Here is a 141,824-nt window from a genome sequence, read left to right as displayed (position 1 = left end):
ATTGTTCTATAGTTCCATTTATTATGAGTTTTCAAGGTTTGAAGGGAAGTGCCCATTAGGAGTGACATTTGAGTGTTTGAAAATAAGGATGTTTCGACTCTTTAAAAACTAATGAAAGTAATATATATTGTCATTTCAATATTACAAAATGACTGAGATAAGTTTTACTTTATGACGTTTTTCAATCAGTTTAGGACGTGTGCTCTTATAGCATTGCAGATTATGGAGGGTTTTGATCTGAATTTCAATTTATCGTCCTGAAATTAGTTAAAATCGTCCCAACTACCATGTAAATATACCCTTATATCATTGGCTGCTTAATTTTACAACTCTCTCTCCACCACTACTTAAAATCACTAACACCAATCGCTACCTCCAACCCACCGACAACAACAATACGTGCAGGCCACACGTTAGCCCCATGGAATTCGTTAAAAAAATGTAGCTTGTCGGAATTTTGTGCTCGTCTGTTTTGATCGTCGATGGTAATAGCGAAGATGAGAGAGAATATGAATTAGAGGAGGAGTTTTTTTTTTTGGATCCATATGAGCCACAAAGGCAATACAAAGTACAAAGAAGGGGAGGGGGGATTCGAACCTGTGACCTATCGTTCACAGCACATCAATCTTAACCAGTAGGCCAAGACATCCTTGGTTAATTAGAGGAGGAGTTAAGTTGGAGTAAAAAATATAATAAGGGTATAATAGTACTTTAGAGGAGAATTGGGGCGGTTTTAAGTAATTTGGAGGCGATGTTTAACAATCTCTATTTTGAGTTTTGACAGATGAATTACATCTTACTTTGGGGTTATGTCTAATTTGCAAATCCAATGGAATCAATTCTTGGTGGGAATATAATTGTTAATGTAATCCAAGCCAATTGTTGATTATATCTTAAAACCAGGTTATTCTATTTCCAACAAAGTTCATTTGAATGGAGGGCAAAAGAGAAAGGGGTGTATGGCACTTTGGGTAAGGTTCATGACTTATATGTAGTAATATGGAGATAAATTCATACTATAGAATATTATCTCATATCTCATAGTATTAATTTGAAGATGATGATGCTGATGACAATACAATCGTTTTACTCCAGAAGCCAAACCTACCCTACCACTAAAAGAAAGACTTCTCCTCTTTGCAATTCCTTTTTCTTCTCCACCTCATCCTTCATTATATTAATAGGCATAATTATCTACCAAATACTCATTAGTGTCCCTTTATTAGTGGCTCCTTTGTTGTTTTGAATTAAAGACTTTTCTTAACAACTTAGGGGCACCCAATTATGCCCTTTCTTATACCATTCACATATGCCTATCTTGGTAATTCCCCTATACATAAGCAATATGTCATTAGAAGGAGAGGTGGTAGCTTAGTGGAGTACCACTTCGAATTTTAGGACATTGCTCAGGGTTCGAATTCTCATCCCAACAATATGTTGGGACATTTACTTCTAAACTGTTTAGCCTTGTACCCAGCCTTTGAGCTGGTGTGCCCTATAGGCTAGTAGCCTAACATGAGTTGGTCCGCAAACCAATTATCTTTCTTAATTAAAAAAAAAAAGCAATATGTCACCAGCTCTAAACTTTTATTATAAAATATTTATATTGTTATAGGAATAAGATTTCAAGATATGGGTATGTAAACGCAATAAGGGGTTGTCATTAGGGAGAGTTAGTAAAAGGTCATATTCTTCTCATGACCCCCTATGGGGACCATTAGTTGAGTGGCTAAACAGGCCGTAATGACCTTACAACGCATTAGTGGGCTACTAATTTTTGTTGAAGGTAAGTAATGATAGACTGTCGTTACTAATTGTGAGCTTTTCTTCAAATTCTTTGTACCTTAAATCTTAATCTCTAATTTTTAACTTTTCATATTACCAGATTATCATGCAAATATTATAAAAACAGACGAAGTAGTAAAATTAAAATAGTCATTTCAGTTCAACCCAAAACTTGATACAATTAATCTTTATTATATAAGGGAAGGGGGAGCTATGGTATTCCCAATAAATTTTATTTAATTTCCCCTTAGTAAATCAACTACTCTACCGAAAAATATAAAAAAATTCAAACTCAAATATAGCATAAAAAAATTAACAAAGAAAATTATATCAATCAAATATTTGATCAATCAATACACAATCAAGTAGTAAATCAAAAAGGAAAATACAATCAATTAACAAAGTGAAATGATTTAATTAAAACAAACTACTTTGTTGATAAATCCTTAATAAATCTGTGTAATATTCTTTTATCGCTCATCAGTTTTAATTTTTAAAATCTTAAAGAAATGTATAAATAAACTAAATAATAAAAAAACGAATTTGGTTAAGTGATACTCCCTCTAGTTTTTTTTTTTTTTTTTAATCTTTGTCACTTCCCTGTGCACATCTCCAAATGCACATCTTTGAACTTAAATATCTTTCATTATACATTAGTAAAAAATTATAATGATTGAATATTAATAATGTACTAATTGAGACGAATCAAACAAGACCCCACATGACTATAATTTTTTTATATATATATATTGAAAAAATTAAGAAGATTCTCTCTAAGTATGAATAGTGTCAAGATTCTAAGTAAGAATGATAAAAAAAACAGAGGGAGTATAGGCTCAATCAACAAAATTAACTAGCCTCCTATCAAAAAAAAAAAAAAACAAAATTAACTAGCCCAAAAGAAAGCTATAAATTATGTTCTAAAAAAGTGAGACACGCATCACGTGCATAAATTGCTAATTAATCATGAAGGCAAGAAAATGAAGTATAATATCAACCAATGTGCTAAAATCCGGGGTTAAAATGTTCCCAAACATATTATATGTTTTTGGCCTCTAAAAATATATTAATATAATCCCCTTAGAGCGAGTTCCTTATAATTTTTTTTTTCGAAAAAGAAACAATTAAGTTAATCAAGTTTTAAATCTCTCTACTGCGTTTAATTCATATAATGGTATTGGTTTGCAATCAAGAATGAAACCAAGATAGTATAAGTTTGAAACTTGATACCTAATACCATATGTTTGATTTTATTTGGGAATGAAAATTTTTCTTCTATATAATAACTAAAGGTACTGTATGAGGAAAATCCATAAAAGAGTTAACTAAATATCATATTGGCCAAATTGAACACTTTTTTTACAAAATAACGAGGCAGATCCCCCCCCCCCCCCTTTTCTAAACCCCGTTAAATCTATCAATTTATTAAGCAAACATTAGATATGAATTTTGCTAATTCTAAATCCAACTTCATACCAAAATTATTGAACCAAATGCTCCCTAAACCGATAAAAGGTTAGCCCCTAGCTTTATGTCAATAACGTCATTTTTTAAAAGCACCGTACAGGAAAAATGAAAAGATATTTGCCTTCCCCCACCCCCACACCCCCACACCCCCACACCCCTCGTCCCTCAATAAGACATCTTTAATTTGATAGCTGGATCCTTCGGAAGGAATCAGAGTTTAGTGGCAGGCAAGACAAATGTGTGTCCTACAACTATTGACAATCTGGTTTACAACTTAATTTTCCACAGTAAACTCTCACGTCTCTAAATCAAACAATTCAATAGGAAAAGACTGATACAAGGGAAACAGGATTAGGGGAAATAATGTGCGAAATGCAACCCCGTAGGCACTGTAACTTGATTAATAATATAAACTTATGGCCTGTTCGGGAATCATCATTTCATCGACTCCATATAAGATTTTAATCCAGTTATGTCTCGTATGCTTGGTGCAATGTGAGATTACTAAACAACTACAGCATTCATATTACGCATCCATATCAATGGGTTTGATAAATATGGATCAATGTACTTGCAGTTGTGCAAGAAAATTATAGGAGCTACTTTGCTTCGATACCTGACAGGGACCTACACTTGATAAGAACTAATACAAACGTTTCCGACAATCTGCTGTACCGCAGAAACATGGCAATACTTTGATATTGCCGTCAGGTCCTATCACGCTATCGAGTGCATACCCATAGTCGTAAGTTAGCTCCTGTTGCAAGTAGCAAGCAACGAATCAGGTCTCAGTGGATTAACAAATGGGGAAACAATTTTTATAAAAACTGTCTTAACATGTGTTGACGACTTCAGCGAGAATATTATACTGCTTCTAGTGGTGGAATCTATTTGTCCATTCCCACACACCAAAGGCTTGACTACTAGATTGGACTAAGATACTGTGAGGATTGAGGTCCAGTTGAATCACCTCACCACAAAAGAGAAAAGAGGGGGGGGGGGGGGGGGAAGTCAATCTACTTGTGCTCCGCCAACAAGCTACTGCAGAACACTGGATATTGGACAGCTGAAATGGGATGTGAATAAATGGTGATTCAAAATTTAGGATCCAGTTTAAACCAGTCATTAGACTCTAATAAATTTTGCTCATTCTAAGCGAGCTCATAAGCCAACTATATCATTATTCCGACACAAAAATATTTGCTATATTATTGCTAGTGGTGCACTTCCACATTCTGTTAAGCGAAAGGGTAGCTGGTCCTTTAAAAAAACAAGAAAAGATAAGTAGGTCAAGCAGCCAAAATACCTGCATAGGAGAAATATTGTCTGCGGCAATAAGAACGATGCGAGCTAGTCGTAAATCGTGGTGTGCACTCAAAATACATTGCACAAACAGGTTAGGTTCACAACTGTGATTAATAAATCTAGCAACATTTCCTCTGGACCCTGCATCAATACAGAACTCTGGCGAACCATCTAATGTCTTCTTATCAATCTTTGGTAAACCAATAGCAGAAGGCACATTTACATTCCCAAAGCGCCTCTGAAATCAAAATAAAAGATTTAAGTAAAGAACAAGGATAGGACTTTAAGAAATGTACAAGCAGAAAAGTTGTTATAAACCAAGACATATTAGGCATCGCAACAAAGAACAAATGTCCAATCAAAACAAGACATACATGTCACCTCTCTTCCTTTGATCTCAGTCACTGATACACACACAATAATAAGTTGTATTTTGTTAGTTTAATATATGCATTCAGTTGAAGAAATATTGTATCACCTCTCTTCCTTCGATCTCATTTATGGTGTGCAAGCAATCAATTTCAAAGATAAACTCATTTCCGGCAATATGATCAAGCTCATCACTTCTTCTCAGCACCCCGATGTATTCGCAAAGTGGTGCACCTGAAGGGATGAAGTCCCATGACCTAACAGCCCATCCCTTGTCAGGTGTACGATATACCTGCTTGGATGGTGAAAAGAAAAATCAATGTGTGGTACATGATAATTAATGTATGATAATTGTCAAATACTACACAACCTCAAGACGGTATTTTATCCCCCTTTGAGATACACGATTAAGGCACCCTGGTTTGCAGCTACAATTTGGTCCACATTCAAAGACAATGTCCTTGGCCTCGACTAATCTGTAAATATCAATTGGTACAATAAATAATAAAATTTTCAAAAAAAGTATGGGAACAAAAGAGTCGATGAAAACCAAGGCAATATTTCCAACTGATGTCAATCTGCCACATCACTGTGCATGCCTCTTTATCAATGAAAAATTTGTAAATATTTGAAAGCCAGCCTCAGGTAGAAGCATCGAACATTAACAAATAGACAAAGTTCACCAAATGTGCCAAAACACCCCCCCCCCCCCAAAAAAAAAGATGTATATATTTTTCAAATCACATTAAAAATCTCACCTCCCACCATCACGCCGCACATAAGGAAAATCTGATCCATTAAGTTTTGCACAAGCACAAGTGTTGGGGTTTGTGCAATTTCCCTTGCATGAGCATCCTGTAGCATTTGAAGGCAGCTTCACGCCTTTCGCGACTTCTATGGACTTGATATACGTGAATTCTGCAAGTATTACAGCAGCAACAAATAATCAAAGTTCAATAGGTTGGCCAACCAAAAGTTAAGGCAACAAAATTTGGAGGAGAGATGAAACATTCAGACTAGGAAAGAATTGTAAAATACCTCAGAACTTTTTTTCCTTTGGATTAAAAAGAAAAAGAACAGAGAAAAGAAAGGGGGGAGAATATAAGCAAATTGTGAATGTCCTTTTTCCTTAAAAGCAAAGGAAGATCAAGGAAGATTTGGTACAGTACAATAGTACATACTACATAACCAACAAACATGGGAGCACGATCCCCCCCTCTCCCTACCGCCAAAAAGAGGGAAAAAAGAAACAGTGTATCTGGTAGTGATCGTCAATTACCAACCCTGGTAATATTTTCATAATATCAACTTTTTGTAGTTTTACTTACTAAAAACTAAAGATATTAATTGGCAACAGCATGAAACGGTGAAAGTCAAATTGTATCAAATCAAAAAGAAATAAAGATAATAGTATCTAAGAGAAGGCAGCTTGTATTCAATAAACATGCAAGCAAACTTTTACATGGAAATTACAAAATCTGAAAGCTATTATGACGAAAATTCAAATAAGGAGGTTTGAGCAATATGATACTGGATCTAACAAGTCTTGTTCATCGACAAGAAGGATCAAAGTCCCACCTTTAAGAAAATGTCAACAGTCTTTCAAAATTGTAGCACTGTGAAGCCAAATTTTAATAGTTCACAAATTTTAGCAAGAAATACCAGCAATATATATTACTCCCTAACCCAAAGATTAAGTTGTAACTTCCACCATATTGGAATGTTCAAAAAGAATTCATTTCTCTTTTAAGTAAAAATTAAGGTTTCAATAATGATTTCCTCTCTCTACAGCATAAACCATTTCCTTTATCTTACCATACACTTTCTCTTACTTTTTAATTTCTATCTCCACCCACTTTTAACATTTAAGGTTTAGCCATTTGAGAGAAATTTGGTTCAAATAAGAGACTTAATGCCAACTTCGACAATTGCTACAAGGCCCAAAATACAAACTTGACGTTGTACGACTGAATGACCAATAACATAATTTTCACTCTTCTAATTGTAGCTTCAACAGCTACGAAGACCAAAGAACCTTCGGTAAATTATTGAATTTCCACTATAATCATAAATTAAAACCACAGAATATTAGTTAATTATGAATCTAAGGAGCGATTAAGAAGCCTCTTGGCAAATGTTTCCAAATTCTCTAAAGCATTAAATTTGTAGGGAAGTAGTTTGAAAAAAGTTCCAATAAAGTCGTGCTCCTTGTAGCATCGAGTGTTCAATATTATCAATCGTCTTTAACATTATCAATGCCACATACTTGGAGAGACTCAAGCTTTTTGTTCACGTCCAAGAAGATTTAGCTAACACACATCAGACGTTCGACATTAGGTATTTCCCAAGCATATGGAATGACATATACCTCTGGAGACTATCGAGGAGTACAGGATGCAAGTTCCTCTGGAGATTCACAGGCATAGCTATTAGTTAGGTTATGCAGCTAGAGTAAAGCAATAAGATTTTCATTCATAGATGTACATCATGTGAGTTTTTTTTGCACAACAGAGTGATTCATTTTGAATCCTTTTGTGGCCATTCTGTTTGCAGCTGTTAGCTTGTCACATTCTTACGTAGGATTCTATTAAAAGGATGCTTTGTCATCTGTGCTTGCACTTACTTTACTATCTTTTGCATAAATTTTTCAAAATAAAAGTACAAGCCACCTGATCAAGACTTAAGGACCCCAACTCCCAGGGTCCTTTATTAGAAAGAACAAACAGAACGAGGAAGAAAAAAAAAGGTGTTAATGAGATGATGCATTTACAGACATCACGCAAAGAAACTATAGCAAACTTGCCTGGGGGACAAATAGGAGGGTCATCAACTACATTGGTAACAGGAATGCAATTATCTTCAAGGCCATTACTAATGTCACGGCAGACCAACCTTCACCAACACAGCATTAGAATAAGCAAGCATTTTACCAGGAAAAGTCTGTCAGCATGATAGATTAAGGTGCAAAGTCTCACCCAGGTAATTCTGAAACAGTCTTAACTGGACATCCTCGAACAAATTGGACCTGAGAAGAAAGCTTGAGTGAATCATTCCGGAAAACAAGCAGCAAGAGTTCACCAGTTGAGAACTATACAGCTATATGTATTCCACTTCTTGTGTAGTTAAATATCCAATATCATGCAACTAAATTTTTTTAAGAAGGGCCAGAATAGAACGATAAACACAATTGCTCAACATCAACAATTTCTCACTATTATCTTAATGATTTGCACATGAGTGCAGGCAAAAGAAAATATACTAGGAAGACAACTCTGAGATAGCTTTGGTAAAGGGCTATCAAGAATTGAAGCATAAAAGGGCATATGCAACATTCAGAAACCAATTATAACACAAGCTTCAGCTTTACTCAAAACAAGATTCTCACCTTTTGCATCCTAAATCTAAATTAATGAAATGAACAATCTGTAGGACATTATATCTACAAATTCACAGCTTTGCTCTTGGTCCTACGAAATGATTTGCGATGACCTGACAATTTAAAAGCATTAACCACACCCCCTCAAAAGGATGGGGAAATCCTATATAGAATCTACTTATGTAACGATAGAAATGTGCTAGCACTCTGGTATGCTGTTACAACTGCAGGAACTCATTCAAAGAAGCAGCAATAACAAGATATCCAGTAATAACCAGCTTAACACTAGAATATGGACTGTGCTCCTAGATCCTCATTTGATACAAGCTATGTTACTCAATATGAATGTCAGATATGACGACCATAGTGTCCGAGAAGTCCTAAAAACTGGACACAAGATTCACGAAACATTGTATGAGCTCTTCAAGTTAGACATATATATACGCGTATACACACTTTAGGTCACCTAAGTGTTACAAAATTCGCTGAACTCTCGTCAATTGTGATCTTCAAAGGTTGAATTGGTATATTCACGCATTGGGCTAGAAACTAGGTAGCAAAATGCATTCTCGTAATCATTCTCGTACCGTAAATTAGTTAACACTCAGTTGACTTATTTCACAACTTCTTGCTAAGATCTAGATCTCAAGCCCATTTGAGAGCATATATCACATACTCATCTTCTCCTTTTCTCCCCTTCTACATTTTTGTCTCTATGTTAACATACTAGTTAGAACTCAAACAATCTACCTTACCTAGTGAACATGGCTTCATACTGTGAAAATAATGAATATACATGATATTAAATATCATTGAGCAAAACATGGTGCATATATCTTACCTCATACACATTATGTATATTCATTATACATAATTAATGCGTCAAGTACATAACAAGAAATAAGTTCTCATACTTATTTATTTGGATTTCCATAAGTACTCTTCCTACTTGAAACTTGATACAATAGCATCATAATGCCACACCTATTTCTAGCTGTACATGTTTCCGCAGTTAGAAGTTAGAACTTACAAGTAAATCCTACACATTCCATCAAAAGTGAAGATCTATACCATATATTTTATGCAGTGTGTCGTTCAAAACTATACTATGCACTCTGTCATGCAGTCTGTTGAAAATATCCTATGCAGTTTGTCTGACAGACTCGAGAAAAACAAGGGAAAGAAAATTTAGCAGTAGTAAGACATATTCCAGCGCTTAAAAAGAACAAGCAAGTCACTAGGGAATATAGATAATTCTCTAATACCTACCTGATCCGTGGTCAGCTTTGGTTGTCCTTCAAGCCGTTCTAAACGGTACTTATAAACAAGGTGTCCTCTACACCCTTTATCAGCCCATGTATCAACAACCTGCACGAGAAATGCAAATCGCTGGATCATAAAAAACACAAGATTTGCATTTTCACAATTGACTCAAGACAAGTACAATTTTATCATACTTTCCCCCTATTTTTTATAATTGCAATGCTTTGACTTTCACACTTTCCCACACATAACCATGAACTTCAATATCTCTCACCTCCAATTAGGAAAAGTCACAAAAAGTTGATATTTCTGAAATAACTATTGACACTAATCAAACAAGATATTACATGATAACATTATATTATAAGCGAAAAATCATAGTCAAAATGTTGCAACTCTAAAGTGGTATTAGATAAAGTTTACACTACATGCTTAAAGAATGTAAAAAATGATCCCAAATATAGATTTTAAAGATGCAACACAACTGACATGCAGTATTAATGCATGACATTTTGCAATAATATGCCAGATGAATATCTAGGAAGTAACTTTGCAAGGAAGAGATATAAAAGCAATAAAAGGATAATCAAAATAACTACTCAAGATATATTCCCAATTAAAGTGTATAAAGCTTCCAATATTGCAAAATAAATGGACTATATATCAAGATTGCATGGCCAAATATCAGGGAGTGCAAAGTAATCTTTTGCAAAATTCCCTTCACTATGCTATAGAGGGCCAGAATCATATTGCATAAAGATGCATAGACACAAGTACGAGAAAGTTACCGAAAACACAATTTTCAACGTCGTATATAAAATATGCGTCCACGTGTACAAACATATTGCTATTTGGGTATTGATATTTGATACACCACCTACACATGTCTAAGTTACCAAGACCCAAACACTAAAGGTTATCACTTTGAGAAAAAATCACAATTCATGGCTCACATATAATATGGAATATATTTATTGTATTTTAGAATTGACTTATTTAAAAGTAATTTTTAGGGGCTGAACTTTTTTAAAAAGGAAAAAGGGTCTCTAAAATGTTTTAGACATCCCACAAGATTGCATTATACGTATTCTAACTTGCACAAGCACATATTAAATACAGTTTTTATTCTAAGGGTGGGGAAAATTAAGAGATCACAAATCTTGCACAGACCCAGTTCAAAAGTTATACTATTGTTGAGCTCACTTTTGCATAATTACCTTTTTTTTGTTAATAATTGGCGCTTTAATGCTTCAAGTTATCATTCTTTTTATGTTAACTTGAAAATGGCCACGGAAAATGGTAACTTAAGTAATATCAAAATCTAACTTATGTGTGGGTGCACAATACGTTAATTGTCATGCAAGATGAGTTATCCCAATCAACGAAACTTAATCCTCTCTATAGCCAATATCAATTGTGCCATTTCAAAAGCTTGATAGCATGGTTAGCCCGACAACCTATCAAACCTATTTTCAAACCTCGTTATTAACAACTACTATTACACATTTACACTTCTTCGCAAACTACTAGATAAAATCATAGCACAACTCACACCATGGAGTTCCTTCAAGCATTAGATACTCACTACCCCCCTATATATATGAACATATTTGATCAATCTTACTCAAGACAAGAGCACCAAGCATGGAATGGCCGTAGAAAAATTTGATAGGTGTCTCATCCTGTCACCCATACATGAAATGAGATCCAAAATTCAGAGCTGACAGTTTTTCTGGTCCCAAGCTGCTTTGGTTAAATAGCCACCGAAAACAAGAAAGAAAATCCAAAGAAAAATATAAACTACCTTGTATATGCCATCGTACGAGTAAATCTTTCCAGAGTAGCTGTCAACATTCTTATGTCCACGTACAACTCTAATGGGAAGAGATTGATCCATGCTATTCTGCATAATAAAAAAATACAAAATAATAGAATGAGAATAGATGAAACTTCGACACAAGTCTAATGGAGCAAGAACCAATAGAAAGTGAACAGATGAAACGTAGGCCCAAAAGAGATTATGGTTTTGCAAAAAAAAAATATATATATATATATCTATAGCAATAGAGAAAGCATGGGAATTTCCATAACACCCACCTTCAACGCAAGATTACCTCGAACCAAGACTTGATCCTCCTGTTGTAATTTACTACCGAGTAGGTCATGCCCACCCTCACCAGTGTAAATGATATTGTCTGCATTATCCAAATCATCTTCATACTGGCCAGACAATACCACTGCCACAGCAACTGGCAAAATATACTTTTGGTTTTCATCCTGCAAAGCAAGTAGATTGTGATCCATGTATCATTCAACAGAAGCTCAGTTGGCTTTAATAATATGCCATGAGCACATGCGGATCAAACAGTTACAAGATGACAAAGCATGAATCTGGGATGATGTAGACAAATTATATGACTGGACTCTGAAGGCTCCAAGGGATTCAGATTTTTTATGGCAGAAACACTCGAACCCCCCATTTGATAGAGATTGGTTACATTTGCACTTTTTGCTACTAGGGAAAGAACCCAATCTACCTTTAGTTATGTGTTTACCTTGATGATTTGGTAACTCGTGCAATACTCCCCTAAACAGATGGGAAAAAAAATCGAAAAAATAAATAAATAAAAGTTAAAAGCATTCCCCGCATATCTTGTACTTCCTCCATTCTTTTTCTATTGCAACAATGAAAATTTTACACTATTCACTCACCACCCTTTAACTATCTATTGTGATTTTTACGCAAGAAAAATATAGTCAGGGTCTTGTTAGATTCGTCTCGATATACACTTTCAAAATATCAAATGTCTATAATTTTACTAAAAAATAATTAAAGATATCAATAGTTGAAGTTGTGCATTGGCAAGCGTGAAAAACTCAATTATTGCAATAGGAAAAAAACGGAGGAAGTATGTTAGAATAAGCTTGGCTTGGCGGTCAACCACGTAATTTTATGAAATTTCTTCTCCCTTTGGTCGTGAGTTCGAGGACCACTTTTGTTAGTTTAATCTATTATTTTTCCCAAGGATTGATACATTAGTGTCATCTGAGTAAAGTATTATGCCATTTGTTTATGTAGTTTTAGTTATATGTTGTTAGAATTTGAAATTAATGTGGTCTTAGTTATTTGTTACTCCCTCTGTTTTTTTTATCATTCTCACTTAGAATCTTGACATTATTCATATTTAGAGAGAATCTTCTCAAATTTTTCCAATTTATAAGAAAGAATATAGTCATGTGGGATCTTATTTGATTCGTCTCAATTAGTACATTATTAATATTCAATCGTTATAATTTTTACTAATATATGATGAAAGATATTTAATTTCAAAGATGTGCATTAGGAAATGTGCACAGGAAAGTGAGAAAGATAAAAAAAACAGAGGAAGTATTTGTTAGAATTTTTTGTGTTGTATTATTTGGATTTGTTATATCAATTTATATTGAACCTTTTCTTTAACGACTCTCAAGCCACATGGGTGAAATACTAAAATCCTAAATCCGCCACTGGAGGTAGGCAACAAGGTGTGTGGCCAACAAGTCGTGCTAATCACGCTCTCACTTCTAACCTAACACACAGAAATTAAGTGAACTTTTCTAAGCACACCAAGCTCCCCTTACTAAGAGATACACCAAGAAAGTAATGATATGTCGCTGCGTACTAATTCCACTCACTTAACAGACTCACACTATCATAAGGCCAAAGACACCCCAACCCCTACACAATGCAAAAGAAAAGAATCGAAAAGACAAAATCAATGATACAAGGAACGAGAGTCGATGCAAAACGTGGTTTGGAAACGGGCACGGGAAACGCTACCTTGGGTGAATCGGGAACGTTGGGTCATTTTTTTACGGATTTTTTTCAATAAATTTAAAATATTAGAAATCTTAGTAAACCTATCAAAATATTATTAAAAAATGGTAATATAAATATTTATTAAAATAAGTTCACCCTACTAAGAGTTTGACTAAGAAAAAGGTGTAAATGTAATGTAGTACAGCTGACAGTTGTACTACTTCTTGAATTTAATAGGCCAGTTTTATTGCTTTACTTTTTCAGTTCACGTGGTTCTTTAACCCCCCCCCCCCCTTCACGTTTCCCACACCCACATTAAATTATTAGATAAAAAAAAAAGATCTTGACCATCTGGTTTCGAGAACGGCAGCACACAGCAATTTCCATCTCTCTCCTCTACCGTCGCCGGAGAAGTGGCCAATAAGATGACGAATGATGAAGAAATTTCGACTATTGTAAACGACTCACCCTCCCGAGTAAAAGCCCCAATATCTCAAGAAATATATTGTGTATTTCTAGGTTAATTTTCAGATCTAGGGTTTCTTGCGCTGAAATCAGGGACGTCGCCTTAAGGCGACCTGATTCACGAACGGATGCGACCTGAGTCGCATTTGTTCCGCGATTGGGGACGAGCGATTCAGATCGCATATCGGGCAAGCGTCCCGCGTCCCTTGTATCACTGGGCAAAATCATACATATATAAAAGGCAATCAAGCAACTTCAGTGAATATTCATCAGGAGCACTAGCTATTGGACAAATGAACTGTAATTCTCCCATGTTTTCAATCTTCTTGAATTATACCAACAGCCAACGCACGCAAAAGTGGAGACCTCTGTTGTTGGACACCCTTCTGAATCCCCACGAATCCTAGGAAGTCCTTATTGATGCATGATACAAGGATGTCAATAAAAATCGCTACTATTATCAGAATGATAAGAATTTCTTTAAAATTAAAATATTAAAAAAAAAGCCTTTTAAACTATTCAGTTCTAAACTGCAAATTTGTCTATATTACAGCAAAAATCGATATTGTATAAGAGACAGAAAGGCAAAGCTTTCCATCTAGGACTGCAACCTATGGAAAGGAAGGCGAAGCATTTTTATCTTTAGAGTTTAGACTCCCTTAATCCCAAAACATAATCATGAAACTCTTCCCGTGACAAATATGCAGAACTGACTAGTATCAAACTTTCTATATCTCACGACATATTATATAGATATGGTACTTTGGTAGAACTTAATTTTATTGTATCACTAGAGTTGACAAGGGATTTGCTATGGTTGAAAAGAAAAACAATGTCAATTCTGAGCATCGATTGTTAGAGCACATGAACGGCAATTATGAGACTTCGAACTAAGCAATCCTGTCAAAAATCAAACTATAAGGGAGGTATTAAGACCCATCTCCTTCAAATTCATTTCAAACAACTCTAAAAAAGTGTTACCTTTTTGCCTTTACTCTTTCCAATATAATCAATTCCATTCAGCCAATGACTATGAAAACCAATGGCAACCATCTCAGCACGGGAATAAAATTGATAGCCAACATCAATTCCTGCACTTTCCATAAACCAAACCATTATTAGCGTCGGAATAAAGGAATGGAAAATCGGTTTCTGCTTATGTTATATGCACCCACCAGGAAGATGACCGATTGTCTTCTTAGGATACAATATTTCATTCTTCTGTTTCATCTGTCACCACCAAATTGTAAATCAAGTCAGCATATGATATGAATAACAATACTTTGTACTGATTGAAATGCAGAAAGGGTCTAGGAATCGAAACGCATGATCAAAGTTCACATATATCTTTCACAGCAACCACAATGCATCAGATAGCCAATGTATGACTGACAAAGCAACAACTATTTTGTCAAATTGACGACATTCAAGGTGTAAATTTTATAGACTTCCTTCGCTCGATAATTCATACAACACTTGCAATTTCAGGGTCTTTACTGTGACCATTAGTGTCTTTAATTATGTATTAGTAAAAATTATGAAAACTTGATATTAAGAAGTACACATTAAGATGATCTAATAAGATCCCACGTGACTATTTTTTCTTATATAATGGTGAGAATTCCGTAAAGTTTAACCTTGAAATAGTAAGTGTTGCATGAATTATTGATATTGCATGAATGGAATGGAGGAAGTATATATTTGGGAAAATAAGGAAAAAGATAGTGCACAAAGGGTTATTGATATACATATTGGAATATGGACGAGTGTAAGAATTGGACCTTGAGGTCCACCATCTAAAAGAGTGAAATTATGTGAATCAACACAGCTGCAGTACATTTCCAGTATTAGATTAAAGCATTATTCACATTCTAGAAAAAAAAAAGGGGTTTTGAGGTGCCAACTGCCAACTGCAAAGAAGCAAAGAGCTAAACAAGTGACTATCCCATCAGCAGAAACTTAGTAATCAAAAGGAGAAAAGAGAGTGTGTATATGGCACTCCCTCCGTTTATTTAAGTTCTTCCTATAGGTAATGTCGGATTAAACCAGGGAAAACCCACTTATTGCAATCTCACTCTTACTTTTTGGTACTTTTATCTTACTTTATGTTGTCCAAATAAGGTAATATTACTTCCAGGGAAGAGCTTTTTGAAGAACCCCAATGGTGAAACTAGAAAAAACTAAGAAACGAAGGGAGTAATTTCTAGGAAGAAAAAGATGGAAAAGGCAGTGGATTTGCCATCACTTAAGAATACGAACATCAACAAGATATGTGATCAAGGCCTCAATAATACTCCCAATAAAACTATTACGTCTGTTAAACCTCCAAACTCATGAATACCAAATGAGATGAATAAAAATATATAAGCTTATTATCAATTTTAAAACGTAACTTTTGGTTACAGAACTATGTTAGGAACAATATCCAGTTCAACAGCCAAGATAGTTAGATAACCAACATATTGTAAACTGGCAAGCCAATGTGTAACTATAATTTCAAGCACAAAGCATATTGATTAGCTTATGCAATTGTATTAACACACTAATATTGTCTATTACAATGTAGCTAAGATAAGTGCAATACTTGCCTTTGTTAGAGCCTTGAGATCAGGTCGACTAGAAGTCCGCTTAACATCTTTCTCCTGTCAATCAAGGAAACAAATCAATTTCAGGTATCCATCTCTTTCCTATTTATTTAAGCCTCATCAATCTAATTTAACAGATAAGGTTTATTTTCCAACAGAGAGTTGGTGCAGCCAGCACTCGACAAACAACCTCAAAGAAGAAAGATAATAACTCGCCTACTTGATGGACACATGTTATAGGCTATAGATATTATGATCAGATCCTGCCCTCTGAATTCTAATCTTTCTTTTCTTTTTGAGAAAACTTGGCCTCTGAATTCTAATTGCTTCAACAACCTCAGTACATGAATGAGAAAATGACCTTAAGGCCTCAGACAGCTCAGACTTCAAAGCATGTGTAATGGTCATTTTAGAGCTTCTTCTCAATACCGGGAGCCCAAAAAGTGCAACCCACATTTCCCACAATGCAGGAACCAAATGTTTGAGCCTCATTTCATCTGTGAGGTCCCGTTTCATACAGATCCTCGAAATCATATGGGAGAGGGTATAGGAAAATTGAATGCTTAGTTCACTTATTTTGTCTGGAAATGGAAATAGAGAAGGGACTTCGTTATGTACTGTCTGGTTTGTGGATGTAATAATTGTTCACAGTACTTGAGGGTAAGCATTCCCTAATATGAAAGCATTTCCCCTTTAACGGTAACATCTCTAACAAAATTCCACAAGTCCTCGATCCTCGTGACCGCATCAGTTACTCTGATGCATTTCCGCGCACACACACTGAACATGAAACTCCATTGACATCCTTATGTGAGCTCAGAATTTTTTTATTGTGATTATTATTTATCTTTTGAGAGGGAGCTAATAGGATAGAATACTTACTAGACAAGCCTTGGTAAACCTTAAAAATAATGAAGCGGAAGAGAGAGAGAGGAGCTTGAAAATGATGAGGAAATGGTTCCTATGTGGTTAATATAATGAACTAGACAAGGGTTACAAATTAAGAATGCGTTAGAACTCAATCCACTCCCTACCCTTATCTGAAATTCTGAATCCATATTGCTTCTTGTATTTGCTTATAAACCTGCACTTAAGAGTCTCATATTTGGGCCCGCCAATGAGTTTTTCACACTGCATAAATTATAAATGACAAATCTCGCAAGTAGTGTGCTAATCTATTTTAGATGAAGCATAGAAACCTCAAAGGGGTTGCAATCACGACTATAATAGCGGTCGCATGTTGAGGAAGTGTATCTTATTATTCTTATCATTGTATCATATGAATATTAAGAAACACAGTCTTTACAACTCACAATAGTTTTTGGCATGCTGAATAACTGGAACAGATGCATTGCTTATCGCTCGACCATAAACATAAAGATAATACGTAAAGAGGAAGAAAAGACTTAGTAACAAAATTTATCTCTAAGCTAGAGACAGTAACTACATATGCTACAAGTACAAAGGTTAATTAACACATACTCCAATATTGTAGCTACATAGTTCAATTAAAGACATATCTATGACTTCCCATGCACAAATGAAATTTGACCATATTGGCGGTATAATAATAGAAACATCTCACCTTAGATGTAGAGACTTTATCTTTCTTCTCCTTGTCAATCTCACTTTGCTTGCGCCTCTCCTCTTCCTCCTAGATGAAGTATTGCAAATGAAATTTGGTAGGTAATATATTGATGCTAAAACTAGAAACCCAGTATCAAAATAACCAATGCTTTCCTACTAGGTAGAATATTTTAAATACACAACCCTTTAAGCAAAGGAAAAGTTGTGGAAGTTGTAAAAATAACACTAATTACTTTGACCACCAAAAGACCACAGGCTTCAGCTTGTTCCTAGACTTTCTGTATCACTCAATTTCCTGTGTATGGTTCTTCTCCTATCCATTACTTACAATGCTAAACTAGTCATATAGAGAATGGCATTGAAACGAGAAAAAGTCTTTTCTTTTTTCTTGCCACTCTATAAATCTGATTCACTGATTGCAATAGTATATAACAATGTAATGAAGTTACCTGGACTTGTTGTAGGTAGTATGTATTAAAAATTCTCAAAGTCTCCTTTATCCTCGCATGGTCGCTTCTTCCAACAATATCACGGGCTTCATCTGATTTCTTTGTTTTATTTGCCCACACTTTTAATGCCACAGTTAACTGAGGAGGTGCTTCACCATTAGAAGCACGGGTAATCCCATTCACATATGAGTGTTCAAAGTCCACTTTACTGTTATCTTCCTTGTGATGGTCCTGTTTACTTCTCTTGGCACTAAATCCGTTGCTTGCAAGAGAACAGTTGCGTGATCTCTTATCACCAACAGGAGTATCAAGTAGATTTTTCTTATCCTCGTTCTTTTGCTCACCATGAAGTCTAGGGCTTACTCTCCTTTCCATTGGAGTCTCTGGCAGAATCTTCTCCTTCTTCTCATTTTCTAACTTGCAACGACTTAAAGGGCTTATTCTACTTTGCATTGGACTCTCAAGCAAAGTATTCTGCTTCTCATTTCCTTCCTTGCTATGAAATTTAGAGCTCGGTCTCCTTTGCATACTAGAGTTCTTGGAAGTATCCACTTTCTCATTAGTCACGGAATCTGGATGAAGCCTCGGGCTAAGTCTTCTCTCGACTTGGCGCACAGAAATCACATGCACATCAGGGCTCCCAAGTGAATCACTAGCACCAAAACCTATATCATTTTGCATTGTACTTCCAGTATCCCCGTTGAGCCTAGGGCTCATTCTCCTCACAAAATTAGAATCTCTAGCCACAACCTTTGGAGTCGGAGTTTTAAAATCAGATGTAATTTCAGGTGTAGCTACTTGATCCTTCCTTTCAGACGCCTGTTTCGATTTAGGGCTACGCAATTCTTGAACACTAGGGCTAGTAGATGAACAATTTTTACGAAGGCGAGGACTGAATCTTCTCTCCACAGAAGACGAATCCACGGCATTACCAGACTCAACATTGCTATGAAACCTAGGACTAACTCTCCTTCTGAATTCCCCATTCACTTCACTTTCAAACGAGTTCTTATCTCCCTTGAAATCCATTAAAATACTAACACAACAATTTTTCTACGATAATCAATCTGCATAGCAATAATGACGCAAAATTCATCTTAATTTCCTACCAAACTTAACCACATTATTCGGCAAAATAATTTCTCTTATTTTTCTTCACAGAAATTAAACATATACTTCAAAATTTTAAAATAAAAATTTTTAAAAAAAAAAGTACCTCTAGAACAAATTCTTCTCCTGCAAAACAATTTCTTCAATTTTAAAATTGTGCGAAATTCAGGAGATGAAATATGTACTTTAATCGGAAGAACAGTAAACTTTAATCAGCAAAAAAAAAAAAAAAAAAACGATTGGTCGAAAGTTGCAGAGATATTTACCAGGATTGCATGCTGCTAGAAGAGAGTATAGATGACTAAATGCAGATTGGGTTTATTTTTGTAATGTTAACTTTGTATATTTATTAGGGTTTTTCAGAACTTATGATGACAAAAAAAACGTAAAAAAACAAAAGAAAGAGCTAAAAGGGGAAGGTTTTGAAAGGAAATATTTTGGAGGGCGGGAACTAGGATGATCCATACTTCATAGTATGATAACATGACTATTGACTATAGTCTACAATGTAACGCTATCATGAGTCATGACTATTGACTATAGTCTACATGTAACGCATCAAAAGCTTATTTAGAGGTTAGAGGTTAGAGGTTAGAGGTTAGAGGTTAGAGGTTAGAGGTTAGAGGTTAGAAGTTAGAGGTTAGATGATTACTTTTTTGTTCAGAGGATTTGACTGCTGATTTAAATAATTGTTGTTTGGTAACATTTAGCTGATTGTTTAGAGTTTTGTACTTTTAGAGCATGTAAAATGACATTTATGGATATGTGTTTTTTTTTAACACAAATTTTAGTATTAATTATATGGACAAAATAGTTAATTATTTTTTTCTCTCTCCAAAACTCTCATCATTAAACTCTATTGAAACTCAATTGCCTTTTCTTAAGCCCTAAAGGAAAACATACATATAAAAACCTTGAACCCAAATATTTTACCCACACACAATTTTTCTCTCTCCTTCCCTTCACCAAAACCGACGCCTAGTATTTCTCCTCCTCCTTCACATTTTTTCTATCTCTCCTATTTTCTCCTCTTCCAAGAAACACTTTCTTCCTCAACAAGAAATCCCGCACTTCACACCATAACCATTGTATGACACCGTGTAGCTTTTGCCGCTGATGTCCTTCACGCCGGTGCTTTTCTTGTTCTCTTTTCTTGTGTTGATTTAATTATTTTCTTCCTCCTCAAGTTTTGATTAAAGATTGTGTTTTTATGTTTTATTTTAGTACTAATTATGATTAGAAATTTTAATTTACTGTTTTAATAATGAATCTATGATTATATAAATTATGTGTTGAAAGAATACAAATTCGGATTTGATTATTATATTTAAATTAGATTTTAAATTATCAAAACATGAATTTTTAGGGTGTTAAATATTGGAAAATCATAGTAGCGTGTTATAAACTATGAAGTTGATTTAACTTATGAAATTAAGCATGTTTAAGTATGTCTAAAGGTAGTTTTAATAATTTTTAAATTGCTGGAGTTTTAGAGAGGTTGTTATTAATAGAGTTTTATGGATTTTAATGTCTAGTATAGTAGCACTATGCTAGGTAATATAAGTAATTGAAGTTTTAATGATAAAAACAACTTTTAAATATTTTTAAAGGAATTTTAAAGTATTTTAAAGTTGCTGGAATTTATTTGGAGTATTGCTTTTAAATTCTATTGGTTGTTTAGGCGTAGATTACTCTGCAGGCAATTTTTAAAGTGTTAAAAGTGGCCTACCAATTTGTCTACACAAGGTACGTACATACTTATGTGGTTGTTTAATGTAGTATTATGATTTTAGGAATGAAAAGTTGTGTAGTATCATGTATAGGAACTTTGTGAGTTCATATATGATTTCTATTATGATTGGGTTTTACATGTTTTATGCCTGTGTGCGAACATGTTAAACATATGAGATTTAATTATGAGATGAATATCATGGTTGTTTGGAATATTGATGGAAGCATGTTGGTTGGGAACTTTACTTTATTGAGTTGGATAATGATTGAATCATGTGTTTCCTTATATTATTATTTTCATTACTTTATGAGGACCGTGGGCCTTATATGGTAAGTTGATAAATTATGCCTTTGAAAGGTAAGTTGGTTGTTAGCTAGGTTCAACAAATAAGAAGGATTGAATTAAGAAGAAATTAATCTTGGGTTATAAGTTGTGTGATCACTTATTTAATACTAAGATAAAAAGGAATTAAGTTGTGAATGTTTGACTATGTGTATCTGTATTAGGGGTACTCATGGGTGGTTAACCGTACCGATAACCGGAAGTATCGGTTCGCCATGTTTGCAAACTGTAATTATATCCGTTCAAACCGGTAACCGCATAAATGGTTAGTCGTTTCTCGGTACGATTTTCCGGTTAACCATTAACCGTTACTCAAGTTTTATCAAATTTTAGATTTTAATTTTTTCTCAAGATAAATAATATACCATTAATACCAATATTCTCTATAAAAGACAATCATCTCTAAAACCATTCCACACCATACATATTACGTACAATACAATGAATACATATCTCAAAGTTTTAAGAAAAAACAAGCGCAAATATATGAACTATTACAAGTTGGTAGTTCATAGTGAGAAGTTCTAAGAAAAAACAGCAGCAAGTGCACATGCAAATCCTGGTGTGGGCTGCTCCAGTGAGTGCACACTTTGGACTTTACATTTTGTTACTCCCCCCTTACTGACTTACGTTTTCTCACTCTACACTTTACTTACTAATTACTGCATTTAATTAAAAATAATAATTAATATAATTATTATAAAAAATTAAATAATAATAATAATAAAAAGAATTTTATCCGGTTTTTCGGTTAACCATTTTATAAAAAATCATAAATGTAACGTTTAACCGCCATTTTTACCGGTCCGGTAAACGAACCGTTTAATCCCAAAATATCCGGTTCAGTAACCGCCCATTTTGACCGGTTTTCCGATTTTTCGATATGGGATTTCAGTTTCGTTTTTTGTGAATACCCCTAATCTATATTGCTTGTGTGTCATAACAAGTAATAATTGGTAAATCATGTAAAGTGAAACTTGGATAGTAATAAACTTTAGACTGGTACATGTCTGAAGTTAGACAATTAGGCATTCGGGTACATGGTGAGCGAGCCATGGCTTTTTATGGGAATTGGATTGATCATCATTCCTATATTTTAATCAAAGGTCCCTCGATATCGCAGGGAATACAGAATTCCGTATTTCGTCTTCCTAGGTGAAAGCTAGTTTTTAGTTAGACAACTCGATCGAATAACTCTTCCATTAAAGTAATAAAATGATTGTTAAAGTTTCGTTAAGCAAAAGTTATCTGCAGATTGTTAGATTTTTATGTTATTATTTATCCCTGCTTATTATTTATTAGTATCATATTAGGACTGTTTATCTATTATTATGTAGTACTCAGCTTTGCTAATTACGTGTTTTCTTTGTGTGTGCTGATTATGGTTTTGCCTTATTGATCTTGTGATGACTCATTCTTGGTGAGCAGATGCTCTAGTGCATTGACATCTACAAGTTTGCAGATGTTGCATCATATGGATTTGGGAATGTAGAACTTGTGTAATAGATTGTTCTATTTATTATTTTATAGTAGATACATTTACATTTAAGTTTGGTTTGAAACAAGGTTAACAATGTTATTTGATTTTTAAGTTATTTCCTTATTTATTATATTTCAATTCTAAGGTTTAGTTATATGTTTTCCGCTGCAAAATTATTAGTAAGCCGATACGTTATCACACGGGCGATAATGTTTTGATGATTCTCAAAGTTTTATATTGAAAAGGTATTTTGGAAAAGAGAGAATTATCGGGGTGTTACAAAAGTCGTTAGAGATATATAACACCTTTGTAAAAGTAATGAAATATGGGGAAAAAAATCATACATCTATGAAATATTTCACACTCGTTGAAAGGAAATTTCACTAGGTAGACATGTGGACCATCCCTACCTTTTACTTTCTCCGGACAAAAAATATACACAAATTCTTATATACGGCCAACCACACCAGAAATTTCGCATGTGGTCGACCCATATATAAACCTAGGTGGAAATTAGCCCTTCTTCTTCCGCATGGTTCTCCTGTGAAATTACATACCAAACTCTTCTCTCTTATGGTTGAAGCCGACAACGACGTTACTTCCCCTAGACCTCTTCAAGACTCAACATTTTTCTCTCTCCTCAATTCATTTCTTCTATTTTCTCTCTCCCCCATTGAAGGAAGCTTCACTCATTCTATCTCTTCTTCTTCTTCTCTTTCTTTTCAAGCTCTTGAAAACTCTTGCATTTGATATCTATCTTGTACTTTCTCTCTCCTCTTTCTAAAATGTTATCTTTTTTGAGAGGAAAATAGTTTGAAGATTGAATTGGATAAGTTAATTTGGGGATTTCAAACGAAAGTTAGTTTAACGTTTGCTTCGATTTGGGGATTTCATCTGAGTAACCTCCTTTGTTCATATCGACAACCTTGTTTATTCATATATACCATATCATACTAGTAATCTCATTTGTCCATATCAGTAATCTCATTTGTTCATATCAGTAACGTTATTTATTCATACCATATCATACCAGTAATATCATTTGTTCATATGAGTAACCTTAAAATATTGTTGGAGTAACCTCGTCTAATATTACGAGTAACCTTTTTTTTTTTGAAAGAGAAATTTCATTAATTGAAGGTCAAACGACATCTACAATAGATATTAAAGAAAAACAAGATACAATTAAACAAGATTAAATCAAATTCGTCTTCGAAGAAACTATAATGAACCAAATCGAGCAATACAACGCAACCCCCTTGTATTTGCTGAATCAAACAGCTACTGATGAGGAAGTCTATCATTCTGACATAGTTTGGGAAGAGCATTCTTGATTGAACCATGTTAACCGCATCCGAGATTCCAATACCTTCATGTTGAGTCTCGAACTTCAACCAATAAGAACAATTTCTCATACCTAAAAACAAAAAAACTACATCACAACTCCCATAGGGGAGAAGGAGATCTCCACAACAGAGACTAAAAACCCCATAATAGGGTTTGAAGAAATCTCTAAAGAGATACTAATTTATTCAATAAAACAAGAAAATGAAATAAAAACTGAAAATAAAAGCGGAAAAGGGGCTTACCATGGATGAAATCATCCATGGCAGCCCCTAACTGATGAAGAATGGGTAGAGGAGGCTAGAGTTTTAGAGAGAAAAAAGAGAGAGGGCTAGGCCGGGTAAATTTATTTTACTATTTGTAGATTAATATTACGAGTAACCTTGTTTAATTAATCTAATGAGTAACCTCGTTTAATCATACTAGTAACCACATCTATTTATACGAGTAACCTCATTCAATCATACGAGTAACCCCAATTGTTCATACAAGTAACCCTCTATCTATTAATACGAGTTAGTAACCTCATTCGTTTATAAAGAGTAACCCTGTTTCATAACAATAACCCTATTTAATCATATGAGTAACCTCATTTTTCTCACATAAGTAACCTCATTTCATTCGCATTAGTAACCCCCAATTGTTCATACAAGTAACTCCCACTTATTAGTACAAGTAACCTCATTCGTTCAACATGAGTAAGCCATTTATTCATACTAGTACCCTATTTAATCATATGAGTAACCTCATTTTGTTCACATAAATAACCCCGTTTTATTCATATCAGTAACCTCAATTGTTCATACAAGCAACCCCCACTTATTAATATGAGTAACCTAATTCATTCATAAGGAGTAACACAATTTAGTCATACTCGTAAACTCATTTAATCATATGAGTAACCCTATTTGTTCACATAGGTAATCCCATTTTGCTTACAAGAGTAACCAATTTTTTTTATAGGAATGACACCATTTTATTGTTAAAAGTAACCACATATCATACAAGTAACTCCATTTGGTCATAAGAGTAACTCTATCTGTTTATAAGAGTAACTCCATTTGTTCACAAGGATTTGTGCGTAAGGGTAAACTTCAAAAATCATATATCACATAACACTAAATATTTTGGGAATTTTAAAGTTGGAGATTAAAATTTGGCTCAATGGCTTTCCAACGCCTGGTCAAAAGCTCGATTCTGATGAGAAACGAGTGAGATATGACCATTTGAAAATAAACTGACGGGCTGATAGGGTGTCGCGCGCGGCCACACCTTCAATTTCGTGTGTGGCCGGCCACACACAAGACGCGCTGAAAATCATACAACTTGTATGTGTACATCATCTTTCACGACATTAATTAGTCTATGAGGAACACGCACAAACCGATTCTCTCGCCATCATTCCCACATGGGCCCATTAGTTTGGCTTAGCCAATTTCACTGAACTAAGCAAACTTTTCTAACATGATAAATTTCTACTAGTCACACCAATGGCTAAGCTAATTGTTCAACATTTTTTATTTGCTAGCAAGTCTTATAAATGAACCATTCGAGTTGCTCTACTAGTCATGATGTTGCTTGGGAGCCACCTCCCATCAACTCTTTCATACTAACTTCGATGGTTCCATCAGGTATTCTTTTGCATCTGTTGGAATTATCATCTGTAACCACTCGGGCGACCTCGTTCATGTTGGCGCTTTCAGCCTTGGCACTATTACTTCAACATTCATCGTTGAACTTCTACTATTCACCAAGGCATACTCATTGCCATTCACTATAAAATCAAACATATCATCATTGCATGCGATAACCTTCTGGTTATTAATTCAGTTAAATGATTTTTGGGATCCTTCATGGCAAATAGCTAATATTACGAAGGATATCAAACTCATACTTAACCAGTTGATCGATAGTTGGCAGTTCACACATATTTTTTGAGAATTAAATCAAGTTTCCGATTGAATTGCTAACATTGGTCATTTAATTACATCGTCTTTTATTGTCACTCTTGTAGTAATTCTTCACTCTCTTATATCCTTGTAACTAGCACAATAGGAGTTCCCCTCGAGCGGATAGTCTCCTAATTGTATTTTTCTTACCATTAAGAAAATATATGAATGTTAAAATTACATTTTTAAGCAGATATAAAAAAAAGTGCATTTAAAATATTTTTGGTGGACACCAAACTCGAGAGTTGGCTTGTACTCTCTATCCGTTTTATAAATATAGACCCCCTTTCCTTTTGTATCCGTTTTCTAAAGATTTACTCATTATGCTTTATTCCTCATTTGACGAAATATATAAAATAATTTAATCATCCTTAACCGCAATCTTCGTCTTCCATGCTCTCTACCTCCTTTAAAATATAATGAATACACACTGTCCTTCCTTATTTTTTTAAAAAAAATAATGAAACCAAGTGAACCCGCTTTTTAAATTGTTTCTTCAATTTGTCTTAAAAGTGCGTATCTATAGTAATTGAATAGATTTTTAAAAAAGGGAGGGAATACTTCTATGATAAAGATTCTAAATTTTTGGGTTTTGGATTTTATTATAATAACACTTCGCTATATCATCAATAATTATGGCCTTGAGTGTTGGATCCTCCCTAAATCACTCCATCTTTTGAAATGGGCAATCCATGCATGATTGTTGGAACGACCTTCGCGAAAAATGTGCAACCCTTAGCAAAAGAATGGTTCTTTATCACTTTTACGTCATCTCTTATAAGGATAAAATCAATCTATACATGTTTTTTTCGAAAGTACTCTAACATATCGTTTTGAAATGGCATGGAATAAAATACTGGTGATATCTTTTCTTGTTATTATTATTGTTTTACTTGTCCATAGTTGTTTAAGCTATAACGTTGTTATGCACTACATTCGTTCCATGAAGAACTATTTGGGTAATGTTCATGAGGTAGAAATTACATATCTTGAGCGTGGTTTGTAATCTAAACATATGTCAAATATGTTGGATGTTGTTAGATTATATTTTAATTAATAATTATTTTTAAATTGTTTATTCGTTCCAATGAAATAGCACCATAACAAGGGAAAGTAAGCCAATGAAACTCTTAAAGAAAGTTACAAAAGTAACATAAGTTGTTTGTTTGACTCTCATCTTCTGCTTGACTGAAGGTGCTCTTTACTCCTCAGATTTTGATTTTACCTTAAAAGATTCTCTTGTTCATAGTAGACCTGTTCAATGAGTCGGGTTCCGAAAAAAAGCCCTTGACTTGACCCTATATGATAGGGTCATGACCCGACCCAGTCAAAACAGGCTCGAGTCGTATATGGTCTGACCCAAATAATACATTATCAAATTGGACCGGGTCAAAAAAGGGTCACTAAACAAAAATACAAAATGTAGTTGTGTTGCGATACAGAAACTTGAGCGTTGAGTTTACTGAAGCCATTTTTGTTGCTACTCCTGTATGATCTGATCCAGCTGATACCATGAATCTACCGAATTTAATACTCTATTGAAATTGAAATAGGAAATCAAATCAAATCCATGATTATTATTAATTATGTAAAAGACAAACTGATATAAGAAATAACAAATGAACCTTGATAGTGATTTTGGGTTTCTGAGGTCGAGCAACACCCCAAAGAATCAAAGAAAAGAAAGAGAAAAGAAGTAAAAAAAAAAACCAATATGAAAGCAAGAACATAGCAACGACGAGAAAAAGAGGTTTATGACTTTCTTCATCTTCAATAATTCCTTCTTATTCAATAACATCGCACTCCTTCCATGGTAATTGTTGCCGTTGTTTCTTATGTGCGCCTTTTTTGACAGCCCACTTTCTCTCTCCTCCATAATCACTTTCTTCCCCACAAAACCCACCAAAATCTTTTCATAAATCGTCTTAAAATCAAACCCAATAAAAAGATAGTAATTTGAAGTTTATAGTTAATGATTCTAGTAAAAAAGATAGATGTTGGAAAGTTGATTTTAATTTTACTCTTAAAAAAATAGTCAGGGTCGGGTCAGTCTGGCCATTGACCCGTCCTGATCCATTAACAACGACTTCAAACCCGACCCGACCCTTATATAACATGACATGACTCGACCCATTAAACAAGTATAGTTCATAGTAAACATTTTGATTATGTACTCTGGCCTCGTGTGTGTAGGGATGACAATACCGTAGCCCATCACCTAGCTAGTTTGTTAGAATAGTGTCTTTGGTATCGATCAATGTTGGGAAGGTAATTGTCTAGCAGACGTCTCTTCTGATGTATTTTTGGACTCCTTGTCCCTTAGCTTGATTAATTAAATAATAGGTTTGTTTGTCTTAAAAAAAACCATTAAAGAAGATTGTGAAAGAAGTAAATGGCATGTAGCTTAGTTATTAAACATCTCGTGTCAATTGTACTCAAAATAAATCCGTATACGTGATTTTCCTTAACTCCTCTCTTAAATCGAAAAACGAAAAAAAAGGAAGTACTTCCTCGTTTTTTTGTACTCGTAACATTTTTTTCATCAACTCCAATGTAATTTTTGGGTATGAGAGAGGTGGAGAGAGAAAAACAAGAGAGGGCCTATGTGATTAGAGAGAGATTTAGAGAAAGGAAAAGCAAACTAAAAAGTATTGTAAGTAAATAATCATGTTTCTTTTAGGAAATTGTTGAGGGTAAACCTCCAATGGTTAAAGGGTTAAGGTCAAATTTACAGAGCTTTTATTATACAGAGCTTTGATAAGGTCATTATTGGACAGGGTCATTATAGGGCCAATAAAGAAACCCAATGATTTTAAAAAATAAACAGATTTTATAAAAACAATTTACATATTCGGATTCACATTCATTTAAACTCACTTTTGGCTCTTTTTTGTTCCTTATTTTTCTTGCACGTTTGTCGGTCCGTCCATCATCGACCCGCTATCGGCCCACAACGCATTTGGTCCGATCCGCTATCGATGTAACTCCCCGACAAATTACATAACCTTAATCGTCAGCGGAAGCATAACTTAATCCTGTGGGCTATGGCCCACAAATAAAATAGTAGCCTAAAATTAAAAATTCACTATACAATTACTCATCGCAAGATAATACTTGTTTATCCATTATACAAAGTATCTTAAAACCTCATGAATCATACATAATCTCCATAACGCAGTCTATCAGTGATCCACAACTGTTCTTCCATACCTAAAACATAAAACAAAACGTCGCGAGCCGAGGCTCAGTAACATACTACTCTAACATCGTAAATTCATTTCACATCATTTTATTTATAAACAGGGAGGAGAGAATAAGTAAAACATTTCACAACATATTATATCATGTTATATTATCTTCTTTATCATGTTCATCCTCATATATCTTTTACTTCGGTAACTTGACTAGTACATCATAACATAGGGGACGTCTCCCATCACATAACAGTCAGGCGGTCACATCGTAGGTGACACTTGCGGTGCCCGTATCATTTAAACAGTCAGGCGGTCACAACACAGGTGACACTTGCGGTGCCCGTATCATAAAACAGTCAGGCGGTCACAACATAGGTGACACTTGCGGTGCCCGTATCATACTGCCAAGAACCATCTTTCACTGTACTTTATCATGTTTCGTCTCTTTTTACATATCATAATTACATTACATCATTGTAATCAAAATCATGAAACATCACTAAAATCATAGTGTCATTTCATAAACATCGAAGTCATTTCATTTCATCGAAAAAAAAAATCATCATATTCATAAAACCTTTCATATCCCACAATCCATATATCAACAACGTAGTGCAAAATACCATAAAACATCATTCGAAAAGGATTGTGGGTGTTAGCAGTAGACGTTACCTGAATTCCTGCTTACCAACCATGATAGCCGGGGGAGGCTTGTAATATCCTTTATCTTCTTTAATCTATTCAAGAATAGTTTTATTAAAGAACGTTTCATTATTTAGCTATTAAGCGTAAATATTAGTTAGCGCTTATTAAGGTCATAACGTTCATTATAACGTCATAAAGGTCTCCTTAAGGATCATTATTTCTTAATCGTTAACAACTTTTTAATTAAGGTGACTCTTTAATCAACTAACTAGGTGAAATAACTCCTTTAGTTATACTTTTAGAATTATCTAAACATCGTACTTAAATTTTATTTCATAACCCATAACCATTCGAAAATATATTATTGTTCGAGTTCATAATTAAGCACCAATTAGTCGTCCATTATTAAACTATAATAGGGCCATTAACATTATTTTAATCACTTAAAACTATTAAGTCAAGCTATATTGTTATCCCATATCCATTCGAAAATATATTATTGTTCGAGTTCATAGTTAAGCACCAATTAGTCGTCCATTATTAAACTATAATAGGGCCATTAACATTATTTTAATCACTTAAAACTATTAAGTCAAGCTATATTGTTATTATAAATGAACTTAAGTATTAGTGAAATAATAATATCTTAAACTCATATTATAAATAACAAGCTTATTGGATTTTAATTAGTTTCAAACGACTCAATTTTATTTAGTAATCATGAAATATAGCCCAATACTAGATTTTAGGAAATAAGTTGGGTGATTTTATTAAGCGAATTTGGTTTTACGCGCAATAATTATATTTAATTAATATACTAATCTATCATGATCTAATAGGACACTAAATTAGTTTCAGTTAGTCTACACTGGTTTAATTCAACATTATGAAAATCTACCTTTTAGCCCAATAAGTGGTAGTGACAAAACAAAATAGTTTAATTACTTAAATCAAATTTCTAGGCCCAGCACTAATTAATACACCACTAGGTTCAATTGGGCTTGGGGCTTATAAGAAAAACAAAGATAAACGTAAGAGTATCATACCTCTACTCATTGAGCAGGGATGGACCGCACAACAGGGGAGCGGAGTAGAGATCCGGCGAACGGGAATCAGCGGCGACTCCGAGCAGCTGCGTCCGTCTCCGGCGGTGGTCTTCGATGGTTCGGCGCGCGCGGTCGTCGGTGGTGCTGCGCGTGCAGCAGTGTCGCGCGAAGAAGAAGAGGAGCGAGAGAGAGGGCGCGAGGAGGAGAGAGAGTGTGCGAGGAGGAGAGAGAGAAAACATGAGGGTGGGGTGGTCGGCGGTGCTCCGGCGAGCGACGGCGGAGGCAAGGGGGCACGACGCAAGTGTTGCGTGAGGTGGAAAATGGTGGTGGTGGTGGTGTTTTTGAAACAGAGGAGAGAGAGAGAAAATATGGGTTTTCTTTTGGGTTTCTTTTAGTCACAATCTTTCCGGCGATTATTGACTGAATTTCTGATTAGAGAGAAAAGAGATGATGAAGGTTGTTGTTGATGGTTAATTTCTTGGTGTTGTATCCATGACTATTTATAGGGAAGTTTGGAGTTAAAAATTAGTGGTTGGGAGGAAGATGGTGAAGTAAATAATCTGAATTTGTTAACTTGAAGAAGCAATGGTGAAGGATTGGTGGCAGATTTTGACTTGAAAAAGAAGAAGAGAGTGAAGGCATGTGTGCCATGTGTTTGCCATGAGAATGAAGGAATGAAGGAGGAAGAAAGCAGTCAACTTTCTCAGTTTTATAATACTCTTATTTTTCTTTTAATTTATGAAATCAGAAAATAGTCATTGTTTCAACTTTCAACTACCTAACTTGGTGATAGTTAAATTATAAGTTTAAGATTTTCTTGTTAAACAAAAGAATAGAATTACCACTTTTTACCAAGTCTAGTAATTTATGTTTATCATAATAAATTTTTTTTTATAAATCTTAGTCAAATTAGTGTTAATTATAACTAATTAATTCATTAAACTTGGTTAAGTTTTTAGGATATTACAATCGACCCTTTATGAGACGACTCTTATGACCCAACACGCTTCTAATCTGCACTGATCCTAACTCGACCCGTCCAATAACCAAGTCCAGTTGCGGGTAAAAAGAAAAACGGAGGAAGTATAAAAAAAATAGAGCAAAACATCAACCCTTTGCCCCAAATTTCTCTAATGCGTGCATTGTGCTCCCGGGAGCACAATGAGAACTGTGCTCCCACAATACAAAATAGAACATTTACGAATACGAAAACGAACATTTACGAATACGAAAACGAACCTTTCACTGTGGAAGTGGAACATTACAAAATTCATTTACGAAAACGAACATTTTATTGATGAAATGGAACATTACAAGAATTCATTTATGAAAAAGAACATTTTACTGTTGAAGTGGAACATTACTAGAATCCAAATACGAAAATGAACATTTTTGGTTGAAGTGGAACATTACTAGAATTCAATTACTTAAATAGAACATATGCTTATCAAATATAGAACTTATTTTTAGTGAAAATAGAACATAATTTTTGGTGGAAAATAAGTTTTAAAAGAACATTTTTTAAAATTGAACATTTGCTTATCGAAAATAAAACAAATTTACAAAATATAGAACATAATTTTTTGCTGAAAAATAAGCTTAAAACGACCATTTGTTGAAATAGAACATTTGTTTATTGAAAATAGAACATTTTTTACGAAAAGTAGAACATAACTTTTTGCCGAAAAATAAGGTTAAAACGAACATTTGTTGAAATAGAATATTTGTTTATTGAAGATAGAACATTTTTTACGATAAAACATTTTTTTTTTTTTGCTGAAAAATATGCTTAAAATGAACATTTGTTGAAATAGAACATTTACCTATCGAAAATGGAACAAATTTACTCGGTGCATCGTGTGCACCGTGCTTCCAGAGCACAATAGAATTTTTCAAAATTTCTCTGACATCTGGTATCCTGTATTGGTAGTATTAGTATCTGTTGGTTCAGATTCACCTCTCAATCTGATACTATATTTTTGCGTGCATGATCTGATCGCAGATTTAGCTGACCATCATATTACTATATATCAACTTTTTGTATATAAAATAGTACTTTAACTATAACTATGATCTAATAAAATCATCAATAACAATAAAACCAACCACTATTTGTCTATTTCCTTCATCTTCAATTCTCTCTCCTCCTTGCCTGCAACTCTCCGGAGGCAAGCAGGCAAGCAGGCTAGCCATATTATTCTCAACAAAAACTCCATAGTTTTTCTCCACTTTTTATACCATATAGTTTTTATACCATAGTTTTTATATTTCATGTAAAGTGTAAGAAACGCAATTTCTGTAACGTGCAATATAGGGAAAAACACAAACAAATTTAAGCATCAAAAGTTTTGTATGTTGTTGTTTCACGGCACAGATGAGATACCTTGATCTTTCCTATATTTCCTTTGCCTTAACTTTTGCCGTAATTTATTCTCATTTTTCTTCCTTTTAAATTCTTCTGTTTCCTTGATTGTTTTCTCTTGTCCCGAAATTTAACACAAACATAGATTGGTGTTCAATTTCGGAACTCGAGAACACGTGGTATATCCGGGTGTATGATAAAAGTCGTATACGAAAGGTGCGTGCTCTGCTCTGAATTACTGTTTTTTTTTATAATCAATTTATGGGAATTCTGTTATTTGTTGTTTTGTTATATGGGAACTTTTTAATTCTAAGGATTGTTGATATTTTTCATCTGCATATGCACCTGGAAGCTTAATTGTTCATATTGTAGGTTTAGTTTATGATATTTTCTTCAAAGTTGTGTGATTAATGAGTATTTTTAGTAATTTAATTAGTGTTCTGGAGAAGGAATAATCTGGGTTGATCAATTTACTTTTGGTTGTGTTGGGTAAATAGCAGAAAAAAGTGGGGGAGTAGAGGATCAAATTTTGTTGATACTTGATTGGAGTAATTTGGACTTTCAATATGCCATCACAACTGATGGATCAGCAGGGATTGTCTACATCACCTTGCTTTTCAGGAGATCTGCGATTTTCGGGCGAGGTTAATGTACACTTCTAGCTTATATTTGGCAAAATTATGCTGTTGGTTCGTGTTTCGAATTGTGGTTGCTCATGCTAATGTTTTTTTTTTTTTTTTTGGTTTTGGCAGAGACAAGTTGGATTCTGGAAGATGGACACTGCGAGGAGTAAATATGGTGAGTCGTCGTTAGTGGAATTTTTCATTGCAAATCATTGAGTTTTTGGTTGTAGCTATGTAATATGGGATGAGAAGTTAGCACCTCATCATTTAGTTAGAGTCTTTGCTATAGATTTCTTTCTTTAAGTACTGATGGATAAGTTAGTAATGTCATGTTTTTGGCTTTGATCCACTAAATAAAATAAGGAAAGAAAAATGTATGTGAAAGAATATTGTGTGAAGGAAAAACAAGTTTATAAAAATATCTTGAAATTATGCACCATGACACATGAGCAAAGATTGTTTGGTGCCTAAATGAATTGACAAGAGGAGTTAGGAGTGGATTATTGGTTACCGCTTCACCTTCTACACTTTAAGATGGGGTTTAACTAGTCTTACCTTATTCGCATGTTGCTTTGTGGACTAGGGGAACCCTAAAAACCAGATACCAGGATACGAGTCTCGTTATCACTGAGACGACTTTTGGGACGACCTTTGATCTTCTTTGAATAGGCTCGAATAATTATCCTAATGAGATTAATGTGAATGTGCCCACCAGATTGATAGGGGTACTATGTTTATTTAATAGAACAGGGGCCATTCATCAATAGGTGTGGAACTGTGGGCTCACCCCTTAAGGGAAGATCTATACATCAAACATCTTAAAATCCCTGTACATGGAAAGCCTCTATGTCCTAGGACCAGTATCCCTAAACACCCTAGCAGGGACTTCAAGATCGGAAAAGCCCACTTTCTGAAACGTCTTGTTATGTTCTTTGTTGTATGTATATGTTTAGGCTCTGCTAGTATCTATGATGTTCAGTGATTGTTATACTAGATCTCTGTTATCCAGTTTTGATATTTAGGACCGCTAAGGCTGGAGATTTTGCATGCTCAGTATAAATTGTACTGTGTTGCACGTGCTTAGCCCGGTAGATTGTTTGATGCTCGAGTGCTTTTCGAGCCAAATGCATGTTTTACTTCATGAGGTTAATAATGTCAATAAAATGCTAGCGGAGTAAAGGTACAATGATGATCAACCAAACAAGCCTTGTTTAACTTTGTGCATATGATAAATAAGCTTGTTCTAGTGTCGTTCGACTTATGGAGCGGCAGCACTTGAAGATCTCTCTTTAGTCTTTACTGTATGGTTTTGCTGTTAGATTTCTCTGTCCTGTATGATCGTCGAGGCCTTGTTGTTGGCTCGTCATTAACTTTTGCAGCTTAAAGAAGTCGGGGGAATTTATTGCATATATTTCCTCAACATTACGTGTTCCTCTATAAGTTGCCGTAAATTTTTCAGAATTAAATGAGTCTACAATGTGTCAACTGCGATTAATTACCACAAGGGGGCAGGGGCTTATATTTCAATGAGTCTCTATCACCACTAATCACCACAAGGATCAAAATTTAGACCATTGATCTCTATATGCTATCTCAACCACACAAGTAATAAATTATATAAAGTATTTATCTCAACCAGAAAGTTATTAAATTTTATATTTAAATCTATAATTGAAAAATGTATACAATTTCGTCATTAACAATGTCACTAGACAGTAATTTAGTTCAACTTATCAGCAACCTCAAATACAACAATTATTTAGATATATATTGCATGTTTGATTACCTATGGAAAGTCAAGTCTCCATGAATTAGTACTTTCTAAAAGTATAAAAACTATGGGAAATGGAAGTTTTGTTTGGTTAATCAAGGGAAGTAGAATTCCAAGGGATGCTTCAAGGCTCCCCTATAAAATCCATCTCCAAAAAGAAGACATAATTACAAACTGAAGAATTGACAAACTTATGCTGATTAACCAGAAAACAGAAGAACATAAACTTAAACAAGTAAAGGAAGACAACCTACTGACCTACTGACAAGCTCAAACAATAACTATGTTGAAAAAAGGGAAAAGAATAAAAGAATATAAGTTATCTACTCCAGCTATTCTACTTTGCTCTCCTTATGCCAGTTCTTCAGTTCTTCCTCTTCTCCTTTCCTTTTGCACTGGCTTCTGCCAGCCTTCCCCTTTGAAATTTTGTTTTTACAATGTTCAGATCTTCATTGTGTACCATAGCACAAATTAAGCTGTATAGTTTCTTATGTCATTATGACTTGCAGTTAAGAAATGAATATAGTGCACTAGTTTCTTGCAGTTGAATGCAACAGAGGAGAAGAACCACTAGTAAAATAGAGTTTTTGAGAGAGTTTTAGTATACAAATTCTCTTTTAGAGGATTAGGTAAAAATACATTCAATGACTTTTTTGCCTCTAATAATACTAATACACATATGTATTAAAATGTATATTTGTCATTTTACACAAACAAATGACAATAAGTTTTTAGCAATTAGCTAATTGTTACCCAACACATTTTAAAAAAAGTTGTCAAATCAGCATAACAAAAAGTTAAAACTCTAAACTCTAACAGCTAAACTCTAAGCTTTATTTGCCAAACAGGACCAATATCTTTTGGTCCATTTGTGGTTTTTTTTTAGAAATCTGATAGCTTCTCTAACGAACAATAGAAGTAGTATGCAGCTGTATTTCCCAACAAGTAGAGCACTATTGCAAGCCAAGAACCAAGTACTAAGTACCAGAAAAGAAATAAGTTTTGCAATAGAAATTGAGTACCCAAATGTCAGTAGAACATACGCCCATTTGGATATTCATCATGAAAAGTCAATAATTTAAGAAATGGAAAGTTTTCTTCTTTGTGCAAATTTATAAAGATACATCACTTACAAATTTCTGATTTTAGTAACTACTGAATTCGATTTTGAACTAAGTCCACTCTCTTACTCAGGGAAATTACAGCTTTCTAGCTTAATGAAATTAAAAGAACGAGCATTAGTTAAACAGGGAAGGAAGGCATGTTGACTTTTTGTTTGTTGTGAGCCTAAAAGCAAATTAATGTCAAAAGTCAAATTCTTGAAAGGAACAAGAAAATTGAATTAATATTCACTAAGATTCAACCTTGCCACGAATTGACATCAAAGAAACATTTCAACAAATACTCCCATGCATTGTTGAAACCAGATGTTCGCAAGAATGTGGACAGTAAAGTTCACTTGCAAGTTTAATTTGAAGTTGTATCTTTCAGTTGTTGATATAGGCAAAAAGTTTAAATTATAATATTTTCACTAATCAAATAATTATATGCTCAATATCAAAAGGCTAACCTTCATGGTTGCGGGTTACCATAATATCCTTTAACGAAGAAGAAGGACAAGATTTCTAGCCTTAACATGGTTGCCGTAATTAGTTTCGGAAATGATTAATTTGGTTTCATGTTTCTCTGTATGTACTTCAGAAATATGTCTTCATTGCTGAAGAAGTTATACAGGTGTTACCACCTCAAAAAGAAAAAAGTTATACAGGTTTTAATCATTAGTTTTTGTAATCTGTAGGTTTGAAGACAGATGCAATTACTGGTAGTCCATGTGGCATACCTGTTCCATCGCCCTCAGAAGAACTGGTATATTTGGATTCTCTAGGAACCAAGTGTTCTGAAAATCCTGAACAGAAGATCACTTTTAGCTTGCAAAGACATGCAGTGGGAGCAGAGAGAGCTCTCAGTCGGTCCTTGAATACGTGGAATTCAATGGACCTCAATCCTGTCACAAGATCCAGTAACAATTTGCCACTAACATGGGTTAAAAATAACACAATATCTCCTGGCTATGAAAATGGAATACTCGCAAGCTCATTGTCAGAACCATTTTGCCAAAAGTGTAAGTGCAAGGATAAATTTCCCTGTAGTATGATTCTCTTTCAAAATGATATGTGTTTGAGGTGCACGTGTTCACTTAATTGCCGTGACATTGGTACGCATGGTTTTGCTATGCTCCGTTGTGTCGAATGACTAATTTGGTTTTAATTTATGTTTCTAGTGCAACTATCCTCGAGCAATGACTTTTATAGTCACTCTGTTGATACTGTTGCTTCACACTATGAGGACGAGCCTCTTGAATCCCTTGAAGAAATTGAGGCCCAGACCATAGGAAACCTTCTTCCTGATGATGATGATGACCTGCTCGCTGGAGTTATTGATAAGATTGAAAGTATAGTCCAACCAAGTGGAGAGGATGGCATCGAAGATCTGGACCTTTTCAGTAGTGTTGGAGGCATGGACTTAGGAGATGATACATCATCTGGAGGACTATGTCAATCTGAATTTTCTGGCAGCTCTAATGGACAATTGACTGGAGCTAATATGTCTGTAAATGGGGAACATCCTTATGGTGAACACCCATCTCGCACTTTGTTCGTAAGAAATATCAATAGCAACGCTGAGGATCTTGAGTTGCAGACTCTCTTTGAGGTATGTGTAAGATTCTATGAGCTGATTGTATTACTTGTATCTGATGGCAATTTAGTCAATCTAATTCTGTTCTTTTCTAGATTTTACAGCAATGTCATTTCCATGGTTCCTGTCAAACTAATTATTTGTCTTATTCTTGCAGCAATATGGAGATATCCGTGCTCTTTATACAACTTGCAAACACAGGGGTTTCGTAATGGTTTCATATTTTGACATTAGAGCAGCAAGGAAGGCAATGAAGGCACTTCAAAATAAGCCTTTGAGACGAAGAAGGCTTGATATACACTATTCTATCCCAAAGGTATCTAATTTTTGTTTTCTTGTTCTTGCATGCATTTGATTTGTCTTTTCAGTTGAGAATTGGAAGTGAAAGATGCTCAACTCTAAACCCTCCCTCTGTTGCTGAATCTAGGATAATCCTTCAGAGAAAGATGTGAACCAAGGCACTCTTGTGGTATTTAACCTTGATTCTTCTGTTTCAACTGATGATCTTCACCGGATTTTTGGAGCATATGGAGAGGTTAAAGAGGTAAGTTCTATAAGTATGCCTGATGTTTTTTGCACTGTTAGTTGGACTTTTCCATGTTCATTGCACATGGTTCTGCTTTTAGACAGGCTGTGTCTGATGTTCTTCTTTGAACATGTACTACTTTTAGATGGATACGGTGTAATTAATTAGTTTTCTTGCATCTCAGATACGAGAAACTCCACACAGAAGTAACCAGAGGTTTATCGAGTTCTATGATGTTAGAGCTGCCGATGAAGCTCTCCGTGGATTGAATCAAAGTGATATTGCTGGGAAGAAGATTAAGCTTGAGCCAAGCCGCCCTGGGGGTGCAAGAAGAAGGTATTGTCCTTTAGATTTTCCTTATAGGTTCCTCTTGTTCCCTTTCCTGATGTCATGGCCATCTAAACATGTTCTTTTCTTAATAACCGAGTCTCCCTCCACAATGACTTTATGTTGGAGCAAGAATTCATGTCACGTAGAATTTTACTTTTTACTACATTGCATCAGCATGTTACCAATTTGTTGGTCCATTTTTTTTTAATTTCTGTTTCACTTTATCCAGTTCAACGCAATTATCCCCCCCAGATCTGGATAAAGAGGAACCCGGTCTTTTTCTACAGCAAAGAAGTGGTGGTATGCATATTCATCTTTACTTGCACAGTGTTGAAATGGGATACTCTTGATTTTAATGTTTACTAACATTGTTTGCAGGATTTTCACATGACTCCATTAGCTCTATTAACATGGAAAGCGACACTGGTTGTGGTACAAGTGCCAGAATGCTGGCAACTTTAGGTTCATTTATGGAAAATCCTGCCTGTCGTGGAGTCTCTTCTAGTGTCCCTGGTGGCTTACCATCACTTAGAGCTGAGTTGGCCCATAATCAAGAAGGGCTTTCTGAGTCCGGGAATTTAGTCAACCATATCAACTATGATTTTCGAGGACTGCCGACTCTTTATCCTCATTCACTGCCCGAATACATTGATGGTTTCGCTAGTGGTGCTCCTTGCAATTCTGACCGTAACATGCCTGCTACTGTTAGTTCCCAGGAAAGGGTTGAGAATACTCACTTCGGTAGGACAAGTTCAAGTGTCGAAATGTGTAACGGTATGAACTTAAGATCTTTTAATTTCTGTTGTGTAATAGTTCAGTCAAACTAGGCATGAAAAGCTTAAAACAAAATATTTTTGGTTCAGGAAGATTTTTAGTCTTTGATCTCTGTCCAAGATCTTATAATCCTTATCTAGTTTGCTTTTTTTCATTAGGTTTTTCTGCATCTGAAAATGTAATTGGTCCTCTACCTGGGCATCATTACATGTGGAATAACTTAAACCCCCGCCAAACACCAGCTTTCCTGTGGCAAAATTCACCTTCGCTTTCGAATGGGATTTGTAATTCTCAAATCCAACCTCGGGTCCATGGACTTGCAAGATCACCATCTTATTTGATGAACTCAGTTCTACCCATGAATGGCCATCACGTGGGATCAGCGCCAGCTTATAATTCTTCTATTTGGGACAGGCGAAATTCCTATCCAGGGGGGTCACCTGAAGCATCTAGCTTCCACCACTGTCCTCTAGGGAATATGAGACTTTCTAGCAGCCCTCTGCATCACATGGATTTTATCTCTCATAATATTTATCCTCATGTTGGTGGAAACAGCTTCGACATACCAATCTCTTCTAGGATGGTTGATCCGCATGTCCATCATCAAAGAGGCAATATTCATTCCTCTAGGGGCCAGATGAACATGGTTGGGTCATTTGAACATCCTGGTGAACGTGGTAGAAGTCGTAGAAGCGAAAGCAGTTACACTCAAGCTGACAACAAGAAACAGTATGAACTGGATATGGACCGCATTAGGCGAGGGGAAGACTATCGAACCACTCTGATGATAAAGAACATTCCTAACAAGTATGTGGGATTTTTCCCCTTTCCTGTAGTACTTAAATTGTGGATTGAGTAAATTTTTTTAAAAGTAAGAGTTGATTTATCTCATTAAAATGTAATGAAGGTTTACTCCAATCAATCCTGTGAATTTCATTATACTTATGGTGAAATGCACCTGCTCATATATGTGGCATTGTGTTATTATAGGTATACATCCAAGATGCTTATGGCTGCCATTGATGAATGCCACCGTGGATCTTATGATTTCATTTATTTGCCAATTGATTTCAAGGCAAGTTTTTTTACTTTCCTTTTATCTGGTTAAAGTTATATTGTAGTTATTCACCTCTTGTTATATTTTGTATTCATCTTAAACATGTATATATTCATGTTATGCAGAACAAGTGCAATGTGGGTTATGCATTTATCAACATGATTGATCCAAGCCATATTATCTCATTCCATGAGGTTTATCTATTTGTCAACTTCTCATTAGTGACCTCTTAATTCAACTTTTTCATCATTTTTTTACTATGTCTTTCCTAAGTGTATTTTACGAATGGAAATATCTTTATCTTGGCAGACATTAAATGGCAAGAAATGGGAGAAATTCAATAGTGAAAAGGTTGCATCACTTGCTTATGCCCGCATACAAGGGAAAGCTGCACTCATTGCTCATTTTCAGAATTCTAGTTTGATGAATGAGGACAAACGATGCAGACCTATCCTCTTCCATTGTGATGGCACAAATGCAGGTGATCAGGTATGAATATTACCAAGCGAGTAAATAACATATCCATTTTACCAACTCTAGACTTGTATTGCTGTGTGAGATATATTGTTATCGGTATGTTGTTTGATTTGGTTGGAGGGAGAGTAATCTAAATCATCACGCATGTTACCAGTGTAAGCTAGCGGTGCTCTTGTCCTCAATAGTCTAAACTCTCAACTGAAAGATCCATATTGGGGCTGTTGGTTCTGTTCTAGCCATAATCATTGTTGTTAACTGCTAATGTGGGAGCTTGTGGGAAAATGTTGGATGTACTAGTTTTACAATATGCAACGTTTTTTTTTTCTTTTGATCATTGTTGATGATAACCGTATTGATCTACTGTGCCGACCACTCGAAAAATGCTGAAAAGCTGGAATCAATTAATGAAGTAATACATGACATGCATTTTTTTATGGAGCCTAATGATTCATTTTTCTTTTGTTTGACTGCGGGTGTGTTCTATTCAACTGAATAAGACTATCAAAACACATGTAGAACTTATTGTAATCGGGAATCAAACTTATCGACAGTACGATTTTTTGTGAAATAAATTAGAATCAGATAAACAGAACACACCCCAAGTTGTCTTTGCTTCTTTTGTAAGGTAAAATAATGGGTGGTTGTTTGACCTCTGATGAAGGGTTTATTATCTCACTGGTGAGGCTGCACATCTGATTCTGCCATGGACAGGATACGAGCCTCTTCTGAGGCATTGGTGTAATAAAGATGTGGATAGCAACACTAGCAACACATGCATATATTAACGCCACAGGGGGGAGTGTCGCCGTGTATTGTCTCTCTGATTTCTTGTAAATTCTTTATTACAGGTTCCCTTCCCTATGGGTGCTAACATTCGATCTAGACCTGGTAGATCAAGATCCAGCAGCAATGATGACAACCACCAAGAGAGCCCACCTAATGTCGTCAGCAAAGAGTACTATTCTTGTGGAGACTCATCATCAAGTTCGGGAAAGGAATGGGATTGAGCAGCCCACTAATCTAACAGTAGTTGTATCTTGAAGTGTTTTTGGGATGAGAGGGAGAAAGAGGAAAAGAAGATGAAGCGAACTACATGGGCGACGTGACGTGCTGTCATGAAGATCTGCATGGACAGAAAAGGTTATTAACTGCAAGTGACTTGAGGGAATTGTAACTATGAGGAGAGATTGTAACTATGAGGAGAGTTGGTAAACGGAGCGACAACGGGAGCTCCAAAAATTTTGATTGGTGTTGAGTTTTATATATGCAGAATGTATTTATAAATGTATAGATGTATTTTAACTAGTGAAGAGAGCTTCACAACAGGTCATCAGCTGGGAGAAAGCTTCCCGGGGTTAACTTCTTTTGCTAATTTTCCTGTTTCGAACTACTCTTTATGGGGTTGACATTTATGGAATGAGAATTGTGGAAGTTGGAACACTTGTTAACTGTTTTGTGCAATTTCATTCTCTATCATTATTGTTTGGGAGGATATTGTTATCACTTATCACAACAAGTCAGGCTAATCGGCCCTTTGTTATTGTTGTATTTTTCAAGTTGACTAATGATTCCTCATTATGGTGCCTAAGCATTTGATCTGATCAGATTTTCTCCCTCTAGAAGTTACTAATTAGATTAGAATAGTAGATGGAATCATTGGAACCTTTTGAAGTTCGAGATTTACTTTGTCAGCGTTTCAATAGTAAGTAGGCTATAGTGCATATCTATGTTGCTCAGACACGGATTGAGTGTCTACTAGGATACGGGTGTTCAAGTGTCTGATTCGACCATTTTGTAGAAAAAATACAAGTTTTTAGTTTAAAATGAAGTATCCAAGTGAAGTGTCACACAACATCCGATTTTTGAGATAAATGAAGGTGTCGAAGTAACATAGGTGCATATATCTTTTTTCCCGGATTGATAATTGGTCTGCACATTAAAGTCTTACTGAAAATAACTCAAGCTTGACCCTTCCTACACCCACAACCACATCATTAATCATTTATCTAAAGGTTAACCATTTGTTTTTCATTTAACTTGTGAAATGTTGATCTGCTTAATGTCTGAGGACATGTGGTTGCTTTGATTAGAGATACACTGTATATCTCTTTTTCCATCTCGATTCTTGATATTGAGTCTTGCTCTTACATGAGCCTTCTTAGTCAAATAAACCACCTACATGGCTCATTAAAGTCCACATTCTCATCTCCAAACTTTGCTCTCCACAATGGATATAATAGCCTAATATCTCATCAAACGTACAAGTTTTCTTTGGCAACTTCTCCTAAATGGTATTCTTACTCGCCATATTTTAGCCAGCAAAATCTCAACTTACCAAATTTATCTCTATTATATGAGAACTCTTGAGAATTTTGGTTCTACCGTCTTTTACCATTATATCCTAACTATTTAAATAATAGAAAAATAAATACAATGAATGGAAAAAATGTCATTACAACTTCTACCACCCTCTTTTTAGTTACTTTTGCACGCATCGCTTGCATACACCACTAGTATCATCTATATGTCAACAAAGCAAGGATTACAAGGATAAGAGAGAGTGGGATAAGGATAAAAAATGGATGAGATACGCATTACGACGATACGAGAGTGAGATAAGGATAGATAATTGATGAGTGAGATAAGTGAAAATAAGTCATTTTCCTTGACTACTATTAAATGTCAAATTAACCAAAATACCTTTACTAAGTTACACGCCAAATAACAAAACGAGATTTAATCCCATTAACCACCTCTAACTTTTTAACCAATTAAACTAGCCGACATTCAAAAGTCATCAGTAGCGTGGGTTGGCCGGGGTTTTGCAGTTATATATATATTTTTGATCCATAGGAACCACGAAAGCGATACAAAGTACAACGAAGGGGATTCAGACTTGTAACTTATCGTTCACATCACCTTAATCTTAACCACTATGCCAAGACATCCTTAGTTTTTCACAGTTATGAGTAGATAAGGATAGAGAATTGATAAGTGAGATAAGTGAAAATAAGTCATTTCCTTGACTATTATTAAATGATAAATTAACCAAAATACCATTACTAAATTACACCGATTTAAACCCATTCACCACCTCTCGGAACTTTTTAACTAATTAAACTAGTCGACATTCAAAAGTCTATCAGTAGCGTGGGTTTGGGGGGTGTTTTGCGGTTATTAGTAGAGAAGCAAGACTGTTAATTACTTCCCCTCAAAAAATCAATCAGAAAATCCACCAGACATGGAGAAACACGAAGAAATCTCTTCCAATTCTCTTTCACCGCCGACTGTGATCGACGATTGGGCATCTTTCAGGGACGACGATATCATGCATCAACATTATGCTATTCGCGCAGAACAAGCTGATAAAATCCATTTTCTTGGCGACAAGGTTTTTTTTTCTTCATCTTTCACTATTACACTCTCATTTTTGTAATCTGAGATTGATTTCATTTTCTTGTTTTGAGAAAATCACTCGATTGATGATGATGATATAATTATACTTGTAAAAATATATTTAGGTCTTACAAGAATTTGAAAATTATCATTCGCCGTCTTAAATTCATCTTAAAATCTTTCTGATCATCCTTATTAGACACTATTAGGTCGTAATATGAAATGCTGTGATGGAAATTATTGGTTGCACATTGTCTTGTTGAATTGGTAAAGAGAATGCGGGATTTTTGTCCGTTTTGAAGAGTTTAGTGATTGGTAGATGTATCATGTATGGCGGAAGCCGCTTGTCGTCTTGAAGAGCCTTTAAACACGATGAAGACGAACAGGTTTTCGCTTGGTTTTATGTGATACTGGAATGTGCTGAAAGAAGCTTTGTATAGGAGCATATATTAGGTATGAGTATAGGAGCATACATAATAGTTGGAGATATGGTAAGGACGACGACATCATGCATCAACATTTTGCTATTCGTGCCGAAGAAGCTGAGAAAATCTTTTTTCTTGTCGGCAAGGTTTTTTTGCTCTTTCAGTAATTACACCCTAATACTTTTATTCTGAGATTTATTTCACTTCTTTTAGTGTTATTCTGAGAAAATCACTCGATTGATGATGATAATTATCCTTATAAAATAATTTAGCTCTTCAAGAATTTGAAAATTGTTATTCACCGTCATAAATTTATGTTAACACTAGTAGGTCGTAATATTGAAATGTTGTGATGGAAATTATTGGTTGCACATTGTGTTGTTGAATTGGTGAAGAAAATGAGGGATTCGTCTTAAAGAGTTTAGTGATAGGTGATGTGTGGCGGAAGCCGCTTGTCGTCTTGAAGAACTTCTAAATACGATGAAGACGAACAGGTTTTTGCTTGGTTTTATGTGATCTTGAAATGTGCTAAAAGAATCATATATTAGGTATGAGTATAGGAGCATATATAGTTGGAGATGTATTAGGGACGACGACCTCATGCATCAACAGTCTGCTGTTCGTGTCGAACTTTGCTCTTTCAGTAGTTACACTCTAATTCTTTTATTCTGAGATTTATTTCACTTCTTTTAATGTTTTTTTTTTTTTAAGAAAATCACTAGATTGATGATGGTAACTATCCTTGTAAATAATCTATGGTCATCAAGAATTTGAAAATTATTATTCGCCGTCATAAATTTATGTTAACATCTTTTTGATCATCCTTGTTAGAAACTAATCGTAGTATGAAATGTTGTGATGGAAATTATTGATTGCACATTGTCTTGTTGAAATGGCAAATAAAATGAGGGATTCGTTCGTCTTAAAGAGTTTAGTGATTGGTAGATATATGGCGGAAGCCGTTTGTCGTCTTGCTTCGCTTGGTTTTATGTGATCTTGAAAATGTTCAAAGAAGCTTTGTATAGGAGCGTATATATTAGGTACGAGTACAGGAGCATATATAGTAAGAGATATATGAGGGAGCTTAAATTAGTGCAAGGGTAACAAGGGGGATGTGTAGCGCTTTCCTACTAATGTTAGGACACATGAAGGATTGATTCAGGCTTCTCAAATTTATAGTTGTAAGGATAAATGCCTAGGTGTATATGTTTGCTAATAGTTCTTTGAGCTTATTATATACTGGAAGATGTCAACTATCGCTTGAAATTTAGAAGGGATGCTTTAGAATTGGAAGGTTCTAGGTCGACTAGTTAGTGTGCTCCTAAGAGTGAAGAGAGAGAGGGAGAGAGAGAGAGAGAATGAGAGAGAGAGAGAGAGGGAGAGAATGAGAGAGAGAGAGAGAGGGAGAGAATGAGAGAGAGAGAGAGAGAGAGAGAGAGGGAATGAGAGAGAGAAAGAGAGGGAGAGAATGAGAGCTCTTAAGAGTGAAGGTCGAAGAGACAGGGTGGGGAGAATGTGAAGACTGCGAGAGTGAGGTGTGAGAGTAGATCTGAAGGAATCTAAGATGAATAGAGAATACAAAACAAAATATGATACTGTGGCGTGTCCCAAGGCAAAACATAACTGTGTTACTACCCTCAGACACGACCTGCGTCCAAGTGTTTGAAGTACGGAGGAAAACTATACACTGTTTTTGTGTGTCTTGACACATAGTTCTCGCGTGTCCCAATCGTTTCCGTATGCCGCCTACTTGACGGCTGTGTCCATATTGCCTAATTAGTAAGCCCTAGATCTCTAATTGAAGGAGTTTTACACTAATCAAGATGCAGTCATTTGGCCTTCTATTATACTTGTTAGGACGAAGCAGTAGTTATGTTTTTCGAAGACCAACAGTACTTAGGGTACCTTTGTTTGTCACGTGTATTGTTTCTCTCGCTCTTTTTTTCTGTCGTTGTCTTTGCTTTTTACCTTTCTCATTCTGCCTCCCTCTCTCCACCTAATAACTGTGGATTCTTGTACGTTGAGTCATTGACTTTTCATTTGCTGTTGTTCTTTTTGTATTTCCTTGTACAACCTTTTCTCTTCTATCTCTTTATCTTTTTATAAAGATAAGTTACTACTATTGTTTCCCATGTATGCATGCTTTATTTTATTTTATTTTATTTTATTATTTTTTTCCCTAATATGTATTTTTTCTATATAGGCTTTATTTGGAGAAGATGAATAACCAAATTTGTTATTTGAATATTGTCGCGTCCCTGACTCCATAGTCAAGTTTTGAATATTATTATTTAAGAACTTGTTCCGAGTCCTTGATTTTAAATTAACCAATGGTTGACACTAGGATCCATACCCAAGTCCCAGCATCTAGCCTTTTAATTGTCATGTACGACTAGTACGAGTAACAGAGATACTAATCCTCTTACCTCCAGCTGCTTCCATTGACTTTCCATCATCTCTCTTTTTGTCCAAGTACCACCACCATTCCATAATTCTCTTAATATTCTCCACCAACTCCCTCCAACCAACTCGTATCACTTTCATGTTCTGACATCACTGTCACCCGCGTGTTCTTGCATCACTGCTACCTGTGATTGCATCCAGATTTATATTCGGTAGTGATGTATTGGAACCTATGGCTTACTCTGATTGTTGTTGCTATATTTTGGTTAACTCATGTTGGCATGTTGCTGCCATGAGCGATTAGGTATACTTCTTTTTCTTCCTCCTTCCCCCTCCACTCTTGATTGTTTTTAGTTTAGAATATTGTGGCTAAGTGGTGGCCCTTGATAGAGAGGGTGGGACGGTGGGACCATAGGAGTGGTGGTGTATTAGGGGAGATGTGGAAGTGATGGTTATAGGGGGGAAAGATGTCGGTGGTGGTGGTTTGTGTTGAAAGGGTATAGTTGATGGCTATGGTGGCAGGAGAAGCGGAGGTGGAGTTATGATGATTTTGAGTGGAAATCCCAAAATTTAAAATGGGAAAAATTAAAGTTACCGTGGTTAGAAAAACGCTTCCAATGCGTTTTTGATGCGATGTAGCAGCCGAGAATAATATTGTGATTGAGATGCCAAAAATTTCTAAGGCGAAGGGGATTGGAAATCTAGAACCAAATGGGTTGGTTCTACTCATGGAATGGACTTGAAGGAATGAAAAAATAAAATAAAATTTGAATAAACACCAACAAAGGAAAATGTAACCAACAATTTCTTCTCTTGTTCTCAATTAATCAGCCTAACTTTTGGTAGAGATAAGTAGGTTATATTTATTGGAGATAGACGGTGAAAGTTGAAGTTTTGATGTTAGTAACATGTTACCGAGAAGTTATGAAGCACGGGAATGGCTGTACCCGTGCATTTCTGTGTCTTGAAGCGTGAAGTGCCGCGAATTGCTAATGAGACGTGCCTGAAACGCTGTTCCTCCCTCTGTAATTGTTTAAAATTTACGCTTGTTGGATATTTATGTGTTTCCAGCCTTTGAGAGCCCAAAAGAGAAGATAAAATTATGTGTACTTCATTCCAAATTAGTTGGTGCACTTTTTGTCTTAGGAAGTTTTAAATTAGTTGCAACATTACTTTATGTGGTGTTGAGTTTTTTTTTTCTTCTTCTTTTGTCTATTTCTCTCTATCTCTCTCCTCTTCACATGCATTTTTTGAAACTTGTGCCTTCCATAATCTTGCAACTACTTTGGGCAGCAGAAGTATATAAAAAAAATGAAAAGTAATTAAAAACAATAAAAAATACAACTAACAAAATGCATAAAAAAAATACAACTAACAATAAGTCAGTAACTAAAAATATTATAAAAATTATCGGTCTAAATCACATATTTTATTAAAATGGATCTAAAAACGAACTTGAAATCTATTATGGGTTATGGTATACGGAAAAGAAACAAATCAAACAATTAAACTTACTTGGGTTGAAGTGTTCATGGAAATAATCGCTGCTCCACGCTTCCTTGATGATATAGTATGCATTTTCTTAACTTCATTTTTTTTTTTGAGTTTGAAAATAGAAAATTCGGAAGGTAATACTAATTACTGTATTCCATTATAAGGCAGGTTATTTGAGTTTTACTTCAATGCTTGTGCTTCGAGGAATTAACAAGCGTGCGTTTCAACTTTGAACCGTAGGTTATTAGAGTAACTATCAAGCTACCAAGTGAGAGAAAAAAAAAAGTAAAAAAGGGATCATATTGGAATTAGTGGGGTTCGAACCCTAAAACTCACCACCAAACTTCATTCACACAGTCAAATTCAGTACCGCTGAGCCAAGCTCAGCGGCACACTGAAAACCGGATATTTTTTTGCTTATACAAAATATCAGGGGGGGGGGGGTCTAGCTTAAATCAATGGGTCGTCCCCCATCAAGCTTTGCCTGTGTTTCAGTGACTTCAGTCTATGCGTTGTATGTCAATTGTCAGCCACTCAGCCCATATTTCAAATATGTTTTTTGTCCAAAAAATTAAGGTAAATTATTTAATGTAATGCCTTCCATGATTTTTATTTCATTTAGCCAGCCATTCAGTTTTGTGGCAATTAACAGTTTTGGTTTATTATTACTTGACATATATATAATAGGACATCCAGGGGAGAAAAATTGACAAATATAATAGAATGGAGAGAGTAGTACAGGATAGGGCATTGCCATATCCCAAAACTTCCAGCGACCAGCAGTGACTGGTGAAGTAAAATCTGGGTTATGTGCTGGTGTTGAGGGCGGAACAGTCATTTCATAATAGAATGGGTTACGTGTTGGTGTTGTGGGCTGAACAGTGATAGTTTCCTCCAGTAGCGGTTAAAACTTCCAGCAGTGACTGGTAAAGTATAATCTGGAGTGAACTGTGAACATAAAGCTTGAGTTGCTATTGTAGAATGGCAGAGGCTTGACTCTCTCCGGTAACACTTTATGTGAAAGCTGACCATAAATTGGAACACATTACAGGCAGAAGGCTATCTTTTGACAGCCTTTTTTTTTTGTGATGACTTTTTACATGGAATTTATCAATTACTTCTGAGAACAGTGGTGGAGTAGAAACGGCTGCAGCAGGGCCAGGGGTGAAGCAGTTTTTAAGATAAGAGAAAGATTGGAATAGAAGGTTAACCAAGGAGGAAGATAGAACAAAGGTGTATAGATTTTGGGAATTTCCACTACAGTAGGTTTGAGGAGCTTAAAGAACTCCCTTGCTAACAGACTTATATAATACCCTAAAGTAGGAAAGATGGAGCCTTGAGTGTGATCAATGTGAAGGATACATTATTTTGGAGAAAAGAGTTAATAAAAGAATGAGGTTGCTCATGAGAATTTGCTGTTCCCAATCAATTCTCTTGCACTTTAAAAGCTAACAGAGCAGAGCTTAACAGTATCGCAGGAGGTTATTAAAATGATTGTTTGTTGCGTCCTTCAATATCTGTTTGATGTTGATTGATATATATTCGACATTCTAATTTAGATAATGTTAGCTTTGATGTTTGAGCTGCTTTCAAATAACCTTGTACTTATCTTTTGTGGTTTGCCTTTGTGATTAACTGCAGGAACCTCTCTCTGCTTTAGCTGCAGAATATCAATCTGGGAGCGATATCTTGCTTGAAAAGATAAAGGTGTTTATTTTGACTTGTTGGGCGGCCTTCTCCTTCAGTACTTTTTGTTTGATCCAGAGTGCATAATATGTCTTGTTATCTATTGAGCAGCTTCTTGGTGAAAAATACACTGCAATAAGGCGAACTCGAGGAGATGGAAATTGCTTTTTCAGAAGTTTCATGTTCTCTTTCTTGGTATGACTCTATTGATTTTGTAAAATGATCATAGATGGCATAAATTTTTAATTTCTAGTTATTTTAGTCTCATCTGTTCCTTTTCTTTTCCCTTTTAGGAGCATATACTAGAAACTCAAAACAAGGCTGAGGTAGATTCTGTTAAGGCCAATGTTGAAGAATGTCGGAAGACACTTCAGGGTCTTGGCTATGCGGACTTTACATTTGAAGATTTTTTTACGGTGACTTTTCTTTTCCTTCTTTGCATACTCGCAAAAGTATCTTTAATGAATGCTACACATTGTGGGTTTAGGTAGTTTCAAAATCCCATGATCTTTTTGCTTTTCTGCTAATTTGTGACCACAATATACCCCTTACTGAAGAAGAAATATCTCTGAACCGGAATCGTTTGTTTTTTGTGTAATCCTTTTATATGCCATTATTTTAATAAAGTTTATGGGGGATATTTTCAGTTATTTCTTGAGCAGCTGGAAGATGTTATTCAAGGGGCAGATGCTTTAATAAGGTCCTCTTGCTGGTTGCTTCCATCCTCGTGTTGATTTCTTAGATATTTCCTTAGATGAACTTATGCTAGCACTTGGAATTCATGTTATCTCATGTTGCTTCTCTTTTTGCAATCAGTAATGATGAACTCGTTCAGAGGAGCCGGGATCAAACAATATCTGATTATGGTGGGTTATATTACATGCTAGACGTGCATTAGTGACTTTCTTATCTTGCTACATTCATTGACGATGACATATTTGTTGGTTAGTTGTAATGTTCTTTAGATTCGTAACGTCCGGGGAGATACGAAAACGTTCGGAGTTTTTTGAGCCATTCATACTTGGATTAACAAATGCTACGGTGGATCAGGTTTGTCTGGGTTTTGCGATTTGAAGTTACACAATAACATTAAGCAAATCTTCATCATGTTTGTGCTGTACATGCTGCTGATAAATGTTGACTGAAATGTGTCTATCGACAAAATTTCTCTTTCAAATGGTATGTATCCCTAGGGATCCTTTATGAGCAGTATGAAGAGACTTAATAATTATAGCAGAGTATAGATAGAATAAATTGACTGTTACAAAATAATGTTGTCTTTGGGACTTGGGAGTCAAATTCTGGTTCAGTGTAGATCAGTTTCCATATACATATTTTATTCTATATGGTTAAGGTGCAGATAGTGGTGAGTGGTACTTATCTTGTCTCCTATAACTTCAACTGTGGGTAACCAAGGGAATTATTCATTCACCTCTCAGTTTTGTTGCAATGCTTGGAACCCTGTTAAGCTTCTTAAAGAAGGGAAATGTCCCTGGTCTATCTTACCTTTATTTAATAACCAATCATGATCTATCACTGCAAAGTTCATGCATATGAAATCAAGTAATGATCTTTTGCTTTGTGGATTTCCGTAAGCTCTGAGTATTTTCTGAATTTTCACATCCTTAGTATTTTTATACTGCTGTTTGTTTTGATGTGTAGTTCTGCAAATCATCAGTGGAACCCATGGGTGAAGAAAGTGATCATGTCCACATCATTGCTCTATCAGATGCTTTAGGTATTCCGGTTCGGGTTGTATACCTGGATCGTAGTTCTTGTGACACTGGTGGTGTCAATGTGAATCATCATGATTTCATACCTTCTTCCCTGACGAATGGCGGAGACGGCTTGGAGATCATTCCGTACATAACCCTGCTTTATCGTCCAGGCCATTATGACATTTTATACCCGAAATAATGCAATGATGTATCTGTATATGCTGCTGGGTGAAGGGTGATATTCCATGACAAGGGAATAGGTGAAATACAGTAGTTGGGAGCTATGACTAGCCAAATTTCCATCAAAAGCATATCTGTCTAAAAAGACCATCAACGTTGCATCTGGGAAATTGTTGGACAGTCGAAAAAACTTGGGAGTTATCGGTCATTTGCTTTCGAATTAAAAAATATTGCAGCATCATAAAATAGCTTGTTCTGTTTATATGGAGAGGTGATGCATTGGCTTGGGAACGTAAATTTTCGAATCTGAATGGCAACTGCTTTGTTCATACCAATTTACTTGCCTCCTGACTTGCAGCGCAGCAGTTATTGTTGGTCTTTGCTCTCTGTTAATCCCCTTACCCTCCTGCATACGTACATCATTAGAAGCGAGTTCATTAATAGTTTAAGAAAGAATATCTCACCATCTCTAATTCGACCACTACAAGTTTTATATCTTAAAACTATATAAAGAATTGTACTTAAGAATATCTCACATAGTTATATATTTTTTTATATAGGTAAGTTACCATAGATGTACTTTCCACTTGTTCAGGAAAAGATTAATGTTTTTGAACTGTGCTTGCAAAAAGGCATGTGAGTAGAACTTAGAAAATGAAAGGAGTAAGGGTCTGTTGTTTTGGACTAAACTAAATGGAACGGAATTGAATTAAAATTGTGAGAGATTTGTCTGAATTGAATTGATTTTGTTGAAATTTTAAATTGAACTGAATTTCTATACTTTAGTCCTGGAGAATAGAGTCTAAGGTTTAAGTTAAGAGAAACAAAGAAATGAATACGTTTGTAGTGTATATTTGGTCATTTTAAGATTGAACATTTACGTCTTATGTACTCTATATGTGGTTGTCTTTTTTATTTCAAATAAATTAATTATTATATATAAATTTTTTATCTTTATTATTTGGAATAGCTTTGTCAAAGCGAAAATCTTTCACTATATATGTTTCGAGACTTTTTTACAAATAAAACATAAACTTTTGTAATGTTGGATTTTAGTTTTGTGATATGTATATTTTAGAATATTAACTTTTATAATGTAAATTAGTTAGAAATATTAACGATCAAAGATTTGTATTATTGGAGACCGTACAAAATCAAATAGACAAGATAAATAAAAGAACTATAGAAGGATTAATCTATAAGACATTTTAGCTTATTTGTCTTTTAAAAGCTAAATGACATCTAATAATAACACTAAGAATCTATTATTCGATGTAATCTTAAAACTCTCTTGGTTTGTCTTTTAGTTAATTTGTCTTTTGCTTTTCGTTACTTTTTAAGTTATTTTTTTTTTTGTATATTGTCTCTTTTATTCTTTATATTATTCTATTAAATTTGTGATCTGTGTTATATAAGGACTTTTTTTTTTTTGAATAATAATATTTTTTTTGAATAAGTTATTTTAAATTTTAAGATAAAATAATTGTAATGGATGACCAAATAACAATTGATCCAATATTAATCTTATAGAAAGATAATCATTTACTATGGTCATGAATTTCAACTAATTTCCATAATCAAAAGATTTTTATGTACTATGACTGCATTTATAATTACTAGCATTTTTAGCACGCTATTGGGTGTCCAATCAACTTTTTGATTTTCCCAATTAGTTATTAATCAGTGTTACAAATAATTTGATTTGAAAATATATTTATAACTATAATTAATTTTTTAACTATATTTTTCTTAAATCAATGCTTCATTGGTTTTTTAGTTATTTATTCATCATTACTCAAATATATTATCGAAAGAAATATACAGTAGAAGAAAGTTTGTGCTCAAATAAAGTGGAAAATTTTTGTGTACCGAGTTCAATTATCGAAAAGAGTTTGATTTACATAAAAAATTATCGAAAGAAATATACAGTAGAAGAAAGTTTGTGCTCTATTAAAGTAGAAAAATTTGTGTACCGGGTTCAATCATCGAAAAGAGTTTGATTACATAATAGAGATTAATGAAGAATAATCAACATTTAGGTTTTGAAATATTATGAATATAATTATTAATATGAAATTCAAATTTTTATTTTTTCTTCTAATTGAATCAATCAAGTTATATTGTCATTTCAATTTTAGATAGAGTTTTCACACATAGGTAAGAAGAGGAAATCATTCTCCTTAATTAAATATTTAATTGAAATTTCAAATTCAATTCCGTTATTAACTTGTTCAATATATATGGCAAGTAGGAGGAAAAAAAGATTATTTAATATATATAAAAATTTAAATTCATTAAAAGTATATTAGACTTTTTAAAAGGGGACACTATCTTCTTATGTAATAGAGATGTATCGACTTCAGATTATTAGATACACATAGACGTACATTTGCAAGTTTGAGATAAGCAAATTTTCTTCTAAATGACAAAAGAATTGGCATTTAGTGTGCACCCAATTATATGTAAGAATAAATAATAGCTTGTCTATCTTATATCCAGGTATATCTAAGAAAAAGTTTAACCAAGGCAATCAAAGATTGGTTTTTGACTTTTTTTGGCTCATTGCATATTAAATTGGCAATTTTTGAGAATAGTTATAAGATGCTTTTTACTATTTTGGGTGTAAATGAACAATTAAGCGTAGTGATGTAGACGAAATTCAATTTCAAGTCTAAGAAACCACCTCTACAAAATTTTATAAACTAAAACTAGATGACATCTACAAATACCTATATTTAGGTACACTCAGTGTATAATAAACGCGCGGCTAGAATAAGTCCAAAAATGACCAAAGGGGGTGATGCACAAGCGCTTTGACACTTTACCACAGTTAGACTAGGTAGACGGTAGCACAAAAGGAAGAAAACAGAAAACCCTTTGAGGGTGTTGCATTGTATAAGAAGAGGCTGTTTAGGAAAGTGTAAACCCTATTTCTATCTTTCTTCTTAATCCATTGATGAATCAGCAGTCAGCTGTAGAGCAGAACGAAGCAACTAGAACCACTAGTATAAGCTATAACTAGGTAGAGCCCTCCACCCAAGTTGCAATTTGCATGTGCTTAAGTGCTTAACCAAGTTGCATCTTCTACTTAGAGTTAATCTTATATAAGCTCCAAATACCTGGTTTTTGTGGTTACATTCAAGCTAAGAGATCAACTATTATCAGACCCAACAAATCTATTTAGTTCGTACTAGCGAGTCTTGAGGCTCCAACCATCAGCTTAAACTTTTAGTTGCTCGAGTTAGTAACTTTTTTTTTTGGTTAGTCTGTTCATTTTTCTCCTTTTAAGGTGGATCCAGAAAGCAGGCATGGGAAGAGGGCGATTCCATCACTACAACAAGCATCAAAAGAGAAAGAAGAAGAAGAAGATCATGATGGATTAGTTGCAAAAATCTGTGATGAACAACATAATAACTACTCCTACTATCCTGCAAGTACTACCCATGAAATGGATTGGGTAGATCACAAAGATACAAAGGTCATGGTTTCAGCCCTTGCTCAGATCATGGATACCTCCTCCACACACCAACCTCAACCTCAACCTCAGCCTCAGCCTCAGCCTCCATCGTCGTTGTCGTTGTCGTCGTCGTCATCCATAACTCATGAAGCTTATGCTAAGACATCACAAAATCTTTACCCTTCTCAACAGTTGCAAGATCAAGCACCTGGTACGTACTAGATCTCTACATCATCACTTTGCTATCTGTTTCTTTGCTTTACTTTTTTTGGTCATTTAGGAGGGTTTAACTTTAACCTATGTTGATGCACTAGAGCTGATACTTTGAATTTAAAATACAAATTACTAGTAGTTTTCATGTCTATTTTTTTTTTCTTACTAAGATCGGACTTTATATCCATCCATTCCACCTATTGTACTAATATCTCTATCTATTGCTTTTTATGTTCAAAATAAATGTTTGAAGCAACCAACAAGTTTTGGGTGAGACAATCAATATGAGACGTTAAAAGTTAAATCTAGAATTAGTAAAGAGTTGCCGTTATAATAAAAAAACAAATTACCCTGATTTAACAGTAAATTATTGTAAATTCATCTTATATAAGATTTTGTATCTTGGAAGAAAGGAAGTACTATATTTTTGCACTTAGAACCAATAGCTATATATGTACACCAATTGTTGTCATAGAAGTATATAGTATATATCATGCTAAGATATATACTTCATTCGTTCCATAATAAGTAAAACACTTCTCTCTTTTATGTGAGAGCTTTTTGAGAGAAGTGTTTCACTTGTTATGGAACGGAGGAAGTATATATTTTTTTTTAAAAAAAGTACTATTACAAAGATTAATAACATAAATCGAATTTATATCAACATAACTAAGTATATATACCTAGAGTTTGGTACACTGTATCCCCTCATATTCTCCTCTATACTCTATAATCTATATCCTCTCATATTCTCGTGTATCATGTTCATTTGATGATTTCTTCTTATCTTCTTCAAATGAGTCTCCTTTATCTTACCGTGTTCCTAAACAAGAAACAATGTCATGTGACACTATCTTGCGTTTTAGTTCATGTAATTCATGCAGAATAAAAAAATTAGAAATTTGAACTTCCCTAACCTCAAATTTATATATTAAACTTTTAACCACTCGACTAAGTTGTATTTAATTTCTTACACGGACAATTTCTTACACGGTCCAAGCTTAATAACTGGTTAGCATGTGAAAAAGCGTATGCTTACCCCAGATCTAAAATGCGCAGTGCAAGAAGATTTCAGCGTATCTACCTTGATCAGCTGAGGAAACCTTTAGCCTTTAGGGCGATTAATATTACTAAATATTTTGTCAATGAGCGTAGCCATACAATTGCGACTTTACGAGCATCTAGAAATACGTATGAAAAGGAGGAACAAAAAAATTGCTATCAACAAAATAAATGAATAAATAAAAGAGGAAAAGATCAAAATAAGATAAGAGACAAAAAAAGTGGGAGCAACTATTTATTAATTAGGTTCACACTTGGCTGCCTTGGCGTGATAGGACGATCCTTCGTTAGAGCTACCTTACATATACTTTGCGTAAGAGACTATCTTTTCTCCCTTTTTGTAATTCAAAAATTATAAAAAAAAAATATACTTTTAATATAAAAGTAGATCTAATAACTAAAGGAATTAAACTAGTCATCGAAAGAAATTAACCTAGTCATTATTAAGCTAATTTTTTTAATTGATCTTATCATTATCTAATTTTAATTTAAAAGTAGGTGGTCTTACAAGACAAACTCTTTTTAATTTTATTTTATATATTTTTGCTTATATTTTATTAACCGACGTGATTATATATATACTAACTTCGTTTCTAAATGAGTATTATATTGTGTAAATTAACGCTATTTATTATCAACTGATTTTGATTATGTTTTCCTCTATTATATATTAGAAAAAAATTTAGTCATGTTAAAATCTTGTTAGATTGATCTCAAAATATACTATCCAAATATAATTTTTATAATTCTAACTTATACGTAATTAAAAATATTAATGATTTTAGAAGTTTATCGAGTTACATAAAAAGTGAATGTAGCACTTATTTAGGAGATTGAGGTGGTATAATCTGATATCTTTGTCTGCCTATATAGCTAATTGACAGAATAGACCCAAAATAAGTAGGACATAGTATGATTGCCCGCTAATTATAATTTCATACATATAGTACTTTGCTTTGTTTAAGTCTCCATCATAATCACCACATTCTTCCCCTACTTCTTGTTTTCGTCATTTGGGCCATCACTTTCATATTCCATTTGAGATATCTCTAAAAAAATATCCATGCGCACACACGTGTAAATCATTTGGAAACTCTCGTTAATTGTTTGGCTCAAGAAAGCTCTTCTTCAAAAAGTTAGGTACAATTCTTGTAAGGAACACTGTTTTTGTTTAAGCTTAATCTGTTAGTGAATTAGATAGCTAGTGGTATTAGTTTTGTATTTCCACGCAAGTTATGCATATGAATTAAGGGGGCTTAACAAGCCGAGTCCAGACCTAACCTCGACTTGTTCGGCTTGGCTTGTTACACTTTTATTCGAACTCAAGTTGAGTTTTGAGTTTTTTCAAGCTTAAGTTTTCTAGTTTAATTTACCTTAAAATTCATTTTGAGTTAGTAAAATTAAATTATATATATTTTATAAATAGGTTTAGGGCCTGTTCTCCCCAGTTTATTTTCAGTTCAGATCACATCAGTTCAGATCAGTTCAGTTCAGCTCTTGACAATACTTTTACTCTCACATATCACTATTCAGTTCGATTCAATTCAGTTTAGTTTAGCTTAGTTCAATTAATCCAGTTCAGTTCAGCTGTTTTATGCCAAAGAGAACAGGCCCTTAGACTACTTATTTTGAGTTTTTCACAAGTATTGTGCACAATCTAGGTATAATTTTTTCATTTATTTTGTATAATATGAAATATAATATATATACCTAAAATATATTTCGAGCTTGCTCACTAACTTTTTAAATCGAACTAATTTGCTATGTCCGACTCTAGAAAATTTCCACCCAAGCTCAAATAATTTGTGATATTGTAGGGAGGCTAATTAACACCCCTACATAGGATTACACTTCATATAACTAGCAATAATTAAGTCGGATATATTGCTTTTGATATGACTATATTGACTGGAAATAGGGAGAGGAGAGTATATCACATATGAAGTACTATTCGAACTAGTATTCATGTGACAACTAAATATAGATAGATATAGTATATATATATATATGTATGTATATATGTATGTATGGATATTATAAGAGATGATTTTAGTTGCGGTTGGTAAGCAGTGACGGATCCAGAATTTTTAAATTGAGGGGTACTATAAATAAACTTCGTCACAATATTTACAAATGCTAACGTGTGTTTTGGGATGCTGTATAATAGACTTATATTTCATCCTTTTTTTTACATGTTACACTTTCTAATTTAGAAAGTTTCAAATTAGATGTTACACTTTTATTTTGAGTAATAACTTATCTCTATCTCTCTCCTATCACATGTTCACATGAGATTATTTTGTTTTTTTTTTTTTTCTCTATCTCTCTCCTATCCAAAAATTGCCTAGAAGTTCGTGATTTGAAAAGTGTAACATGTAAAAAAAACGGAGGAAGTATTTATAAATTATTCTCAAAAAATATTTTTTGTATTAAAATAAGTTTCTTATCAGCATCCCGGACACCCTTTAGCAAGATTGTATTTAAAAATTTTCTATGTTCAAAATATTACAACCTAAAACATTGTTTAAAAATTAATATCATAAATGCCAAAATATGAAAAAATAAATAAATATTTCAAATACAATTATATTTTCTTCCAAAAATATGCGAATTTTTCCCCTAGCTAATTCTAATAACAAAATTATTTCTCTCTTTATACCATTTTCAAAATTAATTCCCTAGATAACGTCCACATAAGACTGAAAGTGATTTTTTTTTCTTTTTAGTATTAAACAAAACCACTAACAAAAATGGCGGTTAGCTAAGATATACCGCTACTTTAGTGATATGTACGTAGCAGCTCACCAAAATTGATACCACTAGTGGTTTACTTGTAATTCATTCGCTTATCACGCATTATCTCTCCACTGTCATGTTTGTTCTCTCTCCTCTTTTTAATTTTCATCACCCTCCTCCATAAACATACCTTCATCATCCAAAAATTGGATAATACCCATCAAAATCCTATACCTCTACAGTAAGTTTTGTTGTTTGTTGATGTGTTTCCTAACATATATGAGTACAAATAAATACTATTTTTAAATACTACACTCCTATTATTTGGTTTCATTTCTTCAAGGATCATACCTTTTCTCTCTCTTCATTTCTTAATTGCTTTGTTATTTTTGTTTCCAATTTCCTTCTTCTTCAACCTTTATCAGCTAAAATTTACACTTTTTTTTTCCACTTTAGGGGTACCGCGCAGTACCCCCAAAGTCCCCTCTAAATCCGTCAGTATTGATAAGGGCCTGACTCTCGATAATTTTTTTGACATATTAAATATATAATTCATATGTTATAGAAGCATTACATATATAATATATAGGCAATCAAAATAATTGATCCCGTTAAAGTTTTTGATCCAAAACCCGCCATTTAATATGATTTGACATTTTTTTTTTTTTGATTCATATGAACCACGAAGGCGGTACAAAGTACAAAGAAGGGGAGGGGGGATTTGAACCTGTGACCTATCATTCACAATACTTCAATCTTAACCACTAGGCCAAGACATCCTTGGTAATATGATTTGACATTATGACTAAACATTTCCGACCTTAATTCCCTAGTCCATAATTCCATCGATCTATTTTCCCATGCTTCATCCCTGAATACTAGAACTAGTTCTTTTTAACACAAACATATATATATATATACTGCACCCACAATAGGGACTAATGATATGTCACGATGCTTCTTGAACATAGTCATCAGGATGTTTGGAATGCATGCTTGTCTAATTGAATTTCATTTTGCTATACATTTTTGCGCTCTATTATTGTTGTATAGCATATGTACCGTAGCTATCTCTTAGTCTTAGTTGACCGACACTTAAAATCAAAGTGCATGCATCTAAATATAAAAAGTAACTTAATTGTCAGGGTGTTATCTTCATGCTCCTTTGGCCACACCAAAGGGAATTTTCCAGGCATGCATCCATAATTCCATATACCTCCAATAAAATATATTTCCTCCTATCTTTTAGTTGCGCATTATAGGAGATGGACAGTATTTTAGGAGATTCATGTAATAGAAGAAAGATGGAAAACGGTGGAAAAAATTCCCTTGTAATAATGAGAAGGGAGAAGCAGAGATCCCACAGACCCAATAAGAGCTAAGATATGTTACAACTTAGAACTATATATGATCGAAAACATCATAGATAGAGAAGTATTGTCACTAAGAAACGAAAAGGTACATACTATATAATACTTCTTCCGTTTAAAAATAGTTGTACCATTTCATGCTTTTACGCTTGCTGATGTATGTTTTCAAACATTAATATCTTTGATTATCAGTAAGTAAAAATTATTAAAAGTTGATATTAAGAAAATATATATTGAAACGCATTTAACATGACCATATTTTTTCTACAATATAATTCACCAAAAACAATCAAATTGTAACATGTGAATAGTAAATATTACGCAAACGGTGCAACTATTTCTAAACGAATGAAGCATATATGTATAGCAGACAACAATACTAATTTTTTGGTTCCATTTAATTCACACTATAATTTTCATTGGGAATATTCTACAGCTAGAACTTTACGTACATGAAATCATAGACGTACTACACTTATAATTAGCTTAGACGGTTTTAGTTTAGGTATAGATAATTTTATTCTCTAACAGTAATTTTCATAAACGTAATAGTAGGTGGAGGAAGTGGAAGAAAAAGGCATTATAGAGGAGTAAGACAAAGGCCATGGGGGAAATGGGCAGCAGAGATCAGAGATCCAATAAAAGCAGCACGAGTTTGGTTGGGGACGTTTGAAACTGCAGAGGCAGCTGCAATCGCATACGATGAAGCAGCCTTAAAGTTTAAAGGCACTAAAGCTAAGCTCAACTTCCCTGAGAGAGTCATCTATGGTCATCCTCACTACTACTCGGCGAACCAAACTGCTACTACTGCTACTGCTACTACTGCTGCTACGACTAACATGGCACGTACTACTCATGGTCATGGTCATGGTCATGGTCATGGTCCTACTACTAATACTAATAATACTACAACTAGTAATAATATGTATCCAGATCTTGTGCAATATGCACAACTTCTTTCTAGCAATGATGTCAACTTCCCCTATTTCATGTCAAGCCTCTACCCACAAAGTACTTACAATACTGCCGATACTAGTAACTATCATTCTATTTCGACATCTCAGTCTACACCTTCATCGACTTCTACAAATCGAGTCGAGCTACCACAACCACCACCACATTATCAAGAGTGGAACTTTGAAAGGTTTTCCACCAGCAGCACAAACACTAGCACCAGCAGCAGTTCGCCTCATTACTATACTAGCTCCTTTAAAAGGCCTGGCTCTGATGCTGATATTTAAGCACTAGTCCAACCAGCCTAATTGGTGTACGATCTTACGTGACTCCTTAATTATCCTATATGTAAGATGTCCAACATTCTATATTATGCAACTTTTCATCTCTTTATTATTTCCCCGTTTAGAAACAGTTGCACCATTTGCATAGTGTTTACTGTTCACATCTTATATTTTGATTGTCTTTGGTGATTTATATTTTATGAAAAATATAGTCATATAATCTTGCTACTTGCGTCTCAGTACTGTATGTTTTTTAATTATTATTATCGACATTATTCTATATTATGCAACTTTTCATCTCTTTATTACTCCATAGTATATGCTTGCTCCAACATGCATATATACAGTGCAAACGTCATTATATTGTTCTATGTAGCACAATGAATTTGATGCCAGAAAACTAAGCTTTCGTAAAAAGGGGCCTTTGCATGCATGCAGTTTCTACTATATATATTTCATGTACTAGAAATCTAGAATGTCTCAGCTTTATTGGCAACTAGGTATATAAGATTTAGAACTAATAAGACTGCTAATAATAGTATAGTAAATATATAGTTTGGGATCTTTGGGTCCTTTAATTTTTCGTGTGGGAGTAAAGTTTCCATATATTTATATTCTGTTAATTACCTTATCTTTCCCCCTTCATTTCTCTCCAATTTTCAGTTAGTTTTGTACCTGAAATGAGGCAAATCAAGGGGAGATTAAGGGTATTAGAACGAAGAAAGGGAAAATGTTGAAGCTATATCCTATGGCTTATAAAATGTTGAAGCTAAAAGTCGAAATAATTTTATTTCGGGTGTTTAGAGACTCATAAGAGCAAGTGATGATGAGAATTGATCCCAAAATCTCTTAGAAATGGGAGGAAAGCTTTAATCAACTGAGCTATCTATCACTCTCAAAATTGAAATAAATAAGACTTAAGAGTGATATATACCTAATGAAATTTATATCCTATTAATATTAAACCATTAGATATTATCATATTTATCACAAACAATGTTCCAGTATAATTACAACATCACTTGACACTTTTTTATGAAAGCTATGTATGGAGACTATATTGTAAATATCTTGTGTAATAAAGAAACTTGTATTACACTCTACTGTTTTTAGTTAGTTAGTTTGTTAAATGATAACTACCTAGCTTATAAATAGTAGTTTGTAATAACAGAATATTATTCATTCTGTATTCTGCAATAACAAAACCTCAAAGAGCTTTTGCTCTCTTCTCTCTACTTTGATTCTCATGGTATCAGAGCGGGTTCAAATTGAACCTTGATTTTCAAAATCTTAATCATCTCTTTCTTGATTCTTTGCGATATTGTGATTCAACAAATGCAAAGTTAAAGCGATTCTTGCTGAAAGATTTCTGCTCATTTCCAGATACGTGAAGTTATCTTTGATCTTCATTAATGGCGGAAAATACTGGAGAAAGCTCAAATTTTGGTGATAACAATGTGAGTAATAACGATCCTTACTACATTTCTACTTCAGATCAAACTATGAATAAATTGGTGGCAATTAATTTGAATGCTACAAACTTTGTAAGATGGAGAAGGAACATTAAACGAGTGTTAGTTGCGAAAAACAAATTAGGCTTTCTTGATGGTTCAATTATGAAACCTAATTCGACTAGTAAGGATTTTAATCGTTGGATAAGATGTGATTATCTGGTCACCTGTTGGTTAGTCAATTCTATGGAACCAGAAATTGGTGAAAACTATACATTTGTAGAAAGTTCTGCTCAACTGTGGAGTGAGGTTTGTGAGCGTTATGGTCAATCTAATGGACCACAGATTTATCAGTTGAAGAATGTAATATCCCAAATTAGTAGCGAACGATAACATTAAAGTTCGAGGACGAACTTTCTTTTAAGGGGGAGTAGATGTAATATCCCAAATTTTTATAATTATTTTATGAAATTTATTTTGTTATAATAAGATTTTATTCTGAAAAATAAAGTAAAAAATCATAATAAATCAGATTTTTTTTTATGAAACTGTTTTACTTATTAAATTAGATTTTTATGGTTTTAAAAAAAAAAAAAAATTTCGAAATCAGAATTTTTTTTCAACGAAAAAAAATTCTGAAATTTTTAAATACTTATCTTTTAGTGAAACCCTAGATTTACATACATATATATATCCCCAAACACCCAAAAATTCTCACGCAATTCACTTTCTTCATCTCTTGGGTAAGTTCTAAATTTCAGATCTAGAATCACCATTGTTGTGTTTCGAAGGTTTCAACCAGGAAAAAAAAAATATTGTTTTAAAACCCGACACCGAGACTCCGACGACTTGACCGGAATCGGCACGGGTCTTCTTCTTTTTCTTCTTTCTTCTTCTTTCTCTTTCTTCTTTCTTCCTCTTTCTCTTTCTTCTTTCCTCTCTTTCTTCTGCTTCCCGTCTTCTGGAGGTTTAGAGGTTTATCTTTAGTCATTTTTTTCTAAGTTTTAAAAATAATACTAATATTTATAAAAAAAAAAAAAAGAAAACTTGACATGTGCAGCAAAAGTCACGTGAGGCTGTGACTTTGCTGACACATACAAGTTCATTCTTCCACAAATTATTTTTTTGGTTTCCTTGCTAAAGTGATAGTCACGTTTTTTTTTTTTGTTAGAAAATTAATAATCTTTCTCTTGTTTTTCGACTTTGGTTAGTATTAATCTAGTAAATTTTGGTTAATTATTTTTCGGGATATTATATCAAGTGACTAACTTTAGGTAATATTATTTGTTGTAGACGGAAACTTCGTAGGAGGCGAATTTTAGTTGATATTGCTATACTTGAGACGCGTTCGAGGTAATTTACAATGTCCATCAACAACTAGAATCCCGTTAGGAATCGTATGTGCTATGTGTAATACATGTGGTTATGTGATTCTATGTTTATATTAGATGTATATTATGTGACAGGAATAGTATAGTACTTTCTATGACAAAAATTGTTATTATTATTATTATTATTATTACTATAGTATTATTATCCCTGCGTATAATAATATATATGTATCTACTGGTATTGTTATGAATTTGGATTTTTTAATGTACCTAATTATACCATCGTATTAAAATTATGCTAATATTGACAATGTACTTAATGGGTATAACTAGCGTGTTAATGATGTAGCGAACGATATTATAAGTTGACATATATTGTGACTCTATGAGGCTCTAAGATGGATATATTGGTTACTATGAATTATGGACGTTGATTAGTATAATTTTTATTAAGTGGCTAAGTTGTGAAAAATATTATTTGAACTAAAGATGTTCCTGTTAATGTTAATGTGATGTTTGATGTGTCACAATTTTTAAAATCGATTAATCACGTAAAGTGGAAATATTATTGAGGGAATTATCCTGTGGACTTGGATCCTCCATAGGTGATGAACAGTATTTGATTTTATTATGTTACAACTCTTTATTGTCTTCCTCCTAATACTATTGGTGCGCATTGCGGATACCCATTAGATTAGTGAGGGGTGTGCACACTAGGGCGTTCTGCAAAACGATATTGGCCATTACTCTTATTTATCTGGGTGACGACCCATGTTGAAGTAGGTGGTTACTGGGATTAGTCCCGGCCTACTGACGTTCAACTCCCTTCTAATAAATAAAATTGTTGTGTATGACTCATATAAACTTGAATAATTGAAATGGTTAATCATATTATATACTTGTCTGTATTATGTTATATTTGTCTGCATTGTATTATATTTGTATGTATGTTATAAAAACTATTTTTAAAATATAACTATTATTATTTTACGGGATGGAGTTGTAATTTACTTAGCTTTCGCTAATTTTTGTGTTTTTGTTTTCCTTTGTTCTCTTCCTATTTATATTGTGCAGGTTGGTGAAAGGGACTACGTTGCAGGAATGAGTGAATTTATAGTTTTTAAGTTCACCTAGTTTAATAAATGTTATAGTACAGTTAATTGGGATTGTTAGTTTTGGATTGGTTTAAATTAGACAACTTAGTTGGTTATTTTGATAATTTGGTTTGTAAGTTAAATTTTTATTTCTAATAATTAGCCTTGCATTTATTTTGAACAATAGATGCGGCGGTAACACCCTAAAGGTTTGGTCAGATATTTTAATGAAAAGAGAATGTTTTATAAAATTTGAAACCAAAGTTTTGGGGTGTTACAAAGAAAGATTTAGAGAAATTGAAGCAAGAAAATATGTCTATAGTTGCATATTTTGGAAAGATGAAACGTCTTTGGGATGAGTTACAGAATCTTAGGAATTTTCCTGACTGTAGTTGTGGTGTTCTATCCAAATGCACTTGCAATTTCTTAAAGAAGATAGCAGATTTTCAGGCAGAAGAGAAACTCATAGAGTTTCTTTTAGGTCTAAATGATGGTTATGACAATGTTATCACTAACATATTGTCAATGGATCCTTTACCATCTTTGAATAGAGCGTTTTCTCTAGCTCAACAAATTGAGAAGCAGAAACAGATTTCTGCTCTTCAATTTTCTACTCATGAAATTAGTGTCTTAGCAGTGCAACGAAACTCTGGTGTTAGGAGGGACTAGAAGAAGGAGAAAATGAATTTGAAATGTGAATATTGTAAGGGTAAAGGACATACAAAGGATCAATGTTTCAAGTTAATTGGCTTTCCTGATTGGTATCACAAGAAGCCATTTGCTGCTGCTGGTCCATCTATGATCAGTTCTCCTATGGCAAATCATGTTGATGTGTTTTCCATATTGTGTCTCAAATTGTATAAAGAAGTTAGCTATAGTTCTATAAACTTGCTGTTTGTTTTGTAAGAGAAAAGTCCATGTTGTTCTGCTAAAATCATCAAGTATGGTAAGGAAATAAGAGGCTCCATGAATAGTTTTAACCTTATATGGGCCCCATAGATCAATATGGATGAGAGAAAAACTTTCAGGTGCTCTAGATAGACTCCTAGGGAAAGCAGATCTGTGATGTTTAGCAAAAATACAGATTTCACAGAAGAAATTATCTCTATGAGAACATGAGACAGAATCAATATACTTCCTCCGTTTCAAAATAGATGATACATTGTCTATTTATGGGTGTTTCAAAATAGATGATACATTGTTTTTTTTTTCCTTATTTAGTAACTTTTGCCTTACACTTTTACCATTTTACTTAATTAATACATGTGGTCCCCAACTTTTTCTTTCTCCCTCCTTTTCACATGGGACCACTAGAATTAATCTACCTCCCTTTATACTACTTAAACATACTTATGAAATTTTGCCTAGGAGTCCGTTTTAATCACAATATACCATCTATTTTGAAACGGGGGAAGTACTTCATTCTTGAAAAGGAAGGGTGACCTAGTCTGGCATGTAATATTCAAGGGAAGGCTGAGTTAGATTGACTTTATGAGCAGAAAATTTTTGTGATTGAATAGGAGAAAGAATAGAATTACAAGCTGTAAGATTCTGAGTAACAAAATGCATTTTCAGATAATAGAGACCTCCTGTTGTAGCCTAAAAAATCAACGGCTATCGTGCTGACACGTGGCCCCATCGGAGCCCTACATGTGGCATACATGCAGAGAGGTAAAAGTACAAAGGGTCTGGAAGTGGCAGGCCTAAAAGTACGTTTCTCTAAAGAAAGTGTACTAGAGGCCCCTCTTCTGGCCCCAAAAATCGTACTTAGGCCCAGTAAAAATGATCTACACCTTTTTATGACAGTGAGGTGTGCTGACCAATCAATTACTGCCACGTGTCCCGCTACTTTGATTAGCCAATCAGATGCTCCCAAATTAGGGTGACATCAAGGCACAGCAGTCATTTCAAACAGTATAAATAGTCCTTGATTTCAGGGTGAAAGGTACGTTTTTCAGAGCATAGTACTGTTACTCTGTCATAAATTCTTCTCTCTCTCTCTCTCTACTTTCTCTCTCTAAAAGTTCCTTTACATCCCTGACATCTGACTTAAGCTTCGGAGGGGGAAATACCACCCAAACCTCCAGGGTGGGTCCCTTTTGTGCAGGTTGCTGGTCAGGAGTTTGCTTCGGGATTTGAATCAATCATTGTTGCACAAGTCTCCAATTTTAAGAACTCATCTTTGGGAGTGTGATATAAGTTTGCTAGTTTTACACAGCATAACATTTGCGCCGTTGTGGGGAGACGCAACAATGACGGACTGTCACTCATCGAATGTTGCAAGGAACAGAAGTTTTAGAGTTCAGGTGGATGATACCGTTGATGACGAGAGACCACCTCGTGGACGGGATCAGGGTCATGCTGCTGTTCATCTAGAGGGTAGGACAGTGACCCCAGTCATCCAAGAGAATCTCGACCGTCCAGTGACAGCTGGTCATTTGGAAAATGTGTTGAATGACTTCCAGGCAAGGATGGCCGCTGTTATGGAAGAGCAGATTAAGAACAATATGTTGTTCTTTCAGATGAGTCCGGGAGGAGAGGCAGCTGGGCCACTCAAAGGGCAATCCCAGGAGGGTCGTCCAGGACCTAGTCGGCCACCTCGGCCAGAATTGACTAGGCCGCCTTCCAAAGGAAAGCAGCCAGCAGTCAGTGATTCTAGGAGGAAGATGGACTGGAAACTGGTGGTCCGTCCAGCAGATAATATCCCTCATACTGGTCACATGATGGAGACTGATGCCAGGGAGTACTTGGAGGCCAAGAGGGCGGCAGCGCAGCAGCGTTCGGCCTCTGGCTCCACGCCATATATGAAGGATTCGTCCTTAAGGCTCCCGTCCAGAACAGTGGTGCGAAGCCGTGGTCCATCAGCTTTCCAGCCAAGGCAAGAGAAGACAGTTTTGCAGCCTATGGTGTACAAGCGTCAAGCCTTAGCTAACACCTCATCTAATCCGGTTTTGAAAGAGTACCGTCAGGAGCACATACCCATTAAGGGGCAGGTGGCGGCACTCCAGATCAATTGGCCCACTCCTTTCTCGGTCAGGATCATGGAGTCCCCTCCTTTCCCAAAGGTTAAGCTCCCAACCATTGAACCTTTTGACGGAACTACCGATCCAGACGATCACCTATCAGCTTACAAGCATCAGATGTATGTCCAAGGGGTGGACGATGCTACTTGGTGTAAGAATTTTCCAGCTACTTTGAAGGGAGTGGCGCAAAAATGGTTTAACAACTTGCCACCTAACTCAGTGAACAATTTTACTGAGCTTAGCATTCTATTCACCAGTCACTTTGTGGCTAATCGTCAGGAACAAAAAACAAGCATGCACCTGGGAAAGGTCATCCAAGGTCCTAAGGAGGCCTTGAGAGGTTATGTGAAGAGATTTAATCTAGAAGCATTGCAGATCCAAGATCTGAATGCGGGTGTGGCGTTTGACGCCTTCATCAGAGGCCTAAGGCCAGGAAGTTTTAAGTTTGACTTGGTAAAGAAGAAAATTACTACTTTAACGGAAGCATTGAGGGAGGCTGAAGCATTCATCCATGCCACAGAGGTTTGTGCTGAAGCTAAACAGCCAGAAGTGAAGAAGGCTGAGGAAGCTGTTCAGCCAAAAAAGAACCCGCCCAAAAAGGCTGAGACTTGGGCAATGACTTCTATGACCACCTCGTCCAAGAGAAGTAGGCGGTCAGAGCCGGCGGCCTCAGCTGAACCAATAGAGTTCAACAAAGATCAATATTCCATTTTGATGGAGATTAAAGATCAGCATGAGCTAAAGGCGCCGGCCGAAATGAAGACGCCTTACCGTAACAGAGACAAGAGCAAGTATTGTCACTTTCACAAAGATTGTACCTTATGCACAAAAGAGCTGATTGGATTGTCAGAAGGATATTATGACGAGTACCTTTCGTACTTGTACAAATATGGGATTGTAATGTAAGGCGTCATAAACAGTAAAGCATAGCACAAAAAAGATCGAAAAAGATAGCTTTTCATATATGAAAGGGATGATTACAATCTAATCTAAAAAAAAAAAAAAAAAAGAGAAGAATGGGTACAAGTGGCTCACGGCCAAGATACAACAAAAGAACTAGGCAGCAGGAGGATCATTGTCCTCTCCGTCCTGAGCCTCCATATCGTCTTCTCCTTCTTCGTCTTCAGAGGATTCTTCAAAGACGGGAGGTTCTGCTCCAGATATGGTGGCCTTATGCAAGGCTTCTTGGAACTCCAGCCGACGAGCATATCTGGGGACATCCTCCTCTTCGGCCATCATGCCAAAAGCCTGCACCGCCCATTCTTTTGAGGTATCTATGACGTTGTTCATAGCCTCTTTGGCGCCAGCAACGGTCTGCAACCTCAGTGCGAAGGGCTTGTTCTTGACCTTCAGGACGAGGTTCTCCTTGAAGAAATCAGCAGCCATTGTCATGACTGAATTCCTCTCGTCCGTCAGGACACGTTCCAATGAGGCCCGTTCGTCCAGCATCTCTGTCAACCGAAGAAGGTAGACTTTGATCTGAGACTCCAGCTCGGCTGACCTTTTTAGGCAATTTTGGTCTGCTGATGCAACACCTCTTGCTGGGCCATAGCAAACTGAGCATGGTCAGCGGCCGCCGTCACATCGTGGACGAGCTTCTTGTTTTCTTTTCTGAGCTCCTTTGCCCAGTCTTCGGTTATCATGCTGCGAGCAAAAAGCTGAAAACATGAAAGGATAAGGCATGTCAGGACGCTGAAAAAGAAGTAAATAAATGCCAAGTAAAAAACATAAGCGTCTAAAGAGAAAAGGATGTACCTCGGCAGCAAGCTGAGACATGTAACCTACATGTCCAGACGATGCTCCCCTTAACCCCTTAATATAAGGTTCAGGAAAGCACTTGAACAGCTCCGTCTTGAGCTTCTCACGTTCGAACGACATCTTCCAAAAGCTGGAGAAGATTCATCGTCAGAGAGGCTAGGGGAGCCGTCAACAGCTGGACCCTTCCCTTTATCTGAAAGGTTAGACTCGTCAGTACACCTGATGGGAATAACCACGGTCTGTTTGTTGGACGGACTCATCGGACGCCGCCAACCCGTAGTGTTCTAACTACGTTGGAATAGTAAGACTCACCAGAAGAACGGGAAGCTGTCCTATAAGCAGCCGGCATCTGGCCTTCCAGTTGGGCCACTGGCCCAGAGAAGGCGGACCCGTCTACAGCCGCGTCCGGCTGAGAAGATTGTCCTGCATCGTCCAAGACGACAACCTCGTCAGGTTGCGAAGGAGTGGGTTGCTCGGCCGGACCAGTATAGGCCACGAGGGCCCGGGAGTCAACTTCAGTCGGCTCTTCTTTGGCCTCCTCCTTGGCCGGTAGATCGATCACGACCTTTGGAACCGGCCGTGTGGTCTTCTTCTTCTTGGCAGTGAAACCCTTTGCCTTTTTTGAGGGAGGGGCTTCACTGGTGCGCGGCCGTTTCTTCGCTGCGGCTTTTTCGGCCAAAGCCTTGGAGGTTGGGGCATTTTTCTGAAAAGACAAAGATTAGAATACTCTTCAAGGGAGGACATCGTCTGGACACATCTAGACGATCTACTCATCATGATGGCAGACCGTCCAGTCATCATCTGGACGAGTGGTTATTCTACGAAGTAGCTCGGCCAGCACTTGTTGGTGTATACCCATTTGAAGGGCAAACCGTCAAAGTATCAACCTGGACGGGTTGCTCCTCAAATGAATAGCTCGTCCAGCACTATTCTAGACGGACTGCCCCTCGAAGAAGCAAACCGTCAAAGTATCAACCTGGATGGGTTGCTCCTCAAATGAACAGCTCGTCTAATACTATTCTAGACGGACTGCCCCCCGAAGAGACAAACCGTCAAGGAATCAACCTAGACGAGTTGTTTCTTAAGAAGATGGCTCGTCCAGTACTCCCCTGGACGTACTGCTCCTCGAAGAAGCAATCCGTCCTGCAAACACTCTGGACGAATTGCTCCTTGGATAGACGATTCGTCCAGGCTCCATCTTGACGGGTTACCCTCCAAAGAAGCAGATCGGCCAGCTCTCAAAAAAAAAAAAAAAATTAATATACAATATCTTACCAGAGTGTCGGCCCTCTTTTCGGCACCTGATTTACTGTACTCCTTCCATAGAGTGTCCGCAAATCTGGATGAGCTCATGTCTCCTATCCAAGACTTCCTTAGTTTGCTCCTGGCTGAATCTGCAAAAAGGAATGAAACGAGTGTTGGACGAATGATAAACAAGTCCATAAATTTTTACTTAGAAAATTCTTAGTGGATATACCTCTGTCCTCGTCCTGTCGCAGGCCGGCAGCGACTAGGAAGTTATCATGGTAAAATATTTCTTTAAAGGGAATCCAATTGGACGGACCCTTGAAAGAAACATCTTCCATAGTATATTCCGAAATCCGGAAGTACTCCACCATCTCCTCGGCAGAGTTACTCTCCAGTTCCGGATATGAGGCCATCCGTCCAGTGTTCGTGGTTGACCGGCTAAAATACCGAAGGCGGTTTGCCACCGCTTTGCTGGCGCCTGGACGAAGAGGAACTCGCCCTTCCATGAGTGCATCTTGGAAGTCTTATCCCAAGACGTCAAGAATCCTTGACGATTGCACACGCTCAGCCAACTTCCTTCAATGGTCCTAGGGACCTTGGCAACATAATGAATATGGGTAAAAGCGGCCAGAGAAGGGTCCTTTCCTTTAAGTTGCAGACGGCCAGAAAGGTAAGGATGTTTTACCAAGAGTTAGGGGCAAGTTGATTATGTCTTATGCCATAGTAGTGAAGAAGCTGGCTGATGAAAGGGTGAAGGGGAAAGCGCAGGCCGGCATCTAATGCCAAGCGATAAACTGCAAAATGGCAGGGAGGAGCACTGAAAATAGTGTCCTCTCGGCCGGGAAGGACAAAGTGGTAGCCGGGCATGGGCATAGCCACTGAAAAAGGTCTAAGGTCCGAACCTAATCGTCCCAGCCAAGTGTTATCGGCCAGGATAAACCTAGGGTCAGAAAGGGGACCTAGCCGCCGTCTTATTTCAGACGAAGTGGTTGACGGCTCCTCTGAGCCACTAGCGGGGTTAGAGGAGCTAGCCGTCCTCGGCTCATCTGAAACCGTCCTGTGCATGGACGGGCTGGATTCTGGGGAGTCCCTGATTTCCGGTTCCTCCTCGGCATGCTCAGGAGAAGGAGTTTGATTGGCAGGACGAGCGCTTTGGGTCTCTCGTTCCCCTTCGGCAGGAATTCGCCCAGTGGATTCCTCCCTTTCGAGCTAGAGGCCGGCATGGTAACCCCTCTTCTGATGCGAGCCGTTTGCTTGACGCGCGCCAGATTACCCTGCAAGGTAAAGACTGGGTCATCTGACTTTGCCGTCCATGGCTAAAGAAAAAGAATGCATGCCCGGCCGAGATAGGACCAACTCTAGAAGATGCCGAGGAAGTTAGGCCCTCTGTTCTAGGGTTAGCACCAACCCTTGAGCGGCCGGAATTGTTCGAGGAAGAGGACGAATCCATTTTCTTAAAATATGTGTGCAAACAAGAAAAAGAGTTGAGAATATACCTGTAGAAGAAAGTTCGGACGAGCGTCAAAGATGACTTGAGGCCTCGGACGAGCAAAGTAAGAACTTGGACGGGAGTTGTTCTTCTCTCTAAAAGTTCAGTAAAAATCTGCAGAGTCTCTCTCTCTAGAAAATTTCTCAGCGATGTTAAAATGATTTAGGAGCGACTAAGGCACATATTTATAGAGGGGTGAAAATGACCTCCTCATCCGGTGAAAAGTAACCGTTATGCCTAGGGTTGACCTATGGAGACCGGCAAAATCGCGCCTCTTTTTTGAATGAAGGGGAAGGGCAGTTCCAGGTCGGTTAAAAGAGGAAGATTAACCGTCTTGGCGCCTAAAAGATAATAACTCCCTCTTTTAAGGGGCAAATGTTGTAGCCTAAAAAATCAACGGCTATCGTGCTGACACGTGGCCCATCGGAGCCCTACATGTGGCATACATGCAGAGAGGTAAAAGTACAAAGGGTCTGGAAGTGGTAGGCCTAAAAGTACGTTTCTCTGAAGAAAGTGTACTAGAGGCTCCTCTTCTGGCCCCAAAAATCGTACTTAGGCCCAGTAAAAATGATCTACACCTTTTTATGACAGTGAGGTGTGCTGACCAACCAATTACTGCCACGTGTCCCGCTACTTTGATTAGCCAATCAGATGCTCCCAAATTAGGGTGACATCAAGGCACAACAGTCATTTCAAACAGTATAAATAGTCCTTGATTTCAGGGTGAAAGGTACGTTTTTCAGAGCATAGTACTGTTACTCTGTCATAAATTCTTCTCTCTCTCTCTCTCTACTTTCTCTCTCTAAAAGTTCCTTTACATCCCTTACATCTGACTTAAGCTTCGGAGGGGGAAATACCACCCAAACCTCCGGGGTGGGTCCCTTTTGTGCAGGTTGCTGGTCAGGAGTTTGCTTCGGGATTTGAATCAATCATTGTTGCACAAGTCTCCAATTTTAAGAACTCATCTTTGGGAGTGTGATATAAGTTTGCTAGTTTTACACAGCATAACACCTCCAATTTTAATCCCTTGAACAATTTGAGTACCACAAGCATTAACAAATATACACTCAGAAAAGAGATGGACCAGCAGCAGCAAAATCAAGTGGAGTATATTCTCACTATGTAAAGAGAAGAGAGATATAATTAAAAAGTAGGACCCTTGTTATAGGAGAGAGAAAATATTATAAAAAAACATTACAATTAAGGTAAAATTTCCAAATAAGGGAGACATTGAAAAAAAAAAAAAAGAATTTGACATGAAGAAAAAATATTATCAATAATAAGTCATAAGCTAGCATATGATAATTAAGATACGAAAAATACACATTTAGCAAAGCACAACAATTTCCACAATAGAACCAATTAATTTTAATCAAAAACAACCCCAACGCTTCAAGCTTGACGCGAGTAGTATTTCGATGTCTTTGCGTGCATCTTTTCAAGTGAAGACCTTCATAATTATTTGAGTAACCAATTGCTGGAAAAATCTAAACGTTTATGGATCATGATCTTCCTACAAATTATTAAAACCGTGAACAGAAAAAAAAAACCCATACAAAGATAAGAAGCAACACACTAATGACGAGGTGAAAAACTCTCACAGATGGAGATAACAAAAGAAAAGAAAGTAGTAAAGAAGACAATAACCCTAAAAACTAAGGAAAAGGGTCGGACGTAGTCTAATTTCTGAAGAAATTAAGTGATTTCGGGCTTAAGAGGCCAAGAAATTGAAAAATCTAGAAGGAGAATCGGTGAGGGAGAGAATAAGGGAGGCGGCAGTGAGATTATGATAATTACGAAGCATTTTAATTAAAAAGAATGAATGAAGTATTAATTTGTAAGTTGTAAGCTTACAAATTCCATCCATTTGATGTACTTAACGCAAAATTATTTTTCATTATCTTCTAAGTATTATAAGTTTATAACTTTTAATCATAACCCATACAAAAAAGACGAAGTTCCTAATCATAAATTATTTTATGAAAGTTAGGTCTAAAAGAACTCTCAACCCGAAGCAGAGATATTAAGCATGGCAATCCGACTTGCGTGGACCCGGTTCACACTAAAAATAGTATGGACCAGGCCCAGGCACGTGACCCGTTATATCACTTTAACACACACTATATCATTTTAACATACACTATATCATTATAACATACACTATATCACTTTAACACACCCTATATCACTTTAACATACACTATATCACTTTAACATACACTATATCATTGTAACATACACTATATCATTTTAAACACACTAACACTATATCACTTTAACACACCCTATATCACTTTAACATACACTATATCACTTTAACTTACACTATATCATTGTAACATACACTATATCATTTTAACACACATTATATCACTTTAACATACACTATATCACTTTAACATACACTATATCATTTTAACATACACTATATCATTATAACATACACTATATCACGGTAACATACACTATATCATATCAATATACACTATCATAAACTCACATGATATGGATCGGGTGCATACTAATTAGTGTGCACCGGGTTCATATTAGTTTTTTTATAAGCATGGTTGCTAATACAATCTCACTTTACTAAACATAATCCCATAAAATATCTAAAATTCTCTTTTTTATTTCATAATTCATTTCTCTTTCTAACTACTACTCTTTCCATTCTTGCACTTCGTATGTGATCCAAATTGGGGCTGGTGTATTCCAATTATGCATAATTATTCTTAATTCGTTCAGTTTCTGAAACTTTTTTTAAGTATTTAGTAAAGTGACTAAGTAAGGGCGCGTATAATAACATCATATCAAAACCTTATTATTTTTTATACACCGTGCTACTATATTGCCGCAATTTTACTTTAATTCAGTTCAATTCAGCCGGAAACAACTAGACACAAGTCAGATTTATCTATTTGAGTGGTGTGCATAGTGGCATCAGCCCACATATACCATAGTTACTGTTTCAATTTAACGAAAGCACCAAAACGATATCACCAATTCACCATTCACCATTCACCACTCATAACAACTCGTGATTGCTTGGCAGTGGGAAATGAATATGGCAACCACAATAAGGCCACTCTCGGTGGCACCGCCAACCACAGGAGCAATTTTCCGCCCACACTTCAACTTCAATGGTGGTTGTTTCAAAATCACAAGCAGGAAGAACAATAACACTATTTGTCAGCATCATCGTCGTCGTCGTCATCATCATCAGCTACAGCAGCAGCAAAATGATGAACTGAAGTTGAATTTTGGAGAAATCATCCGAATAAGCAATTTTAATAGAGCGGAATTCGGAGCAATCAAAATCGGTAAATTAGGCCAGAAATTGAGCTGCAAAGCTATGGAACAAACTCAAAGTACAAGCGTTTATCAAGGTGCATATGGTCCTTGGACTGTTGAATCCGACGACATTCGTGAGGTTTTCTCTCCCCTCTTTCTCTCTCTTTTGCATTCATTCATCCAATTGACCATTTCTCTTTATTTGATTATTTTGATACAAACAATTTGTCCATTCTTTTGGACTGAATTAATGAAAATTCAGTTAATTTAGCTTCCTCTCACAGTTTTCATTCACACTTCACATAATTTAAGTTCAGTTCGGACAAATTCAATTTAGCTCATAAAAATTCAGTTGAGTTCGGTTCAGTTGAGACGAATTCAGTTGAGTTCAGACAAATTCAGTTGAGTTCGGTCCAAAAGAACAAAGCCTAAGAAGAGCACCATATGAATGAGTTTTTCACCTAATTCAGAACCGTTCGATGTATTTTTGTTGTTATCATCATAAAAAGTAGTATATCTAATAAAAAGTAGTGCATTTAATCAATAAAGAAGAATATTGGAACCAAAAAAGTAATTGTGATAATTTACCTATAATCAGGTCGTATGTTGGGTTTTTATATCATACTTCTCTATATGAACATATATATATATATTACCTTTTGTAGTATATATACAGTATACTACTGCTTTTGTTGAATATACCTCCAAAAAAAAAAATTCAGATTGGTTTTGATTCTGCATTTCTTTTATTTTCACTTAGCAATTGAGGAGAAATGCTTTTTTTAAAAGCCGTTTCGGACATTTTTTGTTTGAAACTAGTTTTGGTGATATATTAAGGAAAAACAATAGTATATTTATTACAAAATGTTTGTAGCAATTGAGCAATGAATAGTAATAGTTAGCGGTTTGCCGGATTTACTGGTGAATTGGGATGCTCTTTCTCCTCTTGAGAAATTCTCCTTTTAGTACCTTGTACCTTGATCAACTTCAGAGAGAGGAATTTTTTGTAAAACTGTGTCCCCTAATAGATATTCAAACTGATGTGGGACGTAGGAAGTAATATTCTCTTATTTAAAAGTGAGATTTCAAGTATCAGGTTTGCATGATTTGGTTTAATGTCATGTCTGAGGCTTGATGGCAAACCTCTTGATGCTGGTATGTTATTCCAAAGGTGATTTTATATAGGTCTGGGCTTGTGACGGCTGCTCTCTCCTTTGTCCTCGCCTCTTCAACGACTTTTTTGCCTGGCAACTCTTTGTTAAGCGACGCCCTTGGGCATAATCTTGACCTGTTCTATCTATTGGGATCAGCTGGACTGGGTTTGTCATTATTTTTGATTCACATCTATGTAACTGAAATTAAGCGCACCCTGCAAGCACTCTGGGCCTTGGGCATCATCGGTTCTTTGGTTACTTATGCAGCCCTTGCTCAACCAGCTGGTGAGGGCTTGGTGCAATATGTTGTTGATAATCCGAATGCAGTCTGGCTTGTGGGTCCGGTTTTTGCTGCTCTCACAGGACTGGTTTTCAAGGAAGGTAAGTTTATAAGTGGCTAAATTCTCCATCATATTCTTTCTATTTCGAATTTATAAATGGCAACAATTATTTCTCATGATGACTGTTCTCATCTTGTTTCCTATGCCATTGAGTATGTCTTCTTTAATCATTGATATCCCAACTGTATTGTTTTTTTTCAAAATAGGTCTTTGCTATGGGAAGTTGGAAGCTGCTGTCCTTGCGATCATAATACCTACATGTCTTCTTGGCCACCTGGTACTACTCTTGCAAGTGAACTTAGCTATATATAACTGATATCTTTTTTTACCAAAGCAAAGATAAACTACCCCTGGAGTAAATTATGATTCTATCACATGTTTTGCTGGTGTGGATTATGGTCCCCAAAACTAGATAGTAGCCCTGCTGGTATCTCATGCTTGATGTTTTTGTAATTATTACCTGAAATATTTTATGTTCCTCCATTTTGAGATCTTGTTTTTGAAACTTTTACCTGCTATAAAGCCATAGTCTAAGGATGTAACTTAACTTCTCTGAAGATACCTTAAGTTTAGATTAAAGTAACAATTGCCTTTGCTTTGTGAAATTGATCGGTTTCCTTGTACTTCTGCAAATAGATCTATTTGTCAAATTATTGAAGTTATGCGATAAGGACCACCAAAGAATTAAATTACCTGCTTGAAAAATATTTATACTTCCGCAATTTACATCATCTCTCCAGCTATATTGTTGTGATACAATGTTCTGATTCTCATTCAAATGACTAGAACAAAATAATGTTGTGCAGTTTTTGAGAAATGTACAAGGATATATTCCCATATTTGTCTGTTATGCTCCCTCCATTTGCAAATTCTTGTTCCACTTCCTATTTCAAGGTGTCCAATGTACATCCTTGACTATTAATATCTTTAGTTCCTTATTGAAATTTAACAAATAAAAATTCGAAAAATGCACATCAAAGCGATTTTGCGGTCAAAATTCACAAACTTTGACCTTGGAAAAAGAAGTTAAACAAGTACTTGCAAACAGAGGGAGTATTTTGTTGTATATTTTGTGGTCCTCAGCTAAGAGTTAGATGCCTAGTTGCTTTCTTTATATTAAATCTGGGCCTTAACGAACTTGATATGACTTGAATCAGAGTGGCTTAATGGATGATGTAGTGAAATCGAGTCTTCTAGGTGTGTGGATGGTGCTCTTTATTATTTTTGCTGGAAGAAAGTTCACTCAGCCTATAAAGGTACATACTACATAGCTTGTCTTACGTGGAATTTTGATAATCCTTTTCGTTTCTTTCCTCGTATGTATCACTCTTGAGTTCTTCGTTCTATTATATTTTAGTTTGAGATGATGTGCACTATTGACGTGGTTATTCCATTGTTCTGTACTTGAAGGATGACATAGGTGACAAGTCTGTGTTCATGTTTAATGCTCTTCCGGAAGAGGAGAAGGCAGCTTTTCTTGAGAAGCTTGAGCAGAAAAGGCTTTAGACCAAGTCTGCCTAGAGACCCCCATTCCTGAGCAAAATAATCTTATGAAAATTATTGTAAGTTGTTTCAACCATAGCCTCAGCATGCTATTATAAATTTTCCACTAAATTTGAACGTGGTGTCATCAGTTCATCACCTTGCTGTTGGAAATCATTATTTTTCTGCAGAAAATAAGTCAGTGATTGTGTTACTTTTACATGTTACCCTTAATATGTTACTTGTTCTCTTGTATATAAAGATGCTAAAACAATGGCCTTCTTGCTTTTTTTTTTTAACCCAAATTGTTGCAAATTTGTTGAGTTTGAGCTACAGAAACAAAGATTTTACTGATTTCTGAATCCCCCTGATTATAGTGCTTGGCTGCTTTCTCCGTGGAAGAAGCTTTAGTGACAAATTCGATTTTTCATTCCAGCTGCACTTGCTTAAAGAGCAATCAGCCATGCACAAGTATAGGGCTCAGAGGCACATCACATACAATTCATGAAACCAACCAATTCCTGATCCCATCGTTTATAATTCCTATTAGAGAAGAAAATATTTCTCCAGTTTTGTTGCAGTGATTGTTTTTTTAGTTTCCTTTTTCCCTGTAGATATGCACAACAAGATTGCCAAAGCCTTAATCCCAAAAGGCTGGTTCAGCTGCATGGACATTGAACCATTAAATTATCTACTCTGGTGACCACAAAGATCCTCGTCCTCTATTCATTTTTGTCTAGTGCTATATACTTTATAATTTAATTATCTTCAAATCATTTTTTAACTTTCTCCATCCAAGTCATCTTTGATCTCCTTTGGCTTCTTCTAAATTCTCCATAAACCGAAATCTCTGCTTTCCTTACCGGTGTTGTCGTGCATCTTCTGGTCGGGATTGCATGGCTTTTCCCCATAGATATGTAAGAAAAAAATTAGCAAACAGCTCTTATAACTTCTTACTGAAACTATTTTGCATCCTTCACCTCCCCAGGATCATTCTGTTAAGTAGATGGCATTTCACCTCCAACGATTGATGCTTATGAATTAGACCCCGGTTTCTAACACTATGTCAAACCTTTTCTCTCCTCTTTCTGCTTTCGCCATTTTGGTGAAAGAGCACGGATTTTCTTTTTGTCCTCTTTTGTTCCCTTCTTTTAACAGATGTTATTTAAACAACTACAACCACCATCATCACCACCAGTAGTATGGTAGTAAAAGTACATATAGCTCAAAGGAATACATTGGAAAGGGTATACAAATACAATTGGGCAACTATATCGGTGACACATGTAGAAATATAGATCCACTTGATGGAAAAAGAAGAGAAAGACCAAAAGACATGTACATTGCAGCCAGAGACAATATTTTACTAGGGTACTTCTACGTTACTTAGACTCGACTAGAAGTGTTTAGACGTAGGCAATGTGTGCCCGTATCATACACAACTATCTTATGAATTTTTTGCAAGATTTTGGTCTAAAATGAAGTGTCTAAGTTCATATCCTTGCTTGAATGTTGAGTATCCAACATAGTGCTTAAGGTGAAATGAAGAGTCGAAGTAACATAAGGGTACTTTGAGAGCTAAGACCAAGGGAACGAGTGAGGGAGATAAGGACAAAGAAGCAAAACTTTTTTATCTGGTTCCCTCCTTATGCTCTTAATGTCAACAAACAGAACCACTGATCCTCGCATGCCATAAATTCCAATCAAAGATCATATCTTCTGTGATTTCTAGATGGGCCAAGTCCAACTAATTGCCTCCACCGAATTATTTATAGGTCTACTCTTATAGCACCCTAACATGATCTTTTCACATCTCTTTATTTCTCATTGGGATGCCTCTTAGCATGACCAAATCATCTAAGCCTTTCCTCTTGAGGCAACCCCTACATAAGGTTGGTGATTTTAGTTAATGGGTGTGTTTTGTTTTTGGTTCAGTGTTGATTCTGGGTTAGTTTGCTTGTGATGGGTCCGAGCTTTCCTCAGAAATTCCCTGTCAGGTTTAGGTTGTTTGTCCTATTGTGTCAAATGTTATCAACCAATCTCCACCTTTCCTCTCAATCTCTTCATTCTTGATTTTATGTTTTCTACTAGGGATCTATATCCTCACAAGATTGCAATAGCTTTTACAATCATATAGAGTGGGCTGTTGGGCAGTTTTGTTTGCAAATTTTGTCTTTAATAATTGGTATCTGCTGAGTGAAATCAGTATGTGTCTCTCATGTCTCTGATTCGAGCATCGGACTTCTTATATGTATGTCGTTTGATGAGGATCTGATATTATCATATTGAGATCTACACTACACATCATCCAATTATGAAAATTTCGTAGATCTTAGGTTGCCTATGACAGCATAGAAGAGAGATAGAATCTCACACTGATCCAAGCTTGCTGTTTCTGAGAGAAGTCTGATACATTACGGGAGCAAGGAGGGGACTTTAATATGTCATACCACGGATCCTATTGTGACATCTCTTTCTGCACCTTTTGATCGTGAAGCCTCCCAATCACAGTTTCTTGGCGGAGAACTGTCTGGAGAATGGCCAAGCTTTTAATATTTGGATCAACTGGATATTTATGCTTTGTTTCAGATGATGATGTAGGGGTTTCTGCTATGTAATTCAGGTTGTTTACCGATGACTGTCGTGTTTTCCCTCCGTCATTTGGCGGTTAACTTACCTTTTCATAGAATGACTTAGCAATGTCAGGTCCTCTCCCTTGATTTTGAACTCTCTTTGCATCTTGCGAACAAGAGAGCGACAATGATACTCTTCATTATTGGAAATTAAATTTACTAGTAGCTCAAGTTTGGCCAATTATCTGTCACATTTGGATTTTCTCCTGGAACGTGTAGCTTATATTCACAATCTGAATTTCCAATTACGACTACTGTTGTCTCAACTCTCAAGGTTTCTCAATATATAATGTACTTTATGACCTTAGGAGTCCGCAACTTTATGTTGCATATGGGAGTACTTAAAGGGTGTTGCCCTGAGCACTGATGCATCCAAATGTGCATCACGACACATGCCAAAGTTTGGTGAATGTAAAGCGTGTGCGTCAGGTGTTGTGACAAGCCTTATGGAAGTATGTTGTAGGATAATTCCTATCTAGACAAAGTCATTGTGTAAAAGAAACAAAGTAAAGTTAATCTTGCTACATAAAGAACAATATGGCATTTTATTGTGTCATAGAGAAGTCAAGATTGTAACTTCAATCACCTCGAGGCAATAGTCGAGGGGTAAGGGGCGAAAACATAGAAGATTTGCAGGGGTGAGGGTCGAGTACTCAAACGTATTCACAAAGTTTTTGAAATTAGCCGTAGCTCGTTTCAAACGAACTAAAGCCTAGTTGAGTTGAATTGAGTTTGGAACTTTCATTCAAAAAATGGTCTAATTTCTCGAAAATTAGACTACAATAGACCCTTTTCCTTAGCTTTTAGGATTATTCTCTTCTTACAATATTTCTTTTCGTCTTGCTCTGTCTATTTATGAAAGTTTTTTTTTACCCATTTCTATGGGTTTTTTATTCTCATCATTGGTGCGATATTTTTGTATCTTCAGGTGATAATAATTGAGAAGGTGATATGGATTTAAAAGGGTTTAGAATTTTTCATCAATTCTTCGATCAAAACAATTATACATAAAATCAGATTGTGAAGGTCTCCACTTGAAAAGATGCAAAGACATTGAAGTACATGAGGCTCATCCGCGCATCAGGCTTGGAGCGATGAAGTTAGAGTGGTGCTCGAATGCTTAAAATTAAATGCTTTTATTATGAAAAGTGTGTAATAGTCTTTTTTTTTTTTTTGTTTTACAAATCTTGAAAATCATTGTAGATATTGTATAGATATTCTTCTCCCCACCAAAACGAAAAAGCTATTAAGGTTTAAGAATTTGTAGAGAGATTAAACATTGGTTATATATGTATACTTATTTGTAATAAAAATCAACTTATTAGATATGTATAATAGCTTGATTTTACAAAATGTCTATAAAGATTTCAAATGTTACTCCATATCCCATTATATTCCCACTTTTTCTATTTAAAATTCTATGGTGAATCTCAAAATCCTTCAAATTTTTGAGATTCGGGGTAATGTTGGAAAGTGTGTAATGATCTGCACTTAACCATAGATTGTTTGATTGGAAAGAAAAACAAAAGACAAATTTAGGCTTTAAAATCTTATATATTGTAGCAATTCTTCAGCTCAAAACCCTAAAGTGGTCAGATTTGAAGCATATAAATATCCAGAATAATCAAAATCAAAAGAGAGGAAAGTGAATATCTTAACATGTTGATAGAGAGAGCTTAACATATTTTTGGTCAAGAGACAATGGGTATAATTAACATTGTTTATCTCAATAAAAAAAATATTTTAATTCCTCAGGTAACTTATATTCAAGTTAAACATTCCGTTCATAATATAAGTCAAATCAAATAAGGATAACTCATTTTCTCTCCACTAAATACAAACACATGTATCAATTCAGACGCTTGGATTAGTTCTATGTCAACATTTATAGGGTACGATTGAAACAAATCAAGCCTACTAGATTTGGCTCAAATCATTTCGGATTTGTTCGATTCAACCCAATCCATCCCAAATAGTTATACCGGATCAGTATCAGTCAATTTCATAAGTCAAGTTAATTACAAACACAATAACACCTCTATACACATGTACTCCCTCCGTCCCATAATATAGTGCTTGTTTCTTTTTTCACGGTCTCCAAAACGTAACTTTGACCTTTAATATATTCAATTCCTTATTAATAAAAAATATAAAAAGTTGATATTATGAAGCTACACATTGAGACGAAACTAACAAGATCCTACATGAATATGTTTTTTTATATATACAAATGAGAATATTCGGTCAAAGATTTTAAAGTTTGACCACCAAAAATGAAATAGGCACTATATTATGGGACGGAGGGAGTATTAAAAAGTCAAAACTTGGTCCATCTAAAGTTGATAACCCGGTCTAAAAATGCAAATATCCAAGATCCAACGTACTACCTTGTGTGCACAAACCTACAAGTAAGGCTAACAATCACATCAAATTGAGTCGAATTCGTGTTCGAATCGATAATAATAAGGTGCATCACGAAAATAATACTAATGTGAATTGAAGCTTTATTCCATGAATGTGTAATACCCATTTTAGCCTCCACTTCACCTACCCACCCCTCACCCACCCCGTCAATTCACCAAAGAGCCAATATTGTCTGCTTGTTCAAGCCTTCAAAGTTCAACATATACCAATACTCAAAAACTCATTAAAATCAACTTCTCTTCACCAATTTGTATTTCTTATATTCATCATCATCATCATCATCATCATCATCCTCATCCTCTACAACCCTAACTTACCTCATTCTTCTCCTTTTCCTCTGATAGTTGTACTGTGTGCACTTTATTCAAAAAAAAAATAGTAAAAAGAAGTTGAAATGACGACAATATCAAAGATTTCGAATCCGATCGCAGCGAGTTCATCTTCACCATCTTTAGACTGGACGAACACCAAATCTTCTTTTTCTCAGCTAACAAGGAGATCTCTTAAATCCAACTTCGCTTCATCTCGCTTATCTTTACCTACCAACCGCGCTTCTTCATTCCCTTTCCTGTAATCTTCTCTATCCTTTTTTTTATTTTTTTTATTCGGTAATTTACTAGTCCAAGCAGGCTCAATCCTTATGAGTTAGGGGGTAAGAAGGGGATCACGCATAAAGAAACTTTAAAAAGTAAATATCCACACAAACGCCTCAAATATGAAGTTGATGAGAGTCGAACTCCCGTGTTGGGAGATGGGAGCTCTAACCATTGGACTCCCACCTGATTCCGCTTTTTTTTTCTTTATGCACCATGCTCTATCATTTTTTTTTAAAAAAAAACAAAAACATTCTAGTATTAATATTGCTATTATTTTTTACTATTTGATTTATTGGATCTAATCAATCTTGGAGAAAAGAGTTCATTCCTTATATATTCGGGTGTACTATGTGCATGTATAACTAATATTTGCTCATTTGAAACTGTCTTTTAGAGCAAGTGTTAGTTCATTTGTATGATTTCAAATGAGTAACGAGCAAAAGAAGGATAGTTTTTGGTGTACCATGCTCACAATATACTCAGTTGTATGATAAATATGATAGTATGTCTTAATATTAGTAACATTTATTTAGAAAAGGTCACTTGATGTACAAAATTTGTGCTATCTCTGAGATGAACTGGCGCTCGTTCTATATTGACATGAAATGATGTAATAATGAAAATTTAAAATGGTTGCAGTGTGAAATGCGCACAATCTAGTGGAAATGGGAGCCCGATAAAGAGGACAACTTTGCATGATCTTTATGAGAAGCAAGGGCAGAGTCCTTGGTATGATAATCTATGCAGACCTGTCACTGATTTGCTCCCTTTGATTGCTAGTGGTGTTAGAGGTGTCACGAGCAACCCTGCGGTATATTTTCGTTTTGCGAATACAGTCCGCCATTTATGGCTCCACTGTTCGTATTCGACCTTGCTCAATTTTTCTTTTCTTGTTTGCAGATTTTTCAGAAAGCTATATCCTCTTCAGATGCTTACAATGATCAATTCAGGTATTTGTACTAGTACAATATACTTACCTACATCTTACTGTACTCTTTTTGGTTCTATATGTTTTGGTATGCAGTTTTAGGAGGATGATAGACAAGGTAAACGGATTAATTCTTTGATAAAATTTGTAGTAACACGGAGTAATAACCTACTCACTCGTTTTACGGTGTTAAACATTTTATTGTTAAACCTGCATTGATTCAGGTATAGGTTTTGTACTAGTACGACCTACATCATCCTGGATTTTATTTTGGTTCTAAATTTGGCACGCAGTTTTAGGAGGATGATAGACAAGGTAGACGGATGAAATCTTCCGATAAAATGGTAGTAACACATAATAACCTAATCACTCCTTTTACGGTGTTAAACATTTTAGTAGTTAAACCTACATTGATTTAGGTATAAGTAATGTACTAGTATGGCCTACATCATCCTGGATTTTGTTTTGGTTTTGATTTTGGCACGCCGTTTTAGGAGGACGTTAGACAAGGTAGACGGATGAATTCTTTAATAAAATTGTAGTAATACGCAATAACCTAATCACTCCTTTTGCAGTGTTAAAGCATTTCAGTAGTTAAACCTACATCATACTTTGTTAAACCCACAGATATTTACAATAAGGCAGAGTAGATTGTGTAGTTTGTTTTGTTAAATTTCATCACTTTGTTTTGTTGGGTCCTTTGTTTGATCTTGGTATTAAATTTGTATGCAGGGAGCTTATAAAGTCCGGAAAAGACATTGAGAGTGCTTACTGGGAGCTGGTAATCAAGGACATTCAAGATGCATCCAAACTTTTTGAGCCAATATATGATCAAACTGATGCAGGTGATGGTTACGTCTCTGTTGAAGTTTCTCCGAGACTTGCGGATGACACTGAGGGTACTATAGAGGCTGCTAAGTGGCTTCATAAAGTGGTCAATCGCCCTAATGTTTACATAAAGATTCCGGCGACTGCTCCCTGCATCCCTTCGATCAAGGAAACTATTGCCAACGGTATAAGTGTCAATGTTACTGTAAGTCACCTTCTCTATACAATTTATATTGGCTATCAGATTAATTTACTGTGGAAACAAATAGCACAGATAGCATTTGACAACCTGGCTCCTATGTACTATTAGCGTATTTTATCATGTTCTTTCATTTATCATTAATGCTGGATCTCTACCATTGGGGGATGTTTATATGCGAGACTGCTGCTGCACTATGTTGTTACTTTTTAGCTTCCGCCTTCCATGCGTTGCTCAAGCTTCAGAAGAGTTAGGGATTAGCTTCAAAGCTGCTACTATTGCACCTCACCCCCCCCCCCTTCTCCCAAGTCCCAACCCAAAAATAAAAATAAAGATTTGTGGGATATTTGGTGGTGGTTGAACTGGTAGTGTTAATATCCCAACTTCAGATTCAATACCTTTTTGAGAAAAACAAAGGATTTTCTGCGGACTGTTGATCTACTGAATGCTGAATGCTGATACTTAGGTGGTTATTTCGGTATGAGATACAATCAATGGCTGGCACTTGTATGTCTGTGTATGTGTATGGTTTTGTTAGTTTTTCTCTGGCTTGCACTTAAGCATTGCCTGATTATTGAACTGATTTGAGGTAGGTGGCTAGTTGTATGTCGTGCGTGAGGACCAGAGTTTACATTTATGTTGTGAATATCATCGAGTATCATTGCATACTAACTCTGAGCTTCTGTGTGAATGCACAGCTCATTTTCTCTCTTTCAAGGTATGAGGCTGTGATGGATGCGTACTTAGATGGGTTGGAGGCTTCTGGTCTCAGTGATCTTTCCAGAGTGACCAGTGTGGCTTCCTTTTTTGTCAGTAGGGTTGACTCCCTAATTGACAAGTTGCTTGAAAAGATAGGAACCCCTGAAGCTCTTGATCTCCGTGGGAAGGTAACATGATTTCCCACAATGCCATTAGATTGAGAAAAAATACAACCCACTCACTAATATGACTTGCTAATGTAGGCGGCTGTGGCTCAAGCAATTTTGGCATACCAACTTTATCAAAAGAAATTTTCTGGTCCCAGATGGGAAGCATTGGTTAAAAAAGGCGCGAAGAAGCAAAGGGTATTGTGGGCCTCTACAAGTGTTAAGAATCCATCCTACCCGGACACCCTCTATGTTGATCCTTTGATTGGACCTGACTCTGTAAGTTTATCGCATTGAGGATTCTCTTCAGACAATTTGAAGTGACTGGGGGCGTAGAAAATGTTGAAAGGGCTCATACTGTGTGTGTTTTTGCAGGTTTCAACCATGCCTGATCAGGCCCTTCAAGCTTTTATTGACCATGGGACGGTCTCAAGGACAATAGACGCAAATTTCTCTGAGGCAGAAGGCATTTATAGTGCGCTCGAGAAGTTGGGAATTGATTGGAACCAAGTGGGTTCTCAGCTGGAAATCGAAGGAGTAGATTCTTTCAAGAAGAGTTTTGACAGCCTGCTTGATACCTTGCAAGAGAAAGCCAACTCCCTGAATTTAGTTAACCAATGAATGCCCCGTGGTGTGTTAGAAAAAAGAGTGAATCGTTTTCAATTTTTGCTGTAGACTTGAATAAAAGTGGCTGGCTCGTGAACTACTAGTAAATTTGCTTATAAGCTTTTCCTGTACTGCTATTAGAATGGATTTACTCAGTTGTGTCATCGCATTCGCTTCAGACCGGCTGTTTCGATTTCATATGATCATTTTAAGGCCAAACTGCGGCTGAAAAGTTTCCTGATGTAAAAAGTTTGAGATAAAATCCATGGACTATGATCCAAATATTCAAGTTATTGTAGTTGTAAATTTTATGTATTTTTTACGAAACAGAACACCCTTACAAATGAGACCTGGCAAGTTCAAGGCTTCTTTTACCCCAACCCAACCCCTTCCCCCTCTATTTTCTGTCAGCTGTGCCATGAGCATGACCCTGAGGATGTCATAACTCATAACCTGTTAATCACAATACACAGCAATGGCTCTTTCGGCAGGCATGGCAAATGAAATACGAAATACTGTATGTTAAAGAATTGCCTGCCATGAGTACTGCATCTGCTTGTGGGTAAACTCCTGCAAGGAGCACCACGATAGGCCAACATATCAGCTGCTGAAATTTTATCCCTCCAAATAATTGGCTAGGTGACTATTACTTCTTAAGAAAAATGGTGCAGTTTAAGAATTGATATTAATGTCATCAGTCATGCAAAGATTATTGCTTGTTCTCAGTAGGCCAGCCATGCCTTTCACATTTATTTCTATGCACGTTATAGTCAAACTGTGGCTAGACCTGACAAGGCTAATTCATAATCAAATTCTGATATGAAAACATAGATAATAAATATTGTGAAAGTTAGGGAGTACAATCTCTGTCAACCATCAACTACCCAACCTTCATACCTTAACATTAATGTAAATGATCTTGTATATCAATGCCCATGCTTCATCCTCGTTCCTCACATATCTTTTGTACGAAATTCACTTTGGCATGATCCCAAGTTTATTATAAACTTGACCATCAGGAGGTGAAAGCACCGGAAAGTTTGGTGACTTAGGTGTTCATCAAGAATTGTGTGAGGCAGGAAGCTATTAGGCTCATATGGGTAGTAGGGAAATCAGATCGCCTGTAGATCACGACCTCGAAACATCCACTCCTAAGCAGGGAATGGACTGGAGTAGAACTAATTCCGACACATCTAAGAGAAAGAAGCTTGGAAACTATTTCATGGAGTCGGATGACAGACGAAGAGCACTTGGTGGAGATTATACTGTGGGGAGTACACCGGTTAACATCCACAGAAAACCTATGTCTCACACTGATCTCTCAAAGACAGGCGGTTGGGGTGCAGCCTTCTTCATTTTTGGTAAGTTTTCTTTGTTGTTTTTGATAGGAAACCACAAAGCCAAACATTACTCCCTAGGAAAATTCAGGTGTATTGATTGATTAATACATGATTTCCTCCTCAACCCAAACTTTACTTCCAACCATTGAAGTAAAGAGTTTTGCTAAGTTATGAGCTACTTTATTTCCTCCACGTTTAGCATGACTTCAAGCACAAAACTCGAAGGACTTAGCAAAGTAAGAATATCAAAAAGAAAATTCCAAGAGCATTATCTGGAATACTCTTCTTACTAACTTTGTTGATCATACTTAAGTGATCGCCCTCAATATTAATGTTTTAATAGACTGCTCCACGTAAATTCATGCCAAAAAGAACAGCTCAAACCTCTTATAGTTCAGCATTAAAGTGACCAGAACTTTGTCTCACAGCTATCATTACTGTGTCTCAGTGACTAGATTCAACGCACATACCCAACCTACATCCCATCCTGCTAAAAGCTGCTGCATCCATTGACCTTGAGCACACCGGAGAGAGGAGAACGCCAAAACTCATCATTGACAGCTGCTGCCTGCGCTGCAGGCTGCTGTATTATTGTGTATTCAGCTGCAAATTCCAGCGCTTTCACCCCTGCACCAAGTTGTGTTACAGCAGCCCCAAGCAACTATTAAACATGTCCGGCGAAAACAGAATCTTCAGCTTGCAAAACAAAAACTAAACAGCGCTTACCTGAAACAAATCTCTGATCTACCCACTGCCTGACAACTTTACCCTTCACCCAGTTCTCCATGCCACCGGACACTCCAAAGTTGTATGAATGTTCAGTTTCATTCAGTGTACCACACGACTTGCATCTAATAACAACATCTGAAACTCGTTTAATGTCGCAGTTTAAAGTCAAAGCATGAGAGCCTAATTTCCAACCAAAATGTTAACTCTAGGAGGCACATTTAGCTTCCCAGTCTCCATTACAGCATATTCCAACCATCTCCAGAGCTGCTAGCCCTTGAGCTTCTCTCCTCTTCTCTTAACAAATGGTAGGCTGATTTGACAGAAAATTCCCATTATCAATATAGTGCCGAATCAGACTGTCCATAGGCCAACTAGAACACAAGTTTTTTTCTATAAATTAAGTGTCAATATACAAAAACACAGACCTGAGAAGCTCCCTCTTCCAGTACCCAGCTTCAAAATCGATTAGGTCCTTCATCAACATTCAGAATGTGAAGACCCTTGGAGAATAATCACCTTAAACAATGAAGGACAAGGAAGCCATCTAACACCCCACACCTTCACCTCTATCCTATAACCAAGTAACCACCAGAGCCTTTTTTTTATTCACCTCACGGGGAACGAGCAACCCACTAACTTCTCCAAGAATAGCTTGGACTAGACCCCAAGGAGGCATTCATCAGACTACATTTGGAAAATAATGGCTTTAAGAACACAAAAAAGCAGGGAGTTCTCATAATTCAAAAGCCACCGAACTTTTTTATTTTTTTATTGCACTCGGAAAGCTCCATATCTCATCTTTGGTTAGTTATTCAGCACTATTATGATACTTCCAAATATTTCCAATTAACGTTTTACCCGTCCTCGCAGGAAATGAGATGGCTGAGAGAATGGCATACTTTGGTCTATCTGTAAACATGGTGGCTTTTATGTTCTATGTTATGCATCGGCCCTTCTCGAGTTCAGCCAATGCTGTTAACATCTTCCTGGGAATATCACAAGTGTCATCTGTACTCGGTGGCTTTATAGCAGATGCCTATCTCGGTCGATATTGGACTATTGCAATCTTTACAACTATCTATCTTATGGTAACCAATTATATTTTTAAGTCATTGTGTCCCTTCATTTTGATGACAAACTGATTTAAGCTTATCCTCTGATTTTTCAAAACAGGCCATTAGGATATACACCTAAATAATGATTTTTTCTACTCTGCATAAATAGATGACAAACTGATTTAAGCTTATCCTCTGATTTTCGCTTGTATGCACTGAACTAAAGGGGTTGACAGGGATAACATTATGTGCAACAATGAAGTTGTTTGTGCCAAACCAAGAGCAATGTGATCAGATAGCACTACTTCTAGGGACCTGTGAGCCTGCAAAGCCATGGCAGATGCTTTACCTCAACACGGTTCTCTATATAACAGGGTTTGGAGCAGCAGGTATAAGGCCCTGTGTCTCTTCTTTCGGAGCCGATCAATTTGATGAAAGTAGTAGAGATTACAAGGCTCACTTGGACAAGTTCTTCAATGTGTTCTACCTGTCTGTCACTGTTGGGGCTATCGTAGCATTCACTGCAATCGTCTATATTCAGATTCAACATGGCTGGGGATCTGCATTTGGTTCATTAGCCTTGGGCATGGGTATCTCTAATGTACTATTCTTTATTGGCACTCCTACTTACAGGCATAGATTGCCTGGGGGAAGCCCTTTGACACGTATTGCACAAGTTCTGGTTGCAGCCTTCCGAAAAAGAAACGCTTCTTTCTCTAGCAGTGAGATGATTGGCCTTCATGAGCTTCCAGGAAAAAGATCTGCCATTAAGGGTAGTGCGAAAATTGCTCACACTGATGATTTCAGGTAAACTTTTTAAGTTTCCGCACAAATTTGCATTAAATCAGTCCCTTGGATCTTCAAATTGGTTCTAATACACATGCTTACCATTGCTGTAGATATTTGGACAAAGCAGCCCTTAAGTTGCCAGAAGATGGCCCAGATCCCAGCCCTTGGAGGCTCTGTACAGTTACCCAAGTGGAGGAAGTCAAAATCCTGATAAAGCTATTACCTATACCAGCCAGTACCATCATGTTGAGTCTAATCTTAACGGAATTCCTAACTCTATCCGTCCAACAAGCATACACTTTAAACACCCACATAGGTCATCTTAAGGTCCCGGTAACCTGCATGCCTGTATTTCCTGCCCTAAGCATCTTCCTTGTGCTCTCCCTTTATTACTACATATTTGTCCCTATATCAAGACGCATCACAGGACATCCTCATGGAGCCTCTCAGCTTCAAAGGGTAGGCATTGGCATGGGAATATCTATTCTCTCAGTTGCATGGGCAGGGGTTTTTGAGAGGTTCAGGAGAAATTATGCCATTAGCCATGAATATGAGGCTAGCTTTCTCACCCCGATGCCGGAACTAAGTGCATTTTGGCTGCTAATCCAATACTGCCTCATTGGCATTGCTGAAGTCTTCTGCATTGTCGGATTGCTGGAATTCTTATATGAGGAAGCACCTGATGCCATGAGAAGCATAGGATCTGCCTATGCAGCTGTTGCAGGGGGCTTGGGTTGCTTTGCGGCAACAGTTTTGAACAATATTATTAAATCTGCCACAGTAGATGATGAAAAACGACGCCCTTCATGGTTATCCCAGAATATCAATACTGGCAGATTTGATTATCTTTACTGGCTTCTTACTGGACTCAGTATCATCAATTTCTGTGGTTTCCTATATGCAGCACGCAGATACAGATACAGAACAGTCCAAACGGGACAATGATGGATGAAAGGAGCATCCATAGCTAGCCCTATATCTTAGAACGACTTTACTTTTGTTACATCAGCTTAGTTTGAAAGTAAAATTTTCAATTATTCTGAATCAAGTAAATGATTTAATTACACTGCATTGTTGCAGCCTTTCATCATCTGACTGTAGCATATCATCATCTACTCTCTCTGCCCCTACGAAATAACTGCATTGCTTGCCGTGGATAATCATACATGTCAGAATTTCAAGAGTAATCATACCAATTGTGATTTATCACAGCTTTGCCTGCTTTTGATCATGCGTAACCATATAGGTATCACGGTGATACTGACTCTTCTTCCATGGTCTTGACAAAAGAAAGTTACATCTCCAGTTATAATTTATAAAACTCTCCATTCTACAGGTCCTGCTCACCTCAATCACACTCAAGAACTACCTACAGGTAATAAATTTACTTATTCCATTACATCAATCAAATTTTCACAAACAAGCCAAGCTTCCAGTTCCTCCTCTAACCCCTTATAACTCTGCCATGTTCAATTCAAGTAAAAGTTCAAAAAGATGGTGCAACAAGGATCCATCTAGCTCTACTAAAGCTAATCCTAGCAGTCCTTTTACTTAATAATCATCTACAACACAGCCATGGAGCACCAAAATTATTATAATTCAATGATAACAAAAACAAAATCAAGGCATAGAGGACGACTAAGGTCGTAATCTCTAGACGTGGCATACAGTGAACACACTCAAGCTCCATGCACTTGCAACCCCTGTCACTAACACCTAATATGTCCTCCCAAATATGGCAAGACCAAGCTTCTCAATATCACTTCTCTTTTTGCTCAAATGAAACCTTATGAGGCATCGAAGGTGGTTCCTAATCATTATTCAGAGATATCTCGAGTCACTCCCACAATTCCACACGAATGAGTTGTAGTAATAAAACTCAAATAATGAAAACCTGCTCCTTTCTAGGGGAAAGCGGTTCCTTAGAAGATAAACCACTAAAGTCCCAATGTGTGTAACTAAAATTTACAAAGCCAATCCATGTTTAACTCAGTTGTTTACATCTATGATCATTATTGCACCCACTCTCCACATCAGATACATCACACAAGTCTGACACCTATGAAGAGTTCAATACAAAGATTGTGACTAACAAAGTAACAGCACCACGAGATTGGATTTCCAAAATTATTGTGGCCTTATCACTCCCAAGTCTCCACTATTACTTATCCCATCTACGCAAACATCCCATACATGGATACTCCTTTACGACCCTATATTCTTAATATATTTAGGGAATCATATTGAGCCTTGACTTTGGGTAATTTGAAAGAATTCGACAATTTGGAGGACTATAAGAAACATCACTCCCAATATTTCAATATAAATTTCCCTGCCTACCAGTAATATGCCTATGGAAACAGCCACACTTGCTTCTATACCGGGGGGGGGGTGTTGGAGAGAAAGACAAGGAGGTTTCCTCGGACCTTGAGTCTCACAGGAAAGGACAGAACAGCTACCAGCCAAGCTCATCCTAATGTTGGTGATGATTGTGCTACCTGAAGTTCAGGGCTTCAATGCAAAAAGTAGTGAGAATCTTTGCAAGTGCAACAATGCAAGATTCATTAATAAGTTAATACTTAGTAGCAGTGTAGTGGGATGGCCTAATTTGAACATATATTACCTTCTGAAGGCCATATACTAATAATCTAATCATATAATCCATAAGCATTGACATGGAAATTAAAGTCCTCATATCAAACAGAAGTAGAAGCAGCAACACTAAGAGGCAGTAACTGAAAAGGAATCATATAACCGTAGCAGTTAAATTGAATCTCTCTGGTATGAATCGCGAGAACGAAAACGAGTTGTTTGGTGCTCCTCCCCCTCATCCTCCTCCTTGTTAAAGCAGTAATCAGGGGCCTGCCACTTGGAATCCTCCAACACAGCACCCACCTCAAAGGTCATCACATGAACTGCTCTACCTGCCAAATAGCAATTGCAGTAGTAAGAACATCAACATTCAACACTCAAGCTAATGCCATGACATTATCTACCAAGACATTACAGATTACACAACCACACAACATCAACAAAAAAAAGTTCTTCTACATTTTACCCTAACCTTTCTAAAACTCCACAAACTACCCTCAAACTTACCTTTTTAAATGCACAAATCACAATGCAGCAAACCCAAAAAACACAAGTGTATAATGTATAAACTAAATAAACACAAGGGGATAACGTATCAACTAAATAAACACATGGGTATAATGTAGAAATTGAATAAACACAACGATATAACAAAAGGGAAGGAGAAGGATCTTCTTCGGTAAATCCCTCTCCCTCGTTTCTGGGGTTTCTTTCAGTTTCTTAGTAAAAGTAGGTGACAACATTCTGCTTAAATAATAGACACAGAAGAGAATACTAAAGATTCGAACTTATAATTTCTCAATTTTGACACTAAGGTACTTATTAGATCTAATATAATGATTTTGTTGTATCCACACTAATACCAATCCAACCACAACGATACAACGTAGAATCTAAACAAACACAACGATATAAGAATTAAGATAGAAACTAAATACACACAACGATATAACATAGAGACTAAACAAACACAACGATATAACATAGAAACTAAATAAACACAACGATATAACATAGAAACTGAATAAACACGAGTCGAAAACGAAGCCGAGTACCCGTGTAAAAGACCCAATGAACGGGCCTACGTGTGAGAACATCCTCATAATACCAAATAAAGTCCACCTTATACCAAACATTACAAAGAAAACCATCAATGTAACGCTGTCCCAAATAAGTAGCACCTTCCAACCAATTAGGCCTCAAAATTCCAACCTCAAATACAACAGTACGACATTCGCTGTAACTGTCATTAAGTGTAAAGTAATAAGATGTGCCATTGTTCCACTCTACATCGTACAGAAGTTTTCCTAGTTGGTGTTGTACAAGGTTTAAATTGCGACCATTGTACCAGTCGTACCATAAATCTACCACTTGCATTTCTTCTGTTTTTGGGTTTTTTATTACAAGTACTGAGTGGAATTGTTTTGGCCATGTTTTTGGTTTTGGGTGTTTGACTTGTTTAGTGATGACATTTGTATTGCTGCTTACTCTCATAAGCAAGAGTAAGAGGAGACAAAGGGTAGCTTCTGTGGAAGTACTTCTTACAAGGAATGCCATTTACTTGGCTGTTGTTTCTCTGTTATCGTTGTTTTGTTTTGTTTTTTTTTTTCTTGTGATTGTTGGGAATGCTCTCCGTGTATTTCCTACTCTTCTTATCTAGCATTTCTCTACTTTTCAATAGGTTGCACGGGGTCGGACACGGGGACATAGATACGACTTACAAGGAAACGCAAATACTAAAAGTGAGGATATGTGGGGGAAACGTTTTGAAAGTAGATTAGGTTATAGTTTGAGAGATTTAAAGACATTGAAAGGAAAAGGTAAGTTTTTAGAGAGAAAATATTTCTTCTAGTAACAACAAAATTATGTTGGTCTCATTTAAGTCAATGTTTTTTTTCACCATATATACCTGATAAAAAAAATTTATTCACTAGATACGCTTGTTTTTTTCAAAATTCACCATATACTCCTGACATTCTTTTTCTTTATTTTTTTTAGATATGAAAACAACGAGTAATACATCATTCAAAGAAGATAACTGAAAATCTATTCGAGCCCATTTGAATCGATGTCTACGCATCTTTAACTGAATCTTCACTGAATGTGTTGTAACTTTTTGATTATCAATACCCTTGCTGTAGATCAGATCTTTCATCTTTCAAATCACACCTTCCCCTGAAACAACCATAAAACAGAGCAAAAACAAAAGAAATAACAAATTTCTACCGGATGAGAAGACAAAACCTTTATTAAAAAGGAAGATCACCGCCTCAGGGCCACTACAATCAAACACTTTGCCTCACCTTCTCTAATCAGAATAGATGGGAGGGAAAAAACCACAACCCACAATCTAACCAGAGCAAAAAAAAATGAGGGCAAAGAAATTAAGCTATGGGGATGAGGAAATCGATCGAGCGAAAACACAAAGAAACAAACAAAAGAAAAACACGCGGAGGGAGGGGAGACACGCCTTATACAAGTCGTGAGGCTAGGCGGCGGCCTCCCCAAAGGGTTTTTTGAGATAGGGTTTGGGAGTTTTTTCTTTGGAGGGAGAGAAAAAAAAATCTTTTTTCATCGAACATACTCCTGACATTCTTGAAAATACATTGACGCTAATTAACCCTAAAAATCCTAAGTAACCCTAATTAACCCTAAAAACCCTAACAAGTAACCCTAATTAATCCTAAAACCCTAAGTAACCCCGATTAACCTTAATTTTCTCTCCCTAAACCACCAACATTCAAACACCACCGCCTGACCCCATCCTCTCCCCACCAGCCACCCTCCCCCCGCAGCCCTACTTTTTCCTCGATCCACCCCTGCAGCCCTCCTCCCCGGCAGCCCCTTCCCTTGTAGCTCATCAACACAAACAAAAGAAAGAGAACTATAACAACAACAAATGAGACAAGAGAGAAAATGCCGCGAGATTGCAACCATATTTGATGCGAAGCTCCGACGAGCTGAACGCCAGTGGAATTGCAGGTGAGGCAGCAACAAGCAGGAGAAAGATAAGGAGATGGAAAACGAGGATTTGAAGGTTGGGAGAAATGGAAACACGGGAGAGTGGGGGGATAGGAGACAAGGGGTTACGGGGCGGGGGCGGGGGCTGCGAGGGTTGGGGGAAGGTGTAGGGTTGCGGGGGTGGGTGGGGGAAGGGTGGTGGTTGGGTGGTTAAGGTTAGGGTATTAGATCAAGGGTTTAGTGTTAGAGTTAGGGTTAGGCATGATTAGGTTTAGATGAGTTAATTAAGGTTAGAAGGTTTAATTAGGTTATCCATCAACGGAGATCTAACTTCCGTTAGCCAAAAGGTTATTTTTCGTAATATTTTATAAACTCAAGGGTATATGGTGAGTTATGAAAGCAGGGTATCTGGTGAATAAAAGAATTTGACGGATATGGTGAAAAAAAACATTGAATCAACTTTATCTATTCTCAAAAGATTAACCCATACTATCCAAAGTATAAACAATCGGGGCTAAAAACTACTTAATCTGTCTCGTAATATAGTGCTTGCTTATCTCTTTTCAGGTCAAACTTCAAGACCAAATATTCTCATTAATATATACAAAAAATATACTCATGTAGGATCTTATTAGGTTCGTCTCAATGTGTAATCTCATAATATCAACTTTTTACAACTTTTATTAATATGTAATTGAAGATATTGAAGGTCAACTATATACTTTAAGGACCACCTAAAAAGTAAATAAGCAATATATATTTTAAATTATTGGTGTTAGCCAATGATTATCCTCCACCAATAGTAGTGGCAATATCGCTTGGGATACTAAAGTCAACTTAATGGATATACCCTCCCAACTTTAATTGCTCTATTCGCAAGAATCAGGGATCGAACCCCTGACCACAATAAGCAATAGTACTCCCTCCGTATTTTTTTACTTGCTACATTTGATAATGTACAATCATTAAGGTAATGTCACTTTCAAGCTTTTGGGATGATACTTTTTAAGCCATTTAATGTAAAACTAGTTATTAGGCCCGGGCTATGTCCCGGGTAAGAAAAATTTTCATTTATTAATATTGTACTTTGATATGATAACACTAAATACAACTTGGTCTAGTGGTTAAAACTTTAGTACATGAACCATGAGGTCATGGGATCAAAACCAATACTATGCAACTTCTAATTTTTTTTTATTGTACATGGATTACATGAACTAAAACTCCCTAGGAAGAGCGCCACATGACACCGTTCCTCGTTTACGCACGCCTTCTAATATATTAGTATAGATAATGAAGAAAGGTGAATACTTTTGGGTGAAAAAAGAGAAAAACAAATATAATACTAATACTTTATGATAGATCAAATATTCCAAATAAGAAAATATAGCAGGTAAAAAGAAACACCATATATGAAAAATATAACAAGTAAAAAGAAAACGTCTAAAGTATATTATAAGATGGAGGGAATATGGAAGAGAAAATCACATTCCCAAGTTCCAACCATCATCCACCAAGCAAGACTTGGCCTAGTGGTAAAGATTTGACCTGAATCAAATCTCCTAGGAGCTCTCTGGCGTGAGGTTTCCCTTATTCCTCTTTCCTTTTTGCAAACTGGTTATACATGTACATAGTGTCAATTCGATAAGATCCCTCGTCCTACCAACTTCATTAAAAAAAAAAAATTCCATTTCCAACCATCATCCATCCATCTTCCACCGTGGATGAATATAGAAACATATACTTTGTACGACTTCAAACCATCAATAAACCCATAGTAGTAGTAGGTATAAACAAAGTCAGCCATTAGCTTTTTGCATTGTTTGCTTTCATCTTTATCATAATTAGAGTAATGGCACTCCAAAATGCCTCTCTTTTCTCCAAATCAATTTCACCTTCATCAAAAATCGATGATCGATTTCTCATAAAACCAGATTATTCATCGTCGTCGTCAAACCGTTTCTTATCATTTCCGGTAAAACCGTCTTACAAGCGGATTCACCTCATCGTCGCAGCTATAGATCACAAGAGCGCCGGTGGTAGTAGTGGTGGTGGTGGCGAAGCAAAAAAGACAGGAGTTCCAAACTCTAATTATGTTGTACCACTTGATAAAGCTGCTTCTTGTATTACTCGACCACTTGCTGAGATCCTTCGAGATCTTAATAAGAGGATTCCTGATAATATCCTCAAACCAAATTCCAAAATTATTCCATGGTATCTTCGTTTTTTTTCTCTTTCTTTTCAATTTTGTTGCGCATTGTTTCGATCTGATTATTGATTTTGTATGGTATTTTAGGGATTTTAGTGTGTGTAGTATTGTAGTGTGTTTAGGAAAGTTTCATATTGTGTATAATGTTATTAAGAAGGAGTTTTAGGCGAGTTAGGGTAGTTGTATTGGTTCTGATGGGTGAAGGAGCTAAAATGAATTAGGGGTGTTCGGGAGGTACCTGTAATGAATCGGCTACCTTATCGGTTTCAGCTATACCTTATCAGTTTCAGCTAGTATGGGCGAACAAAACCATTATAGTGTGTATCAGGAATTGTAATGTGTTTAGAATTCTAGTGTTAATATTATCAAAAAGGAGTTTTAGGCAAGCTAGGTTAGTAGTATTGGCTCTTATTGGGAGTCGAATTGAGTTGCTTAGAATGAGGAGGTGCTAAAATGAATTAGGGGTGTTCGGGAAGTACTTAAAATGAACAAGCTACCTTACTAGTTTCAGCTATACCTTATCAGTTTCAGCTTCTTTTTAGCTAGTATTGCTAAATAGATCCAATATATATATTGTGAAAATATGGTTAATGAAAGTTAGGTTAGTTGTTCATGGTTTAATATATTGTTAATGTTAATATGCTATTTTCAGGTACCATGCTAACCGGATGTTGAGTTTCTATGCCCCAGGTGTCGTAACCTCTTTCATCCTTTTCTTTTTTTAGCTTTTCGTATTGTTAGCTACCTACTTTAAACATTTACCGCATGTTTGGTTCAAGTCATGGTATGAAAAGGGAATGAAATCAAATAAAAGAGTGGAATGGTAATAGAAAGTCAGAACTTATTACCTTTGGTTGGGTTCACGTTTTGAAATGGAAGGAGAAATGAAACCATTACCTCTATAAAATGGATTTTGTTAGAAGGGCAAGTAACAAACTAGGGGAACCAAACAATAAGAAAGAGAATAGGTATTTGATTATGTTTCTTAGAGTCCAAAACTTTTGAACCAAACATGGTCTTATTGCTTAACGTCTAGAATGATATCATGCTGTGTTTGGAAACTGAGATTGGATTTGAAATTCTGGATTGAGTCCAATCAAGTGTTTGCTTAGTACAGATTAAAACTTGAAAGTTCCCCCCCAAATGAGTGAATTAGAAATCGTTACAACCTATTTGGTGGGGCGGTACTATATGGTGGTAATGATAATGAAATTAGGACTAATTTGCAAATTGCAAGGAAAATTCTCTCCTCATCTCCAAACATGTAAATTTTTTGCAATATTATATTCCCACTCAATTCCACCTATAAAGTGGTAATGGATTTTATGAAGAATATCACAAGTTTGAAGATGAGTGGAGAATGTGTTTGTTGTTGCTCTTGTGTTGTAATAAAGCGTATTTGCTCCATGATTAAAATGTTTACATGTTTGTTCAAAATTCATTTTTTTCATTCTTAATGGGTTGGTCTATTTCAATGCCAATGCGATGTTTCTTGTCTATGTTTAAAAGGTTTTGCGAGATTTTGAAGATATGTGTCAGTAATGTGTTTTAATGAAGTTTTTTCAGAATGTTCAAAAGCCCACCTATATGTTTAAAAGCTATGCCTCATTATCTTCATTAATTGATGTGAGTCACTAAGGGCTCATTGTCTTCATTAATTTATGTGTTCAAATTCTATGTACTTCATTGTTAAGTACTTCTTTGCTCTCTCTTTCCAGTTTTTCTGGAAATCTCCAAAATGTCTCTCCTTTCTTCTCTATCTTCAATGAAAAAGTTGCTAATGTTCTCTTGCACTATTTACATCATCAATTTACATGTGCACAAAGCCGTTGCGTGTAGGAGAAATCATCTTGTTATCCTGCTAAGAATAGCTAAAGGGGAATCTCACGGGTTAACATCAAGTTTAATAATGTCCATGTGCTAAACTTTGATCTATGGTCTGTGTTCACATATTTGTTTGTAAAATTTTACATTGTAGTCGAAAGTAGAAAGAAAGCCTGATTCACTAAAATTGGTAACAATAGGCTTGTTTTTATACTGTGTGCATTGTTTTTCCATTTAATTTTGGATAGTGATGTGCAAGATCATGGACTTAAAGAAATTTTTCTAATGAGTGGTAATATATATTTATACTAAAAGGATAGGATTTGGGGTAGGTAAATAAATGTTACCCCCCAAGATTATTTACTTCTCTCAAACCAAAAAAGTAGGCAAAATCTGACACCCTCTCTATCTATAGAATTTTGCACGTGACTTATCTGCAAAAACAAATATAGATTCCATGAAGTGCATGTCTTCAACTATACAAGATCCATATAAAAGTAGAATTTAAACCCTTGTTTTGACTAGGCAATTCCTTCAAAACTCTGCGATTCCTACCCCGTTCATGTACATCACCAAGTCATATTGCTCCTATTGGTTTCTGCTGACCTCATTTTTAAATTTGCCATTACACCTATCACTTTGCCAGGCCATCATACACAAATATAAAACAAAGATGGGAAAAATTAAAATGTGCCAATAAAAGCATCCAAGGAGTCCATCTTCAAATGTCCAACATATGTGCGTAAGGCGAATCCTTTGTATGATTTCATCTTCTGTAGGGATCATACATTTTCTAGCTGCCCACTAGAATATGTTCAAGGAGCAAAGAAACATACTATAGGAGGACCGCACCTACCTTCAAATGTTTTTGAAAGGGAAGTCAGAGTTACAACTCCTTCAACAGTGTTGCGGAATTTTCTCACTGAAAATGCACCTCCTCCAAAATATGACCACACTAAAGAATCCTCCCCATCAGGTTGATAATTATTTTAAAAGTTGATTGGGGTACACATTGTTTCCTGAGAGAAATCTAGAGGAGAACTCCCAATGCTTTTGAGTATTATTTCACATAGCATCTTTAAGGGAGGCCACTCTAGTAAAGAGCTAGGTCATCCACCGCACCAAATATTTTGCTCGGATGACTTTCTTCTTAGAGTATGTCTCCATTTGCTAATCTTCACAGCCATTTCATTATGAGGCTTTATAACAAAGCTATCCATGTCTTTTAGGGACAATTTTCACTTTGATCCACTTAAATTCTCGACTTATTTGCAACACTAATGGGGATGGTAATATAGGCAAAGTTATTGGGTAGACCAAATGATAAATTGAGGCTACGAACAACTTAGATTTTATCCATCGCCCTCTTGAACATCTCCATGATAAGGTTCCCAACAGCTTTACTTTTATAAGGAAAGCTAGGAGGACCACTTATGTGCACTGGGGGGGGGGGGAGCCAACTTCACACCTGGATGAACCTAGCCAAGTCTTATAGCTTTAGGACGTTACCTACTAGTACCAACAGAATCTTCTCAAGGTTACCTAAAACCAGTCATCGCTTTGACGAAGCAAGAGCGAGCACTTTTATGATGCTTTAAGGATCTCTCATTAGGTTTTGTTAAGGGTATACTTCCTGTCTTTTTTTACTTCTACCATTTCTAGTTTGCACGTTGCCGACACACAACTTTGAACATTAATATCTTTAATTGTGTATAAGTAAAAATTATAAAAAGTTGATATTTTGAAAATATATAATGAGACGAATCTAAAAAGATTCCACATTACTATATTTTGCCTTGCATATAAATAACACAAGAGAGTCATAATGAAGCATATGAGTTGTGTACACAGCTAATATATTAGGTGTCTTGTCCACCAAATTGCTCAAAGACGCCACTAAAATAGACAACCCGGAGAAAGTGTTTCACCTTAATGTAAGTCTTTTAGCTAGAAAGAATATGTTGGAGTAGAATTGCAAAACAGCAAAACCCCTACTTTTTTGTACTCAAATTGGAAAATGTTCTATGATACATGATCATATACCCTTTCAAAACAAAGTTTACATAACAAAACAACTTGATTGGATTTCTGGTACAAGTTAAATCCATAGGATGGGTGGATTTGTCAAGGAGTTACAAATGGCTTCCCTATTACGTTTGGACTATCTCATGGATTTTCATTAAGTCATTTACTTTTCATATCAGTAATAGATGAACTAACATGGCTATCGAGGACGAGATATTGCGGTGTATGTTAGTAACATGGGATGGTTATGAGTTACCCAAAAATGTGTTTTAAGTATGGGCTGAATTTACACAAGAATGGATATATTGACCAAGTTGAGGATAATGCGATACACTCTAGTCTAGCTAAAATATAGATAATCAATTGGGAAATTGTGTGACAATAGCGTACCTCTATAGGATTGTGGAGTGTGGATGTTTAGGGATGATCATATAAGAAGGAATGAAGGATAGGGATAGCAGGATGGGTTTTGTTAAGATGGATGTGTGGGAACATCTTAAGAGATTAAACTCAAAATGAGATATTTGAGAAGAAGGTTAAAGTTTCGAACATTGAGGATGAGATAAAGAAAACCGGTTTGCCATCTACAAGAGATGGGTAGCTATTTAAAAAGCAAATTTAATCATGCTAGTCTTAGATAAAGAAAACCAATTAAGTTGGTTTGTGTATGTGAGACGTCGACCTTAAGGGTAGTGGGAAGTCAGGATTATGGAGATTTTCCAAGGAGTAAAGCCACGTGACTTTGGAGGGAGGGAGTTGAGAATGATATGTAAAAATTGGGTGTGGAGGAGCATCTAACACTTGCCATAAGGAAATGGAGGTACAAGTCGTAAGGACAATAATTGGAGATGAAAGTTTGGCTCAGTCTACTCCATCCTGTTGGTGTAAATGAGTGTCCAAAGCAAGCGTATCTCTTCCTCACCTCTGGCTTGTAACCTTGTTAATCATTCTCTTGGTGACTGGATAAGTTCAATCTTACTGATATAGTTTTGAGACTTCTTATTACATTTCATAAGTATGTTAAAGTTTAGAAGACCTTAAAAGGTTCCTCAAAAAAAAAGGAAAAAGGATATATGGGTTGGACTCCTTTTGGAGATATAATAAGTGGTGCCTTGAACTTTAAAAGCTTTGACGAAACAGAGTATATGAGGACCTTCCACTTTTTCTCTTCTATACATCGTTTTCCTCTATATGAAACTCTTAACCGCTTTTTTTTATAGTGGTGATGTGGGGGGATTCAATGTCATAATGGGAAGAAAGGGGGGAAGGAGTGAAAGAGAAGAAAAAAAGGGGGTCATTGAGGGTGGTGATTATGGTCTATGCAATTTCTGTAATGCACAAGGAGTTTTTGGTATTCTGACTATTTTTAAAACTTAATTGAAGAAGACCCCATTGGTAGGGTTTGTAAGGAAAATCCCCCTCTTCTCTAGTCTCTTGGGGGTTTAAATCCTATGTAAATTTAAAATCTGGGGCGATGAACCCGTCTGTGGTGCTGACAGCTGACCATCTGTTGCTCCTGCCAGCCCCCATGGCTTCGCTCACTGTCGTACAAATTTGCATTGTCAGCTTTGACTAACCTTGTATAGGTAAAAGATAGGGAAATTAAATTTTTTGATGCATGTGTTCATTTTTAATTTTTAAAAGTTGAAAATTTGCTTAGTTGATTTATAAGTTTGAGCAGAAAGTTGTATGGTTTGCCTATTTTACATTACAGTTCGGTTTATTTCATGTTGGTCGTTGATTTGCTGGCTTCATTTTTCTCATGTCTTTTATATAAGTTTGAAATGTACCTTCGACGGAATCTTTGGAGGTAATAGTTTTAGTATCTAGGCCAAAGTCCAAATCAGTATGTTCTGGATTTTGGTATGATTATGAATCAAATAGGAGAAGATGATTTTACTCTCCAATATGACCAGTGTATGCATAATGCTTTGTGCTGGCTCTTTTCTGGTGCTTGGGAGACAGACAAATCAGTAAAAAGACTTGAGATTGGTATTGTCCTGTAGTCCTTGGGTCAATAAGCACAGTATGCTGGTGCGGGAGTTAATTAATGCTAGACAACAACAATATTATCCCAATGCCTTTAAAGAGGCTTGTGTCCATGGGCTAAAATGGTTCTGTTATATGCTACTTTACTCTTGCTTTGAAATGTAAAGACCGTTATTTGACAACAGATGTGTATAGATAGTTAATAGCCATTTTAGTTTAGTGCCACTCTGTAATAGTGCATCTATCGGTTTCTTGAAAGTTGGACTTTTGCCTCAATGCTAATACACTGAAGAAATATGGAACTAAAATCTTAAAACTGCCAATAGGGAGTATCAACAAGGATTTCTCATGGTACCCCAAGTCCCAACATAGTTGATGTTTATAGCTATTTGTGTAGGTTGGTGTGGAGAAGTACGTGATGTTATTTTCTCTGATGATGGAAGCGTAACAGTCGTCTACCGTGTAACTGTAAGAGGATCTGATGGAGAGGTGGGTTATTATCCTTTTCGTGCTGCACTTTTCTTGGTTTACCATTCATAATCGTGCAAAATCAAGTTTTTTTATCTCCTCATGTCGCTCAAGGAAATGAGTCATTTCAATTAGAGTATATTATTGGATGTGAATTTTGATGTCTGGTTCTGACTGCATTTTGTGCAAGGTACTGAATTTATACGTATTATGATGGATGTGAGAATATATATGTATTTCTCCTATTTTCCTTGTTGCATATGAGCTTCAATCTTGCTTTTATGAAAGATATCAGAGTGCAATACTTCGATAAAATAGCCTTCTATGATGCATGTCGTATTTTCTTCCTGATCTATAATTCTTTGTTCTCCATGTATACTCAAAGGTTGTGTTCATTTTTTTCACTGGAAATTATATTTTGGCTGCTAGAACCTTTGGAAAAGCAGGCTTTAGGATTTTGTTATTCTCTGGGAGATTAAGTAGAGAATTGCTCCCCATGAGAAAAACCTTAGTATTTTTCGAAATCTCTTGATACCTTATTTTTGGGATTGTTTTCTTCTTGGAAAAACGACTTTCTGTCCCTTCTGACATTTCTTGTTTTGTCCTAATGTCTTTCTTGTCAACCTGAAATGTGTTGCCTTTGTTTGCTACTCTATGCTGGTCCATCCTATGTGGCAGTTAGCTGTATGATACTGCGGGGATTGAATCAAAAATAATTTCTTTTAGTTCCTAGTATCAATTGTGTCATAAGTCTTAAGGTCCTCACATGACTGTAGTCTGTAGCTGGTTTCCTTAATGTCCCGTTTGCTCATGTCCCAATGCTACGGGCCATCGTGCGCACTTGTGTGCTTGCACATTGATAGTTCAATGATAGAATATCAGAGTGCTGATGTTTTCTTGTCAAAATATTCTAGCCTGATCTACGTCGTTGTTCTGATCTATTTTTTGTATTCATACTAGGCATATCGTGAAGCTACTGGAACAATATTGGCTAATGACCCCAATTCTGCTGACCCAGTTGCTGCAGCAGAGGAGATTGCCTTTGTCAGGGCGTGTGCTCGTTTTGGGCTTGGCTTGTATTTATACCACGAGTAATCATTTTTTCCATGTCTGTTTTGGATTTTGATGTACATACAATCATGTTTAGATAAGGACGCGTGACATATCATTCGTATTAACGTTGGAAAATGAACATCAGGTGAAAAGCTTGATGCATTTTGATGTATTTCCCTGCTGAATTGAGTTCACGATGATTACTAAGTGGTAGTGTAAGCTAGATAGCATTCCCGTCTTAGGAGGTTTCCAGAGCAGGTTCAGCTCAGGCCATCTTGTCTTGTGAGATGTTCTAGTTGTTGTTTGGTTGGGACGTTGGGTGAAGAAGTGAAGTTGATAAAAGTGGAACACTTGATCATGTTTTTGTTGACACCACACTTATTCACATGATTTTCAGCATAAAAAAAGGATGAAATTCCAGCCGAAGAAAAACAATCGGTTGTTTGTGTCCTTCCTTGGTGGATAAAAAAGTTCTTTATCTTCTTGGATTCCCTCATGAAGTGACTCTTCAATAACCACATCAGCATCCTAGATATTTTATTATACATCACTACATTGGGATATTGTGAGCATATTGTGAGCATAGTATATTTAAAACTAATTTTTTGTTCATTTTTTATTTGAAATATTACGAATGAGCAAAATATATGGAGAAGGGAGAACGGCAAACAAGTAAAATATATATAGAAGGGAGAGCACCAAATGAGTAAAATATAATACAAAAGGGAGTTCCAAATGAGCAATCAGTTGTGGATGAATTATGTACCTGGTACTTTTGAGTGTATGATGAATGTGATTTCATAATCTTCAATTAATAGTGAAAATTAAGTACTTTAGTTAATTGATCTCTAAGTCTAAATAAGGAATTTGCGGTAAAAGAGGGAGAGATAAACTTTTGGGAAGTATGTCAATGAAATTGGGATTATTCATAAATAAAATACTTTGGGTTTTAAATGACGATTTTTTCTACTTCCTCTGTAGGCATAACAAGTAACAATAACAAACGGGTATTATTTGTGAGGTATAAAATATTCATTTGTTGCATTTATTATGTTACTGAGGAAGTATTGTTTATTGTAAAACATGTAATGCAGTCTTTATAAAAGACTTAAAGTAAGGTTTTTTTACTAGATTATGATTTTTTTTCTTTTTTCTTGATATGTATTTGTTTCAATAAAGAATACTTTATTGTTTGGAAGTTTTTGGGTTTTTTTTTTAATTGGTAAACTGAAATGTCTAACAAGATTATGCAAATAAAGTACAGTCGTAGTATTTGATTTAATTATTTGGACATTTGATCATTTTAATTGAGGCACATCATTAAGCATCACTGCTGGCCACAGGCCATATGCAACAAATAGATTCCCTGTTAAACGCTGGATTACACCTTACGCTAACTAGTAACTACCCAATTCGTCATGCAAATAATTATTACAACAATTTTTATATGACTCGAAAAAGCTTCAAATAAGTTTGGATTGATTATTTATAGTAATGTTCAATATCGGACCTAGAGAACAAACTAAACAAACTTAGGTTATGTTCAGTTCACCTTATTTTTACTTATCTTAAATCATATCAGATCAAATCATCCCTGTATTTTAGAACTTACTATTATTGTTATTATTATTATTATTGTTATTGGTATCATAATAATTAGTATGATTATTAGAGTATTATTATTATTATTATTATTATTATTATTATTATTATTATTATTATTATTATTATCATTATAATATAATAACAACGATAATAATAACAATTATTATTACTATTATTATTTTTATTATTGTATTTATTATTGTTATTGCTATTAGTATTATTATTACTATTATTATTAGTATTTATATGATATTAGATCATACCCCTATGACCCTAGATTATCTGACTAATAAGATAATTAGATTGAAAAGATACTCCATCGATTTCTTTTTGTTCTTTATGTTTGGCATGTCTCGGTTGGTTGAGCGAAAACTTTGACCTTCAATTCTCACTAATATATAAGAAAAAAACATAGTCATATACTCATATACGATCTTGTTAAATTTTTGTCAATATGTACGTCTAAATATCAACTTTTAATAACTTGTACTAATATCTATACAAAAATATTAAAAGGCGTTCCTAAACAAGGAACAATGTCACGTGGCACTCTCCTTAGAGTGTTTTAGTCTATGTAATCAACATAGTAATAAAAAATAAAAAATGCATTGTATAAGATTCGATTCCGTGATCACATGCTTATGAAAGTTCCAATCACTAAACCAAATGATATTTGGTATTATTAGTTCAAGTTAAAATATTAATAAATGAAAGATATGATTATACGAGGCGTAGCTCGTACCTAAAAACCATTTAATGTTCAAAAACTGCATTAAAAAACATACAAATTGCAAATAGATAGAAATTCTGAAGGAAGAGGGACTATGGAGTATTTTCTTTTATCCATATGAGCCACGAAGGCAATACAAAGAAGGGGAGGGAGGATTCAAATCTATCATTTACAGCACCTCAATTTTAACCCCTAAATCAACATTAGATATTTAGATTATGTAACCCCAAGTTCCCCAACAGTGTCAAGACAACCCAACATAACTTTCAACTTTTTTTTTAATTCTTGCACAAATTGCAAAATCACCATAATATAGAGCAGTCTATGATATGAGTCTAATTCCTCAAGCATAGGGGACAATATCTTCTCATAGTATCTACCAAAAGGACAATTTTACCACCACCATACAAGAATTGGCCTTTTTCGTTTGGCACAATAAATTATGGTCTTCGATAACGTTCTTTCTGCATGATGTATGAATCTACCTACTACTCCCTCCAGCAAAATTTCTAATGCTAAAATTAGCCAATTAGAAAGATATTCTATATTAATCTACAACTATGGATAGCAACTAATCCTAATATATCCTTTTCAGTATTAATCATTGAAAGCCATTTCTTAACCTACTGATTATAGATGTTGACACATCATCTATAGTGCCCATTTAGGGGATTGTCTCAACCACTAATTAGTCATTTGTTTTGGACTCTAATTAGAAGATCAAATATTCTTTTGAAAGTAAAATCAGTATCGTGATCAGGATAGTGGCGGATCCAATAATATTTTATGGGTTCAAAATCATTTTAATAAATTCTTACTGCGGTTGAGTGGTCAAATTTTTAAAGAACAAACTGAAAAATCCAAAAATTTTATGAAGAAAAAATTTCATTGTTTCATTTTGAAGTGAGGTTAAGAGACCCCACTTGGTCTAATGTGACTCCTTCACTGCGTAAGAGTACATTATAGTACTATAAGAGTAGCAATTAAGCAAAATCTAATGTCAGTTAGACATCTCTTGATACACTTTTAATTCTACAAAAATATCGAATCTGGCAAAGTTAAAAAAAATAATATCATAATAGCATTTTAGGACAAATTCTTATACTAAATAAATACTTTCTAATACCATTTCAAAAATTTATAAGGTTGGTATAATTGGTATAGTTAACATTTTGATCGGTACTACTTGAAATACCCTTCAAAACTCCGACTATTATGTCAATATGCAAGTAAATTCTGATTCGATTGTGTTAAAAGTGAACAAAAGGAGTATAAATCAAGGATGCATTATGCTAAATATTTTGTTTCAGGTCGAATAAGTTCTTATTAGTTTCATACAATAAGTCCAATAAGTTTTTATAAATTCTAGCAAGACGAGATAAGTCATTTCCTTCAAAGAATAAGTCAAAATAAGTTCTATAAGTCTTAACACTATATAAAACTAGCATTTTTTGCACGCGATGCGTGCTTGAATTTTTTTTAAAACAGAAACTCGAATTTTTTTGACGTATGTAAAAGTCAGAATTTGAACATTAAACATACAGAGTATAATTGTTTTTAATTATATAATTTATTGGTTTAGTCTCTGTCACTTAAGTCTCTCACCAGTATTTTTTGTTTACTTTTCAAAGTTAAATTCTATGAACAAAATAGAAATTTTATTGAATTTATCTATGATTTCTAATACTATATAGTTTTTTAGTTGGTTTTTGAATTAAGTATACTACTTCATATATTGTGAAGAAAGTGGACACTTGGATTTCAAGTCAAAATTTTGTGAGTATGTATTGACGTTGTAGTGTATTGGTTGTAGTTTGTAAGTTAATTTTTTTAGTTTTTGTAAAGTTTACTCATTTGAGTGATTTGTATAATGTAAATTATATATGCAATTTTATGATTTTAATTGACTTGTGAGTGATTGTTATAATTTTATTTTCAGTATTTTTATTTGAATCTCCCTTTGATTTGTAAGTGAATTTGTAATTTAGAAAGGTAAAGGGGTAAAATAGTCTATTCGTTCGGGGACATCATAGCTCCCCCCTTCCCAAATATAATAGAGATGATGATTTTTGAGAACAATGATTTGCAAGTGAATTTTGTGAATGTTGTTGTATGTATTGACGTCCTAGTGTATTAGTTTTAGTTTATAAGTTAATTTTTAGCTTTTGTAAAATTTCCTGATCATTTGAGTGGTTTGCGTGATTTTTACAACGTGATTTTCTCAATTCTATAAGTGATTTGTAAAATTTTCTCATATAAGTGATTTTTGAGTGATTGTTGAAAATTAATTTTGCAGTGGCTTTGTTTGACCCCCATTTTGGTATTGAGATTCCTTTTATAATTTAGAAAGGGAAGGGGGGCAAAATAGTCAGTTCAAAAGAGGACACCGTTGCTCCCCCTTCCCTTATGTAATAGAGATAAGTTCTAATACTTTATAAAATAGGTTTTTCTACGTTATACCTTTGTGTTTCTTCAATTATTTATACGTTATACCCAAACCTTTTTAAAAAATTCACACGGTATCCTCAAGGTTATATTATTTAATACACGATTCCCCCTACCGGCTACTGCTGATTATATGTCATTAATTCCGTTTAATTTTTTTGATTTATCGAGAGTAGTTTAGCTTATACATAGAGATGGCAGTGGGTAATGGACCCTATCCGAATTCGTGGATCCAGATCCAACTTTTACGGATCTGGATCCTCAAATTTTGGACCCTATGGATCCGGGTATGATCCGGATCCTCTTTGGAAAAAACGGAAATGGACCGGGTCCTAAATAATTACTCAGATTCAGATCCATTTACCCGTTTTTATAATATTATTATTCAATATTATAATATTAGTTATTACATGTAATAACAAATTTTTGCTTGAACTTCGAATTATTGTTCTAATGTGCAATTTACTGGATTATTGAGTTCGAAAAATCGATTGATAATTGTTGATCTTTCAGAAATAGTTGATTAATCTTCAGTTTGATATTTAATAGTAGTAAATGGTTGCAATGGTTATTTTCAGAAATTAAATGTGATTTTTGGTTGATGTTAGATGACTTTATTATTAAAAATCTTTAATTAATGTGAAAATTAGGTAGTTTGAACAAAATAGATAAGGATCCATCTTGGATCCGTTTAGGACCCGGATACGTAGGAGCCATGCAGATCTGAATCTGGATCTTCATTCTTATTACCCAATGGATCTGGGTAGGATCTGGATCCTTGTCTAAAAAACGGATCTGGATCTGGATCCTAGAGGACCATATCCAGATCCTACCCATTGCCATCTCTACTTATACATAGTTTAATGCTTGATGGGAATATTCACAAATCAGATTAGTTCCACTAGATTATAAAAAGTAAACGAAATTGATGAGGTATAATGAGTGATACGATCATTGTGTATTAAAAAAGGTAATAAGTTTGAGGGTATCGTGTGAAATTTTTAAAAAGTTGAGTACAATGTACAAATTGAAAAAAACACAAGGGTATAACATAGAAAAACCTCAACAAGATTTCATAATTACTATAAAATAAGTTCACATAAAATAAGAAAATAAAGAAACAACTTAAACCAACAGAGTACTACCACTGTTTTTTTTTTTTTTAAGTTGACTAGTTTTCCTTATACACATATGCCAATGCACTATTTTAAACTTTTATATATCTAATTATCGATAAGCAAAAATTACAAAAAGTTGATATTATGAAAATATACATCAAGACAAGTCTAACAACATCCCACATGATTGTATTTTTTCTTAAGTATAAATCAGAAAAATAGTCAAAGTTATAGATGTTAATAGCATCAAAAGTCAAAACGAGTTATCTAAAAAAACGGACGAAGTACTTCCGCTTTTCAAAATAGTTGCATTGTTTGCCTTTTCACGTTTGCCAAGATGATTTTTTAAATGTTAATATCTCTAATTATGTATAAGTAAAAATTATAAAAAAATTGATATTTGAAATTCTCGTATTAAGATAAATCTAACAAGATCCTACTTGACTATGTTTTTTCTTATATAATGCTAAGAGAAAACTTATTAAAGTTGATTAATAAATAGTCCCTCCGTCCTCTATTAGTTTATCCGTATTCCTTTTAAGGGTGTCCCTTATTAGTTTACCCCTTTTTTTTTTTTTGCTATTTTTAGAATGGGACGACAAACTTTTCATCACACATATATTCAACTTTAAGTATAAATAATCTTTTTTCTCTCTTTGTATGCCCCATATTACTATTCCTCCTAAAATTCTATGTAAAAGAAAGGGATAAACTAATAGAGGACGAAGAAAATAGTAACCAAATATTAAATGGTGCAATTATTTTAAAACAAAAGAAGTATATCATATACAGAAATATAGGGTTACCATAGATAATTTCCCAATAAAGCAAACACCACATATACACATCACAAAATTCCCCTAATATACCTGTTTCACCTTTACCAGTCCACCAGTCTCATTTCCCTCCCTCTTTTCTCCAAATCCCCACCACCTGCGCGCTCCTCTGAAGTCTGAACCCCCAAAAAAACAAAGAGAGAGAAAAACACAAATTCCAGATAATAAAGCGGTATACATATACAAATCCATAAAGTAACACATTTACCATTATTTTTTAGAGAGAGAAACTCCCAAAAACCCTACTCTCTCTCCTCCATGGAAAGACCTTACTCTCACTCAAGACCACCTACATTTTCTTCCAAAAAGAAACCTCCTCCATTTTCTTCTTCTTCGTCTTCTTTCCTCAACAATGGCGGATTCTTCAGTACCTCATACGACGACGTTTTCGGCGGTCCTCCTAAATTTACTTCTTCTTCTACTTTAGCTCCTCGAGCTGAAGATTACTCTGAAATATTTGGAGCTTTTAGATCATCTTCTTCTTCTTCTCGTTCTTCTTCTTCTATACCTGTTCTTGATCTTCCTGCTATTTCTGACGACATTCATTCTGCTGCTGCTTTTTTCGATTATTCTGAGGTTTTCGGTTCTTTTAATGCTGTTGATTTCGCTCTTCCTTTCGATCAACTTTTTCCACCTTGTGATGCTTCGTTTTGCGATGCTGATGATGCTTCCTCTGATGAAGCGTGGTAATTTCATTTATTCCTTTTTGTTTGTTTGTTTGTTTGTTGTTGTTTTTCTGTAATTGTTGATGTTTTTGGTTCTGGTTAGCTAAAATCGAGCTCGAGATTGTACATCAAGTGACATTTTCGTAAACAAAATGTTACTATATGAAGTCGTAGGGTCAAATATTAAGTCCTGATTCTGGTTGGCGGAATTTCGAGCTCGAAATTGCGAGGAAAATGCAATTCATCTTTGAGATGGATAAACTTTGTACATCAAGTGGCATTTTCGTAAACAAAATGTTGCTATATGAAGTCGTAGGGTCAAATATTAAGTCCTGATTCTGGTTAGCGGAATTTCGAGCTCGAAATTGAGGAGAAAATGCAATTCATCTTTGAGATAGATAAACTTTGTACATCAAGTCGCATTTTCGTAAACAAAATGTTGCTATATGAAGTCGTAGGGTCAAATATTAAGTCCTTATTCTGGTTAGCAGAATTTCGAGCTCGAAATTGTGGAGAAAATGCAATTGATCTTTGAGATAGATAAACTTTGTACATCAAGTGGTATTTTCGTAAACAAAATGTTGCTATATGAAGTCGTAGGGTCAAATATTAAGTCCTTATTCTGGTTAGCGGAATTTCGAGCTCGAAATTGTGGAGAAAATGCAATTCATCTTTGAGATAGATAAACTTTGTACATCAAGTGGCATTTTCGTAAATAAAATGTTACTATATGAAGTCGTAGGGTCAAATATTAAGTCCTGATTCTGGTTAGCGGAATTTAGAGCTCGAAATTTTGGAGAAAATGCAATTCATCCTTGAGATGGATAAACTTTGTACATCAAGTGGCATTTTCGTAAACAAAATGTTTTTATATGAAGTTGTAGGGTCAAATATTAAGTCCTGACTGTGGTTGGCCAAATTTTGAGCTCTAAATTCCGAAGAGAATGCAATTCATCTTTGAGATGGATAAACTTTGTACATCAAGTGGCATTTTCTTAAACAAAATGTTACTATATGAAGTCGTAGGGTCAAATATTAAGTCCTGATTCTGGTTGGCGGAATTTCGAGCTCGAAATTGCGGAGAAAATGCAATTCATCTTTGAGATGGATAAACTTTGTACATCAAGTGGCATTTACGTAAGCAAAAGGTTACTATATGAAGTCGTAGGGTCAAATACTAAGTCCTGATTTTTTCCTGTAATTGTTAACATTCTTGGTTCTGGTTAGTTGAATTGAGCTCGAAATTGCGGAGAAAATCCAATTCATCTTTGAGATGGACAAACTTTGTACATCAAGTGGCATTTTCGTAAACAAAATGTTACTATATGAAGTCGTAGGGTCAAATATTAAATCCTCATATTTTTTCCTGTAATTGTTAACATTTTTGCTTCTGGTTAGCTCGAAATTTCAGAGAAATGCAATTCATCTCCAAGAAAACTTTGTACATCAAGTGGCATTTTCGTAAACAAAATGTCACTATAAGCAGTCGTAGGGTCAAACTCAAGTCCTCATATTTTTTCCTGTAATTGTTAACTTTTTTGCTTCTGGTTTGCTCGAAATTCCGGAGAAAATGCAATTCATCTCCGAGATGTACAACGTATCAAGTAGCATTTTTGTAAACAGAATGTTGCTATATGAAGTAATAGGGTCAAATATTAAATCCTCATTATTTCCTGTAATTGTTAATAATTTTGGTTCTGATTCGCTGAATTTCGTGCTCAAAATTCCGGAGAAAATGCAATTCGTCTTCGAGATGGACAAATTTTGTACATCTAAGTGGCATTTTCGTAAACAAAATGTTACTATATGAAGTTGTAGGGTCAAATACTAAGTCCTGATTTTTTCCTGTAATTGTTAACATTTTTGGTTCTGGTTAATGCAATTTGTCTTCGAGGTGGACAAACTTTGTACATCAAGTGACATTTTTTGTAAACAAAATGAAACTATATGAAGTCATAGGGTCAAATATTAAGTCCTGATTTTTTCCAGTAATTGGCAACATTTTGCTTCTGGTAGCTGAATTTCGAGCTCTAAGATCCAGCTGTTTTGTTATCTCCTTCTTTTGCAAAAACAGAAACTTAAGGCCTGTTAGGGATCATTGTTAGTTTCAGTTGTTAGTTTTATAAATGTAAAAGTCAAATGATATAAGAGGTGTAATGAACTTAAAGTTAGTCATCCTTGTAGTAAATATGTTAATGTTGAAACTGACTATGGAAAACTGGAAACTACATCTTCTGCTTTTCGGAAAGTGGAAACCAAAACACGATACTGGACAGACCCTAACTCTCCTTCTGTCCAATTTATTAAGGGCACTAGAAGATAGGAACAGGGGTATTTGAATTTGATATTGCTCTGCTTGTATTTATGTTGTTTTTATGTTTGGTTGAATTGGAGTTTTAAAAATACTGTTCTAAGATTAAAGTCCACATATGAGTTTGTCCCATGTTTAACAAAAAGGGGGAGCATGACTCACATATATGTTTGGCGGATTACTCCACATATTGTTGGTTAAGATGACATTAAATGGACTTGTCTTTGGTCAGACTCTCTTTTTTCGGGAACGGATAAGTTTTAGTGTTTAACTTTTTCGTGGTTTGAACCATGAGTTAGGGCTGTAATGTAGCATGATTTGAGCTTTGCACGTATTGTAGTGATCTTAATGGATCACATACTTATCTGGTTTCTGAGATGGTGTGGAGTTTCTCTGGTACAAGACAAGTCCATTGCACTTGCAAGTATTTCCTTCACCGATCCTTTTGTTTTCTTTTGTGAAATTAAATATAACTAGCTGCTTGACTCATTTGCTTCTCCTTTTTATGGACAGGACCCCAGCTGGAACGGAGTCTCTTTCTGATGATTCAGACCCATTTGCTGTTTCTGAGAAGAGCCAGTGCTTCTCAAGTGAAAATTCTCATCAGCCATCCGAAAGCAAACAATTTAATGTTTCCTACCATAAAGTCAATCCTGGAACCAACACATTTATGCCTAACTCGATGCATGTAGCTCAACTTAATGATGTGCCTGGATATACTTGTGTGGTCAATGAAGCCACATCTTTAAGAGACATGGCAGCTGAAAAGTGCTCACCAGTAGGTGATGACATTGTCCTTAGCGTGGCTTCTCCATCTGATCTTGCACAAAAACATACAAGGCAAAATATATCCCAAGCTTCACATGATGACACTGGTTTGAAATCGAATGGAAGTGACCGGAGATCTGGAAAAGAATGTAGTGGTAGTACATCTCATATGAATTCTACATTTGCATCTGTATCTGACATCAACCTCAGAACCGAACCATCACATTTGCCACCTCCGTCAAGACCGCCACCCATTCTGGCAGACAGGAATGAAAGTTTTCCCAAGCCGAATTCAAATCCTATGGATTCTGAAAATTTTGGCTCCACAACTTTTGATGATACCTTACCACCATCCTATGATATGGAGGTGGATGCAAGCTCTTCTGCAGCAGCTTCTGCTGCTGTTATGAAAGATGCAATGGAGAGAGCGGAAGCAAAACTTAAAGCTGCGAAAGAGTTGAGGGACAGAAAGGACAAAGTTCAGAACAGTGGCAAGCTGCATTTGGAGACTGATGTATATGGAGGGGAGAATCTTCAAGGGACACATGATGAGGTTTTGTATGGAGAGACCAGAGTGCATCCGGCAAGTGATAGAGGAGGTCCTAGTAAGATGAAAAATTCAGCTAAAACTAGGCATGTTAAACATGCCTCCCAGAATTTACCTGATATTTTGCCTGTTGAACAACCAAAGATAAAACCAGCTGAGACAAAGCCCAAAAAGAAAAGTAGCTTTTCTAGAGATACTGCATTTACTGATGTAGCTGGTCAATGGACTGAGGCTAGGCAATATTATGATTTTGTAAATACTGACGACACTGGAGTAGCTCCTCAGCCACCTAATAGTATTGGTGATGAGAAGAGAGCAACTAAGCTGCAGGGCGGTGATGATCAAAATTCAAATTCCGCAGAAGAGGCTTGTGTAACAGTAGAAAATAGGCGAAGGCTGAAACCAACAAAAGCGGTATCAAGACAAGCATATTATGAGAAAATAGTCAAGGTGGCGCAAGAAGTTCACGAGAGAGTGATTTGTGGGCCTGGGGAGCCTGATAAGACGCTGAAGCGTGTGTCTCAGGACAAACCAAGACAGCAGAAGCCTGAGTTAATGAATGAACCAGAGATGTATGAACTTCCACTTTTTAAAGCTCAGAATGTGGAGGAAAACTCCAGTGAGGCTTTGCAGAAAGAGGAAGCTGGGATAAGATCAAGGATTCTACTGGAGAAAGAAGAGCATAAGGAGGAAAGTGAGGCTTTTCACAGCCAGCAGGTTGATAGAAATACAAAAGGTCCTCATGGGAGCATGGTTGAAGGGGTTTCTGAAGTCAAGGTAGAGGAAATGAGAGGGTCGTGTGAGAGAGATGATAGTGACTATGGAGTTCAAGAAACTGTAGTAAGAGGAGGACATGAGCAGAGATCAGACGAGTCTTGCGGAGAAATCTCAGAAGAGAATCAGAATCAAGATGAATATAGAGATAAGCTCGAGAAGACTACTGAGTCGGAGCATGTGGAACATGCATCTATGGAACCATGTGAGCTAAAAGGAAGTGGGAAAGTTGATGAGAACACTGGTTACGAGGAAGATCAGAAGGGTGTACACAGAAATCACATAAAGCTTGAGAGTGAGAATGAGGACCAAGAGCCCCATAGCTCCCCAGATATGGAGCTGCCTATAGAAGAAAAACATTTGAAGTCATCTAATGGGACTAATTTCTATGAGAAGGATGTTGAACTCGAGAAGCCACAAAGGAAAGCTGATGGCTTCAAGGAAGAGAATGCTCAGAAAGAATATGGTGAAATTGGCCCTACACCTTCAGATGGAAAAAGCTACTTGGAGGCAACTACAACTGCAGATGTCCTGATTGATGGAAGACAAACAGAACCTACTACTGTTCAGGTCGGTCTTAATGACTGTGAGCTTGAGGGAACAAAAATGCAGGCTTCAGAGACAGTTGATCTAAATGAAAATAACACAAAGACAGGTAATAAATGTATTAGAAATGAGAAAACTATGAAAGAGGAGAAAAATGAAGGTGTACGATTACCCTTTGATTCCAATCTGGTGAAGGATCTCAATGTTGATAGAGGAGGAAAAGGAAATCTAGCTGAAGAGGGCCAGGTTCTTATTGACCAAGAGGAAAAGGTTAGATCTACACTGGCTGAAGGAATTCATGGGTTTAATGAGCATGCTGGTAAGGAAGAAGTAACTCATACTGTATTGCGCGAGGAGAAGGATAGTTTCCAGAAGACATCTCACCTCCCTAATATTGGCCAAAGCGTTGAAAGAAAGGGTAAGATAGTTAATCATAATAGCTTTTCAAAAGAGAAAGTTGAAAAGGAGATAGAACAGGAGAAAGACCGACTTCAGAAGCTTGAGGAAGAGAGAGAGAGGTTAAGAGAAAGGGAAAAGGATAGAATGGCAGTTGAATTAGCAGTACGTGAAGCTCGTGATAGGGCATTTGCAGATGTACGGGACAGGGCTGAAAGGGCTGCTCTGGAAAAAGCGACAGATGAAGCACGGCAAAGAGCAATGGCCGAGGCCCGGGAGAGGTTAGAGAAGGCATGTGCTGAGGCAAGGGAGAGGTCATTAGCTGACAAGACAGCAGAAGCCAAACTAAGGGCGGAGCGCGCTGTGACAGAGCGAGCAAACGCAGAAGCTCGTCAACGGGCCATTGAAAAGGCAATGGCTGAGAGGGCTACTTTTGAGGCACGAGAAAGAATGCAAAGATCTGTTTCCGAAAAGTATTTGTCTGAGAGAGATGTGATCATGAGGCAGAGCTCTTTCCCCACAGTGAGTATATTCTTGTCATTTCTTTCAATGCCGATTTTTCATTTCTTTAGATGTGTGTACTCATTGTGTGCAAATGGGCTTGCAGACTAGCGAGAGGTTTGAAGTAGCTAATAGTGAACCAGCAGAGAGATGCAAGGCCAGATTAGAGAGACACCGTCGAACAGTAGAACGGGTGGTAAGTCCCGCCCCCCTCTATAATTTTAATTGCACTCTAGAAGCTCGCTAAAACTTTGTTTGGATGTTTCAGGCTAAAGCACTTGCAGAAAAAAATATGCGCGACCTTGTCAGTCAAAAGGAACAAGCTGAGAGGACTGTGAGTATTTATATTCCCTACTGAGATAACTCTGTTTTTGGTGAATTGCATCGAATTTTTCTCATCATCCTCTCTTCTCCTTTTCAACCAGAGATTAGCGGAAACTCTTGATGCCGATATCAAAAGATGGTCAAGTGGCAAAGAAGGCAACTTGCGAGCTTTGTTATCAACACTACAATATGTATGCATGCTAACTTACAGTCTTTATAGGGTTGGATGGGTCCTCAATTTTTCCTTCAATACATTTCTTATATCTATGTTTAAGTAGACTAATCAACGTCTGAACTGTGGTTAGGGATTGATTAGCTTAGATTGGCAAGGACTTCAGACAATTAGATCATCCAACTTTCTTCTATGCGTTGACTGTTTGTGTCCACAAAAGGCTAACTGATGTATATTTGTTCCAAATACTTCTAACAGCATTGTTGGCTCCTTATCTGGCCATGTGGGTTATGTGTACTTTGCTTCTCTTTGGACTAAATGGTCCTGATTCCTGAATCCTGATATTAGCATTTATAAAGAAAGCTAAAACAGAGAATCAAAAGGGAAAAGAAAAGAGACGTCAAATTGTTGATCTTCAGAATCATTAGTTGCTCGGTTATGGTTTTTTAATCCATTAAAATCACTATGACCTGTAGACCTTGTTGTCTTACCCGCTACCAAAAAGTCGTAGTAGCTGTATGATTCTTACATAGTTACATGCACTTTAATTTTAGTTCAGATTAGCACCAAAAATTCGTGTGGACACTTTATAGTTTAGATCAGCGTCAGATCTGATGCTGGATATTTCTTGAGAAAGCTCTGTGGAGATTGGGTCAAAGAAATATAAATTGTAGTTTTTCTATCAAGAATTGATATTCATTTCTTGGCCTAGTTTATATGTTTTTGAATGTGTTACTTCTAGATATTGTTCATTCCATTGATTCTCCTAATCTCCTCTTAAATGTTGTACTAGTGGCAGCTTAAGTTATGTAGGCATGTAGCTCAAAGTAGTTGCAGTTTATCTTATCTTTTCTTGAATGGCAGATTCTCGGACCTGATAGCGGTTGGCAACCAATTCCTCTCACAGAAGTTATAACTGCTGCTGCTGTGAAAAAAGCTTACAGGAAGGCTACTCTTTGCGTGCATCCAGATAAATTACAACAGCGCGGAGCAAGTATCCAACAGAAGTATGTATGTGAAAAGGTTTTTGATCTCCTAAAGGTATATTTCTTTTATGCTTCTTATCTTAATTAGATGCTATCATACTAGTGAAGTAGTTATGCCTACTGTCAACAGTCAAAACATCCTTGCTGAACTTGGAGGTAAAACAATAATATTATTTCTGGGATTGAAGTACTGAACTACCCTGTCCACTCACCCCCACCGCCAGCTCCCGCCCGTCCAAAATAAAATTATGTTGTAACTAAAATTTTCTTATGGCATAGTCCAAACTCCGAATGTTACGCTGGATTATCCGCTTGCATAACAATGGGTCTAGCCTCTATAGTTAGAAATTTTGGGGTGTGGTAACTAAAGTTCATGGTGGCACTATCTTTATTTATATGTCTGCATTCACCCTTAGATGTCGGTGTCATCATCAATGAAATTTTGTTTCTTGATCTGCTGTGAGTGTTCTCGAGGTTTAAAGAATGTTAACGAGGAAATTTAAGATTGTTATTTATTAGCCTTACTGATATTCCATTATATAATATGCATCGAAATTAACTCTGTACAACTCTCTTACCTTCTTTTTTCTCTGTACAACTCTTAACATTCTTTCATCTCTGTACAACTCTCTTACAATCTTTCTTCCATTGCACAGGAGGCTTGGAACCGGTTTAACTCAGAGGAGAAATAGTTTAGGCTAGTATTATAAGCCGAGGGTTAGGATTTGGTATTTATACTTTGGAAAGTGTATATTTGTATAGCCAGCAGTCTTGAAGATGTAATTGGAACATAGAAGTTGATCTGTGCTCATTCACAGAAAGAAAGAAAGAAGCCAGGGTTTAAGGTGCTTCTGCTGTTAATTATTGTCAGGTTTTGCATCACGCGATTACCGGGCGATTATGTTGATGATTAACTTCATAGTGAAGGCAATTGAAGTTGCTATACCTCCCTATAGATCTCTTGCACTGTACGATGTAAAAGGTATGGCGAAAATTGAAAGCTGGAATGATGTTCCAAGCTAAATTTGTAGTTCTTGCTAAAATTCTATATAGCTCAGATTAGATATTTTCAGTTTTCTGATAGATTTCACCCGTTACTGATTATTGACCCAATATAGTTTTGTTGATGACAAATGAAAGTACTTGGTTTTTAAGTTTACGTCGCTCAGAATCGTTGCCTCCTTCCTTTAAGGCACCTGCTGGGCATATATGCCAGGTTCATTAATACGAAGAGATGTCAATAGCTTCGATAGCAATGGTGTTTTATGCAGACAATAAAGGAAGTTCCTGAAGCATTAATCACATGTTCAACATCAATAAACTTGGAACATAGTTGGATTTTGCTTTCAGTGAAACTTGCTCGGTATTTAAGTCATATTTTTGTCCGTTTATATCTTTAAAGTGAAAGTATTGGGTCAGACCGTCTGACCCAATATTCTCGTCAGACGGGCTGAGCCAAGTAGTATAATATACAGCAAAGGAGAAAAGAAAGATTAAAAAAAAAAAGGAAAAGAAGGTTCAAAATAGAAAAAATAGAAAAATCAAAATATCCAAAGCTACAGACCCATTTTCTCTCCTTCTTCGCTGAAACTTCCCTTGTTTTGCTGAAACAAAATTGTGATGTTTTTGGATTATGATGGCACTCTCTCTCCTATTGTTGATGACCCTGATCGAGCTTTTATGTCTGATGCTGTAAGAGTCGTATAATTTTTTTAGTAATTAGTACCTGTGTTGCACGGAAACGATATTCGGACACCAAACTGAAACATGGAAACAGGTGTTTATAATGATATTCCGCCGATGAGGAAGTTTCCCTGAAGATTCTGAAGTATGAAAAAAGTTTCGTGATGCGACTTTCATGAAGTTTGCGTGCAGTATAGATTAGTACTTACTACTTACTTAGAAGGAGGTTGATTTTTTCTATCTTTTTTGGAAAATATAGATGAGGAGGACAGTGAGAAAATTAGCTAGATATTTTCCCACAGCAATTGTGAGCGGAAGATGTCGAGACAAAGTGTACAATTTTGTTAAGCTGGCAGAAGAGGAATGAAGAAGAAGGAGAAAGTGAGAGAAAGCAGAGGTTAGTGTTTTGTTTGTTTTTCAGCTGGACTTTGTTTTGTTTCAGTTGGACTTTGTTTTCTTTCAGTTGGAGTTTGTTTTCTTTCAGTTGGACTTTGTTTTCTTTTAGTTGGACTTTGTGTTTCTTTCAGTTGGACTTTGTTTTGTTTCAGTTGGACTTTGTTTTTTTTTCAGTTGGACTTTGTTTTTTTTTTCAGTTGGACTACCTGAAAAAGAATGAAGACTACCTGAAAAAAAATGAAGACTACCTGAAAAAGAATAAAGACCAACTGAAACCCAAAGTAAGTCTAACTGAAGTACAAAAACCAACTGAAAAAAAGAAGACTAACTGAAAACAAAATGAAGACTACCTGAAAAAAATGAAGACTACCTGAAAAAGAATAAAGACCAACTGAAACCCAAAGTAAGTCTAAACTGAAGTACAAAAACCAACTGAAAAAAAAGAAGACTAACTGAAAACAAAATGAAGACTACCTGAAAAAAAATGAAGACTACCTGAAAAAAAATTAAGACTACCTGAAAAAAAATTAAGACTAACTGAAAAAAAATTGGAACCACCTGAAAGTCGTCCGACCAAGATTATGGTCGGACGAGTCCGACACAATACGTTGTCATCTTTAAATTCTAATTATATATTGAGATCCATCAAAAAAGTCTCCCATTTTCATGCTTAAATTACACATTGGTCAAAATTTATAGTCAAAATTTACAACACTGGACTTTGATTAAAGTATATTCAATTTTTTTAGAAAAACTTGGACCTTTGGAAAGCAGTGGTGACATTGAAAAGATGATGAATCTAAGTAGTGAATTGAGAAACAACTAACTTTCATTTTTGATATGCAAATAGTGCTTATTATAGTTACATTACTGGTAAATCTTATGAAAAATAAAGAGCGTTAACTTTCTAAAATGCTCCATCAAAATTACATGATCTCCAATCCAAAATGCACATAATTTATTTCTTTCTCGGAATGACAATTTAGTTCAAATTTGATCCTGATCTGATAAAATAATTCCGATCACAATATGAAAAAAGAAATTATGATCTGAATCATATAGAATGTGGTTATAATGTTATATACATCTAACTCATATCTGATTACTATAAGATGATTGTGTTGATTTTACTAAAAATCGAGTAAATATTGTATTATAGGCTAATACTCGAATTATGTGCTCTTAAGGGATATAATTTGACTAAATTTGACACAATTCGAGGAAAAAAATCAGGGGTGTACATGAAACGAGACAGTTCGCGAGCTACTCGAGATGACTCTGTCAAAACTTGCTCAAAGCTCGATTCGAGTGAGCTCCAATCGAACTCGAGCTCGACTCGAGATGTTGGCGAGTCTAGTTGAGTAACTCGATACCCTACTCGTAAACTCATGGGAATCTCGAATATCCAATTATTTATACAAAATACCTAAATTTGACATATATTCCACCTTAGGGTTGCATTTTAGAAGAGACACTTTCAAGTTACTCGAAATCGATTAAAACTCGACTTACTCAATAGTCGACCATAGTGGGCATAATTCAACTTGAACTTGACTCGAAATACTAACGAGTCGAGTCGAGCTAGCTCAAACTCAAACTCAAACTCGACTCGCATCGTTTAAACTCTTAAAAATAATTCGATAAGAACCCAATAAATAAAATTGAGTTAAGTTAAAACAAAGGTGGGCTAGATATAGGGATTTTGAAACGAAAGTTACAAGCCTAGAAATTGTAGTGAAACAAAACCGCCATTAATGGCTCTCTACACTTCTCACTTCTCCATTCAATTTCCCACTACTCCCGCCAAAATCCCAACTTTTAACCATCTTATTGCGCGCACTTCTATCATCCCGCTCTCTCATCGCCGAACTCAATCTCTCTCCTCAATTCTGACTCTCCGAGCAAACCCACCTCAGAAATACGTGTATCCTGACCCTATTCCAGAATTCGCAGAAGCTGTAATTATCACAGCACAAATTACATATTTCATGTTATTTTTATCTGATTTCATCATTTTGTCTATGTACTCTTTATCTTCAATTACAACGTACGTGCCTGCCGTTACGATTGCGGCGGTATTAGGATAGATTTACGTGTATTCCTTAAATCTATGTATAAGTGTTTATTCAAATACTTACTAATTTTATATGCACGCAATGCGTGTGAAAGCAAATATCTAATAACCTCAAACAATAGGATATTTTGTAGAGTATGGAAGGAGAGAAGAGGAAAAAGACAATTAGTTGTTTGCAGATTTTTTTTTTTTGTTTTTTGAGAAATTGGTGAAATTGAGTTGATGTACTTGCTGAAAATCATTGGAAACCGTCGACCATTTCTTTAACGCATTTTAAAGAAAGCCTAGTAAATAATAAAGTTTAATTAATTTTTACGTTAGGGTATATTAGTAAAAGAGGATGAACATGAGAAAATATTTGCTTATGATACTAATATATCCTAAAGATATTATCATACGTTTATTATTCGTAATGGTAATGTTACTAATACTGTTCCACTCTATTTTTTTTTATTTTTTTTGGGCATTTGCAGGAAACACGAAAGTTCAAAATTGAGCTAACGAAGACATTATCGAAAGATGAACACGCCTTTGGGGATGAACTTGACAAGGTTGTCAATGTTTGCGCTGAGGTGATTGTTCTTCAACTCTTGATGGCTACTTGTTTTTATCATATATACTTCCTCCGTTCTTTTTTTTAAATTACAGTTGGACTATTCATAAATCACACTGTATAAAGTATAATCATCTATTCACGATAAACATAGTCATATGATATCTTATTTAATTTGTCTTTTTTAATTGCAACATTTTGAATTTTAGACTATTCATAAATCACACTTTAATCGTGTATAAAGTAGAAAACAGTCATATGATATCTTATTTAATTTGTCTTAATGTGTAGCTTTTTTGAAAAATATTTACAAATACATAAGTAAAGTTATTAATGGTCAAAATTATGCCTCGGCAAATGTGGAGATGCAAATTTTGTAATTAAAAAAGAAAAGAAAAGGAGGAAGTATATGCTTGTATGGTGTTCGATAAATTGCTTGACTGAACTTACTCTGTGTTAATTTAGGGTGGGAGGGTAACCAAACATAGCCTTAGAGTTGATCGTTTATGACGTGCTTGCTGTTGGAGAGTTGGGGTATAAGTTAGTTGGTGGTTGGGTTAGTTGGGGGTTGGTTTATAAAGTAGTTATCTTTTTGTCGTGGCGGGAAATTCTGTTAGTTTTAGTTTCATTATATAAGGAGAGGAGGGTCCTATGTCAAATGACAGGCATTTTATTTCTGTCATTTTTTCTCCGTGTCTCAAGCACTCCATTTGCGAGCTTGATTGTCTTTGTTTCGGTTCTTTTATTGGCTCGAATATAGAAGAATCAGGTTGTGGTCTTTGGATGTTGTTCGCTTTCCTAAGGTATGGGATCCATTGAGCTTCTCAAAACTCCTAGGCGCAATTCCATGATTAGGGAGTTGGGTAAACTTCTGCTGGATAAGGTAGATCACAACTTCTTTTCCTGCAACATGTAGGCTGGCAAAGTGAAAGTGTTTTACGAAATATAGCAATCGAAACTTACGCAAGAAACAATGACATTCAGCCACTGTCTTTGGGTTTTGTTCGCTTTCCTAAGATATGGGATCCAGTGAGCTTCTCGAAACTCCTAGGCACAATTCCATGATTAGGGAGTTGGGTAAACTTCTGCTGGATAAGGTAGATCACAACTTCTTTTCCTGCAACATGTAGGCTGGCAAAGTGAAAGTGTTTTACGACATATAGCAATCGAAACTTACGCAAGAAACAATGACATTCAGCCACTGTCTTTGGGTTTTGTTCGCTTTCCTAAGATATGGAATCCACTGAGCTTCTCGAAACTCTTAGGCATGGTTCCATGATCATAATTTGGGGTAAACTTCTGCTAAGTAAGGTAGATCCCAAGTAGTGCTTCTTTTTCTGCAACATGTAGACTGGGAAAGTGAAAGTGTTTTGAAATACGACCATATAGAAACTTACGCAGGAAACAATAACATTCAGCCATTGGGTTCAAAGGTTTTAAGGATGTTTAACCTCTAGGCCTCACAGGTTTGGCAATTAACATGTATGACTGATCATTGAGAAGGAAACTGAGCAAGAAGGACCCAAACGACATGATATTGTCGGATGAACCAAGTTTATGAAGGAAAAGAAAAGCCTGACCCAAATTTGGTTGTGGTTAGGAAGAAATCCATTTGTCGTCGATCTGATAAGGTAAAAAGAGCCTATGACAGAAGTGCATTTGTTGATGTGCTTCCATGTTAGACAAAGTATCACTCGTTTCACCTCAAACTAGAGTAAAAAAAGTTTGTAGATCAGTTCTACAATGTTTAGTGTTGAATGATAGACGCCATACTACAATTCTACAACATGGATGAGAAGTCATAACTCATAACCTAACCATTGAACCACAAACAAAGGTAGGGAATGTTCATACTTTCCATTTTCTAGGATGAATTCAATTTAGTGGGCAACGAGGAGAACTTGCAAAAGAACCCGCATCTAGTTGCATCTTGCGAAGGACTAAAGACGAAGGTGAACAGAGGAGTGACTCATGGTAGAGGTAATGTATATGTTTTCTAGAGAATATTTAAGTATTCTATTATCTTTAGGAATAATATTATCCGGGAAAGACCATTCTTTATTGATTTTCCTTGTTTCAGATGGTAAAAAGTTCTTAGTTAGGCTCTGCTTATGAGATAGCTGAACTATTTCTTCCTAGTATTGGGTTGGTTTGGTGGATAATCTGGAACTTCAGTTTTGTGCTTGATTAACATTAGCCTCTGTTTTCGGTGTGTAATCCCAATTCCCAAGTATATATGTCTGGCTTTGTCATGATTTAAACTGTTTTTTTGAGTTCTAGGGACTCTTTCCATCTTCCAGTACTAATACCCAAAGAAACTTATAAGCCTTACTATTGGCATTTTTGAAGTAATGTATTATGAGAAATGCCAAGGGTTATGCTTAGGAAGCTCTAATTAGAAATATTCAACATTTAATAATAGAAGACACATAATTGTTGTAAGTTCCTAACTTGATAACTTGTGTTTCATTATAGGTAATGTTTATTCATTACTCTGGTGACTTGTTTGGTATGTGGCAATAAATGATCGTAGTGTCTATTACAAATGTTGGGATGATTGTTTAGTACATAGGGCATTGACATGATACTTTTTTAAAATTACAGAATACATATAAATCTATTACCAACACTACTATTTATTATCGTCTATCAAACAAGTGATAACAGTACATTTGATAGCCGGTGATAAGTAGAGGTGATATTTTTAAATTTTTATTGACTTTTTGTTATGAAGAACCTCATGTCAAGTAACAAATTGTTTAAGGTTTGTAGTAGTGCAATTCTACGGTTTAATTTGTGTATTTTTTTGAAGTTTCCATTTAACGCTCATTACTTTTTGAGACTTCGGTATTGAGTGAGAATTCAAATTCATTAACAGATGCACAAAGTTGGAGGTAGCTGCTAGCATTAGTATTACCATGCATTCTGGCAGTAAGTTTTCCTGCACAACTACACGAACCCATGACTCCATGAGAGTCATGACCATTATTTAATATCTGCTGCCAATAATGGGTCGTAAGAGTCATAGTTAGCAAGGCCCATATATTTAATATTAGTAGTACAATGTAGAGTTCTGTCCCAAATGTTCAATTAGTGGAGTCTACAAAACCCAAAGACCATTTAGAATGAGTGAGTAGTTTTTTTTTTGTCCTACTACGAGGAGTTTCTCCCGTCCTCGGTAAGTGGACTAATTTCCAGTGGGAGTTTGCATGGGTACCTCAAAGGGTAGCATCCTTTCTAACTGGGATTTTTCCCATACCGAATGTTCGAACCCGAGACCTTGGTTAAGAAGCGAGAGGCCTTTAACCACTTACGTCAACCTGAATTGATATAAATGAGTAGTTTATGGTTCAGAATAGATCATTAAAACAGGTGTGGGTTGTTCTTCTTTAATCATCAATTGAAAATAAACATGGTCAAATGATTTTGGTCGGCATGCAATTATTTTGGCAAAAACATAGAGTGGATTGAAACCATGTACTCTTCACATGGTATTCTCTCTCTAGCAAATAGCAACTAATTAATGGAATGCCATAATTTCATTAATGAAATGCCATAATTGCAAAATCTAAGGAGCCACTTCTAGGTTGAGTCACATTCAAACCAACACATTCCTCCGAGGAGATGTAGATATTCTGAAACTCAATCATGAATGATTCATCATCAAGTTGGTGACTCATCAACATGTTTAAGGACCATGTTAATTGATTGAGTAAATATACTTAAAAAAAATACTCCAATTTAGACGAAAAACTTTGTCAACCCATCGGGTAATCTACTCACTAGAGAGAGTCATTAATAATCAGTGGAGTCCAACTCAACAGAATTAATTATTTTTAAGTGTTTATTTTTAATGGGTAGTCTACTCAATGGATAAATATAACAATCTCCAATTTAGATACATTTAACTTTATGATTTAGGTTGACTTTTTCATAACTTATCCAAACTTATTAAAACTTACTTTAAAGACTTGTTCGAGAAGCTCCTACTTCCCCCAAATGAAAGGCCCTATTGGAACTTACTTCTAAAACTTGTTTAAATGTATATAAACTTTGTTTTTTCTTATTGAAACTTATTTCTAAGCCTTGTTCAAATGTATCTCAACTTATTTTTTTAGTGTGAATGTAATAAGATTTTATTCTAAAATCACTTCAATAATAGTACTATACACCTACCATATTTTTTTAAAACTTTTCTTTAATCACAAAAGGCCAAATGTGACTATTAGAGGACATTTGCTCAATTTGATAGGCAACTCTCATAGAATCGAGGATTAGATTATTAATATTTTTTTCCAATCTTGTCAAATGACCATTATAATCCACAAATCATAAGCTCTCACATAATAAATCATAATCCTACCAAATAAAAAAGAATAAACTGAAACTAATGCTCTCTTATTTGGGTTCCTCATTGTGCATGATGCCCCATGGTTTGTTAACAGTAGACTATAGATGTTGATGCTGTCTAATTAATGTCCTCCGACCAGCCAATTCTATTATTTAGTTTTCCATTATTCAATATGGGTCGCTTTCTTAACCTCAAACGTTTATCCTCAAAATTGAACTGAATCAATAGCAATTGAACTGAACTGAATTGAATTGAACTGAAAATAAATTGAAGAGAACAAACCCTTATTCTACAGTTTTCAGGTTCTTAAATAAGAAGTGTTCTCATGAAAAATTTAGTAGAGAAACTATGAAAGACGAGTCAAATAAACGAAGGTGATAATTAGAGGACTATATTATATTGTAGTAGAAGAAAATGTTGAACAAGTTACATTAGAAAGACAAATTAATGCTCACCCATATGTAGCAAGTTACTTGCTATATATTCTTTTTTCTAGTCATCCCAATTTACTATTTTATTTTTAGTGTTGGAGAATGACTAAGCCCGGTTATATAAATGAGATTTGATTTGTGATCTTGGGTACACTTCTATAAGACTCTACTTGCTATGTGCTCATATTACAAGTAAAATGAATGTCTTCACCTTCAAGTTTCTAACATAAGAGAATTCATCCGTCTGTTTAATCCGACTTAGTTTGTCTTATTTTATTTTATCTGAATTTATCTTATCTTATTTGATTTTATCTTATCTTATTTTTTTTAAAAATGAGTGAAGATAAGTTGAGCAGAACATCTTATTTATCTTATCTGATCTTATCTTATATGATCTCAAATGAGTTTAAATAGATTAAATAGAACAAGACCTAAGTCTAAGTGTATCTCCTTAATGATAGTTTTGTAAGAAAGACCAAATTATATGAAGTCAAAATGATATATATTATTCATGTGGTATACTAATTCTCTAATTATTTTTTTGAGTAAACTTTGATTTCCATCATAGATATACATTGTATACAGTACACTCAAAATGTTGAATATATAATTGCAATTTGAGATATATTTTGTTTGTTATATCAAATTGATTAATTAGGAAGCCCTCTTGCTTTAGAATATGTTCTCTTTACCTTATTACTTTTTTCTTAACTTTTTTTAATTTTTTCGAACTTTTCTTATTTTTCTGAAAATAAGCAAAGATAAAATGTAGAAAGCACACCCTTAATCACAAGTCCAAACAATCATGCGGGGGAAGGTAGTAGTAGTCTAGTAGAAGGAAGTTACTTCTTCCGTCCCAATTTAGTTGCTACATTTTGACCGTAGACACTATTCACGTCATTACTTTGACTATCTTTTACTCCATATACATAAGAAAAAACATGGTCATGTTGGATCTTGTTTGATTCGTTCCAATTTGTATATTCCAAATATATAATTTTTATAATGTTTTCATATATGTAACTCAAGATATTGGTGTTTAAAGTAATTGCATCTCGTAAAATGTGATAAAGCAAATATAACAACTAAATTGGGACAGAGAGAATGATCTTTTGCTACAAGTTCTAATTTTTGCCATATAGTAGAATATACTTCTTGCAAGATTCTAAGTTCCTAACCATACAGTAAAATAATCACTTTGTTGTCATATATGATATAGTAGTACTATAAAGTAGGTGTATTAACATAACAAAGGTTTTTGCTAATCTTAATATTTATTTTACTTGACAATTACTCAGTGACCAAAAATCATTGATGATTCTTAACTAAGACAGGGAAACATGAAAATCTAACTCTGAAAACAGTATGGTTTTATGTCTGTTTGTTTCAGACTTTAAGTATATATTACTACAAATTTTTAACCCTCTGAGATATTTTAGTGGCAGAAAATCTTACCTAACCTAACATATACGTAGGAAGTAATCTTTGACCATGTAAATACTATACATTAATTTTAAGGTTATGCTATATGCACTCTTTAGGGTTGCAGATAAGACATAAATACACTGCTTAAAATGGAAATAAGTTGTGAATTTTTGGAAAATTTTTGCATCAACTGATGTAATAAATGATCAATTAATACAACTAATTTTTATTTTTAACTTCTTATATACCGCCTTTAGAGCTGCATATAACTTTTCCCTGATTTTATAATGTGAAATCAAATGTGAAATAATCAAAGTACTTAATTGTCTTAATAATATTCTTCCTCTAACTTACTCTTTTATATTCACATGTGTAAACATCTCTGGTTTATTGTCAGTCTATGTAAGCCATGTGCTGTGTTGTAGATCTTTGGGCTCCCTTAATTAATGAAAGAATTGGACTTTTCTTGTTCAACCCTGACCCATGTAGGGGACTACAATCTCGAATATTTTTTTTGGATGTGACTACTTGTGTACAAGATTACAACCATCTAACTTTTATGTTTTAAGATTTTTACTTCTTCATCGTAATATACATGTGCGATGTGCTGTAGATGTCAACTAGCTTAGTTGATTAAAATGGTAAGGTGGCGTTTAAGAGTGGAAATCAAATCCTGCTTACATCAATAATTATCCAACATCGGAATATTTTATGAATTAAAGTATGATTTGTTGTGGTCTAATTCTAACGAGAATAAGTAATAAAGTTCGAAAATAAGAGTAGTAGGAAAAGCCTAGTATTACTATTCATCCAATAGTAGAACCTTTCTGCCAAACTGTAGTTTTGGTGCCAAATTGTGTTATTGTCTAGTAGTAGATGGTACAAAACTACAAATGTCCAATTGTTTTGATTAAATGACTCAAATTTGACCTTATTTGTTAGGTTGTTGCTCCTTTGTGGGTCTTCTTTATTTTCTTTTTCTCATCCAAACATTCTAATTTCTCATCAGTACTCCTTGAATTGAACCAACCTTGTTTTTTGGAGTTTTCTGGTTGGTACCACATCAAGTGGGCATTTCTATAACTATTTTTTCTTCTCTTTTAAACAGTCAATAGTCTTAACTCTTAATTTAACCTAGTTCCTTGCAAGATTATTGTAAAGACTGTCTTGAGAACATTAATTATATAATATAGTTATGGACTTTAATGTCAGGGATCTTAATGACAAGAAGACTTTTTTTCTTTATTTTATGTTAGAATAACAAATTGTACTTCCTCCGTTTCATATTACTCGCTACACTTCTCAATTCACGGACTCCTACATAATTTTTGGAGAAGAGAGAGGTAGAGAGTAAAAAGAAAAGGGACCCATGTGAGAGGAGAGAGATAGAGAGAGTTTATTGCCTAGAAAGGAAAAGGAAGTGTAGCAAGTAATCTGAAACTTCCACAATGAAAAGTGTAGCGAGCATTATGAAACGGAAGAAGTAGTAAAACTCATGCATAAAGTATGATTCTTTGATTATACAGTGCATATATCAGAAACTTTTCTGAACTACTGCTTGTTGATTTTCCTTACACTTCTAAAAGGGAGGGATTTATGATTTTAATCTTTTATGTTCCCTTCTACTGACAAAAATGCTAGTAACAGTAGCTGTCAATAATTCAGGAAACAAGCTCAGAGGCTTCCTTTTGCTGTACTAATTAAGCAAATTATTATCTCATACAAAAACTTGATAGTGGATACATTTAACCTTTTTTTTTTCCTCTTTCTTTGATCTTCTTTAGATTAAGTCATTAAACCCATGATTTGATTTCTGTGGTTCTTCTCCTTTGGTGGGAAGTCTGCAATAGATGGGAAAGGAAGAAGAATATTAATTGAATTGGGTTATTTACTTTCAAAGTTCATAGTATAGTTAGTATGTTGGTCTTTTAAAAGTTTTGTGCACATTACTGAACCAACATTTGGTATCTCATGTCATACTTCCATGAAGTTTCATTCAATCGGTTGTTATTAGTAGATGTCTAGTACACTTGGATTGCATCTACATTAGAGGAAACATGGATTATGATTTCTTTGTTTTCATCCAATCTATATCCAATAGTATTTAGAAATCGGTTATCCCATATGGTCATATGTCATTCTCACAAAAAACGCGCCCAAATTTTAGAATTTTTTTTTTTACTTCTATAACTTTTTTACTTCTATGATAGAAAGTAACATTCAGTTTATCCCTATCTTCACCTCTTCCTTCCCCTTACCAAGATTATGAGGTTTTATGAAGTGTACAATGAAGACTCAACCATGTAAAATTTTGGATTCTCCACATTTACCTTAGTACTTGCTTATGATTTGTCCCACGCCTTTGTGAATATATTTCTTATACACAACATGAACGTTGAAATCAATGAGATTATTCATTTATACGACGTCTTCTTTTTGTGATGGTTTTTAGTATCATTTCTGATTCACTTTATTCATTGATATCCTACAGTTCCTTCTTTCTGAAATAAGTGAAACACTTCTCTCAAAAAACTTTCATATAAAAAATAGAAGTATTTCACTTATTTTGGAGAAAGTATCTGACACATCATGTTTATGCTTTGCACGGGGTAAAAATCTAATTTTATAAATAGGAATTGCTTCTTATTGTTCCCTTTAAGAGAATAGTTGCCTAAGTTTTTTGTTGTACTTTTGAAAAACAAAAAGCTTTTGGTCCATGGTAGTACTATGTGTTAGCTTATGAATGGACTAATGCTGTCGGGTGACCATATTCTAAGGGCTCGTTTATGTCATTTGTTTCACAAAAAATATAGCTTGGACAATTACTCACTGAAACATTAATCTAAATGGCTTGTTCATTTATGATCATGAATACGCATTTTTATAGAATTATAGTAGAGGGCTGTATTAATCCTCCTTCCCCTCTTAGTAAACCGGAACACCGTTTGATGTACAATTTTTCCGTTGTTTGGTACTTTGGTTCTTTGCCTGAAATGTTATGGAAAAAGCGAAAACGGAAATGAAAAGGTGAGGATGAATTGAAGGTATAAAATACTCGGGAAAATGTGGCAATCCTTTCCGACCCTTGGAAAATCTATTTTCCACGGCTTTACAAATCAAACAAAAAAAAGGAAAATGTTCAAATATGGGTTTGAGCCACATCCATCATGAGGAGAAATAGTCTATTTCACAAGACTAAGGAGGTTCTACCTTAAAACCATGTGTCAATAACGTGACTAGTCCCTTTGTGTTATACAATGAACTCATCTCTCTTCTTTCATTAGTGTTTGGACACTCACATGTATTGTGCGTTAATACATCATAACTTCAACGGAAAAACATATTCTTGGAAACTTCACAATTCCCTCCTCTTACTTTCCTTCACCTTCACTCTCCTTCCCTTCCCTACAGTCATGAGTAATAATGGCTTGATTGAAATTCATATTCTTCTAAAATAATTATCTAAAGTTTGGTAAGTGTTGGGTCAACTAAAAACATCCATAGCTATAAGGTGCTCAAACCAAATTATGTTTTTTGCATGAAAATAACTATGCTTATCAATTCTTGTGCATATTTCTGAATTACTGTTGTAAAAGTTTACTGATTTAGTGTAGTCTATCGTACTTTTTGCATGTAAAATAACAGATACTGCATGAATTTTTGAGAAAAGACTATGGAGGACCAGGAACATTATTGGTGGAGCCTTTCACATACATGTTAATCGCTCTCAAAGACAACGATTTGCCTAATGCTTCTTTGGTTGCTCGAGCATCCTTGCTATGGGCTCAAAATTGTATTGATCAAGACTGGAAATTCTGGAATTCAACTTGCTATGATCAAGTAAATCATCCTTCCTAGTCTTTTTTTTCCTTTTCTTTTGCTTCCCCGTTTTTTAAAGCCTAATTTATGTCGAGTAAACCTTGTTCCTTGTTGTAAAAAGTTCGGAAATTGTACTAGTACGTTCGATGGAATAATTTCTTAACCGAGTTTATTATAACAGAGAATGATCTTTTGAAGTAAAATGCACAAGTTATCATTTTTCTGAAGGACAATTTTGTTTCATCACAGATTACAGAACTTTGTCACTTACATGTGCACACAACTTTTTCAGATTTACAGTCAGCCTTTTTTCTTCCTCTTTTGCCATTTATACATAGAAATTGGGCATTTGGGTGCATCAAAAGTGGATTTGGAGAAAGATTGATACTCAATTCTTTTTCTCCAAGTGTACCCTTTTCTCTTTTTCCTTTTGCTTGTTAATGTGCCTTCCTTTTCTGGAAAGTCTTCAAAATCATTTTTTTCTGAAGGATAGAAAAAGCTATGTTAGCTTCATATTGAACTCTTTCAACTCCTTTAGATGTTAATTTGTTGCCTCAGAGATGCTCTGTAACGATGGCCTCCATGTCTTCGATCTCGAATTCATGGATCTTGATGTTAATCTCTTTCTTTCATGGTCTGATCCCTGTTTAATTATACACATAATTATGCTTCATTAGTTTACAAATTGACCTATGGTAAAAAAAAAAAATTAAGTATCCCCTATCTCACTTTTTTTAAATATTTATTTTCGGTTAAAATTAAAACTGCGCGATAATCCAAATTCTACTAGACTCCGACTAACTAGATGCATTCCTGGTGCTCAAACCAGCTGATCCAAGAACATTATAGGTCTCTATTTCTTTAGTTAATTGCTTCAAATCACCCAATTAAGTTACTTTATGATCTTCTCATGCACTCTTTTCAATAAAAAAAGCTTGAAGTTTGAGCTTTTACCTGATCATTTTCCTCAGATTCTTGTCTTTTTTCTTCTCTTTCCTTTCCCTCACTTGTTTGTAGCTTTTCACTTCCTGACTTCTTTTCATTCATCTGAGCTTTTGCCAGCTTTTTTGCCATCAGCACTTTCTTAACCTCTGCCACCATCAGAACACACAAAGGTCAATAAAAAAAATACTAATCAGGCTAATATGATTTATATAATTTGCGATATTCTATCAACTAGGATAACTATGTTATCGTCAACAAGTACCAACCTTGTGAAGTAACGAGTCGATAAGCTCGACCCAGGACAAGAGTATCCGTGGGTCGGAGCAGCTTAACTCGAGTATACCGGACCGTCTTCTTCTTGCCGGCTGTGGCACCGGCTTCGTCGTCTGAAAGAGGGATTGGGATGATCAATGATACATAGTGACCAGGGTTCATTTTCATTACTTCATTAGCACTAATAGACCAATACATCCTTTCTACTTTCCCACTTGGGTGTTGTATCACCAATGCTGCTGCATCTACTGCTTGGCAATTCCCCATTTTTTTTTTTTTCTCTCTTCTACAAAAATGGCTAAAGATGAGAAGGAATAAAATGGGAAGAAATGAAAGATGAATAAGAGGAAGAAATTGAAAGGATGTGAAATAGGGTCAAGTCTTTATCTTAAGGAGCACCCACCACCATTGATTTTAAATAATAATGAAAGATTTAACTTACACTGCTTTGCTGAGCTATATCTTTGTAGTTGTGTACTACTAGTCTACTAATATGACTATCTTAACTAACTTAAGTCATGGGTACATATCAACATATGCTTTTATATGCCTTCAAGTTTCCTACATTGGACGGCAAGTTTTTTTTTTTTTTTAAATTACGAAAGATAATTGATTCGAAGACGAACTCCTGCTAGGCTACTAGTTTGCAGGGCACACCAGCTCATAAGCTGGGTATAAGGTTAAACAGTCCGGAAGAAAATGCCTAACATATTGTTGGAACGAGGATTTGAATCCTGAGCAATGCCCTGAAATTCGGGATAATACTCCACTGAGCTACTACCTCTCTCTCCAATTTTTTTTTTTTTTATATATAATGAATATAATACTTCGGTGTGTTTATATTATTTGGTTGGGTTAGGCTATATATGGCTTATTCTTGTATGTAAGCAACTCATGTAATAAACTCCATTATTTTTAATCTGAATTCTTTGTATTTTTGCACTATTTATATACTCGACTTTAATCATTGTTGATAATCTATATATAACAATATAAATTTTGAAAACATCGACTCTTTTTTAAGTTTTATTCTATCTGTTCTTCTAAGGTGTTCCTTGTTACTGTTATCAAGGTAAGGAAGATAGAGGGTATGTTAGTTTTTTTTTTTTTAATTTAAATAGGAGAGAGAATATGGTTTTGAGAGAGTATAATTGTAGGGTCTAACAAGTGAATAAAGTAATGCAAATATGGAACAAAACATTACCAAATAAATAGGGAAAATATTTGAGGAACAAATGTAAACGAAAGGTAGGAAGATCTTTGAAAAACGAATTTAGTAACTTATTTACAATTAAAAAATATTAATGCTCGGACTTTTGAATTAACAAGTGTAAAAGATAACTTGTGTTTATTGAAAACTAAAAAAAAGAAGTATAGTTTGGCATTTATGACAAAAACATGAGTTCCTAGATATTGATAACATTTTATTTTTTTAACATTTCTAATTTCAACTTTATACATAATTGTCAAGGTTACGTTTAGTATTTTGATTTTAATATTAACAATAATGTGGTATACTTACCAATAATAATTTAGTAATCATTTGTTGGTCAATTGAGCACCTAGGAAGGTGCCTTAAATATAGCCATTATGAATGGGCCATATGGTTGATGTCATCCCGAAGTGGGGTGCTATATGGGCCATCATCGGCACTGTCGACGGAGGGATCAAGAACTTTTGTGTTTAAATACTACTAATTACATTTTGGAAATGATTATCTTAATTTGTGTTTTAAGATAAAGGGGTATTTAGATTATTTCTTTTTTAGCTGCATTCCTTTTCATGATTTTCTATGAAAAGTAGTGTCTTGCTAGCAAAAGAAAAGTATGATGATAATTTCAAAATGCTGAATTTATTGTTTAAATGGAATCAGGTATTCGCTCTGTTTTTTTTTAAATTGTTACATTCTATCTTTTCACGCTTGTCAATGATATGTTTGAATATTAATTTATCTAACTTTGCATTTGCAAAAATTAAAAAGGTTGATATTCTAAAAGTAAATATTATAGGTGATCATGGGTCGAGCGCACCTAAAACAATTGCCCATTTGTCGGGTCAAATTTCTGACCACTTTTTGTGCCCAAAGC

At 35.5% G+C, this 141,824-nt stretch overlaps 12 protein-coding genes and 1 long non-coding RNA gene across 26 annotated transcripts; 9 read left to right on the top strand and 4 right to left on the bottom strand.

The window, feature by feature from the left end:
• Window positions 1–3,635: 3,635 nt before the first annotated feature.
• LOC104897458 (histone-lysine N-methyltransferase, H3 lysine-9 specific SUVH4) lies at window positions 3,636–20,023 on the bottom strand. Of its 3 annotated transcripts, XM_010684339.4 has the most exons (17): window positions 19,827–20,019; window positions 19,667–19,686; window positions 18,451–19,517; window positions 18,000–18,068; window positions 16,418–16,471; window positions 15,005–15,059; window positions 14,811–14,920; window positions 11,663–11,842; window positions 11,370–11,468; window positions 9,572–9,670; window positions 7,902–7,951; window positions 7,730–7,818; window positions 5,685–5,844; window positions 5,297–5,402; window positions 5,036–5,218; window positions 4,559–4,795; window positions 3,636–4,009 (listed from the first exon to the last, which is right to left on the bottom strand). In XM_010684339.4, the coding sequence occupies exons 3-17, from the start codon at window positions 19,477–19,479 to the stop codon at window positions 3,896–3,898; spliced, it is 2,634 nt and encodes an 877-aa protein (XP_010682641.1). In that variant the 5' UTR covers window positions 19,480–19,517; window positions 19,667–19,686; window positions 19,827–20,019; the 3' UTR covers window positions 3,636–3,895. The 3 variants fall into 3 exon arrangements, 2 of the variants coding, with proteins under 2 accessions (XP_010682641.1, XP_010682642.1); XM_010684340.4 differs by lacking the exon at window positions 19,667–19,686; XR_007275281.2 differs by lacking the exon at window positions 3,636–4,009 and having other exon boundaries at window positions 4,654–4,795; window positions 4,932–5,218; window positions 19,827–20,023.
• A 9,453-nt stretch (window positions 20,024–29,476) lies between these two features.
• Window positions 29,477–32,654, bottom strand: LOC125499004 (uncharacterized). The gene is made up of 3 exons (XR_007275656.2): window positions 31,293–32,654; window positions 30,274–30,338; window positions 29,477–29,617 (listed from the first exon to the last, which is right to left on the bottom strand). It is a non-coding gene; the product is annotated as an uncharacterized LOC125499004 (long non-coding RNA).
• Window positions 32,655–33,303: 649 nt separating this feature from the next.
• On the top strand, window positions 33,304–43,357 carry LOC104897456 (protein MEI2-like 4). 3 transcript variants are annotated; one of them, XM_010684337.3, is made up of 15 exons: window positions 33,304–33,870; window positions 34,152–34,304; window positions 34,407–34,452; window positions 37,847–38,170; window positions 38,330–38,760; window positions 38,903–39,061; window positions 39,173–39,289; window positions 39,456–39,607; window positions 39,831–39,901; window positions 39,980–40,375; window positions 40,534–41,182; window positions 41,366–41,450; window positions 41,558–41,626; window positions 41,742–41,921; window positions 42,758–43,357. In XM_010684337.3, exons 2-15 carry the CDS (start codon window positions 34,221–34,223, stop codon window positions 42,914–42,916), a joined length of 2,922 nt encoding a protein of 973 aa, XP_010682639.1. In that variant the 5' UTR covers window positions 33,304–33,870; window positions 34,152–34,220; the 3' UTR covers window positions 42,917–43,357. The 3 variants fall into 3 exon arrangements, with proteins under 3 accessions (XP_010682639.1, XP_010682640.1, XP_010682638.1); XM_010684338.4 differs by having other exon boundaries at window positions 33,305–33,870; window positions 34,155–34,298; XM_010684336.4 differs by having other exon boundaries at window positions 33,305–33,870; window positions 34,155–34,304.
• Window positions 43,358–45,065: 1,708 nt separating this feature from the next.
• Window positions 45,066–53,546, top strand: LOC104897455 (OVARIAN TUMOR DOMAIN-containing deubiquitinating enzyme 1). Its single transcript, XM_010684335.3, has 8 exons — window positions 45,066–45,300; window positions 51,269–51,334; window positions 51,425–51,508; window positions 51,607–51,729; window positions 51,961–52,013; window positions 52,130–52,179; window positions 52,263–52,363; window positions 52,976–53,546. Exons 1-8 carry the CDS (start codon window positions 45,151–45,153, stop codon window positions 53,228–53,230), a joined length of 882 nt encoding a protein of 293 aa, XP_010682637.1. The 5' UTR covers window positions 45,066–45,150; the 3' UTR covers window positions 53,231–53,546.
• Window positions 53,547–55,856: 2,310 nt separating this feature from the next.
• LOC104897454 (ethylene-responsive transcription factor ERF113) lies at window positions 55,857–63,515 on the top strand. Of its 2 annotated transcripts, none has more exons than XM_010684334.4 (2): window positions 55,857–56,879; window positions 62,605–63,515. In XM_010684334.4, exons 1-2 carry the CDS (start codon window positions 56,660–56,662, stop codon window positions 63,288–63,290), a joined length of 906 nt encoding a protein of 301 aa, XP_010682636.2. In that variant the 5' UTR covers window positions 55,857–56,659; the 3' UTR covers window positions 63,291–63,515. The 2 variants fall into 2 exon arrangements, with proteins under 2 accessions (XP_010682636.2, XP_010682635.2); XM_010684333.4 differs by having other exon boundaries at window positions 55,863–56,879; window positions 62,602–63,515.
• Window positions 63,516–77,640: 14,125 nt separating this feature from the next.
• LOC104897453 (hypothetical protein) lies at window positions 77,641–84,935 on the top strand. 4 transcript variants are annotated; one of them, XR_002040325.3, is made up of 6 exons: window positions 77,641–78,111; window positions 79,144–79,507; window positions 79,674–79,744; window positions 80,625–80,723; window positions 80,878–81,029; window positions 84,511–84,935. XR_002040325.3 is itself a non-coding variant. In XM_019250427.3 (5 exons), exons 1-5 carry the CDS (start codon window positions 77,740–77,742, stop codon window positions 80,971–80,973), a joined length of 1,002 nt encoding a protein of 333 aa, XP_019105972.2. In that variant the 5' UTR covers window positions 77,641–77,739; the 3' UTR covers window positions 80,974–81,240. The 4 variants fall into 4 exon arrangements, 1 of the variants encoding a protein (XP_019105972.2); XR_007275237.2 differs by having other exon boundaries at window positions 83,279–84,584; XR_002040326.3 differs by having other exon boundaries at window positions 77,923–78,111; window positions 79,158–79,507.
• A 1,239-nt stretch (window positions 84,936–86,174) lies between these two features.
• LOC104897452 (hypothetical protein) lies at window positions 86,175–90,322 on the top strand. Its single transcript, XM_010684330.3, has 7 exons — window positions 86,175–86,576; window positions 87,242–87,413; window positions 87,503–87,552; window positions 88,263–88,563; window positions 89,256–89,444; window positions 89,520–89,702; window positions 89,799–90,322. The coding sequence occupies exons 1-7, from the start codon at window positions 86,401–86,403 to the stop codon at window positions 90,042–90,044; spliced, it is 1,317 nt and encodes a 438-aa protein (XP_010682632.2). The 5' UTR covers window positions 86,175–86,400; the 3' UTR covers window positions 90,045–90,322.
• An 803-nt stretch (window positions 90,323–91,125) lies between these two features.
• On the top strand, window positions 91,126–95,006 carry LOC104897451 (protein NRT1/ PTR FAMILY 6.1). Its single transcript, XM_010684329.4, has 4 exons — window positions 91,126–91,390; window positions 92,969–93,186; window positions 93,380–93,960; window positions 94,053–95,006. Exons 1-4 carry the CDS (start codon window positions 91,126–91,128, stop codon window positions 94,885–94,887), a joined length of 1,899 nt encoding a protein of 632 aa, XP_010682631.2. The 3' UTR covers window positions 94,888–95,006.
• Window positions 92,968–98,168, bottom strand: LOC104897450 (uncharacterized protein At4g14100). Its single transcript, XM_010684327.4, has 2 exons — window positions 97,590–98,168; window positions 92,968–96,866 (listed from the first exon to the last, which is right to left on the bottom strand). The coding sequence occupies exons 1-2, from the start codon at window positions 98,089–98,091 to the stop codon at window positions 96,706–96,708; spliced, it is 663 nt and encodes a 220-aa protein (XP_010682629.2). The 5' UTR covers window positions 98,092–98,168; the 3' UTR covers window positions 92,968–96,705.
• A 3,003-nt stretch (window positions 98,169–101,171) lies between these two features.
• Window positions 101,172–109,235, top strand: LOC104897449 (hypothetical protein). Its single transcript, XM_010684326.4, has 4 exons — window positions 101,172–101,709; window positions 102,357–102,394; window positions 107,940–108,031; window positions 108,971–109,235. The coding sequence occupies exons 1-4, from the start codon at window positions 101,348–101,350 to the stop codon at window positions 109,103–109,105; spliced, it is 627 nt and encodes a 208-aa protein (XP_010682628.2). The 5' UTR covers window positions 101,172–101,347; the 3' UTR covers window positions 109,106–109,235.
• A 6,612-nt stretch (window positions 109,236–115,847) lies between these two features.
• Window positions 115,848–124,941, top strand: LOC104897447 (auxilin-related protein 1). 2 transcript variants are annotated; one of them, XM_010684324.4, is made up of 7 exons: window positions 115,848–116,483; window positions 119,287–122,326; window positions 122,412–122,501; window positions 122,574–122,639; window positions 122,731–122,820; window positions 123,666–123,842; window positions 124,444–124,941. In XM_010684324.4, exons 1-7 carry the CDS (start codon window positions 116,056–116,058, stop codon window positions 124,477–124,479), a joined length of 3,927 nt encoding a protein of 1,308 aa, XP_010682626.2. In that variant the 5' UTR covers window positions 115,848–116,055; the 3' UTR covers window positions 124,480–124,941. The 2 variants fall into 2 exon arrangements, with proteins under 2 accessions (XP_010682626.2, XP_010682627.2); XM_010684325.4 differs by lacking the exon at window positions 115,848–116,483 and adding an exon at window positions 116,510–119,197.
• Window positions 124,942–127,532: 2,591 nt separating this feature from the next.
• Window positions 127,533–140,682, top strand: LOC104897445 (protein PLASTID REDOX INSENSITIVE 2, chloroplastic). Of its 4 annotated transcripts, none has more exons than XM_048646526.2 (4): window positions 127,533–127,824; window positions 128,414–128,512; window positions 130,362–130,473; window positions 138,346–138,722. In XM_048646526.2, the coding sequence occupies exons 1-4, from the start codon at window positions 127,621–127,623 to the stop codon at window positions 138,354–138,356; spliced, it is 426 nt and encodes a 141-aa protein (XP_048502483.1). In that variant the 5' UTR covers window positions 127,533–127,620; the 3' UTR covers window positions 138,357–138,722. The 4 variants fall into 4 exon arrangements, with proteins under 4 accessions (XP_048502483.1, XP_010682624.2, XP_019105971.2 ...); XM_010684322.4 differs by lacking the exon at window positions 130,362–130,473 and adding an exon at window positions 140,388–140,682 and having other exon boundaries at window positions 127,534–127,824; window positions 138,346–138,540; XM_019250426.3 differs by lacking the exon at window positions 130,362–130,473 and adding an exon at window positions 140,381–140,682 and having other exon boundaries at window positions 127,534–127,824; window positions 138,346–138,540.
• Window positions 138,667–140,234, bottom strand: LOC104897446 (hypothetical protein). Of its 2 annotated transcripts, XM_057395436.1 has the most exons (4): window positions 139,802–140,234; window positions 139,731–139,759; window positions 139,474–139,610; window positions 138,667–139,162 (listed from the first exon to the last, which is right to left on the bottom strand). In XM_057395436.1, exons 1-4 carry the CDS (start codon window positions 140,002–140,004, stop codon window positions 139,061–139,063), a joined length of 471 nt encoding a protein of 156 aa, XP_057251419.1. In that variant the 5' UTR covers window positions 140,005–140,234; the 3' UTR covers window positions 138,667–139,060. The 2 variants fall into 2 exon arrangements, with proteins under 2 accessions (XP_057251419.1, XP_010682625.1); XM_010684323.4 differs by having other exon boundaries at window positions 139,731–140,228.
• Window positions 140,683–141,824: the final 1,142 nt, after the last annotated feature.

This window comes from Beta vulgaris, chromosome 6 (genome assembly GCF_026745355.1).
Source record: "Beta vulgaris subsp. vulgaris cultivar EL10 chromosome 6, EL10.2, whole genome shotgun sequence".
NCBI lineage: Eukaryota > Viridiplantae > Streptophyta > Magnoliopsida > Caryophyllales > Amaranthaceae > Beta > Beta vulgaris.
Note: the sequence above shows the minus strand (reverse complement) of the source record. Positions and strands in the feature narration are given on the sequence as shown.

Bases quoted from the DNA above. Each gene is read 5' to 3' on its own strand.
- LOC104897458 (XM_010684339.4), bottom strand. From the start codon at position 19,479: ATGGATTTCAAGGGAGATAAGAACTCGTTTGAAAGTGAAGTGAATGGG. The intron at 14,921-15,004 runs GTGGGTGCATAT...TGGAAAGTGCAG, and splicing joins GACAATCGGTCATCTTCCTG to GAATTGATGTTGGCTATCAA. The intron at 4,010-4,558 runs GTATTTTGGCTG...TACTTGCAACAG, and splicing joins ACAATATTTCTCCTATGCAG to GAGCTAACTTACGACTATGG.
- LOC104897456 (XM_010684337.3), top strand. From the start codon at position 34,221: ATGCCATCACAACTGATGGATCAGCAGGGATTGTCTACATCACCTTGC. The intron at 38,171-38,329 runs GTAAGTGCAAGG...TTATGTTTCTAG, and splicing joins AGAACCATTTTGCCAAAAGT to TGCAACTATCCTCGAGCAAT. The intron at 41,627-41,741 runs GTTTATCTATTT...TTATCTTGGCAG, and splicing joins ATATTATCTCATTCCATGAG to ACATTAAATGGCAAGAAATG.
- LOC104897455 (XM_010684335.3), top strand. From the start codon at position 45,151: ATGGAGAAACACGAAGAAATCTCTTCCAATTCTCTTTCACCGCCGACT. The intron at 51,730-51,960 runs GTGACTTTTCTT...GGATATTTTCAG, and splicing joins CATTTGAAGATTTTTTTACG to TTATTTCTTGAGCAGCTGGA. The intron at 52,364-52,975 runs GTTTGTCTGGGT...TTTGATGTGTAG, and splicing joins CAAATGCTACGGTGGATCAG to TTCTGCAAATCATCAGTGGA.
- LOC104897454 (XM_010684333.4), top strand. From the start codon at position 56,660: ATGGATTGGGTAGATCACAAAGATACAAAGGTCATGGTTTCAGCCCTT. The intron at 56,880-62,601 runs GTACGTACTAGA...TAAACGTAATAG, and splicing joins GTTGCAAGATCAAGCACCTG to TAGGTGGAGGAAGTGGAAGA.
- LOC104897453 (XM_019250427.3), top strand. From the start codon at position 77,740: ATGAATATGGCAACCACAATAAGGCCACTCTCGGTGGCACCGCCAACC. The intron at 79,745-80,624 runs GTACTACTCTTG...GACTTGAATCAG, and splicing joins CATGTCTTCTTGGCCACCTG to AGTGGCTTAATGGATGATGT. The intron at 80,724-80,877 runs GTACATACTACA...CTGTACTTGAAG, and splicing joins AGTTCACTCAGCCTATAAAG to GATGACATAGGTGACAAGTC.
- LOC104897452 (XM_010684330.3), top strand. From the start codon at position 86,401: ATGACGACAATATCAAAGATTTCGAATCCGATCGCAGCGAGTTCATCT. The intron at 87,553-88,262 runs GTATTTGTACTA...ATTTGTATGCAG, and splicing joins GCTTACAATGATCAATTCAG to GGAGCTTATAAAGTCCGGAA. The intron at 89,703-89,798 runs GTAAGTTTATCG...GTGTTTTTGCAG, and splicing joins CTTTGATTGGACCTGACTCT to GTTTCAACCATGCCTGATCA.
- LOC104897451 (XM_010684329.4), top strand. From the start codon at position 91,126: ATGGGTAGTAGGGAAATCAGATCGCCTGTAGATCACGACCTCGAAACA. The intron at 91,391-92,968 runs GTAAGTTTTCTT...CCGTCCTCGCAG, and splicing joins TGCAGCCTTCTTCATTTTTG to GAAATGAGATGGCTGAGAGA. The intron at 93,187-93,379 runs GTAACCAATTAT...ACTGAACTAAAG, and splicing joins TTACAACTATCTATCTTATG to GGGTTGACAGGGATAACATT.
- LOC104897450 (XM_010684327.4), bottom strand. From the start codon at position 98,091: ATGGCATTCCTTGTAAGAAGTACTTCCACAGAAGCTACCCTTTGTCTC. The intron at 96,867-97,589 runs GTACTCGGCTTC...GCTATTTGGCAG, and splicing joins TCATTGGGTCTTTTACACGG to GTAGAGCAGTTCATGTGATG.
- LOC104897449 (XM_010684326.4), top strand. From the start codon at position 101,348: ATGGCACTCCAAAATGCCTCTCTTTTCTCCAAATCAATTTCACCTTCA. The intron at 102,395-107,939 runs GTGTCGTAACCT...CTATTTGTGTAG, and splicing joins GTTGAGTTTCTATGCCCCAG to GTTGGTGTGGAGAAGTACGT. The intron at 108,032-108,970 runs GTGGGTTATTAT...TATTCATACTAG, and splicing joins TAAGAGGATCTGATGGAGAG to GCATATCGTGAAGCTACTGG.
- LOC104897447 (XM_010684324.4), top strand. From the start codon at position 116,056: ATGGAAAGACCTTACTCTCACTCAAGACCACCTACATTTTCTTCCAAA. The intron at 116,484-119,286 runs GTAATTTCATTT...TTTTATGGACAG, and splicing joins GCTTCCTCTGATGAAGCGTG to GACCCCAGCTGGAACGGAGT. The intron at 122,640-122,730 runs GTGAGTATTTAT...CTTTTCAACCAG, and splicing joins AGGAACAAGCTGAGAGGACT to AGATTAGCGGAAACTCTTGA.
- LOC104897445 (XM_048646525.2), top strand. From the start codon at position 127,621: ATGGCTCTCTACACTTCTCACTTCTCCATTCAATTTCCCACTACTCCC. The intron at 127,825-128,413 runs GTAATTATCACA...GGGCATTTGCAG, and splicing joins TTCCAGAATTCGCAGAAGCT to GAAACACGAAAGTTCAAAAT. The intron at 128,513-138,345 runs GTGATTGTTCTT...GTAAAATAACAG, and splicing joins TTGTCAATGTTTGCGCTGAG to ATACTGCATGAATTTTTGAG.
- LOC104897446 (XM_010684323.4), bottom strand. From the start codon at position 140,004: ATGGGGAATTGCCAAGCAGTAGATGCAGCAGCATTGGTGATACAACAC. The intron at 139,611-139,730 runs GTTGGTACTTGT...TGATGGTGGCAG, and splicing joins TCGACTCGTTACTTCACAAG to AGGTTAAGAAAGTGCTGATG. The intron at 139,163-139,473 runs GTAAAAGCTCAA...ATAATTAAACAG, and splicing joins AATCTGAGGAAAATGATCAG to GGATCAGACCATGAAAGAAA.